We start from the raw sequence: 123041 nt of genomic DNA, 5'->3' as shown, positions 1-123041 counted from the left end.
GGATCTGATGAAATCACTCATTCAGTCCCCAAGTCTAGAGCTTCAGGCAACATACTCATTCATTTATTCATTCATTCAGTCAGGCACTGATTCAATAACCCAACCTCAACCTTCCCCCTTCAAGCGTCAACACAGAGGAGGAGAGTGTATTAGTCAGGAAAGGTTGCTTCCTGCAACAGACAGCTCCAAAATCTCAGTGGCTCGATTCCACACAAGCTTTTTTCTTCTCCTGTGACATCCGATCCTGGTCTGTGGGTGACCTTCCACGTGGCCATTCAAGGATCCAGCCTCCTTCCTTCTCTTGGTCCTGCCCTCCTCCAGGACCTGGACTCCTCTACAGGAAAATGAGGCTGGTGGGAGCCAGGCCAGGAAGGGGGCTCCTGGCTTCTGTCCACCTGCCGTTGGCAGAGCTCAGTCACGTGGCCACCCTGACCACAAGGGATGCCGGGAAGTACAGCCAAGCTGTGTGTCTGGGAGGAGGAGGGAGAGAGTGTGGGGAGCGTCTAGTTCATGTGGTGCTGACTCCTCTGGACTCTCACATGGGCCCACTTTCCTGGAGTTCTAGACATAACTCATTCTGCCAGAACAACAGAAAAGGACTCCTCCGTCCTTGGGACATCTTTATTATGTCAGTTTAAACATCGCTCCGCAGACATCTTGGCACTGGTGGTCTTTGCTCCCCTTTAGATCTGGCTCTCACGGTGGGATATCCAGGGCAGCGGCTTCAGACACCAAGAGCACTAGTCTGGGAGGCAGGGACAAGCATCGGGAAGGGCACGTGTCATGGATTCAGACAATTCCAGGAACTCTCACTGACTGGTGTCAGGGGCAAGCTGCTTGGTTCCTGTGAGCCTCAATCTCTCCCTCTGTGATCAGAGGGCAATAAAAGCAGATATCAGTGCACGAGGTTGTGAGAATCCAAGGAGATAAGAAGGTACAGACAGCCTAATAACAAAATGGGCAAAGGCTTGAATATGTATTTCTCTGAAGAAGATATTCAAATGGTCAGCAAGCACATGCAAAGATGCTCAGCATCCCTCATCATCAAGAAAATGCAAATCAAAACCACAAGGAGATAATACTTCACACCCATTAGGATGGCTACTATAAAAAAGACAATAGAGCATGACTCTTTTTTAAAAATTTATTTATTTTTATTTAAATTCAATGAATTGGTTTCAGGAGCATGACTCTTGATCTCGGCTGTAAGTTCAAGCCCCACGTTGGGTGTAGAGATTACTTAAAAATAAAATCTTAAAAGAAAAAAAAAAAGACAAGATCGGTGAGGGTTTGGAGAGATGGCAACCTTTATGCATTGGTGGTGAGAATGTAAAATGGAGAAGTCACCGTGGAAAACAGGAGGGCGGTTCCTCAAAGAATTAAACGTAGAATTACTGTATGAGCCAGGAATCTCACTTCTGGGGATATACACAAAAGAATTGAAAGCAGGGACTTGACGAGATATTTGTACATCCATGTTCATAGCAGCATTCTCTACAGTAACCAAACAGCCCATGTGTCTGGTGAGTGGAGAAGCAAAATATGGTGCACACACACAATGGAATATTATTCAGCCTTAAAAAGGAGAGAAGTGCTGGACAACATGGATGAACCTTGAGGACATGATGATAAGTGAAATAAGCCAGTCACAGACAGACAAATACTGTCTGATTCCTAGAGTAGTGAAACTCAGAACGTAGACTGGTGGTTGCCGGGGGCTGGGGGGAAGGAGGAAGAGGGAGTTAATTGTTTGATGGGTCCTGCAGTTGAGTTTGGCAAGATAAAAAAGTTCTAAAGATGGATGACGGTGGTGGTTGCACGACGCTGTGAATGTACTTAATGTCACTGAACGGAACACTTAGAAGTGGTTAAAAAGTAAATTTCACGATACAGATATTTTACCACAGTATAAAAGAGGGTGTGGCCAGGCACGTGCCCAGACGGGGCGAAGGGCCAAGGACATGTGAGCGGCTCTTCTTATGGACCCAAAGAGGTGAGCTGAGCAGAGTGGGGTGAGGCGGGGAAGAATTAGGCAGGATCGTCCCCCAGGGGCCCTGGAGGTGGCCCTCCTACCATCCTGGGACCCCACCGGAGTGTCCCGGGGGCCCCGCCCTGCTCCCCACAGCTGTTTCTGTTCTGTTTTGGGGGCTAGGGGAATCCCTCGTGTCCCACAGGAATATGCAGGCTTGCCTGCTCCCTGGGGCACCCAGGCAGGCTGGCAGATGGCCTGAGAAAGGTGTGGGCAGAGATGCCCCAACCCCTCCTGTCCACTAACTGCCCGAGGAAACCCTTTGTCCTGCTGCCCAGGGCTGTTCCAATTGTTGCTCTAATTATTCCTCAGCTCAGAAGCTCCCCAGCCCCCCTCTGCCCCTGAACAGGACTCTCGTTCCTCACTCCAGCTTCCACGTGTCCCATGGCAGCCTCCCTGCCCACGCCTTCCTCAGGGCCCATGGCACCGGACCATTCCCCATTCCCTTTCTGCCTTGGTTAGGTTTGCCCTCTGCCTGGAATAGTATGTCAAAGTCCGGCCCGTCGGCACAAGGCGGGTTACTTACAAATCACAAAGGGGCTGACACTTCTCCAGCCAGAGATCTGGGGTTGGTTGCCCGTCAACCCACCACGAGCAGTGGGACAGCCTGTGCCGTGGTGGATGTAAGCCGCACCGTGAAGTACACAGTATGACTCATGCCAGATTCTTGCCAAGTATATGTAGCCGGGATCGAATCGAGTCTGTGGTTCTAACTCCGGTTTGCAGGAAGAGCATTAAGTTAAGGGAATGAATTAGATGACATCACAAGGAAACAATTTAGATAAATTAAGAATGGGAACAGTGTATAAGACAACAGTCTTTTCCTATGAGTTAGACCTCTTTTGCTGTGCTGTATTATCTTCAATAAACCTTGGGCAAAAAAAAAGACAACAGTCTTGAAACTCTTCAGAAAGTCAATGCCTTGAAAAATGAGCAGGGGGTCTGTTGTAGACTAAAAAGAAATGTCATCTGCAAGGCATAAACCTAGATTGGATCCTGGTTCAAAAAGTAAAAGTAAGAGAGAAGGAGGGAAGGAAGGGAAGGAGGAAGGGGCAAAGAAAGAAGGAAAGAGAAAGGAAGGTGAAGCTATAAAATACATCTTGGGGACAATGGAGAAATTTAATTATTAACTGAATGTTACATGACATATAGGAATTATTGTTAATTTTGTTAGGTGGGATAATAGTATATTTATGTAAGATAGTGCGTCTTTATACTATGGAGATGCATGCTGAAGGCTTTAGGGGCAAAGTTTCAGACATCCATAATTTACTTTGAAATGGCTTGGCAAAAAAAAATGAAGCCAGTGTGGGAAAATGCTAATCATTGAATTTAGGTGCCCGAGATATGAAAAGTATTTGTTCCACTCCTTCTTTATTGTTTATCATGTTTTAAAATTTATTTTTATTTTTTAGTTTTTTTTGAGAGAGGCTGTGTGCATCAGCAGGGAGGGGGGAGGGGCAGAGGGAGAAAGAGAGAGAGAATCTCAAGCAGGCTCCATGCCCAGCTTGGAGTCCGACAGGGGGGCTCGATTTCAGGACCCTGAGATCATGACCTGAGCCAAAATCAAGAGTCGGACGCTTAACTGACTGAGCCACCCAGATACCTCGGTTTAGAATTTTCTTTTTTTTTTTAAAGATGCTTTTGCTTTATTTATTTATTTATTTTTTAAGATTTTATTTATTTATTTGACAGAGAGAGAGAGCACATGAGAGGGGGGAGGGTCAGAGGGAGAAGCAGACTCCCTGCTGAGCAGGGAGCCCGATGCGGGACTCGATCCCGGGACTCCAGGATCATGACCTGAGCCGAAGGCAGTCGCCTAACCAACTGAGCCACCCAGGCGCCCTAGAATTTTCAAAACAATAGCGGAAAAGAAACAAAGCAAAAGTCTGCCCCTCTTCTGATCGAAATATCGTCTTTCACTCCTGCTTTCCTTGATTCCTGGACAAGAATAAAGGCCTCTCTCCCTCTCCCAGGCCCACAGCCTTAGAGTCTCTGGTAGGACTTCTCTCTCCTATTGAGCTGGGGCTCCTTGGAGCAAGAACCTGGCGTACTTGCCTCTGGGTCCCCAGTCCCACCACGGTGCCAGGCACACACCAGGGCTTACCAGCAAACCCCAATGGTTCCTGCATGCGAGGCACTGCGAAAGTCCTTCGTTTTATGACCTCCCCCAGTGAGTGAGTTGGTGAAGTGGCTATTAGCATCCCATTCTACAGATGGGGAAGCTTAGGCTCAGAGAGGTTAAGTAACTTGCCAAAGGTGATTCTTCTAAGTGGTGGGATCACGTTTGCCTCCAGGTCTTGGCTGACCTGAAAGCCTAGTTACTGTGTCCAAACTGAGTCATCTAAACTCAGTCCTTAACGCCTGGGTAAGATAGGTGGGGCTGACCATTCCGATTTTGTGGGGGGAGGAGCTGGGCCGGAAGAGGGTAGGGGATGTCCCCAAGGGCTGAGCAAGGAAAAGCAGAGCTGTACTTTGTGTTTTGACACCTTCTGGGCGTCACCTCACTTAATTCTCAGCTGTCCTCACAGTGGGGATGGAGGGAGGTGGTGTAGCCTCCTGGTCATGAGCTCAGACTCCAAGGCCAGTGGGCTGGGGCAAACCCGGCTCCCCTACTTCTTGGCTGGTGATCATCAGGAGGAGCCCAACTCCCTCTTGCATTCCTCAGTTTCCCCATCCATAAAACGGACCACGATAATGGTGTTTTGCTCACACGCCGGGCCCTGGTGACCCAAGTTAATCACACAACATACTTAAAACAGTGCCTGTCTCGGAGTAAGTGTGCACTCAGAGAGGTAGGGAAGCTGCCGAAGATCACACAGTAGTGCCAGAGCTGGGACCATCGGATTCCAAAGCCCCTGCTTCCTAAATACTTCTTTGGAGCAAAGTCTGGGGCCAGGGGAACAAGGATCTTAACCCTCCAAATCCCTGCCCAACCTGGCTCTTGGTCTTTATGAAGTGTGGGGCTTCCCAGGACTTGTCCCTTGCCTCTGCTTCTCTTCCCCACACGCCTTCCCCTCCCCAGCCCCTTTCGTCCCTTGCCCCTTCTTCTCCCACTGCTCCCCTTCCCTTCCCTTCCTCCCTCTCTTCTTTCTCCCCCTCCATCTGCCCCCTCCTTCATCTGCTCCTACCTCCATGGGCAGAGCAGAAAGAACCTCGGACTGCAGGTGTTATCACACCTTGTCCCTCTCTGGGCCTCAGTTTTCCCAGTCATAAGATGAAGGGGCTGGACAACGGAAATGTGAAGGTCACCTGCTTTCTATCTGCATGGACTGGGCCGGATTCTCTGAGGCTGAAGGCAACTGGCCCGTGCCAGGGGTGCTCCTCCCCATCAAGAAGGAGTGTCCAGCCTCCCACCTCAGTGCCCCAGCCCCCTACTGTGCTGGGTGGGAGGGGGAGCCTCTGGCCTTGGGAGCTGAGACCTCTCTGCCCAGCCCAGCCTAAACCAGCTGGCTCCATGGCCTGGGGCAGTGGCTCACAGACACACTGGTTTCCAGCCGGCTAGTTGCCAGAGACACCTAGATGGGAGTGGTGGGTTCATGATTAACTCGGGCACCAGGCTGGGCTAGGCGACTGCTGGAGTCTTCTAGAGTCTCAGGGACTGTGGCCATTGTCTTCAGGGAAGGCTGTGCTGGAGCACACCTGCAGGCGGTTCTACCAGCAGCGGGCTGGTCCCACCTGGTCCTCCCAGCCCCGCCTGGAAAGGAGCGAGGAGCGGGGAAGTCAGAGCTGCGAAGCTCCCTCCCCAGTGGGCGAGCCCAACTCCCTCCTGTGCAGAGAGGGAGCTGAGGCCCCCAAGAGAGGCAGGACTTCCCCCAGGGCACCTGCCGAGCCAAGGACAAGCCGAGACCACCGAGTGACCCAGGGTGAGGCCGGTGGCCGTGATGTTCCTTGCAGGGGCCAGGGCCGGGGCTGGCCGTGGGTGTGGAGGATGAAAGGAGAGATTGAGGAGCTGGAGGCAGGGAGGCCAGGGCTCTTTTCTGTGTCCTAACCTGCACACGCCCTTGCGCGCCTCTAGTCTGGTCTCCACCCTAGCTCTCTGAGTGACCTGGGGGGATCCCATCCCCTCTCTGGGCCTCAGTTTCCCCATCTGTCCCTATGAAATCGGGCTGGATCATTCTTCCAGCAAACATTGACTGGACTGAGCCCCTACTGTTTGCCAGGCTCCATGCTGGGCTCGGGGATACACTGATGAATGAGGTCCCCCCAGGAGCCGGGGCTTCAAGGGGGAAAGGTTGGGGGTCCTTCATGATGTGGGAGAGATACCTCTCCCAGACCAAAGGAGAGCTTGTCAGAGCCAGACTCCAGGGTCCTGAGTCCCTCCTGGCTTGCCGGCAGCCAGCACTCCCCAGCCTGCCCTTTTGTTTCGTGGCCCCCTTAGGGCTAGGGCCCCAGGTGCCAGCTCCCGAGGTGGGTAGCCCCAGCAGATGGGGGGAGAGAAGGCCCTTTGAATGCTCTCAGGCCTGGTCCAGCCTCCACCGCCCCCTCCCCCGCAGGCCGGAGCCCAGAGCCTGAGCTGGCTCCCCTCCCTGGCGACATCCTGAAGAATCCAGCCGCTGCACACTGGCTGGCTCCCTTCCTTTCCCCTCCCACCCGCTGCCTGCCGGCTGGAGGCGGAGGCTGGGGCAGCAAGCCCCATTATAAAAAGCGACAGAGCTCAGGCAGCGAGGGAACAGCACTTGGCTCACGCACCGGCCCCGGCCCCGCCTGGACCCCCGCCTGGACCCCCGGCCGCCCGCAGCCATGGCTCCTCCGCCCCTCTGGGGGCTGCTCCGCTTGGCTGCCCTCTGCCATCTGACCGCACTGCTGGCCGGTGAGTGGGGCGGGCTCCTGCACGAGCTAGGTAGGGGAGCCTCTGGCCCCACTTGTGCCCTTCAGGCCTGATACCAGGGCCCCCAGACCCGACCTGGGTAAGGTCCACAGCAGCTCCGCCCAGAGGGTGTGGTGGAGGGGGCTGGGCTCCTCCCTGACCCCAGATTTGGGGCTGCCCCTCCTGCTGGAAAGGTTTCCAGGCTCCAGGAACTGCCCGCCTGGCCCAGTGAGCCAGGCGGCTACTGCTTGGCAGCGCAAAGAGGTGGTGTGGGTGGCACAAGGGTGCCAGGCACAAAGGGGGTGTTGCGGGGGAGGGAGACAGGGAAGGCTGAGGAGGTTCGTGCTGGGCATGGGGGCGGGGGGGGGCGCGGGGGGCGCGGTGGGCGGCCCTGGTTTACAGTGGGCTGGGTCTCCCCTCCCGGGGTTAATGTGTAACCTGAAACCCTGACTCCTGAGTCTCAAGTCGCAGTTAGGATTTTCTCCTGCCCTGATTTCGAGTAGGGGGCCCAGGACCAGTAGAGATCAAGGTCATTGCAGATCATGGATTGGGCTTGTTGCTCTTGTTCTGGTCTGCAGCCCCAGTCCCTCTGCCTGTATCTCGACCATGCTACCGTCCTCCTCCTCCAAGCATAGCTCAGAAAAGGCTTTCACCTCCAGATACTGGCTCTCTGGAGCCCAGGACCGGGTAGGGCATGATGTATTCATCCCACTGACATGATTAAGATGGAGGCCCAGGGAGGTCTAGAAACTGGCCCGAGGATGCAGAGCCAGCAAGTAGGGCCGGAGAGAGCCTGGCTGCGTGCTCATCACCTCTATGGGCCACACGGCCTCTGAGAACTGTTTGAGCTAGACCGGCTGGCACGTTGAGGCTCAGAGAGGCTCACTTGGGGGCACACAGCAAGTCTGGGAGGATGAAAACGGTCTCAAGCTTCCAGGACACCCCTATGGAACACACTGTCTTTCCAGTCCCTCTATGTGGGGGAAACCAACCAGCAGGCCAGGGAACAGGTGGGTGGGGGGCAGTAGGGGCCAAGGGCTGCTAGCCTCCTGCTTTGTGGGCTTGAACCCCGAGGCCAGAGGTGTTTGGAGATCGTGAGCACTGAAAGACAGGGAGTCAGATGGAGGTCACTTTGCCGTAGCCATGACCCTGAGTGGGGTCTTGCCTTCTTTGGTCCCATGTACCGCACCGTGAAATATAACTATTGCGCCTTGGTGCCGTGGGGCTCCAAAGCCTACGAGGGTATTTTGGAAGTGGGAGGAGGATTACTTATAGGAAGCCTGGCGGTGGGTGCAGGGGGAAGTGTTCCTATGCTAAGATGAAGAGGGGATGGTGAGCGGGCCGGGGGTACCCTGGACACTCTTGTTTATAGCCTAAGGCTTTAGGACATCAGGTTTCTGCCCTAATCTTGGTCACTGACTTTGCTGGAAGATACACTATTTCAACTTTTCTGAGCTTGAGTTTTGCCTCCTCCTCCTGGCATTTGGCCAGGCCCACCTTGGAGGTCCTCACCCACTGTCATTTGTGGCTCTGAGAGATGCCCTGGGAGCCCCCGCAGGACGAGGGGGTGGTCCTGAAGCCAGAGAGGCCCCGGGGTGGAGGTTGGGGGGCTGGGGGTTTCTAGCTGGTGCAGGGCGGCTGCGTCAGTCCCCAAATGTGGGTTTGCGGGGCTGTGTCAGGCGGGAGGCTCCTCTGCTTTATATAACCAACCTGCAGATACAAGTCAGAGCAGAGAATTTTCTCGCCGAGCACTGACGCATTCACTCCTACTCAAGCCCCAGCAAGAAAGAGGGAAAAAAAAAATCTGTTTTAAGCTGCTGTGGTCTGCCCCCCGATTAGCTGTGGAGGCGGATGGGGAAGGCAGGAAAGGCTAACTTCAGAGTGTCAGATCCAGGCCCCCGTGGAATTTAAATAAAAATTCCTCTATTCCTTCGTTGGTTACAATTTTATGTGTCACAAAGCGCTTCCTTGTGCATTTTGTTCATTCATTGAACAAATATTTAGTGGACATCAGCTACGTGCCAGGTACTGTTGTAGGGGCTGAGTTCACATCAATGAATAAAACTGCCGAAGATTCCAGACCTCAGAGTGCTGAGCACCAACTGGGGAAGACAAGATGATACAAAAAATATATTAGTAAACAATTTGGTCCGTTAGAAAAACAGGCTGTGATTTAAAAAAAATATAGGGAGAGAGAAGGTTGCAGGGGGAGGTGTTGAGATTTTAAGTAGGGGTCAGGGAAGACCCTTGGAGAAGGGGACATTGAGGGAGGCGAGGGAAGATCCTTGTGGCTGTCTCTAAGGCAGTGGTTCTCAGTGGGTGATTTGGCCCCTCAGGGGCATTTGGCACATTTCTGGAGACATTTTTGTCATTACAGATGTCCCAACATTTTTGGTTGGGGGATGCTCAGAAATCTAGTGGGTGGAGGCCAGGGAGGCTGCTAAATATCTTTGAGTGCACAAGACAGTTCCCATGATGAAGAATTATCTGGTCCAAAATGTCGATGGGGTTGCTATCGAGCAAACCCCACTCTAAGGGTCCAGATATTTAAAAATCTTTATTCTCACAACCACCCTGTGAAACAGATATTACCATGTCCATTTTACAGGTAAGGGAACTGAGGCTCAGAGAGCTTAAATGACTTGTCCAGGTCACACACCTGAGCAATGGCTCAAGCCTTCTCTCTATCACCTTGCTGGGAGACCCAGAACATTCTTGTCTTTTCCTGCCTGTAAGCCTCTTAGCAGTCCTTGAGGTCCAGCCTAAAGGATTCTTCCTCTAAGAAGCCTCCCCCGATTACTTGCAGTGGGAAGTAGTCTCTCCCTTGTGCAAATCTCAGCACATTTGGGCGTATATTCTGCAACATGGTATTTCTACCTGGTATTTAAGGCTGTTTAGAACAGTGGGATGCCTAGAGGCTGGGAGGAAAACAAGATCTGCCACTAAGCAGCTGTGTGGTCTTGGGCTGGTCATTTAACCTCTCTGATTTTCAGTTTCTGCATCAGTAAAATCGGGATAACAATACTCCCTTTGGGGATGTTGGGAATTAATGAGAGCAGATGTGCCTGTGCTGAGTACACAGTAAGTAGGTGCTCAACTAAGATAAGCTCTGGTACTTTGTGGGCCTGTCTTGGCTGCCCTTCAGGCTGAGACCTTCTGAGGGCAGAGACAGGCCTCCATCTGACTATGCCTCACAGCACCCAGCACAGGGAAGGGGGAACGGCAGCATTTATTGGTTGACTGAGTAAACACTGCAAGCTGATGGTGTTTATTGGGATTGAGGTATTTGCTCTAAGCTCAGCACCAGCACCAATGGGAGAAAGAGCTCAGGGTCAAGGACAAAAGAGCCTGGGCCTTTGCAGATACTCAAAGGTAATTCAAACAAATGTTGCCTGAATCAGGAAAGGGATGGATAGATGGATGGATGGATGGATGGATGGATATAATGGATAGATGGACCAATGGATGGATGGATGGATGTGGATGGATGGGCAGATGGCGAGGTAGGTGAAAGGATAAGTAGAATGAGACATTATTTCATTCAGTGAATATTTGTTGAGTATCCACTTTGTGCTGAGAAGCACTGTGACACCAAGACTGACAACGTCCCTGCCTTCCTGAAATTCATGTGGCAGTAAATGGCTGGCTGGCTGGAGGCATTATTTCCAATTACTGAAAAGAAAACTTCTGAGGAGAAACCCCCCTTCAGGTTAGTTACATAGCCCTTCCCCATGCAAAACCAAGAACAGAGCCTGGCCAAGGGTATGTAGGCACCGTGGCAGAGGGTGGGGACTTTGGGGACAGGCTGCCTTTGTGGTTCTTTAAAGCCACAAAGCACGTGAGCAGTGGTCTTCCCCACCCTGCGCCATAGAGTCGAGAGAGCCGACTGACCATACCTAGCCTATCCCTCCTGCCCCCCGGCAGCCTCCCCTCGGCTCCAGATGGCCTAAGACCCCTGCCAGACCAATGGGGGGGGCACTTCCTGGCTCTATTCAGCAGGGCCTGGGGAGGATGCAGCTGAGTCATTCCAAAGTCCCTCCGGGGGAGAAGGCAGGTGAAAGGCAGCAAGGTAACTTTCACATCCTGGTTCTTCAGAGAGGAAGGGCAGCCTGTGACTCAGGGACCAGCCACCGGAGTGCTTGCTGCCTGCCCCAGGAGCTGCTACTGTTGCCCCTTGATGGCCCAGGCCAGTGCAGCCTGCAGGCCCCGAACCCCCCTTCCATAGTCGGGCTGGGCTGAGGCTAAGAGGAAGTGATGGCAGAGGAGGCGGCACATTCTAGAAGGGGTGTGTGTGTGCTTGCACCTGTATTTGGGAAGGCAGAGCATGTTTGCACGTCCACATCCTCGTAAATACTTGTGCATGAGCAGTAAGGGTCAGCTGGGGCCTCCCAGGCCCTGCCTGGCTGGAGAAGATCATTCAGCTCTCTAGACTCCCCTGCCCTGGAAGTCCTGGCTTCTAGAATTTTGCAAAACCCTCTGGGGTCTTGCTTCACCGCCTATGACCTTGACCCAGAGCTGAAGCTCAAGCTCTTCCTTATTTCACATATTGCTCTTGAGCTGACACCAAGGAGAATAAATTTTGCTGGAGATTTTAGGGGAAGGAGGAAGGAGGAAAAGCAGTGCAAACAACTTCAAATGTTTATATGAAATATTTGGGTTCTCGGGGCGCCGGGGTGGTTAAGTGTCTGACTCTTGATTTCGGCTCAGGTCCTGATCTCAGGGTCGTGAGATCGAGCCCCTGGTCAGGCTCAGCGGCGCATCTGCTTGAGATTCTCTGCCTCTCCCCTTGCTTGTGTTCTCTCTCTCAGGCGTGCGTTCACTCTCTCTCTAAAATAAATAAAGAAATCTTCATGGTTTTTTTTCAAGATTTTATTTATTTATTTGACAGAGAGAGACACAGCGAGAGAGGGAACACAAGCAGGGGGAGTGGGAGAGGGAGAAGCAGGCTTCCCGTTAGCAGCGAGCCCGATGCGGGGCTCGATCCCAGGACCCTGGGATCATGACCCGAGCCGAAGGCAGACGCTTAATGACTGAGCCACCCAGGCACCCCAAAAATAAATCTTTAAAAAAAGATTTGGGCTCTCAACTGTTGAGTCACCCCCCTCCTGTCCTGGGGTTTCTCTCTGGCTCCGTGCCATCAGCAGGCCCCTAGCCACCCCCCTCAGCCCCTCACCCCTTGCACAACCCCCATCTCCACCCCTCCTCCTTATTCCTGCCCCCCTAAATTGCCCAGGGGACTCCAAATGACCCCCTCGGTTCCCCTCAGCAACTGCTGCCAAACTCATCTTGGCTCTTCACGGCAGAACAACGGGTACCCTACTCACTGGACCCCACCCCCAGCCTCCTTAGAAGGCGACTGTACTTCCGCATTTAACACTTTTTATTTGTTCCATGTGCCCAGTCATATGAATGCCTTTACATGGTTTTGTGGCGGGGGGGGCGGGTTCATATGTGCCGTCCTGTTTGTTGGTGTGTGTGGATGCGTGTGGATGTGTCATAGGGTGGGCATATGACGTGTGTCTCAGAGGTCGTGGAAATCCACGAACATGGATCAGCCTGACAGGGAGGAACGGTGTGTGTATGTGGTGGGTGGAGGGTCGGGGGCGATAGTTGAGCAGGTGACTTACTGGGGTAGAGGGAGTGTGGGGGGATACATAGAGCCATGGGCCCAGAAGGGGCGAGAGCCTGGCCTGGTAGGAGAGCCCGTTCCCTCACTTGCGGGCTGTGTGGCCTCACGCAGATCCCTGTCACTCTCAGACTTGTCCTCTCTTCTGTACAACTGACCAACGACAACTTAATTTTAAAAATTAAGCCCTCACGGGCGCCTGGGTGGCTCAGTTGGTTAAGCGACTGCCTTCGGCTCAGGTCATGATCCTGGAGTCCCTGGATCGAGTCCCGCATCGGGCTCCCTGCTCGGCAGGGAGTCTGCTTCTCCCTCTGACCCTCCCTCCTCTCATGTGCTCTCTCTCATTCTCTCTCTCTCAAATAAATAAATAAAATCTTTAAAAATAAAAAAAAAAAAAAAAAAAAAAAAAAAAAAAATAAAAATTAAGCCCTCACTACTTACCAGGCAGTAGGAGCTTTATAAGTAAGAATTCATTTTCATTAATTTGGTAACATCCCTGTGAGGTAGATACTATCATTGTCTCTATTGTACAGGTGGGGAAACTGAGGCATAGAGAGGTTTGGTGGGGGGGAGGGGGAACGGGGGGGCTGAGGTCAAGGGTGCTGAAGACCAGGGTGTGCAGGGCAGCGGCTGTGGCCTGGATGGTGCGGCTGGCACGAGCTGGCCTGGGACTGGGAAGCCAGATGCCCCTGGACAGTCCTGCTGACTGGGGGCCTCTGTGGGCTCAGGACAGCACCTCGGTGTGAAGAAATGCAACATGACCTGCAACAGGATGACCTCGGAGATTCCCGTGGCCTTACTAGACCACTACCATCGAAATCAAGAATCCTGCGGCAAGCCTGCCATCATGTAGGTACCGGCCTCTTGGCCTCTGCGAATCCCCATCCACATCTTTCTTTTTCATCTGGGCTCCTGCCAAGGGCCTCGGCAAATCGCTCCTCCTGCTCCTGCCTCCTGGCCCGTGGCCAACCTTAATATCTGCCCCCAAGGGTAAAGGTTGGGAGCAGTTTCCTGAAAGGCCTGGGGCCTGGGGCCTGGGGCAGCCACAGCGGGTGGTGTGTTTCAGGTGGCAGTCGAACCTGCTGGATTTCTTGGGGACGTCAAGCACGGTGGTCTGAGAGCGCAGGTTCCAGACTCCAACCAATGTGGTGCAAATCCTGGCTCCATCACTTACAAGGGGTGGTGTGTGGGGTGGTGGTCCAGTTGCCTACCCTCTGGGCCATAGTTTTCCTTATCTGTAAAATGGATAGTTGGGAGGATGACAGGGGATAATGCAAATAAGCAGCTTGGCAGGGTGCCGGGAAGCTGTTGCAATAACAGAGATTATTATCCACACTTGACAGTGGGGGAAACAGGATCCTTGTGAGACTTCGGGCCAGTCTACAGACTGGTTCTCGAAGTATAGGGCTCAGAGAAAAGAAGTCGTGTGCTTCATTCCATCGACTGTGCAGCGGCTAAGAGGGGCATGGGGGCTACTGCCTGAGCTCTCCTCCCCTCGCCTGTTGAGGCTTGCTTCCCCCAGACTCCCCCAATTATTTGCTTCTGTTTTCTAGGTAAAGAGGAAGTGGGAAGCCCCAGGGAGGGGAGCTTGGCCCTGGGCCGCACCTTGCCTCTGGGGGCCTGAAGCGTTATGCTTGCTTCCTGCACTTCTCTGGTTTCCCCAGCGAACCAGAGCCATGCACATTCACATGACCTCTCTGAGCCTCGGTTTTCTCATCTGTAAAATGGAGATGGTCGCCATAGCCACCTCTCGGGATGGGTGGGAGGTTTAAACAGGCAAAATGCCTAGCACAGAGGTGTGGAGCATGAGCTCCTGTCAGCTCTGAGCTGTGTTCTAGGCAGTGAACCAGCCACACCCAGCTTCGGAGGAAGCTCAAGACCTAGATGGCACTCGCGGTCCCAACGGGACCCCCGAATATGTGGCTGGAGCTCACTCAGTGTGCTTTCGGCCTGAGGAGACACTAAGAGGTAGAGGTCCAGAGGGCAGCCTGTAACTGAGGGAGCAGAGGAAGGGACATTTGGGTCAGCTCCTTCCAGAGAAAGGAGGCCCCACCCCGGAGCTCACCAGTCACACACCTGGAGCAGGGAACACTGGTGGACAGCTCCCCCCAGTCAGAAGGCACAGCCCAGAGTCCCTGCCTTAATGGTGAAGACATTATTATTATTAACATCGTTATCATTTTCGGCTGTTACTCTGAGCCAGGTGTTTTACATAATTTTCTTTCTTTTTTTTTTTTTTTTACAATAACACCGAAGTGGGTGACCAGCTTGCCCCAGTTTTCTGGGACTTTCACAAAAAGTCCTGTATCTTGAGGACCCCGCCTCAGTCCCAGCTCTTCTGGGGAGGCTGGTCACCCTACAGAAGGTAGGTATGCTATCTCGATTTCTCAGGTGAGGACACGCAAGTTCTAGGAGTCAAGCGGCCTGAGCTAATCAGCTCACAGCTCACAGCTACGAAGGGGTGGGAGCAGGGCTTCCAGCCGGGTCTGTTCACCTGCAGAGCAATTTTTTGACGCTTCTACTCCATGTGGCATCTGGGCATCACTGGGTCCCTGTTTTCCTTCCTTGTAGCTTGAGGACGATAAAGAACAGAACCTTCTGTGCTGATCCAAAGGAGAAATGGGTTCAGAAAGCCATAGCACATCTAGAACGCCAGACTGCTGTTCCAATTCGAAATGGCGGCACGTTCGAGAAGCAAATCGGTGTGGGTGAGCCCAGGACCACCCCGGCCACCAGGGGAATGGACAGGCCTGCGGTCACAGAGCCCAAATCCACCCAGGAAAACAGTGGCCAGGAGGCACAGAGGGCCTCGGGGACTTCCTCAGAGCTGCCAACAGGAGTGGCTGATTCCTGGGGGACCAGGTTCCCCTCCACTCCAAAGGCTCCGGATGGAGGACCTCCAGCTGGGTCCCAGAAAACTGAGTTTTTCAACACTGCTACCCTCACCACCGCAACGTCCTGGCAGAGTTCTGCTGCCTACAAACCCGGGTCGGGCCTCTGGACGGAGGGAAAGGCCTCTGAGGCCCTCCCCACCCAGGCCTCCTCCACCCAGGCCCCCTCCACCCAGGCCTCCTCCACCCAGGCCCCCCCCACCCAGACCCCCTCCACCCAGGCCCCCCCCACCCAGGCCCCCTCCACCCAGACCCTCCCTACCCAGGCCCCCCCTACCCAGACCCTCCCTACCCAGGCCCCCCCTACCCACACCCCCACCATTTCACACACAGCCTCAGAGGACAGTGTTGGCCCTGAAGGCCAACCTGTGTGGATCACAGGAGACAATCCCATGCCAGAGAACTCTCTAGGGCCTGAGGAGATAGATCCCATCTCAGCTCACACGGATACTTTCGGGGGGCCTGACGGCACACCCCATCTCTCCACGGTCCCTGTCTCCTCTCAAAGGGTCCCCAGCAGGGAGCCAGTGGCCTCAGGCAGCTGGACCTCCAAGGCGGAGGAGCCCATCCATGCCACCATGGACCCCCAGAGGCTGGGTGTCCTCATCACTCCTGTCCCCGACTCGCAGGCAGCTACCCGGAGGCAGGCGGTGGGGCTGTTGGCCTTCCTTGGCCTCCTCTTCTGCCTGGGGGTGGCCATGTTTGCCTATCAGAGCCTCCAGGGCTGTCCCCGCAAGCTAGCCGGGGACATGGTGGAGGGGCTTCGCTATGTCCCCCGGAGCTGTGGCAGCAACTCCTATGTCCTGGTGCCGGTGTGAGCTGGCCCCCTGCCTGCCTCCAGTTGTTCGACTCCGACAGCTGCCTGGGGTCCCCCGTCCTCACACCCACCCTCACCCAAGGGCCTGACCTGAGCTGGGGTGATCAGAGCGAGGAGGCAGGCTCTTCCACACGCAATGGCTCCTGGCTCCCGGCCATATGCCAGGAGGCCACCCTTGATCACTGTTGACCCCCTGGGGACAGAAGCGGTGGCCTCTGCAACTCACCCCAATGTCCCCAAGTCAGGAAACTTCTGCTGCTGGCTGGTGAGAGGTTCCCTTTGACACAGTCCCAGACCCGATGAACAATTATTTATTAGAAAATGCCCAGCCCCTCCGGGTCACATCCCCATCTCACAAATGAGCCTCAGGCCAGACCCCCTCTGCCCGCTCCCTCGGACCTCATCGTGTCTCTCGGTCCCGCTGCAGTCGCCAGTCACCCCGGCCACCTGCGGTGCTATCTCCCCCGTCCCCTGTACAGAGCCCACACCAGCCGGGGACCCGTCTTTTCTTGCATGAGCCTAGTGTGGTGTCCCCTGGGACTGCTCCCGGGAAGGCTCTGCCCTCCGTTAGGCATCGTGGGAAGGGGACATGAAGTGACCCGGTGGCTTGGATGGTTTTTCTTCTCCCCAGTCGATGCCGTGCGTTGGCGGAACCTCGGCTGTGGGTGTGAAGGCTGGGGTTCTCGTCCCAGGTCCACCACCGACCCAGCAGGACATTCGTACCTCTGGTTCTCCGTCTGTGGAAGGAAGGAGACGTGGCAAACGTGTGACGATAACCTGTACACTGATGGGCATCACTCATTGATCCAGAGACCCCTGTTCCCAGGCGGGGGGTGTAGCTTCACCACAGAATACCCTAGCCGGCTTCACCCATCAGGGAGCCTGGCACATCGGTGGGCCCTGTGCCTTCAGGAGGTGGGGGGGGGTGTCAAGGAAGGGATCTGAAAGCTCAGGTCCTGCTCCATGGGAGGGAGTCAGCTCTGTGGGCCCCCTGAGTGGGGACTGGGGGGGGTGCTTGAGGGGCTTGGAGAGCAGCCCTCCCAGAGTCCACCAGGCTCGCAGGGACGTGGAGACAGCCTGTGGGACAGGCTGAGGAGGAGGGAAGGCCTGCAGGCTCCTGGGAAGGCTGAGGTGCTCAGGGAAAGGAACCCGGGGGTGGGGAGGCTGCTGGGAGCAGCTCCATGCCCGAGTCAGGGACTTGGGCCCCGGGCGTTTGCTGTTTCTTTCCTGCAGCCTGGCTTCCCCCCCTGCCCCGTCTCTCGCTCCCTAAAAACACTGCTGTCCCCATTCCAGGATCTTCCCTCACCTTCCTGCCCACCACCGGCAGGGCTAGGGATTTCCAGGACATTTTCCATGAGATCAGAATCCACCGTTGAAACTTGAGGTTTCGTGTTTACCTCTGAAAGAGACTCCGTCCTATGGGGAGGGAAGTTGTGGGCACAAAGTCAGGGGTTCCCTTTTTGGCTGCTGGCCTCACCCCTCAGGGTCCCTGATGGCAGCTCCCCACCTTCCTCAAAGGTCCCCGTAGGTGACCCTTGCCCTCCTCCACCTGGGGAGCCTCCCACGGTCCAGGGTGGGTGACACTCCACTTGTCAGATAGATGCTCAGAGGAAGCAGACACAGCTCTGGTCCGCAGAGAGGGGGCGGCCACCCAAGTCCACCCAGCCCTCCTGCACCCCCTGCTGGGCATGACCTGGGATGTTGGGGCCTGGCTCTAGTGGGGGGCACTCTGACGGCTCAGAGGGCAGGCAGCCGGTCTGAATGCACTTTTGGGGGTTCCTTGAGGCTGGTGGGAGAGCCTTCAATGGGTGGGGCTCCCCTACTTTTGTGAGCAATTAGCTGGGAGCAGCTAGTCCCCCTTCCACGGATTTGATTAGTTCTCCCAAGCAGGACATGGACAAGGACAATTTGGGGGGAACTTTGGAAGGAGTTGGTTGATCCTTTTGCTTTTCCAACCCTATCACCAATGTCTGTGCCATTTTGTATTTTACTAATAAAATGGAAAAGTCTTGTGAATCGAATAACGTAGCTTTTTCTAGGGCAGGCTCAGCAACCGGAGCCTCAGGGGCAATGGAACAAGGGAGGGGGCCAAGAATCTCTGGGTCCAGCCTGCCTGGGGCAGAGTGGCAGGAACTTTTACAGTCAGCAGGAGAAGCAGCACTGGGGATGGGGGTGAGGAGGATTGAGCCCCTGGCCTGGCTCTGTTCTGCCCAGCTGTGTGACACTGGGCAGGGCCTTTACCTCTCTGAGCCTGTATAAAATCAGATGTGAGATTTCTCCTAGTGGTTCCCATCCGTGGCAGGAATCAGAATCCCTTATGGAGCCACCCCACCCTTCCCCATGACTACTAAACCACCATCTCAGGGGCCTTGGTATCACCATTAGTGATCTGATGACCCATGGGAGCGAACTGGGCCACATTTTCCTCTTTGCTGCCTTGACTCACTGCTGGTCCAGATTAAGATCAAAAGCGATTATTTCTCAAGGGACTTGGGTGTTCAGAGATATGACCCAAACACAAACCTCCTCGTGGTCCGTAAGCCCTCCAGTGTCCCAGGGTGGCATCCCAAGAGCTGCCATGTACAGTTGTGCAGGTTGGGAACTGCACCAGGTGCCACAGACCAAGTCCAGCCTCTTATTACACAGTATTTCATGGATCCGAAGGTGCGCATTTTTTCCACATTGTGATATCTTTGGGATTGGGGTTTGTCTTACAATCAATGGCTTGTCATAGTTTAATCGACAGGTCTTGTTTTCTTTACTGGTTGTTCATTAAATATCAGAATGTCTCACAACCAATGGCAGTTTAGGTTTGATGTATACACGGAATTTTTAAAAATCAGAGACAGCATTTAAAAATCAGGAAATTACACACATGAACCCACTCTTCCGTGACTGGGAAGGTCTTCTGGCCCCACTAGGTGTGTGACCTGCAGTCGGACAGGGGCTGGGTGGGCCCCAAGCAGCGGCTGCCTCTGGAGATGGGGCGAGGCCAGCGTGAGACACCCTGCCCCCCCACATCCTCTAGCATCCCCTCCACCCCCTCGTGCTCCTGGAGCGTGTGGCCACGTCAGGCCATGCCATTTATGATTGCCCTTCTCTCGTTTGTCTCAAAGCAAGGATATTTTTGTCCCAGCCCGAGTCTCCACCAAAAGCAGGACAAGGAAAAACAGATCACGATGGGCACATGACTTCGCTTCTACCCTGCTGGCTTCGTCCTTCATTTTACTTCCTGCCAAACCCTATAGACACTTGGGTTTGAGGTTCCTGTGGGAGTCTGAGTTCGCTGCCCCTTCGCAAGCTATAAATTCTAGTACTTCCTTCAGCAGCGAGCCACTCTCCCTGTGCCCCCTCCAGCCCATTTCCCCCTGCTTTTGCCCATTCCCACCCCCAATGAGGAGCTCAGAGACGAGGTCACAGGTCTTCAGCCTCTCCCTGAACCCCATCCTTCCTGCAACACGGAACACCAGTAGAGGCTTGGCAATGGAACTAGGTGTCCCTGCTTTGTTGATTTTTTAATCACATCCTTAGGTAAGGTTTACACTCCTCATGCTCCCCAAGAGGATGGAGGGTGGGAGAAACCTGTATTCGGGCTCAGGCCAGAGCAGTTCCCCAGAGATCCTGGAATGTTCTGTGTTCTCTCGCTTACGGAGCTACACTCCAGCTCAGATGGTACCCAGATTCACGCAGAGTTTGCTGGAGACTCAGAAATCTCCGATTGGGCTTGTCAGGTCTCTGAGCCATGATGGTGGATAATAACAGCCAATGCTTATTTAATGTTTACCAAGTGCCAGGCAGTGCGCTAAGTTCTTTGCATAGGACGTCCCCATCTTACAGGTGAGGAAAGTAAGGCTCTCAAAGCACACGTGATTTGCCCAGGGTCACACAGCAGAGACGGCATGTGACCTGGAGTCTTTCTCCAGCACTTGAATCTTAGCCACTGTTTCTGAAAGTATGAGCCACAGATTCTTAAAAGTATAGATGCCCGATCCCACTTCAGAGCTACTGGATCCAGACTCCAGGGGTGGGAGGGCTGGGGGGCTGCACCTTCAAGCTGCTGTCCCTGCCCCCACCCACCACTTCCTCTCCTGCCTGCCTCCTTTGCCCTGCACTGCCCTCCAAATTAGGGATTTGGCACCTAGCCAAAGTTTTAGAGCCCCCCCCCCTTCCCCCCCCCCCCCCCCCGCAGCCCTGCCCCTGCACCAGGCCAGCCCACTCCATCCCCCTCAAGGCTCACAGGGTCCTGTGGGCGGTAGCTACCTACAGGCTCCTCACTCTGTGCCCTTTCTTTGCCACAAGTCCCCTTCCCCTCCCCCATGCTCTCTGTACATTCCCTTTTGGGTGAGGCCAGGCAGAAAAACAAAGAAATGAATGGCCGGAATTTCCAGGGTGAGGCTGAATAATAGGTTCCTGGGAGCTGCTCAAGTGTGTGTGTGTGTGTGTGTGTGTGTGTGTGTGTGTGTGTGTGTACATGCCCTGCTGTTCCTATGTGTGCAAGAGCTCGGGGGGACCACTCGTGCCCCATTCAGTTCTGCTTAGTCATGTGCTTTCCTGGAGAAAGAATGTTTCAGCTGTTGGGATTTAAGAAAAGATCTAACACCAAGCTGACTTTCTTAAATTGACTGCAAACTCCACTGGCTGGACCAATGGGAGATCTTAATCTCCCCAAACTGATGGAAGAGAGGCCCCTCTCTTAAATCCAAGGGATCTCTTGCCCTCAAAGGACAGAGTAGAATTATTTGCAATGAGCATCTTGTGTGTGTGTATGTTTGTTTTTGTCTGTTTGTTTGTTTGTTTGTTTTACCACCAATACAGAAGCAGAATATAGCATGGAGATTTCTGGCTGTGTGGCTTCGGGCAAGTTGCTTAACTTCTCTGGGCCTCAGTTTTCTCCATGGCTCATAGCCAGCTCTCGGTAAACAGAACCTATGATCATGCAGTAGATGTTTCCAAAGGGTTTGAAACATCCTATTTCTATTCACTTTTGTTATTGGAGACCCAAGCGAGACTGTGGAATTATAAGATATCTATAAAGAAATGTAGTCTTCTTGGTTTTCAGGAAAGTAGGGTGAAGAAATGTTAGGGTGCCATTAAGCAGATAAGAATCATTTGGAATTTGCATAATTTTCCCCCTACACTAATAGATGCCATTCAAGTTGAGGTAGCTTTTCTCCTATAAATTGCTTTTGAACTTGGCAAGGTCAAAACTCATGAATCCCTATTAACTGATACCAGACCAGCAAGACGTCTGAATCTCAGACTTGGACAGAAAGGGAAGTTTGTTAGTTTCAGGTCTGGGGAGACTGGGGTAGTCACTCTCCCTGCATATTTCCGGCTGGCTACCCCCAGGCACAGAGGAGGGTTGCTCTTCCTGCCCCCTTGGGGTGGACGGGGGCCACATGACTAGCTTTGGCCAGCGAGCTGAGAGTGGAAGAATGTGTATCACTAGATTCAACCACTGAATTGCTGAGAGACTCTTCAGAACTTTTAGTCCTTCTGGCTCAGCACCTCTAGCTTTCCAGAAAGTGACCGCTTCATTATTTGGGGTCTCCGATGATGGCAGCAGGGCCTCCAGCCATGGAAAAAGCTCCCGCTGACCTGTGTGGAAGAAACAAACCTTTGTGGTCTTAAGCCAGGGAAAGTTCAAGGTTACTTGTTATTGCAACATAACCTAGCCCATCCTGATTGATACAGCAATCAGGAAAAAGAAGTATGTTGTTCCTTGACAAGTAGGAATGACTTGTCAATAACCTCAGGATGGTGTTAAAGGCTTGAAAACATTCCCTTAACCGGGGAGAAACAGCCTTTCAGTTATCTAGCTCGCCACTCTCCATTTGCTCTCTCTGCCGATGGGATGGTCAACGGTCACCAGCCAGGTGTCTGGGTTTATCTGGAATTCTCGCTGAGTGGAGGTGGAAAGAAGGGCTTTGTAGTTTCTCTGAGATATGCTGACACTTGGGAGCTCTCATGGCTCAGATACGCCGGTGATGGCTTCAGCGGACGAGGAAGTAAATGGAGAGAATATTAACATTATTGAGCACCAGATATTTGCTAGATGATCTGGATCAACCAGTCTTTCGTGTACCTCCTAAGCCCAGCAGTCCAACCTGGGTAACCTGGACCTGTTGGCACAGGACTTTTGCACAATTGTAGGAACCAAGGGCACGGTCAGTGTCTTTGTTTTCCTGGAGGACTTCAGTTGGCCTGCTGGCTGCAGCCTTGCCTCTCTTGATATTGTTCCCCCAGTCTTTTTTTTTTTTAAGATTTTATTTATTTGACAGAGAGAGACACAGCGAGAGAGCAAACACAAGCAGGGGGAGTGGGAGAGGGAGAAGCAGGCTTCCCGCTGGGCAGGGAGCCGGATGCGGGGCTCGATCCCAGGACCCTGGGATCATGACCTGAGCCGAAGGCAGACGCCTAATGACTGAGCCACATAGGCGCCCCTGTTCCCCCAGTCTTGCTACCCAGCCCCCACCGCTATGCCTTTGGCCACACATTTTTTTTACATCCTCAAGTTGATCTCTCTTGTCCCTCTGAGCCATTGCACAGGCTGTTCCCCTGCCTGGAACAACTCCCCCCTTCACTGTTCCTCTGGCAACTCCTACTCATCCTTTGGTCTCAGCTTAGATGTCACTTCCTCCAGGAGGCCTTCCCTAACTTCTTGGTTTCACGAAGGTTCCCTGCTATGGGTACTCACAACACCTGCACCCAGGATAACCCTCACATGACCCGGCTGGGCCTGCTTGTTTCACTGAGCTTCTGTAAGACCCATGAGGGTGAGGATGTGTGCGTCTCGTTCCCCTTTGTGCCCCAGTGACTACCACAGGTCTCGGCAGAAGTTAAAGAGAGGAAGGGCCAGCATCCACTGCCATCCAGGTCCCACTGGCGCTTCCTGACCTGGTGCCTGTACTACATGGCTTTCTGATTTCTGCAAAGCCACCCATCCATGTGCGGGGGCTGCATTTCAAGGCACTTCCTGGCAAAAAATATTGAATTGCCTCAAAGGGATCTCAGAGACTGAAAGGGGCCACTGTGAAGGTGCATCCAAGTCAGTCTTGAACCCCTCTGGCCCTCCACCATCACACCTTGGTCTTGAAATTGCTCCCCGGGCCCAGCCAAGACCCCCGGGAAGCCTGGACTGGGTCACAGCCCTGACGGTCGTCCAGATTCTCTAGAGGACTGAGCAGGCAATGGGGGAATCTAGCAGCCCTGAAGTCTCTGAGCGTGGGAGCTTCTGTCCCCCTAGACACCTTCCTGGGTCTCCCCTTCTCTTCCCCACCCCCGGGGCCTCATGTGTACCTGTGTGGTCCGTTTCCCAGCTTTTCCATATTGTCATGACCATCACCAGATTGATGGACTTGGAGTCCCGTCCACGTGAGCACTGGGATGCAGGTACGTAGCCCACGGTCCTCTTCCCAAGCTATCAAGGGCAGAAGCAGTGGGTCCCCACGGGGAAGCAGGGGAAGAGGGAGGAGTCATTCCATTATCGCCAGAGATGAATAAAACGCTAGCCTTCCCCTCCTGCAGGTCACTGTCCCCATCACACACCACTATGAGGCTTTGAATGAATTTTCTCCTTTACTCCCTGCCCCAGCTCTAAGAGAGGTTCTACTCACATGAGCCCCATTTTCCACATGGAAGTGCCAAGGCACTGGGAGACTGAGGACTTTACCCACGGTCACACAGCTAGTAAGTGACTAGGCCAGCCTACAGTCCTATGCTAGAGATCCCACTTTTTTTTTTTTTAGTAAACTGTGGTATGGTATAGTCATTGCATGGGATCGCATAAATGGTGACAAGAAATACACAGGCTCCTCCTGACACACATGACTCTTAAGTTCAACACTGCAAGATGTGATAACATTAATATAAAGCTTAAGAACATGTATAAACAATGCCATACATTGTTTAAGGACACATACGCTCACGCACATGTGCGTTAGTAAGATAAAGAAATGCTTGGGATTAATGTCTGCCCAATTCAGTGTCTTTTAGTCTGGAGAGGGATGGATTAGGAGAGGCACATGGGCCTTGGGGAAGGTAATATTTAGCCCTTAATCTAGTGGTAAGTACATTCGTGTACCCAGAGCCCACTCCCTTCAGCTGCTTTCACTACTAACTAACGTTCTTTTTTTTTTTTTTTTTTTAAGATTTTATTTATTTATTTGAGAGAGAGAACACACACGAATGGGGCGGGGGTGGGATGGGGAGCAGAGGGAGAGGGAGAAGCAGACTCCCTGCTGAGCAGGGAGCCCGACACGGGGCTCGATCCCAGGACCCTGAGATCATGACCTGAGCCAAAGGCAGACATTTAACTGACTGAGCCACCCAGGTGCCCCCCTGTTTTTTTTTTTTTTTTTTAAGTAGGCTCTCTGCTGAGCGTGGAGCCCAATGCGGGCTTGAACTCACGACACTGAGATCAAGACCTGGGCCGAGATCAAGAGTCGGACGCTAGGGATGCCCTAGCTAGGGACACTCCAGGACCCCTCTAACTGGAGCTCTAGAGCCCCTGTGGATGGCATGTCAGGAGGAAGCCACCCTCGGCACTTGCCTGAGGTCACACCTTTGCTGGGCCTCAGTTCCTTCTCTGACTTCATTCCTCTGCTCTTCCCCCACCTCCCCTGGGAACGTGTCCTTAATGAACCCAACATCAGACAATGGAGAGAGCCAGTCACTGTGCTCCCCAGCCTGCAGCCCACCGTGGGCTCCGGAACGAGTCGCTGGCTGGGGGAGGAGAGTGAGAAAGACTTCAAGGAGTAGACGGGAATTGACAGGAAAAACAGCTCCCTAAGGAAGTCTACAGATTCAACCTGATGCCAATAAAAACACCAAATTATTTTTGGAGCTAGATTAGGTAGTTTTAGTTTCACTTGGGGGAAAAAAAAAAAAGGGACGAGTCGGGATTGCTGTACGAAGCCCAGGCAGAGCAGGAAGAAGGGACGACCCTATGTGAAGCCAGGTGGGATTGAGGAGAAAGCCTCCACCTGTGGAAGGACAAGTCCCAGCCTGTTCTGGCCGGGGCCCAGAGGGCTGCGGAGGCACCTGCTTCTGTCTGGAAAGAGAGCAGGACCTCATTCACCTCCAGAGGCACTTGCTTCCTGGGTCTGGACCTTGCTCAGAAGCAGCCACACCCTTCCACAGCGTGGGCTCCCCCTGAGTGAACCACGAACCAGGTAGGACCGTGGCACGTGACAAATGGCCGAATGCTGCTGGCCCGTCCCCGGCTGGCTTATTTGCAGTGAGACTGGACGACAAAGCAGGGAGATCTTTAGCCTCTCAGACGGCCCAGATCCCCCAGGCTCCTTAGAAAAGGTGCCTTCCTGGATGTGAGTGCTTCCCGGATGCTGGGCTCGTGGTGCTGACCCTGGTGTCGAAAGAAACCTTCCTTGGGAGAAGAAAGGGTCCCGTGTGTCAGGAAGGATTCCCACCCACCCGCCTCCACCGTCCCCCCCCGTCCCGCCCCCCCCCCAGGAAAGCTGCCAGGTTTGGAGCAGGCTGCAGCAGACCTCTCATTTCTAAAGGAAGGTTCCATCGTGGCACCATGAGGGGTGAGCCTTGAACTCGTCACTTGGCGGTACAGTCCTGGATTGTCCCAGTGCTGTCTGGAGGCCAAAGAGATACTTGGAACCAGGAGCAAAGGCTCCCTGGAAAGAGGGAGTTGGACTCTAGCAGTGAATGAAAGTAATTGATTTACAGGGCTGAGGCAGGGGCCAGGAGAGGAGCTGCGGCCCAGGCACGAGAGAGGGAGACAGATTGGGACAAGTCCACGGGTAAGAGTGAGACTCAATGAGAAGTGCTTATGTACTAGGCTTCGAGAACAATACCGGCCATTTAGCCATTCTGTCGCTGAATTCAACCCGTATGTACTGAGGGCCTCCCACGTGCCACGATCATTGCACAAAAGAGACAGGGCCTCTGCCCCATGGCACTTACGTTCCCGGGCGGATGTCAGGGGGAGACGGGCCACGAACAGCAGGCGGAATAAGTAAGTCAACGGTGTCGTTATTAGGGGGTGGTAAGGCCCGCAGCAAAAAGAAAAAAGAAAAAAATAGAGCAGAGGGAGAGGTGAGGTGGGTTGCAGTTTTTAAATAGGGTAGGCTTCACTGAAAGGTGACATTTAAACAGATATCGAAGGAGGTGAAGGAGTGAGTCATGCATGTAACTGGGGAAAGAATATTCCAGGCTGAAAGAACAGTCTGGGGAAGCGTCCTCGGGAGGGAGAGTGTCGGCACGGCGGTGGGCACGGGGGAGGCTCCGCGAGGGGGCCAATGAGGCCAGAGCACGGGAAGCCAGGCGGGGCCTCGAGGCTGCGGCAGGGTCTTTGGCTTTTCCTCCGGGGCGGAGGGGAGAGCCAGGGGTTGGGGTGAGCGGAGGAGATTCGCGTTCCTGTGGCCGCTGTGCTGAGAATAGAGCGGAGCGCGCAAGGATGGAGGCAGGGACTCCGCCAGGAGCCTGTGTAGGGATCCAGGGGAGGGATGGTGGGCTCCGGAGGGATTCTGAAGGCAGAGGAGCCAGGAGAGGGGCTGACAGATGGCAAGGAGGGGGTGAGAGGAAGAGGCGTCAGGATGGTGCCCAGGTTTCTGGCCCAAGTAACGGGGAAGGAAGGGGCTGGCGAAGAACAGGGGAGGAGCACGTGTGGGGGTGGATGGGAATCGGGAATTCAGCTTCGGACTTGGAGGGGTCTGAGTCGCGGGCTCAGCGTGTTCAGGAGGCAGCTGACATACAAGTCTGGAGCTTGCAAGAGAAAGTTGGGAGTCTTTGGCATATAGATGATATTTAAAGTCAGGAACATGTACTATTTGCCAGATACATGCCCGAAGGCAGTCGATGTGAACCAACACCTGCTCATGTACTTACTATTATTATTTTCATTTTGCAGGTGGGGAGACTGAGGCTCGGAGAGAAGTCACTTGCTCCAAGTCTCACAACCCACTGATGGCAGAGCTGAATTCAAACCGGGGTTACCCAACTAAGAGTCTTAGCTCCGAGCCCCTCCCTTCCCCAGGGCCCCCCCTGTTTAATCTTTTATGGCATGTCCTATATGAGAAGTGGATATAATTTGGTTCAGGGAGATGGGTGATCCAGACAAGAGGAGGACATAGAAAACCAAGTCCCCTAGTGAGGGCACACATCAACCTTCTCAGAAGTTGAGCACTGGGATCCTCGAGGTGAGACTGATCCGGAGGGATGATAGAGCTTAAAGACTGGCCCGTAGAGTTTTGAGTGGAGGGGGCAGGGAACAGGGAGCCATTGATGGTTCTTGAGGGCTATGTGTAGTCAGAGCAGCCCTTGAGAAAGACCCATCTAACGTGAGCATGCAGGAGGACCAGTCAGGAGGAAACAGGTCTGGAAGTTGTCAATAAGGTGTCCCGTGTGAAGGATTCAGGTTCCCAGCCAGTGGGAATGAGGAGGGGATCAGGAAGCTGAGCATCCCCGGAAGACATTGCTGGGCAGAGTCTGTGCCTGATGTGCCATGGGGCCTGGAGGTGAGAGATGAGTGAAGGGACAATTTCAGACCAGAGGGGCAGATGGGAGGTGGAGAATGACGCCAGCCTGAGCCAAAAAAAAAGGGGGAAGTTGGTTGAGAGGGACTTGGTGCCACCTTTCTTGTTCTTGGACTGAGTGAACCACAAAGGGACAGATTTCTATTTCTTAGGAGCCCACAGTCCAGAGTGGCTAAGCTCAAGAGGAGGCCAGAGGATGGGGCAAGGTCCAGGGGGGTGTCTTGGGATCAGAAACTGGTTGGGGCTGGAGACAGAGATTCAAGGTCAAAGGCCTGAGTGAATGACCTCAAGGAGGGAGAGAGGATTGCTTGAGACAAAAAAAACCCTAGGACAGAACCCCACACACGCTTCCACCACTTGTTAGCCCTTTGGACCTTTAGACCAGTTTCTTTTTTTTTTTTTTTTTTTAAAGATTTTATTTATTTATTTGAGAGAGAGAGAACGAGAGACAGAGAGCATGAGAGGGAGGAGGGTCAGAGGGAGAAGCAGACTCCCCGCCGAGCAGGGAGCCCGATGTGGGACTCGATCCCAGGACTCCAGGACCATGACCTGAGCTGAAGGCAGTCGCCTAACCAACTGAGCCACCCAGGCGCCCATAGACCAGTTTCTTAACCACTGTGGTTGGTCCCCAGTTTCCTCATCTGTAAAACGTAGGCAATAATAGTTCTTACCTCCTCGGGTTATTGTGAGAACAAAGTAAACTAATAGATGTAATTGCTGAGAACCTTGCCCAGCCCGGAGTGAGAGCTCAGAAATGTTACCGAAAAGAAGAGCCCACAGAGGGCTCCGGGAAGAACCCTATCCCGAATCCCAACGGGGAGGAATGTCAGGAAGGGAAATGGTTCCTAGCGATGACAAGGAGATTCATCAAACCAGCTGGAGACCAGGAAGTTTACACATATCGTCTCAGTTAATTTTCCCAGCAATATCATGAGGGAGCATCTATCAACATGCCCAATTTTCAGATGAGGAGAGTGAGGCTCATAGACTTGTTCTTGGTCACACAGTCAGGAACAGGCGGAAGAGGGACTGGGCCCCAGGGCTGTAGAGAATGCTTCCAGAGCATCTGCAGGTGACCGCTGCCCCATACTGCCCTTTGTGAGGGGATGGGAAGTTCAGAGAGTGGCCATGGGTAGCTGAGAAGCCCAGACAAAGTGGCTTCCCCAGAGTGTCAGGGCCATAGTGCTAAGAATTAAATCACATGTGAACAGAGAGGAAATGGTAGTGAGAGGTGTAGACCATACATGGGAGAAGTTTGGTCATGAATAAAAGGAGAAATAGGAGGACAGCATGTTGGGGAGTCAAGGAGGGTTTTACAGAAGCAGAGACCCTAGATCATGTCATCAGCAGAGGGGAGGAGACCATGGAAAGGGAGAACACAAAGAGCCAGGAGGTGGGAGTGTGACTGAGGGAAGGAGCCCTTCCTGGGATGAAGAAGGAATGAGAGCAAAGCCACGGTCAAAGAAATTTAGGTTTGACAGAAGGCAGGAAATGGCCACAACCCACAAGGAAGTTGGAAACTAGATGGGAAAAGAGTCAATGAGTGCCTTGGTTGGATTCTTCTGCCTCATTTATGACAGGAGAATTCAGGTGTGTCTCATGAAATGGTTGGACACACTGGACCAAAAATAATGTGTTCTGGAGTGAAAGAGACCCTGGGATAGAATGTAAGCTGTGCCCAAACTGTAGTTCAGAAATTTGTAAGTGTCCATCCATCAACCTATTCATTCCTCCATCCTTCTACCCATCCATCTGTCCATCCATTCATCCATCCATCCATCCATCTACCTGTCCTTCATCCATCATCCATTCATTCATTCACCCATCCATCCAACCATCCACCTCTTACCTAGTCAATAAACATATTTTATTGAGCACCTACTGGGTGCTAAGTCCTAGAGCTACAAGTAGGAACACAGAAGAGATCCTGTTTTCAAGGAGTTCACAGTCTTCCATGTAAGACCCGGCAAACAAACCAGTGATCACAGTGTAATGTGATGAGAGCATGAGAGGGAAGCCAGTGACCTGTGAGGACACAGAGGAAGGTGGGGGCTGAAGGAAGGAAGTGAGGGTTTAAGCTGTGATCTGAGGAGGGTAGGAGTGGAAGGAAGTGCGGTGTGGGGGAGCAGGAGAGAGAGTTCCAGACAGGGGGAAGAGCTATACAAAGAGCCTGGCATTTTCAAGGAACTGAAAGAAGGTCCATGTGGCTAGAATAAAGTAATGGGGTAGATGGTGGGGCTGGAGGCAGAAGTTGAGGCTGGAGTTGTCAATGAGAATCTGGACTTCATCCTGAGGGCAATGGGGAGGCATGGAAGGATTTCTGAGAGGGGAGAGCCTTGCTCAGATTTGTGTTTTGGAAAGACCTTGGGGCTTTAGAGAGGAGGGTGGATTGGAGTGGCAAGCCTGGGAGCTGGGAGATGAGTGTGGGGCTGGAGTCCAGCAGGGAGATGGAGATGGGGGGCCATGTGGATGGTGACAAGGGAATTGGTTCAGGACACATCCATGTGGCCTGCTGAACAGGTCTTGCCCATTGACCATGGAGGGGCCAAGGAGACTGACGACCTGTCAGGGAAGGTTGACTCATCAGTGAGCACATCAGGCCCTTGGGACAGGGGAGTGGGAGGTATTTTGGGATTGGGGAATGAGGATAACATTTGGGACCTTCACATCTCAGCCACCATGGGAAGGACGAAACGAATCTAGCTTCAGCTGTCAGAGGACAGAGCTCAATGGACAAAATGCTAGATCCTTACTGGGAGGCTCCAGGCAAGTCATTCTTCCCCCTGGAGCCTCAGCTGACATGGGCTGCCACCTCAGTGACAATTGTCATGTGCAATTGGAAGATGACAGAGAGCCTCCATCCTAGCAACCTGGCCCCTGCTCAATGGTTTGGGGCTAAGTTCTTGGGGGTTGTGACAATAGCATCCCTGGTTCTGCCCCCGCCCACGGCAATAATAGAGGTGGGGCAGAAGAACTCCCTCCTTCCCTTTCAGGGTGAGGTACCCAGAATCCGGCTGGTGCAGCCCCTTCAAGCTAAGGTGGGGGAACTTTGATCCTCTCTAGTCCTTAAGGGACTCCCCGTGGCCTCGGTCTCGGGCCCTGGGGCAGCAAGGGTGGCAGGTGCAAAGGCGGTGTGTCTGGCCAGCTTGAGTCAGAGGTGTTGAGACAGGAAGTCACTCTGGCCTCTCCTTTCCACTCAAGTCCAATTCCCCTTTAACTCTGTTGTCCTACTCGGCCTGCATCTGGCCTGCTTTCCCCACCTGTGACCTTGCCCTTCCTCTGGCGCCCTCTCCCCAGCCAGCCTCCGTAGAACTCTGCCTCCCCACTGCCTCCTCCAGGGAGCATTCCTGATTCCCCTGCCCGACCTCCTAGCCCTAGAGTCTGCCCAGCACCATAAAGGTCTCTTGAGGCCCTTAGCACGGTCCCAGACTCCAGGACATCCCATCTGGAAGGTCCCCGGGAACCCATTTCATAGCTGGGAGAGCCGAGGAGGAATAAGCCAGTTAACCCCTGGCAAGGAAACCACCTCAAAAATGTCCCTGGTCTGTGTTGTCTCCAAAGTGAGGTACTCTCTGCGGCTTCTCCCCAGGCTCTGGGTCTGGCTCACCTCCTTGTCCTTGTTCTTCGTTCGTCCCCTCTGTCTCGGTCAAGAGGGGGCTGTGCATAGGCGCTGGGATACACACGGTGGCAGACGTGCCCCCGTCGTCACAGAGTTTACGGTCTGCATGTCACATTGGGACCGTGTCCCCCCCTCCCCCCAGAGCTCTGGGCTGCTTCTCTCACTTATCTCTGCACATTCTCTCCTTTGCGCCCATGCTAAGCGCTTCCCTCCTGTGAAATGCCCACCCCTCCTTCTCCTGGTGTGAATCCTCCCAGCCACAAGGCCCAGTTCGCTGACCACCGCCTCCAGGAAGCCCTCCAAGGTCTCTCAGCAAGAAGCAACCTCTCCCTGCTCTGGGCCCACAGCGCTTTATGTCGCATGCACATTCCTGTGTTGGGCCGGGCCTTGTTCCCCTCCCGCCACAGCCCCGGGCAGAGTACCTGACACGCAGCGGGTGCCCACTGACATGTTTGCTGCTCTGTGCCCTCCCTTGCCAGGCATCCTGGACCAGGCCAGAGCTAGTCCAGAACCTTCTGCTCCTGCTGTCACAACCAATTTCCTAGAAGGGATAGGGGAATTCGGGTCCTTCTGGAGAAAAGTTCTGAGTCTGTGGCAGAAGAAGGGGGAGACTCAAGCCCCACTCAGGGAGTTTCCCCAGCGGTGGGGGCTGGGCAGCCTCGCTGGTAATAAAGTTGCTAATCATCATTCTCACAGACCCCTCTTGTCTAACACAGGAGAGCAATCCATGCCCCTGTGGCAGGTGGAGAAGCCACTGGGCAGAGAGCCTGAAGGACGGAGAGGGTCAGGAGACACTCCACCCACGAGGGGCAGCGTCGGCAGAGAAATCCTCTGCCCCTCCTGGCACCCAGGCCCTCCCCAAGCACCTCAGGGTTTTTGCATCTCCTCTGAGCCCAGGTCTTCTCCAGGCCAGAGTGGTCCTCTCCCAGGCAGGCTCACGAGGGCACCAGCACCCCTTCCCCAGCCCAGGCTGGCCTCCTGTGACTCCTCAGGTTGGGGCCTGCTCGGTGCTCCTCTGTTTGGGGTGGAGGTTGTCCTTTGTGCAGGAAGCTGAGTGCCCAAGATGAGCACAGGCAGGAAGACCCCACTCCCCACCCATCCCCTCTGCTGCACATGCAAATTGCAGCCTGTCCCAGAGACAGGAAGACTGGCCCAGCCAGACAGGCTGGGGGCAAAAACCCCCCCTGGCTATGGCTTGAGGAGTGGGGGACATGACCCTAAGAGAAGCAAGGAAATGCTGGTGTGAGAGCCACTGAGAGGACCAAGCTATGTCAGATCTGCCGTTTTGGCGGGGCCCCCTGGGACAGTCCAAACATCCCTCTACCAATGATGATGTGAGGCCCAGAGAGGGTCTGTGCGTTGCCCAAAGGCACACAGCAAGACGGTGACAGATGATCCTGCCCAGGGGACGTCCTGCCGTGGACAGGGCACTCCCCCGACCAGGACGAGAAGAGGGCCCAGCCTGCCAAGGTGGCCCTGGGGTGGGGGCGGGGGGGAGGAGGAGGAGCCCTGCGAGGACTGGCGGGGTGACAGTCTGAGCACCACCCCTCCCCCCATCGGGGTGGCTCCTCCACAGACAGCACCTGCTGTGGTCACCATCCCTGCTGATGAAGATGTAACAATGGCCCCAGGTTGACACAGAGCCGGCTGTGGTGAGAGGAACACGTGCATCCCATGGTGCAGGCCCGGGTGTCATCTGAACGGCTCCTGCTGTCATCGGGCTGTCATCAGGACTCCTACCACCCGGCCCAGGGGAGCCCGAAGCAGACCATTGGCCATTTTCTCTGGTGGCCAGGGGAGGCGCCCGATGCAGGGATGCTGTGGCCCATGGTGCATGGAAAGTCTGCTCGCAGCTCACGTTGGACCCTGACCACGTGTCCACTGCAGACTGGGCCCTCGCAGATCCCTGCAACCCGGGGTAAGGGGCCCCATGTTGGGTAGCTGGGCTCCGCAATCTATAGAAGGGCCAGTTTGGACTAAATGGTGATTAAAACCTGTCAAGCTCTGGTCTCCTGCAGTTCAGGGCCCAGCTTGGGGAAGCACCCACAACCAAAGTCATCTGGCCCTGGGCCTTTCTCAGAATGAGTGGAGCTGGGGTACCCCCTGAAAGATGCCCTGTGCCTGTGCAGCCTGCTGACCCCCCACCCCCACCCAGGAGGCCTGCCCGGAGCCCGGGAGCTCCTCCAGGCCCAGGCTAGGCAGCTCCTCTTGGCTCCTATCTTGCTGTCCCCTTCGTCCTCCACACATACAGGACACCATGCATGAAGGAGGCTCACCAGCCTCAGGGCAGAGGCCAACCCAGTTTACGATAGAGGCTTTTCAGTTCTGCTTAATAGAGGAACCAAGAAATGTTCCTGTGAAAGGAGAAGTATGTCACTGTTGTGGCCCCCGGACACACATACCCCACCTCTGTCCCTAACGGAGTGTCCATTCTCTGGAAAGCCACAAACATTCCAAGACTGGACTTGTGCTGAATCATCTCAAAATCTTCAGACTCCACTGGTGTAGGGAAGAATGTATGGGGGAGGTGACAGGAGGTGGGGCAAGATCCCCAAAGAGGTTAAATAGGTCACCTCCATACTTGGCTGCCATCCTCACCTCCCCCCGAGCAGAAGGACCTACACTCACAGGTCCTCTCCTGGGCTCCTGGCACCATGACCCCCCTGAAGATGCTGCTCCTGGTCGCACTCCTCCTGGGGGCTTCTCTGCAGGTCACGCAAGCAGGTGAGAGCCGAGAAGAGGTGGCCTGGGTCAGGAGGGGTGGGCGCACCAAGTTCAAGTTGCAATGCCCACTATTTATGCATTAGTGACAGCCCAGCTATTCCTCCAGGGACGAGGAGGCTGGCAGCAGTAGGATTTTGAGGGAGGCATTCAAAGGAAAAGGATGAGGCATGGGGAGGAGGATGCCACCCCAGAGCTTGGGGGTCAGCTCAGTGAGGAGCAAAGTGCTGGCCCGTCTCTCTCTGCAGTGACTGAGAGGCAATGACCTGGGTTGGGTTTTGACAGTGGAACATGACCTATTCTCGGAAGCATTGGTTAGCGTCTGTTTTATTCCCGGGTCTTTCTCGACACCGAGGGCATCAGCATGAAGGCAGGAGCGCTGCTTCCCGGGGCGCGTGAAGGGAGAGATGTCTATCCGCAGGTGGAAGAGAAAGGCCGAAGTAAGACAGCCAATGTGGGAACACGGCCACAGCGCCACAGCCTTCACCCGTGGCTCTCACTTCTGTAAAACGCAGCTCAGGGTAGCTCTGTGAGTTAGTCCAACCCAGTTATATCCCCGCGATGGCCCGAGGACAGTTGGGGGCTTCTTAGAAAACACTCGAGCGTGGCATTAATTAAAGCCACGCATCACCGGTTTGCCGATTTGCAAGTGTTGGATACTTTTTCTTGTGCAAAGAGAAGGAAGCTGAGGCCCAGGAAAGTGTTTTCGCACCTTGGGCTTCCATGTAATCATCTGTAAAATGGGGTCGTGGTAGTACCTGTCTCTGGGTGCACCGTGAGGGCTGAAGGATCTCCTGCAGGCGGAGGCTCAGCCCAGAGCCTGGCCCAGAGGAAATTCTTGGGTGGTTCCGGGCTGGTGTTTGAGTGTGTGCACTCAGGGCCCCCCAGAGCACACAGAGAGACCTCACACACACGAATGTGTCCACACACAGACGCACACACACACACCACCATGCAAAGACACACACAGAGACCTGTGCACACAAACCCTCCCAAACACCCGCACATAGATGCACAGAGGGACCTACAAGCCCACAGGGATCCCCAAAGTGCGGAGACCTCGGGCACACAAATGTGCACGTACGGACACACACAGACGCTCACAGGACACTCCCCTCTGAGAGACTCCCAAACACACACACGGAGCCACTGCGATACCACACGCGCACACGCGCACACGTGCACACACACACACACACACACACACACACGCACACAGACGCTCACGGACACAGCTGCTCCTGCTTCCTTTCTCCATAGCGCGAGGGACCAATGTGGGCCGGGAGTGCTGCCTAGAGTACTTCAAAGGAGCCATTCCTCTCAAAAGGCTGAAAATGTGGTACAAGACCTCAAGGGAGTGTCCCAAGGAAGCCATCGTGTAAGTGTGCCCGGCCCCCTCACCCTTCCCCCCAGCCGTGCCCCTAGGAGCCGAGTCTGGGAGAAGGCGGCCCCTAGAGCTCCCAGAAGGGCCACTGGGGAGAGGAGAGAGCGGGGCCTTCGTGGCCCCCTTCCCACCCCGAACCTGCTCCTCATAGCAGCTCCTGCACCCCACACTGTGAGTCCCAAAAGGCCCCAGGCCATGAGGTTCAACCTCTTCACCGATTTATGGGGAAACTGAGGCCCCGAGAGACAGGGCAGCCCCATGTCACACCGGCACTCAGAGTGACCGGTGTGGTCACTTCCCACGGCTTGGACCTGAGCTGGGCACCTCCTGGGCACCCCTAGTTCCTAGGCTTTCGGTGGAAGTGAGCGAGCTGAAGTGGGGGGCAGAACGTCCCGCAGTCCTGGCTCCCCGGGAGGGACTGGCAGGGACCTTGGGAGTCAAGATCACTGCCGACAAGCCTGATGTCCCAGATCTGTCACCGAGGTGCTGTGTGACTTCAGGTGCTCCTCTTGGGGCCTCAGGGGCCTGGTCAGTGCAGAGCAAGACTGATTCCAGGGCTCCGGAAGGCCTTCTTGCCCTGACACCCGCTGACGGGTTCCTCCCTCTTGTGTAGGCTTGTAACTGTCCACGACAAGTCCATCTGTTCGGACCCCAAGGACAAGAGGGTGCAGAAGGCAGTCAGATATTTAAAAAGCATGCGGGACGCTGGGCTCCAAGAATCCTGATTTCTGCCTGGACCATTTGGAGACCTCCAGCCTCAGTGTTCACTACCCCAACCCCGAGCTGCCTGAGTCCAGGGGAGTCCCTGCAAGGACAAAGGGGACCCCTGCCCCCTTTTCTGGACTGGAACCATAGCAGAAAGAGCCCAGATTAAAGTCTCTCCTTCGTGGACACCTGGGTGGCTCAATCGGTTAGGTGTCTGCCTTTGGCTCAGGTCACGGTCCTGGGGTCCTGGGATGGAGCCCCACATCGGGCTCCCTGCTCAGTGGGGAGCCTGCTTCTCCCTCTCCCTCTGCCTCTGCCTCTTCCCTCTGCTCGTGCTCGCTCAAATAAATAAATAAATAAATAAAATCTTAAAAAAAAAAAAAAAAGTCTCTCTCTTCCTACCTTAGTCTGGGTCAGTGTGTTCTGGCCACCAGCCTGTCACACTGGAAGAACATCTAGTCCTGCCCTGTCCAGGCCAGAAAGGGAAACTGAGGCCGAGAGGGGGACATGGCCACTGCAGACCACACATGAGGGGTGAGAGACAGTCCTGGTGAGAGAGGCCCAGGCTGGGGAGCTGGGGCTGTCCGTGGGATGAACCCAGCCTCCAGGAGGCCTTCCCCAAAAGCTGCCCATCGGGTTCTCTCTCCTGCTCTGATTCCTCCTACTCTTAGGGACCGGAGGGCAGCCTGCTGTGATGGGGTTGTTCTCCCAGATGACCGCTGTGCGGGTCTGTCAGTCCTGGCTCCTCCGTTAGAGGGGAGCTCCACGAACCACCCTGAGCGCCCCACAGCCTAAGTGCTAAAAAGGATGGGGGATGGGGAGGTTATGGACTCCCTACCCCCAGACCCCTCTGAGCAAGCCCAAGTCAGGGCCTGAGCCATAGTGTGCTAGGTGTGGGGGAAACAGGGTTTTTGGATTTTAGTTCTGTCTCACTCTCCTGATCAGCCATGGCTTCTCTCTCTGGGATGCACTCTGGGGGCAGGGGCAGGGGGTCCTTCTCTTCCTAGGATTCTGTGATCCGCACTGAGAGGGCTGTCAATTACGCGTTATTTTCAGCAAAGTTTTGCCTCCTGTTGCCCCCTTGTGGTCAGTCGTCTTATTGCAGGCCAGATGACAGACCCAAGCCCGCTTTCTAGTAGGAGCAGGAATAAAACAGGACAAACAACAATCATAATGAGGCTGATGATGGTGAACTGGCTTCTTTGTGACCCCAGGGTTTCCTCGACCATAGGTGGGCTCTTCCCCGGCCCTGATCCCGAGGAGAATCCCTCCAACAACTGCCTTGGATCCGGAATCCTGGGGGCAGCTCCGTCTGAGTTCTTCTGGATCCACGGGGTGGGGCTGGGTGGGGAGTGGAGGAAAGACGATCTCCAAATAGAGGGAGGCAAGAAGGAGCTCCCGTGACAGCAAGGGAGAACAAGGGCTGGGGCCCGGATCCCTCACCTTTGCAGTCCTGAGCTTAAAGACACTCGAGAGGACACCAATTTCATCCATGTGCAAAGCATTTTAAAAGAAGCAAAACCTTTTTGTCTGAGTGAAATCGTCCTCAGAGGCCCATCTGTAAGCTCAGAGGAGTTCAGCTTCGTGGAGAACTGTGAGGATGTTTAACAGCATGATCAGGTTGTAAGGGGGTGGGGTGGGGGGACAAGATGCAGGGGATGGGAGCAGCCACCACGTCCCTCCAAAAAGGTGCCATCTGAAGGAATCGCGACTTGGGGACTCCCCTGACTGGCGAGAAAGAGGACTGGGCAGGGACCAGAGAACAGAGAACATTGTCCCTCCCACCTGGAAAGGGCGTTCCCTCCTTCGACTGAAATCCAGACCCCCTTCGGAGCTCAGCTTGGCTGCACTGACCCTCCGCCAGCTCCCGCCTCCGGCTTCAGCCTCACCTCTACCACATTCTGCCCCCTTTACTATACTTACTGCACCTTTGTCTCACTGGTGAGCTCATGGGGGGCTGGTATTTGGGTCAGGCGACTCAGTACCTGACTCATTTATAAGGGGGGGGCGGTGCTTTGTGCATAGTGGACATGTGATTTACACATCTACATCAACCAGCCCCCGGCTGAACTCCACGAGGGGCACGAACAGAGAAAGGGAAAACCCGGAGAAGCCGATGCCGTGATAACCGGGCTTCAAGCTTGGTCTTTAAGTGGAATTTAGAACTGAGTTGCTCTGCGCTTGGCCACCAGAGGGCGCGTCGCCACCCCCCCACACCCCCCCCCCCCCCCACCGCCCCATAAAGATCAAGCGGGAGGTGCCTGACCGCCGAGGCGCCCCGCCTCCTCCGCGCGGTCCCCGGGGGCCGGGTTACCCACTTCCGATGGTGGCTGCTCGGGTCCCCGGATCTGGGCGTCTGCAGCTGGTCAGCCCTTCTCCCGGGGGAGCAGAGGCCCGTAAACCACCAACACTCTGCCTGGGGTTAGCGGGATGAAGAGGAAGAAGCAAAAACGCTGTTGGGACGAACAGGGCGGCCCCTTCCAGCCGCGACGTGGCTAGCGCCCGGAGCAGCGCGCCAGGGCTCTTCTCGCTGTGTTTTCTTAGATTCCGTATTTGCCCGTTTGGCCTCCAGTCATGACAGGGCTGAAGCCATGGCCGAAGCTAGTTACACCTCCCCTGCGTTCCAGCTTTGGAAGGCACGCGAAAATCACACGGCAGACTCTCCAACCAACCTGGAGCTCATTCCCCTAAACGCCTCCTTTCTGTAACTCACACCGCAGACCACTGTGTCCCCTGCCCCAGATCACCCGGGGCCGGGGACCAGACCACTAGGGACGGCCCCCTGCCCAAAGCCTGTCGGAATTATTCACTGAAGCCCACCCTCAGGAGTTTCCCCTGCCCGGAGGTGCTTTTCCCACTCGGACCCCAATAAAAGCTTGGCCTCTCTGTTTTCTCCTCTGCCCGGAGTGGTGGCCCACGGCCCCTTCTCTTGGGAAGTGTCAGTAGTCAGACTAGCACTGACCTCTCTCTGTCAACGCAGTCCCCTACATAAACTAAAACCCCACAGGTACATTTTCACACGGGGGTCAGGGACCTGCCCAGTATCTGCTTGGTCCTGACTGGCTGTGGGGTCTTGACACAATCACTCCACCTTCCTGGGCCTGTTTCTCCCTAAAATGATGAAATCGGACCCTTCTCTAATGGGCTTGAGGATGTGCCCAGTCAAGAGAATGAGGGCTTACAGTCTGCTGCTTTTCTGCTCCCACATCGCCCGTAGGGGATCAGAGTCTGAGAAAACCTGCAGTTTCCTCCTCACTGAACCGGCATTTTATTGATTTGTAAAACCTACCTATTAACCAAGACTAATTACTTGTCTCTCATATATGTGACAAATATGTTTCCCTAGTTTACTAGGTTTTAGCCCTTGCCCATCCCTCCACCTTTAGATTGAAGTGTTTACTAGTTCTATAATAAAACTTTTTGATCGTTAAAAAAAGGGGGGGGCATGCTCAGTGCATATATGCCCATGTTCATAGCAGCACTATCCTCCATAACCAAGAGATGGAAGCAGCCCAAATGTCCATCAGGGGATGCGTGGATACACAGCGGCGTGTACATACAATGGAATATTATTCAGCCACAGAAAGGAGTGAGTACTGATAGGTGTTAGAGGGGGATGAACTTTGAACACATGCCGAGAGAAGCCACACACAGGTCACATACTGCATGAGTCCATTCATATGAAATGCCCAGAACAGGCAAGTGCCCAGAGACAGACTGCAGATGGGTGTTTCCGGGCGCAGGGGGGATGGGGGAGAAAGCCCAGATGTTGGACAGGTACAGGGCTGCCTTTGGGGGCGATGGAAACGTTTGGAACTAGACAGAAGTGATAATTGCACAACATTGAGGATGCACTGTTGTTCCCATTAAAATGGTTCATTTTATGTTATGTCAATCTGACTTCAAAAAAGGGGAGCAAGCTTCACATAAGCCCTTTTCTGCAGAGAAACACCACAGACGCAGCATGGGTGTGCTGGGCATCACCTTCAGGAGAGAGAAGCCCTCTGGGGGGCGCAGAGAAGAGAAGGAAGGGGGCAACACAGCTGTAACACTTCAGTTATTGAAGACTAGAGCTTTCTGAATGCAAAACAACGAATCCAGCTGTGTTACAGTGTATCTCACTCTATTTGAAAACTGGCGAAACGTACAAGGCAAAATGTTTCAGGGATGGTCAACGAAGAGAGAAGGGAGAAAGGGAGGGAGGGACTTAGCGCCTCGGAGCCCCGCTGAGCCTAACGCAGCTTCCGGGTTGTTGCCGGGCTTCCTCACAGGTGTAGCCGCGGGCGGTGTGACCGGTGATCGGCGCGCACCTGCCCCGCCCGGAAGCGAGGCCGCCAAGGGCTGCGTGCAGCCTCGCGTCCCTAGCCCGCTGTCCGGCCGGGGGAGTGAGAGCCGCGCTGTCCCCACCGCGCGCGCCCCGGGTCCCCGCCAGGTCTGTCACTGTGACGGGACAGCCGCGCAAGCAAGGACAGACTGAGGGAACCGAGAGGATAACACAAGCACAAACCAGCAACTTTTCAAGACCACAGAAATCTTCATTGCGGTTACTTACGGAGAGCGCCACCTTGTTTCAGAGGTAAGGGGACCTGAGCATTAGCAGCGCCTCCTGGAGATCGCGCCGCCCGCCGCCCGCCGCCCGCACAGGTCCAGGGACCGCAGCTAAGAAAACGCTTATTTTTTTTTTAAAGAGATTTTATTTATTTGTTTGTTTATTTATTTATTTAGAGCGCACGAGCACAAGCGGGGGAGGGGCAGAGGGAGAGAGAGAAAATCTAGCGGACTCCCTGCTGAGCGCGGAGCCGGACCCGGGGCTCGATCCCACGACCCCGAGATCATGACCTGAGCCGCAATCAGGTGTCCGACGCTCCACTGACTGAGCCACCCGGGCACCCCGGAAAACAGTTATTTTTAGAATTGAACGTTCTGTGCCACTTTTGCCTTCAACGTAGAGACCCACTCTTGCTTGCTTTCTGGAAACTTCCTGGAATTGTCTCTTTCCATGATGATTCTGAGATACTGTGTTTCTTTTACCTTCTGTGATTGTTGTCTCGCTGCTCCTTTTTCTCTCTTCATGTCCATCTCATTTTGGTTCGTTTTCTTATTCCTGTCCTCGCTGCCCCTGTTTTTAGCACTCTCTGTTCTTCCTAGTGCTCTCTCCCTCACGGCCACTTCCCCTCTGGGGTTTTATGTTTCTTCGCGTCTAGCCTCAGCTCTGCCATATGGGGTCTCTGCCACAGGAATCCCTCCCTCTTTATGCCTTAGGAATCATGCCCTTGAGCTCGTGTCTCTGCGCTCTACTTCATCCATGTGTGATCCGCAGCAGGTTCTTTTGGCCACAGATAATATCCATCTGCTTTGTTATTGTTAGGATTAGCGTCGGTTCCACTTTTACAATTTTGAATGGAATTTTAACTTGTGCCAACTATTTCCTAGAGGTTCGTGTCAGAGAGGTGCAGGACTGCGTTCTGGGCTAGCAGGCATTTTCCTTAACACGCAGGGTTTTATGTGTGGGTTTTCCTAGTTTTTTCTGTTTTGGGGTTTTTTTTTGAGAGAGGTGAGGGTGAGGGGCCTAGGGAGAGAGAGAATCTTAAGCAGATTCCACGCTCAGCACAGAGCCTGACGTGGGGCTTGATCTCTGAGATCATGACCTGAGCCGAAACCAAGTGGGTCACCTAACCGACTGAGTCACCCAGGCACCCCTTCCTAGTTTTTTTTTTTAAATGAAATTTCTTATAAATACAAAAGTAGATAATGTATACGTAAGGTATACAAACCGGTAATAGAATAAACACGTGTATAGCCACCAGCCACCTTAATAAACAGAACTTTCCTTCTGCTTAGAAGCCCCATTTCCTCTCCTTATAGAATGTCATCTTCCCATCAACCTCCAGAGACAATTATGTTCCTGCATTTTATCATTCTTCTTGATTTCCTTTAGTCTGTCACATGTATGTGTGCATACATAGTATATGTAATATATATCCCTCCCGCTGATGCAGCTGGTGTTTTCAAACCTTGCGCTCTCTGGGAAAGGTAACATACCGCATACACACTCTCCTGTAATTCGCTCTGGTGGCTGTCCGTGGGAGGCCCCCCACACCGACGGGCACAGCCACGGTGCACCATTTTCCACCATGTGACATCACAACTCGTTCATCCATCCTCTTGTTAAAGGCCATTTGGACTATTTCCAGGTTCTTGCTGTTACAAATACCATTTTTTAGCTTGTCTTCTGGTGCATGTGGAAAAGAACTTCTCTAGGGCAGTGATTCTCAATCCTGGATGCATTTTTTTTTTTTTTTTAAGATTTTATTTACTTATTTGACAGACAGAGAGACAGCGAGAGAGGGAACACAAGCAGGGGGAGTGGGAGAGGGAGAAGCAGGCTTCCCGCTGAGCAGGGAGCCCGATGTGGGGCTTGATCCCAGGACCCTGGGACCATGATCTGAGCTGAAGGCAGACGCTTAACAATAGCCACCCGGGCGCCCCTTTTTTAAGTAATCTCCATGCCTAACATTGCACTCAAGCTCAGGACCCCAAGATCAAGAGTTGCATGTTCTTGTGACTGAGCCGGCCAGGTACCCACCCAAATCCTGGTCTCTTAAATCCATACGATCTCTCCCGACTATTTGGCAAGATCAATTCCAGTCTGTGTGAGTGAGTAACAAAGAGAATGAGAGGTCTCCTGGCCAGAGAGATTTATTATTGTTTGATTTCTGTCCTGCTTCCCTTAAATCCTCATCAACCCGGTCTCTTCTCAAGTAGATGAGGAGAGGCGCTGATCCTTAAGTGTAGGACTGGCCCCACTGGTGTGACACCAAGTCTCTTCAACAAAGAAAGTTCCGTGGTCCAAGCTGCGCTCAGATGGCCGTGTCGGACATCCCCCCCACACACGCACGCACACACGGCCCTCTCCACAGCGGACGTGCTCAAGTACACAACTTTAATAACTGTAGGTGAACAGAAACCACAAGACAGATATAATACAGTAAAACAGGGGTGAGGTGGGGATGGAGGGGACAGAGGGACACGGAGTATGATCACAGCAACCAATGGGTGAGTCCTTCGGTGCCCCGAGGAGGCCAAGAGACACGTGACTCCTGTCACCACCAAGTGTGTGTTGAGGGGCCCGCCCCCTCTGGAAGCCCGCTAGTGGTACTACTGCCGAGCCCGGAAGTGGGGCGGGGCCCTCTTTGTCACAGAGCGGTAATACTCCAGGGGGTCTGGGCTCCGAGTGACAGGGCAGCGTCGACGTCGGGAGAGCGGCCTCTTCAGCACGCGTGCCCTAACATGAGGTGGAGAAACAGGTCCCCCCACTCGGAGTAAGCAGGCCCCGTGATACAGAGCCGCACTGCCCGGCACTGCGCCCCAGGGCCCACTGCACTCTGTTTACCAAGCACGCTCCCTGCGCACGGAGTTCAGGCGGAGAGCGAGCAAGTGCAGAGGAGCCGGGAGGAACCACAGCGGTGGGACTGGAGGGACAGGGGTCGGCCGGAGGAGCGGACGTGCACCGTGTCGGGCCCCCCCTAGGCGTCACTGAGGTTGGCGCCGCTCAGGAGCACCTGCTCCCCGGGTCGGAAGGCCGGCATCCCGAGGTAGGGGCAGCTGGTACAGCGGAAAGCGTCGCCCAGGTAGCACTGTCGAGAGAAGAGACGATCACACAGGGAAGCTGAGTGTCCGCGCGTCCCAGATACACGGGCAAGAAAGGGACCCCTAAGTTCGTAACATGGCCACAGTGGCCTGATGGAAATGGCTGGCTGCATTTGTGGGTCCAACTGAAACCCAAATACTAAGAGTTTTTAAGAGCTTTGGTTTTATGAAAAGCAGTGGTCTAGAGAAGTTCCTTAAGGAGACTGTGCTTCTGTATTCTGAGCAGTTCAAATCATAGCCGAGCTCAGCCAAGTGGCTGAATGGCATCAGGCCACTACAAGGTCGGAAGAATGGGGCCAAAAATAAATGATAGGAGCCTCCCCTACGGGCATGAGCACGCTAACCCCCTCCCAGGAGAGAGAAAAACTCAGTATCTACACTGTACTCCATATCTCTCTCCCATATACACGTTCTCACATATTTACCCATTATTAAAATATTTGGGCAGTAACTGAGAGCTGGAGCTAGTCTGTGTTGGGCTTAGGATGAGGCCCAATACCACCGGGGGGGTTTGTGAATATTGAGTAACGATCCAGATATTTACATTTCCACAAGCCGACTTGGGCTGGGAGCTCGCCTGTTCCCTTGAATTCTTTTTTTCCAGTTCTTCCGCGAGGCCACAGGTGCTGGGGGAAAATCAGGCGCTTGTGAGTGAGACTTGCCACCACCCAGGGGCTCCAAGTCCATGACAGAGCCCAAATTCGCTCTAAAACGTCTCTCTTTACACCGGGACGTCTTAACTCACAAACACCCACAGGGCCAGGCTGACAAGGTAAGCGCGTGAGGCTGTTTAGGGAGACAGAGTGGTGGGTAACAGGAGACCCAGAGGGGAGATGCCCTGTCTACACAGGCCGGCCACTACTCAGCTGCAGCTGATTAATGCTGTGGGGAGAAGCAGACCCCGTGTTTCCATTTTCCAAAGCTAAGGACAGAAAAAATTTGGATTTTTACTTGAAATCTCCTGATTTGTGAATGCTGGCAACTTTCACACTTAAAAAAACACTGATGATTCAGCAAGCCCACACACCACCAGTTAACTTTTTACCACCTTTTTCGTCCGTAAAATGAATGCAAAAATACCAACACTGAGGTTTTCAGGTTAAGAGGACAGACTGCAGGCGTCTACTTTACTTTCTCTCGAGGTCTCACCGAAACGTCAGTAAAGACCTAACCTGCAAAGAAAGGGACTACGGGGAAGGAGACAGCAGTCAACACAGTGCTGGGAACCGTAGCGGGAGGGGGGGAGCGGTGACTCCAACTGAGGAGAGCCCAACTCCGAGCAGGCGGGGAGGTAGCCACCACCCAACAGGTGGCCGACTCTCAACCTGCATCACACCCCAAAACCGCCAAAGGAACAGGTAGCACCCGAAAGACCCTTCTCTGAGAAATCTAACCACCCCAAAGGGAAAGACCCAAAGGTGCTGACTTTGCGGTATCCCCCACAAGCCCATTCAGGCTCCCTCACTAAAGCACAGTCAATAAATTCCAGCTCAGGGCTCCCAGCTTTCTGTCCTCCCCTCTTAAGCATGGAGACAACGGAGCTTCCCAGGAGGTAGAAAGCCTCCTAAAAGAAAAAAGCAAGTTAGGGGTGCCTGGGTGGCTCAGTCGGTTAAGTGTCTGCCTTCAGCTCAGGTCAAGATCCTGGGGTCCTGGGATCAAGCCCCACATCGGGTTCCCTGCTCAGCGGGGAGTCTGCTTCTCCCTCTCCCTCGGCCCCTCGCCCCCTTCACGCTCTTGTGCTCTCTCGCTCGCTCACTCTCCCTCTCTCTCAAATAAATAAATAAAATCTTTAAAAAAAGAAGAAAGCAAGTTGGAAGAAACAGACTATCCAGGGAGGAAAAAAACCTCCAAAGAACTATCACGAACCTCAAGGGAAAAGAGAAGAGATCACACCTGCAAAATAAAAATAGGACGCTATACTAAAAAAAAAAAAAAAGAAGTCAAAACAAAAAAAAAAGGAATCACGGAAATTAAAAACATGATAGTAGAAATAAAGTAACTCAACAGAAATTTTGGAGGATAAACCTGTAGAAACTTCCCAGAAAGTAGAGCATAAAGAAAATGTAGAAGCAAAGAAAACGATAGGACCAATTAAAGAGGCCCAATGTCTGAGGAACAGGCCACAGAGAAAGCAAAGAGAGAAGACAAAACTCACATACAAAATCAAAGAATATTTCTCAGGACTATGGGCATGACTTCTAGACCGAAAAGCTGCATTGAATGGCTAGTGCAAAAGATGCGAACAGACCCGTATACAAGATACATTACAAAATGATACCACGGATAAAGAAAATTCTACAAACTTCCATTAAGAAGATTCTACGAACTTCCAGAATGGAACAAGAGGTCTTACAGAAAGGATCAAGAAACAGAATGGCCTCAGATACCTTCGTATCTGGAAAAAAGACAGAAATGTCTTCAAAATCATGTAAGAAAATTATTTCCAGCCTCTAGATTTCTATACCCAAATGACCAATCGTTTATGAGAATAGAAAAAAGACATGTTTAGCCACATAAAGTCTGAAAACAAATCTAAAAAAACCAAACTTGCCTCTCAAGTAGCCTTTCTAAAGCAGCTACTGGAGAATGGGCTCCACCAAAGTGAGAGAGAAAACCAAGAAAGCAGCAGTGGCTACAAAAGCCAGAAAAGCTAACATAGGTCAGAAAGAGGGGAGCCCCGAGGGGAACAGTGCGGGGGACTCCCAGACGTCAGCTCTGCCGTGGACAGAGTCACACGTGCGCACTGGAGTGGGGGCCCAGGAGAAGGACAGGCTGACGGCTGCCACTGTCACAAACCAAGCCGCCGTCATACGGTTCTTTGTCCCTGAGCGCAGGCAAGCCAGCCCAGACCCTGTCCCGTGCTTATCTCGACCAGGCGCTGCTAACACGCGGCTCTCCCGTCCCTCCCCGCGCTGCTGATCTGAGGACACGGGTGCTGTGCTCGGCTCCGAGGAGGAGAGCTCCAGCCCCAGCGGGCCTAGAGCAGAACAGCCCGGGCAGCCCACGCCCTCTGACCACACTTGGGCTGGCTGCCCAGTCACCGCGGCACGCCACAGCCCTGCCCGGTGTTCCCTCTGCGCATGCCCCCCGGGTCCCAGGGCTCTCCCACGACTCTCCCTACTGACAGCCCTGGGAGGGACTCCAGGAGCTCCTCAAAGCGCCCAGCCCAGAAGATCACTGGGAGCCTTCACAGATGGAGGGGACTGACGTTTCCTTGTCTCGCCAGGGTTGGGCCTCCTACTCCGTCCTTCACAACTCAAGAATGTATCACTTGGAGCTTCACACTCGGTGGTAAACTATCAAATAAGCCAGGAATGATTAACACGAACTTGGGAGGATGGTAACCTTTGTGGGGAGAGGGAGCAAGATGCAGCTGAGGAAGCATGGAGAGATGACTTCTAAGATACTAGTCATGTTTCTGATTCTTAACCTGGGTCATCAGTACACAGCTGTTCATTTTTATTACTCTTTAAAATGTGCCTGATTAATCTACTCCTCCGTATGTATGATACATTTCACGATAAAATAAATATTTCAACAATAGTCAAGTATTATGATTCCTTAAGACTCAGAAGCCACTAGAAGCTGCCCAGCAGACTCTGCTTATGCTAACACTTACCAATTCTTGCAGGCTTTCCTCTTTTTCCCTTCTCCACATGAAGGAGCCCGCAGGGAAGCTGGATCTGGCTTCTTAAAATCCTCTGGATCCAGCAGCTCGTCTGAGTCAATGAGATCCTAGAGAGCGTTCAGAGAAGTTAGTGACACAGTCACGGTCTCTGCTGCTAGAAGGCTGAATAAAGGGCTGTGGTGGCGGGTTTCTATGGCCTGTGTAAAGAGGGCATCCACAGACCTACTTCGGGCTGATCACCACGTTCAAGCTGACCACCACGGTGAACTCAACTACATTCACAGAAGATGCATGAAATTTGAGGGGGCTGGGAAGTAATTTACAGTGTGTAGACAATTCGAGAGTGTGTGTGTGGGGGGGAGGGAGCAGGAAGAACAAAAAGAGAGATGTTGTATTTATTTCTTTGCATATACGAAGGGCTGTCATGTGAAAAAGGGAATAAAATATTTTCATATAGTTCCAGAGAAGAAGACAAATAACGGTATATACATTTGTGTAATTTTTCGATAGACGTGTGGACAATTCATCTGTAAATTCTACGGGGACATGAATCATGACCTGTTTTGCTATGACTATAACGTCAGCAGTTGCAGAAATGAAGAACTTTTTAACAGACGGTATTGATCAAAGACGGACAAGTACTGCTTTTAAGACAGTGAGTGTGCAGGGACTTGCCCGGACCAAGGAGCCAATAACATATTTCAGCTGACAAACTCTTCTCAGGTTCACACATGCCCACCAGAATCTTTAACATATCATATGAAGTGAGAACAAGAAAATCTGTGGGGAAAAGAAATGCCAGAAAAGGATTTTAAAATGCCACCAATGTGGAGTTTCCTTCTCAATCAAAACTGCCAGCCACGGGCAGAGCGCAACACTGGGCTTTACCCCTCCACGTGCCCAGAGGCCACGCCGACGCAGGCCACGGACCGCAGGCCGACTCACCACGCTCTCATCCTCCATGTCGTTGGCGGACAGGGTCCAGAGCTTGGCCGCGGCAGGGTCCACGGCGGGCTTCACTGAGTCCAACCGATAAAAGAAAAAGAGCTCCGTCAAAGCAGCAGAAACCACCACAGGCCTACTACGTGCGTGCTTTCTCCCGAGACTGCAGAGCACACGGGACTGGGAGCCCGAGGCCCAGCTCCCGCACTTGGAGCAGGCGTGGCCCGGGCCCAGTCGCCTCGCAGAGACGGACCCCAGTATCTGCTAAGCACCTGCTCTGCGCGCCCTGTGGAGTAACTCCCGCTACGACTCTTTTAAGGGGAGTACGTGCTCTTCTAATTCTGTAGGTGAGGGAACTGGCTCTGACATTTGGGCCACTTCTACAGAGCCACACAGAGGAGTCTGTCCGACGTGCCTGACTTCACTCCATATCGCTCTGTCCTCATCTTAGTTTCCGTCCCCAGAACCTGGGGCTGGTCGTCCTCCCTAGACCTACTGCAGGAGACCGGAAGATCAAGCGGGAAAGTGTGCCAAAGCTTCTGCCTCATGGGAAGCCATCACGTACGAGGAAGCCAGCTCCAGAGCCGGGGGCGGCGGCAGACGCCCACGCTCGCCCCTGTCGACCCCGTCTGTGCAGGAAGGGCCCTGCGAGCTGAGCCCAGAGTCAGTGTGGGCGGGCCCTCAGATGGGCCTGGGGGGGCGGGTGAGCGCAGCCCTGAAGATCCCTCCTGCAGGGGGAGGCTCAGACGGTCCCCGGGCCAACTGCTCCTCTGAGCCCTTCCTGCCCATTCCAGAACCATGAATCCAAAGGCTGCGATTCCAGCGGATTCTTAAAGATTGTGGCTGGCCAGGCAAGGCAGAGCAGTGTGAATGTACCTGCAAATTTTCACACACCTCAGAGCTGGGACAGTTTCTCTCAATTCGGGAATCATGAAATAGTGATGAGGTGAGGGGGTGAGGGGGCGGCAAAAGGCAGGTGCAACTTTCTGAGAAGAAATATTTTTACAAGTGGCTTATGCTCCTCAAAGTAAGAAAGGCTGACTTTACTAGCACAGAAAGGACACGTGGGAAGAGGAGCAGGGCACTCTTATCAACCACGACCACCACTGTGAGATCTCCTGAGGACAACTGTTGTAATTCTGGGGCGTGCAAAGACGTTGTTAGCTAAACCATGTGGCTCAGGCCTCTAGAATCTGGGGGCCTCAGTGTCTTCTGGTGGAGGGCTGAGCGAGATAACAGCTATACGTTATTTCACATCTGGATCTGAATATGCCCGGGACAAGAGAACATTAAACATTCTTCCATTTGGAAATGACAGAAATGAAGGAAGGCCTAATCCTCTGGAGACATCACCGCCTCCATCTATTTCTCTGGTTCAACGTCAAAGATGTCCTTCGAGGCCCACCCGGACAGAACAATGTCCCCGGGCCAGTCCTACCTGGAGGAGAAGTCTTCTTGGCAAGAGAAAGCTTCAGTTGACTAGAAGAACCCACTTCAAAGTTGGGTTTTTTGCCTGTGATGCTCACAGAGAGCAAGCTGTCGCTTTGGTAATCCAGGTGTTCTTGGACAGACTGTATCTCTTCGGGGCTCAAGGACTCCCGCTGCAGCTGGAATTCAAGACATCAAAAGGATGAGGCCACACTCTTTCCACAAAATAATGTGGTACTATGCCCACCCGTACAGGCGTCAAATACTCATTTCTGTGTTATTAAGCATATGATGGCGGGAGATGACAGATGTCACCTCATGCCTCACGTTCAGTTTCTCAGTGATCTGTACCCTAGAGAGCGTCATTTTGTCTATGTGCTTACTTTGAGCCAACCCTCTGGGAAGTTTTAAAGTGTTTACCAAATCGCTGTCTACTAGGTACAAGGCACCGTGCCAGTCATCCCACGGGTGTAACGACTATGAATATACAGAGGGGTCAGACATGCTGAACAGGATCACAGTCTACAGCAGGGACGCATGCCCACAATAAACCTAGCAGAAATGAGAGAAAAAAAACCATAGAGGGAGGGAAATGTTTTCTTGGGAACAGGTAGCAGATGCTAAGATAGAAAAAAACGGGGGAGTGCTACCTGTGTGTCCAACAACTACGGAATGGTTAAATCAATCATAGCCCCTCCACAGCTCTCAATATTGTTACAGCATTAAGAAGACTGAGGGGCGGGGCGTCTGCCTTCGGCTCAGGTCATGATCTCCAGGTCCTGGGATCGAGCCCCATATTGGGCTCCTGGCTCAGTGGGGAGCCTGTTTCTCCCTCTCCCTCTGCCTGCAGCTCCCCCTGCTTGTGCTCTGTCTCTCTCTCTCTCTCAAATGAATAAATAAAATCTTAAAAAAAAAAAAAAAAAAGTGAGGGGCAATGAGCTGAGGTGGATAAATGTGGAAGATATTTAAAGGTGGGAGAAAAAGCTAGTGATTGAATAATGTAGACATATGACCTGATTTACATTAAAAAAGTACGTCTCTCTTCCTCTCTCTCTCTCACACACACACATACACACACCCGTAAATACATAAAAAGGTCTGAGCAGCCACACACACAAAAAATGTGTTGGTGACTTCCTCTGAGGGAGGGAAGCGTGAGGAAGGCCTGGAATGTCACTTTCTAATTCTATATTCTTCAGTATTAATTGAATTTATATGAGCATCTCTTAATTTAGATTTAAAAAACAGAAAACCCTAAACGAAAAAGAAAAACAAGAAAGAGTGGGCATAAAAAAACTAAGGCCCTAGGTCATGCTGCAAATCGGTGGTATAACAATTATAATGGTGCCGCACCTACCTCTCACACAAGAAAATTTCAACATCAAAGAAGGATATAGAAATAGAATCACCTCTATTTAATCTAAATATTTTTACTGAATTGTCAGAAATGGGATAGTCTCTCCCAGCCCACTCCAGCATCCACCAAGTATCTGAGGACGATTCAGGTGCCCGCATTTCACTTGGACCTAGGATTTGTGTCATTAGGGGACCTGTGTGGCCCTCTCCCTGCCACTGTGGGCGGCACCACTACACAGTACGGAGACCAGAATGTGCCCCCACCCCCGTGGGCCCGTGCGGAGCCTCTTCCAAGGAGAGTTGTTCCAGAGGTTCTGTCCTTTGAGGCATTGCGTATCCTCCACACAAAGCTCTTCCCAGCTTGCTTCCCAGCCCACGAAACATAGCACACCTCACCTTCAGGGCGCTACTCCCCTCTGATTCTCTCCAGATCGACTGACAGAGATCCTGGGTGGGGTCACCCAAGCTTTCAAATCCCAGCAAAGAAGGTGGTCGACCAACATACCTCTTTCACTTCCACGAGGCCGGAAAGAGTCAGGGCCGAACACAGCTTAGAGGTCGTCCTCACTTTGCTATTGTTAACTGCCAAGAGGAAAACCCCAATTAGTGGCTTTATGGGTCAAACCAGGAAAAATCATAAAGGCTCCACCCTATTTGGGGCAGGCAGCCATAAGACAGTAATGGTGATGGTATTTTAATTTGACAAATCCCTTTGGTTGTTCAAAGTGCTCTTACCCAAGCCCTTAAGGATCATATAACAATTCCATTGTTATTGTTCCGTATCACCCTTGGCTTTTTGGAAGGACCTTCCCAGGGCTGCTGAACACTGAGTGAGAAGGAGGCTGAGGAACTAACTGTAAAGCACATGGGTGTTCTCTCTGCGGGGTTCTGACAAAGAGGGGTGGTGGGCAGCCGCCCACGGCCTACGCGCCCAACACAGAACGCCGGTGTCCACTGTCGATGTCACAAGCTTGTATCTCCACACATCCACCTTTACGCATTCCAAAATACTTTCATTCTCTGACTGTATTTACAAATCAAGTCCTCGCATATGGATGGGAAAGGTTACAAGTTCAGAATTGCACGGCTCTTTGGCAGCTTCACCCACCGCCGAGCCAAAAAGAGAGGTTTTCGTTTCCTGGATCCCACCCTTAGTTTCACATGAGTCGATAATTACGATTCATCACTCCCAGACTTCCAGTTGTTATTTTCTAACTTTTTATTTTGAAATCACTATAGATGCATAGGAAGTTAAAAAAAAAAAAAGAAAGAAAAAGAAAAGAAAAAAAAAGGATGCTTCGCCTCCTTCCCCCCATTGGAACACCTTCCACAAGTGTGGCAGGCTAGGGAGGCCGGGGAATGGTCACCGGGGGTCCGCAGAGCTACCCAGGTCTCACCGGCTTCACGGGCACTTGTGTGTGTGCGCACGCGCGTGGGGGCCTGTGAGCACGCCCACAGTCACAAGGAGCCCTCCTGCCACCCCTTTCCAGCCTCACACATCCCCTGCCTCCTATTCCGAATGCCTGGCAATCATCAGTTTGGGCCCCATCCCTAGAACTTTGTTATTCCAAGAATGTTATATGAACAGTATCACGTAGCATGCATCCTTTTGGGACTGGCTGTTTTCCGCTCGGCATGATCCAAGTTGTTGTACCAATGAGTGGCTTATTCCTTTTTATTGTTATGAAGTTCTCCATGGTACACATGTACCACAGTTTAACCATTCAACCCGTTAAAGGACCCAGCCATTTTCCACTAGGCAGTCTCCTTCTATTTTACTACCTACTGGGTCGGTCAAAGATCACAGTTCCCTCACATGCATTGCTGCAGATTTTTACACCAAGGAGAAGGATCTCCGAATGACAGCCCCTGCATACCTAAAGATTCAAGGCTGATAAATTCTGGTCTTCCAAATGAGGATTTCCTTACCTACAGCGGTCTCTACTGGCTCTCTCAGAAAAAGACTTCCACCAGGCCGCAGGATCCGGGCCATCTCAGCCAAAATCTCAGCGTTGTGCAGAGCGGTACTTCCAGGAATTACACCCGACAAAATAATGTCAAAGCTAGATTCTTTGTGGGCAGCTGAAAAGAAGGAAGATTCTAATCAGCAATCACCTGGGCCCCCGAGGCAATCTGCCCAGCCCCCCCAAGACCCCTGATGAACAGCTACCTGTCCGGCAAATGCTATCATACCACCATTACTAGCAGGAGCGCGGTGAAGCTGCTGTTCTCCCTTGGCCTTATTAACTTAATATCCTTTTACATGTTCAGAAAAAGAAGCAAAAAAGGAAGCTGAAGAGTAAGCTTTTTAAAAAAATGTAGAATATCTGGGCGCCTGGGTGGCTCAGTCGGTTAAGCGTCTGCCTTTGGCTCAGGTCGTGATCTCAGGGTCCTGGGATCGAGCCCCGCATTGGGCTCCCTGCTCGGCGGGGAGTCTGCTTCTCCCTCTGCTCGCGCTCTGTCTTTTGCTCTTTCAAATAAATAAAGTCTTTAAAAAAATGTGGGATATCTAATAAGAAACAACATACTTATATAAATCAACTACACTCTTAAGTCTACCGTATCTCAACTGAAAGACAACAGGGTGACCGCCCACTGCCATCGTGTGCCACCCGGAACAAAAATTCAGATATCGAGGAACCACAGTCCTTGCACTCCCATCAAGCCCCGCAGCCATATAAAGACAACGTGGGTAGGTACTTACATTGCAACAGCTGGTTGATGTTTTCCACAGACACTCGGCCCTCATTGCCGGTTAACGTTCGAAGCTTATCCACCAGATCTTTCAGAGCCTCCACGGGGGATGACTTATCCCAGACCACAGCCACAAACTGGCCAGCTGAGATCCCATAATCTGCCATTCCTGCCGTGCTGATGGACCTAAAACCTATGGGCCAGAGGAGAGTCAGGACTGAGCAGAGACAAAAGCACAACTCAATCCCTGAGGTACCAGCAAATTCGATTAGAATCACCACCTAATTCCCACCTCCCACCACGGCATGCTGACCATATAAGAACATCTTCCTGTAGACGCTAGAGAGACTGAAATAATGAACCCATTATTATCTTAAGGATTCATAACCCCAACATTTCCAAACGAGGCAGGCTGCTTCCTTGATGAGAGTCTGGACTTGGCAGTCAAGTAAGGAGGTTGAAGGCACAAAGATTATTTCTGCTTTGATTTGGGACAACTCAGCTTGAGCACAATATAAAACATACAGGACATTAATTAGGCAAAAGTATGACTCAGCAAAGGCGGCAAATAAACTGGCAGACATAACGAGCTTAATGTTTTTTCAAAAAAGAGACAACATATTTAAATTTGGCCAATTGAATAATGATATCTTCCCTTTCAGCAAAATACAAAAACTCAATCCCATTGAATCTGCAATGATCAATAGTCCTTACCATGACCTTCTGTCACATTTACTATTACCCAGGCTGTTCAAAGCACCTTGTGTACATTATCCCAGCTGAACCTCGGCACAACCTTAAACTCGGTTATTATTCCCATTTTACAGACAGAAAACTGAAGCCATTGACTTTGCCGGATCACACAACTAGTAAATGTGGGATAAAGCAAGACCTGGAATTTGAGTCCAAATCCATGGGGCTGTAAAGCCCCTGCTTTTAACCTCTGGAGATCCCCCGCCCACCACCAGCACCATGGGTCAACTTTCTCTTCCACTTGAGACAGGGAGGAGTATAGAATGTGCTCATGATGCAGTTAGGTCAGGCGATAGCATTCTACTTAGCTCTTCCTTTCTTTCTTCAACATTAATGCCATCAAGTTCCCGACTTAAAACAGCTCTAATAAATGGCATAAAGGCAGAAGCCACGGTAGACGGGTCAAGCATGGCTCAGTCTCGTGCTGAACACTTCTTTCTTCTGCAGAAGTTGCTAACTCGGTCACAAGGATGCCACCACAGACACTCTGGGACTGAATTAAGCCACGTCTGTTACCCCCTTCCTTCAAAAATATTCACTTCAAATGACTGGCTCCTCTGCCTAAAAAACACAGCCAAGTTAGCCAGCCATCCTTAAATACCACAGTACTTTGATTCTGTCATCCAGTTCCTAAAGACGCTTCCTTTCTAGAGAGAAACCAAAGCTCATTCTTCTGGAATCAGGTCCTCCATGATCTGCTCCGTCTGTATTCCCCACCTCTCCAAAGTGAATCCCTCCTTGTTCTATGAAAAACCTCCGCATTTTTGCTTCAATCATGCCTTTGATCTATTTGCTTCTTTTTTTTTTTTAAGATTTTATTTATTCATGAGAGACAGAGAGAGAGAGGCAGAGGCAGAGGGAGAAGCGGGCTCCTGAGCAGGGAGCCCGACGTGGGACTCGATCCCAGGACCCTGGATCAGGACCCGAACTGAAGGCAGACGCTTAACCAGGGACCCTATCTATTTGCTTCCACGTGGAATGCCCACTCTTTATTATCCTGACCTGACTGCAAGCCCCAGGGAAAGGATACCAAGTGTTATCAGATAAGCAAGATTCCTTAGTCACTGCATTGTTTTTAAAGCCTTAAAAAGCACACAATCAAGAACTGAAACTTTTAAGCTTTTAACTCTCCTATGATGTTGAGGAAGAACTCCCGCAAATCTTTAAGGTAAGCAACTTGGGATCAATGTCCCATTTAAGAACCAGTCAGGGAAGACAGGAATATGGATTGCTGGGCATTAAGTTATAAGAAATAAAGGACCTGTTTCTAGAACGATACTGGCAGAGGTTCTCCCCTGGGACAATAGAAAGGGACAAGCTCCCTGCCCACCACCACCAACTACAACCTTGCACTGTACTCACAGAAAAACCATCATGAAAGAAAGGAGGAGCAAAAGGTTACTTGTAGGCCAGAGGAAAATAAAATGCCAGGTGTCTAGACCTTTCTGGCAACCTTAATGGAGGCAGTTTTAATGCACGCAGATGAACTGGGGTTCTATCTACCACTGGATTGTCTACTTAGGAGCTCCATGACCACGGGTCAGTTATAAGCCTCTCCCTTCTCTTATCAATGAAGTAGGAATAATAGTGTTTTGCCAGGCTGCTGTAAAAAGTAAATGAGGAGATAAAAATATGCAAAGCACTCAGCAGGGCCTGGCACACTGTGCTCAACGAAATAATGTTCTAAGGGAACTCTTAGTTCTTGGTGGCCAGTTTATTTGCCTTTGCTTCAAAGAGTCCCTATAAAACATATTCTTTCTCCTCAGCCATGCCTGCTGAGGACTCCCTAGGGAGAGATGTGAAGCTTCCTTTTCATTGTTAGAATTACACAGTACAACAGCTGCACTTTATGGCATCGTAGACACTGCTCCCGTGGGACCGTGTCAGTACATTCAAAGAATGTAAAATGCCTTGTGTTCCATATCCCCCCCCCAACTAATCTTCTCCGGCAAGAGGGAGCTCATAAAATGCACTTATTAAACATTAACCCTCAAAACACAGACACAAGCCACCACTCTCGGTCAGCATTTTCCAAATAAAACGGGAGACAACATTCTTCTAGGTATCTAAAAGCCAAAGGATGATACTGTTCATCGTCAGAGTTTTATGTTGTTGGCAATCTGTCTTTGTAAAAAACTAGAAGGAAAAAAATGTCTGGCGCCTGAGCTGACATACTCAGAAGTGTGACTCAGAGCCTAGTGTCATATCTAAAAAGAGGTGGGGTTGAAGAAGTCATTGTCACGTCATGGACCTTGTTTGTCAGCCACCTCGCCGGCTCTCACTGCTGTACACACGCGCCCATGGGAAAGCAGAGGTCTGCAAGTATCTTCTGGAGATGCACTTGTTTATTTCAAAGGTACCCAATAAACATCAAATCTTGAGGCATCTGGCTCCTCTTAAGGATGAAGGGGGCCAAAACTAAAAAAAAAAAAAAAAAAAAAAAGACTGAAGTTTGGTTATCAGTTCAAACCAAGGATCAAATCTTTTTGAGTCAGGTGCATAAAAAAATTCTGAGAATCCTGACCCTTATCAGAAAGGAAAATTTTAAATGTAATGAACTGACTGAAGCAAGCACACACGCACACATAGGAAAAAAGGTGAGTCAACAAGGAAACAAGAAACTCAAAGGTAAAGAAATGGAAGACTGTCTCCAGGCAATTAGGTGTGTGTGTCAAGAATTGGGAGTTTCAGGAAGGATACCCCAGACCTAGAATTTCCACACGAAAGGCTCATTTGAAGATGGGTGGACAGAACTCAGAAAACAAAACCTCATGGACAGATCAGTAGTGTTTTAATGAAATCCAGAGATGTGGATCTGGAATTTTAACATTTGGGGAGTAGTTTTGGCTTAGGAGGGCTTCCCCCACACCGAGGTAGGAGAGGGCAAGATGTTTTGAAAAGGCTAGAGTTGATAAGGGTTGTGCAAAACAGATACAAAGACAAGGGTCTAACTGCAAACACAAAATTTACGGAATGACATGCTTAGCTCCTGCCATCACTTATCCCTAATCCCAAAATCACTTAGTTCTCCCTATTAATATGAAGTCTTCCCTGATGACAGATATCACAGTGAGGCACTCTGCCTTTACACTTCAGTTTGGTGCCTAGTCCATGACCTCCCTGAGTCACTCAGAGATTAGCACTCAATGTCAGAATGAACACCAGCCTTTCTCAAACTTCAAATCCTACAAATCACCTACAAATCCTAGATGGTTCTTTTGATCTGGCAAGTTCGGGAAATTTTCAATTAAACTATTAAAAGAAGCAAACAGGCCCCAAATGGAGTCACTTGTGTTAAGCCCACATCATCACCAAACAGAAACTAATACCTAACCTCACTGCAGTTTCAACCTTCTCCAGGAATTTAATCTTATGCGGTCAGTCTGGACTTTTCTGGTCAGCATTAGTAAGGTAAACTGCCTAATAGACCCCATCTGTCCCCCAAAGGAAGGTGACCTTGCCTGAAATAATCCTTTTCTCCCCTTATGACTTCCCTGTCTCACCCCCTCTGCTTTTTAAAAAAACCCTTTTCACTGTAGCTCTTTGGACCTCCTCTCTACTTAGATGGGATGCTGCCCAATTCATGAATAGTTCAATAAAGCCAACTAGATCTTTAAAAGTTACGCGGTTAAATGTTATTTAACAACACCAACTCCACACTTTGGAGGTTCTGGCAAGTCACTGGCTCAAAATTACAATCTGGGGGGGTTCAGGTACCCCCAAAGACCGAGACTTCAGCTCCCCCAGTGTTTGAGACAAGGGACTGAGGCCCAAGGTCACAACGGCTGGCTATTAGCAGAAGCGGATCTTAGACCCCGGTCATCAAGGCTCTCCACCCCCTCAGCGAACCGTCTCCGGGGCTTCAGATCTATTCCGGCAGCGTGGGAGACGGAGCAGCCCGGGAAGCGCAAGAAGCCACAGCGCCAGGAGCCCTGGACACGCAGGGCCGGCCGGTCCCCTACACCGGCTTCCCCCGGCAAAAGCCCGCCGTGCTCCCCAGGGAGGTGGTCACGGTTCGGTGCCCACCGCGGGACAGGACTGGGAATAGAAAACAAGAGGCTTTAGGGACAAGGGTGGGACGGTTGGCGAGATCGGGCTCCTGGGCCGCACGCACACAACGCTCACCTGCCTCCCGGGGCTCGCTCCCGGCTTCTCCGGTGCCGCCGGCTTCGCACCTCGCGCCTCTCGCGAGAAGAGGAGGCTGCGGGAGCGCGGCAGGGCGGAAGTGGCCTTGCCGAGCCCCGCCCGTCGCGTCACAGTCGTAGGCGTGCCCGCTTCCAAGATGGCGGCAGCGGCGATGTCCGGCGCGCTCGGTCGGGCGGGCTGGAGGCTCCTGCAGCTACGGTGCCTGCCCGGTGAGGGGGCAGCCGAGCCGGGGAGCGGGGAGGGGGAGGGAGGGGGCACGAAGCCGACTGGGCTGGGTGCGGGGCGGAAGAGGTCGTCGTGGCGGCCCGCGAGCAAGGTGATGTGAAGGGCATCGGCGCGGAGCCGCCGGCGTCTTGGACTCGAAGGGGCCGCCCGGCTGATTCCGCCCGCATTCTCGAGCTGTGAGGGGCAAAGAGTAGCGGAGCAGGGCCTGTCACTCCCATTTAGCGAAGTTAACAAGGCCTCAGAGAGGGCTGCGTGTGCCCAAGGTCACACAGCTGGGCAGTTGCAGACTGGTAGACCCGGACCCAGTCTTTTAATAATTCTGTTGCCAAGTCCCTGGGCAGGGCCGCTCGGGGGACGGAGTTGGAAACAGCTGCAGAGAGCTCCTAGTCCATTGTTTCCTAAATCGGTTATTCCCTCACCACTTCAGTAATTCTTTGATTATTCCCACACAGAGTCTGTATCTTCGTTTGTACATCCGAGTTCTTAAAACTATAGATGTCTACTTTAGAAGAGGTTACTTTATGTTGCTACTGTAAATGGAAAAACCAGTGTCACCATCCGTAAATAGAAGGAACACATTGACGCATTAACATAAATATATAATTAATGAAATAATTTCCTGTATTTCATCAGAAATCTTTTGCAATCCTTAGTGGTTCCACAGTTGTGCTTTGGGACCTCTCCCTCCTTTTCAAAGTTTTATAAGTATTCCTTTTTTTTTTTTTTTTACAAATAGTAAAATACTGATATTTTTACACATACTGTTCTGCATTTCTTTTAAGATCATTGTTCCCTGAGTTAGTCCATAGATTAAAAAAAAAGAGTGTCCTTTTGTTGTTTTTATACAAAACTCCAAACTACATATGTTTAGTTAAAGTAATGCCTATGACCCAGCAAAGCCACCTAGGTATTTACCCAAGAGAAATGAAAGCATATGTCCACCAAAAGTTCTGCAGAAGTATATTTATAGCAACTTTATTCATGATAGAAAAGGCTGAAACAACCCAGGTGTTCAACAGAGTAGTGTTTCTTAATGGAATATTACTCAGCAATAAAAAACCATTTCCACAAAACTAATCCATCTAAAAAAGACTGTGCAAAAAAAGTTTTACACAAAAAGGATATACTGTATGATTCTATTTAGATGAAATTCTAGGACAGGTTAAACTAGGGTGAAAATTTCAGAACAGTAAGTAGGGAGTGATTGGGAAAGAGCATGAGGGAACTTTGTGGGGTGATAATATTCTCTAGATAGAAGTTCAGAGTATGCAAGTGTATACCTTTATCAAATCTCAGAATTGGCACAGTTAAGATTTGTGCATTTCGTTGTATATAACTGTCACCTCAATGAAAGAACAGTAAATAAATCTTGAACTCTAGTTAATGGTATGCATGCCAGAATGTATAGAGGGGAAGAATACTGAGGGCTGCGACAAATGCATCAAAAATAAGCTGGATTAAAAAAAAATAAGCTGGACTGATGCATGAAGAGTGTGATAGATCTGTAGAACCTAGGTGGTCGATAAACAGGTGTTCATGCCATAGTTCTTTCAACTTGTATGAATTTTTTTTATAACAGGGGCACCTGGGTGGCTCAGTCGGTTAAGCATCCAACTCGATCTCAGCTCAGGTCTTTTTTTTTTTTTTTTCTTAAGGTTTTATTTATTTATTTTAGAAAGAGAGAGGGAGAACACAGAGGGAGAGAGAGGGAGAAGCAGACTCCCCGCTGAGCAGAAAGTCCAATGTGGCACTCAATCCCAGGACCCTGGGATCGTGACCTGAGCCGAAGGCAGACACGTAACCGACTGAGCCACCCAGGTGCCCTCAGCCCAGGTCTTGATCTCAGGGTCGTGAGTTCGAGCCCTGCATGACCCATCTGAAGACACTACATATAAACACTATGGGAGTCAGTACTTGGACCTTCTAATTTCTAGTCCAGTGCTCTTGGTATGATATAAATATGTAACATTTTCAGGTCACTTTCACTTTTTGATTGGGCTTCACAACACTCCCATTGAGCAAACAGATTGTTACTCTTAATTTGCATATTTAAAAATCATGCTCATTGTGGTGAAGTGGTTTGTCCATTAACACAGTTAACAAACGATAGCAGCAGGCCTAGAAATCAGGTCTTCTGTTACCTGGCTCATACTTTTGCCACCACATCATATCACAAGGTTGCCAACTTACCCCAAATTTTTGTCTGGGACTCAACAGTTGGATAAGTGGCTCTGGAGGAGACTCAGCCCTGCTTTTCCTATCCCCCATCCCTCACACCATTCTGGGTTTCAAAGAGTCTTCTCTGGTAAGTGTCCCTGACTGACCAGACCAGTTTTTGTTTCAGTGTCCCGTTGCCAATCAGCCATGGTGTCACGTGCCTTCCATGCTTCAGCCATGCAGCTAAAGTCTTCAGATGAGCAGAAGCAACAACATCCCCCATCTTTTTCTCAGCAACATTCTGAGACACATGAGGCAGAAGAACCCAATCCAGAATCTTCTCGTTCACCCCCCAGGTATGCCCCAGAACTCCCATTCATCTGTTTCTGGCCGTTTTGCATGCTTGGGTATGTCTGTCCTATCTCTCCTTCCTCTCTTCTTTTTATCCCCCTTTTCACCTTCTGTCATTTTCAAGGCTATCCGTGAAAGGAATCTGTGGGTTTTTTTGAAAATTGTGCCTGTTCATTCTAAAATATCTAAACAATACAAAGAAGTTCAGAAAAATAAAACAAAAATGACCAGGAATCACAAACCCAGAAATAACTGCAACATTTTGTGACTATCCTTTTAGATGTTTTTCTAAGTATATTCCATGTATAAATCTATATATAATAATTACACTATACATGACATTCCAGAACCTAGTTTTTCACTCAACAATACATTTTTAATGTTTTCTCAGTCTGTATGATTGTAATGGTTGCATAATATTCCAGCAGAATGGCAGTATTAAAATTTGGCAGTATTTTTTTTTTAAGATTTTATTTATTTGATAGAGAGAGATAGCGAGAGCAGGAACACAAGCAGGGGGAGTGGGAGAGGGAGAAGCAGGCTTCCCACGGAGCAGGGAGCCCGATGTGGGGCTCAATCCCAGGACCCTGGGATCATGACCTGAGCTGAAGGCAGCCGCTTAACGACTGAGCCACCCAGGTGCCCCTAAAATTTGTCAGTATTAAAATTTATTTAACCTATCTTTTATTGATGAATATTTAGATTTCCGTCACTGGTTAAAAAAAAATAATGGGATTATCTCTCAGCATTGAGAGCACTGAATCAAAGGATGTGCACATTTAGCATTTTGTTACGTATGTGGGGCCAAATTGTTGTCTAAGAAGGGGATAATAGTTTACATTTCCATTATATGTTTTTTTTCTTAATCCTGCCACTGAGAAGTTCCTCTAGTTCTGAAATTAGGGTGTTCCTGTCATTTTTCTGGTGTCCTGATTAAAATACTTTTCAATTCAGCAAATACGTTTTTAGGATCTACTTTGTGCCAGGCCCTGGAGTTATCATTTGGTACAAATACAGATAAAGAAACAGTGTGCTAAGGGCTATAAACGGAGAGATCCAGAGTGCTGTGGGAGCATTTGCCTTCCCATGTCGTGGCCTCCTCGCTCACTGGATCCCTTCTGTCAGTGACTGTATGAGAGGAGAAAGATGACCTCATTTTTGCCCCGTCGGTGTGGAAATAGCGATATTGGCACAAAAGTAAATGTCTTCCCAGAGTGTGCTGGCTGGAGGCACCGAGCCTCTGGGTTCTGGTCAGGCACCTTTGGCCTATCAGGCAGCAGCAGTGAGAGGTGTGCTGGGCTCCGTCGCCACGTCTCTGTTCCGTGTGGGTCTCAGGTACACAGATCAGGGCGGTGAGGAGGAGGAGGACCACGAGAGTGAGGAGCAGCTGCAGCACCGCATCCTGACGGCAGCGCTGGGCTTCGTGCCTGCCCACGGGTGGACAGCAGAGGCCATTGCAGAAGGAGCCCAGGTGTGTATGGGACGGGGCGGGGGCGGGGCAGCCTGACCGGGATTAGCCAGAGCAGACGGCCCAGCTCGAGCCCCTCACTGCTACAGGATTTTCCATGGCGGCAGGTGGGGGGGAGGTTGTTTTTTCCCCAGTAGGGTGAGATGGCTTTATTTTTTAGTATAGAAAGATGATACCATGGAGTTGGTTCTTGCGAGCTAGGTTCTAAAGGCACCCCATTAGGCAAGCATTGCCAATGATCACAACTACCACATTTCATTGACTCGAAGATGGCAGTGGTTGTAAGAAGCACCATTATGTCATGCATCACTAAAAAAGAAAAAAGTTACCTATTAAATTAGGACATGTAGTCAATTGCATAATTCACACTGTTTAAATTGAAAAAATGGGGGGCACCTGGGTGGCTCAGTCAGTTAAGCACCCAACTGTTGGTTTCGGGTCAGGTCATGATGAGGGTCGTGAGATTGAGCCCTGAGTTGGGCTCCCCGCTGAGCCAGGAGTCTGCTTGAGATTCTCTTCCTCTCCCTTTGCCCCTCCCTCTGCCTCCCCCTCAAATAAATAAATCTTAAAAAAAAAAAAATAGGGCACCTGGCTGGCTTAGTTGGCAGAACATGTGACTCTTGATCTTGGGGTTGTGAGTTTGAGCCCCACGTTGGGTGTTGGGATCACTTCCAAATAAAAATCTTAAAAAAAAAAAGATAAAATAGGTGCATCTTAGAACTGATGAAATCTGATGTTTGAAAACTCTAAGAAGGCACCATTGGTCGGCAGCTCTTCCTGCCCATGGGCCCTGTCCCCGTGCTTTAATAAAACGACCATTTTGTACCAAAAAAAAAAAAGAGCACCATTGAGGAGACCATTAGGGAGACACCTGATTTTTCTCAGTACATTCCTCCTGCCCAGGAACAGATGGCTGCTTTAGATTAAGCCGCAGGCTCGTCCTGAGGCCGTGGCATACAGACTTGTCAAGCAGAGCCAGATACTGACCTGCGAGAGCTCTGTGAGACCAGAGAGCAAAGGAACTCCGGATGCACTTCCCCATCCCAAGCTTGCAGGGAGAATGAGGTGGAAGGATGAGCATGTTTGAACATCGGCCAGAAGAACCCAGAAACGAGGGTGAGGTAAAGGTACAAGAGAAAGTGGCAAAATCAAAAGTGCAAAGTCCCGTGAAGGCAAGAACTAGGAGATCCAGAAAATAAGTGGGAGGACTGTCGTAGGTGTACTAGGGGTGAGGTTGGAGAAGACAGCTGCAGGTTTAGTTTCTAGAATATTGAGGGAGTTCCAGGGGGACAGCTTCTGTTCTCTGTGAAGTAGGAGTGGTTGTCTTGTGAACCTGAAGTTAGGAAAGGGTCGGAGGAGACAAAGAGTTGAGTGTGGCAGAGAACGTTCGAAGGAACCATTCCAGGAAGCGGTGGAACAAGTAGAGGATAGCAATGTACCAGGACTGTGTGGAAAAACACTGAATTATTCTCTGGGTAACTGGTCTTTTCCACTCTGTATCTCTTCATTTATAGGGCTGCATAGTAGCCGTTGTGTTTACTTCACCTCAACTGATAAACGTTTGGGTTGTTCCCAATTTTTTAGTGTTCTAAACCTATTTGTACAACACATTTAAGTGCATTTGGAGAAGTGGAGTGCTACTTCGGGGCGCGTATTCGTCGGGACAGAGACTATGCCAGTTATTCAGATAGAGAGAATTTAATACAAAGAATGGTGAGCTAGGTGGAAAGTTGATAACTGGGCCACTGGCAGCATAAGAAGAACCCTGTAGGGTGTTACGGAGGCTGCCGCTGCAGGAAGTGGCTCCCATCTCCAGGGCTAAGGGGACAGAGGGAAAAAGTGGAATTGTTAAAACGAGAAGCTTGAAGGAGAGCCCCTGTGGAGGCAGAACTCAAGCCTACTCCGCTGGCGCTGCTGTCTCTGAGCTTGGAGAGAGGGTCTCTGGGGGCAGGGGTGGGTGGTGGTTGGCTGGAACCCCAGATCCTGTGGGGGCCACGCTGAAGAAGGTGGTGAGGAAGCGCAGCGGGGGAGATGCCCACAGGAGCCGCTAGCGGACGGGAAGGTGACAGGAAGGGGCAAGTCCCTTCCTCCCCCTCCAGCCTCGCAGTCTCCCTCCGACCACCCACCACCCAGTCGATCTGCAGAGCCTAACCTGGAGCCGCCGGGCTGGTGGGCCTACAGCCCCTGCATCACGAAGCTGAGGGCAGCCTTGGGGCTGAGACACTGACTCACTACGTAGTCCAGAGGGTGTATGTGGATATACGTGTGTGCATATATATATTTAAATATTTGTTTAATCTCTCCACCCAGCGGGGAGCTTGAATCCACCACCCCAGGATCAAGAGTCGCATGCTCTACCCACTGAGCCAGCCAGGCGCCCAAGTGTATTTTTGAGGGTCTTGTTAGACACATAGTAGAAGCGGTATAGCCTGTTGGTGAAGAGCTCTGGGCCTCAGTTTCCTTGTCTGTAAAACGTGGGTGAGGATAACGCCCAGCAGCTGGAGCTGCTGGGAGGCTGCAGTGAGATCGTGTGTCGTGTGCTCAGCCGAGTGCCTGACACCCTGAGCATCCAGTCCCCGTCAGTATTGATGCCCCTGCACGGCTGTTGTGAAGCCTGCCGAATTGCCCTCTGGAAAGGCTGTGTGAACAGAGGGACTGTCTTGGCTCCCAGCACTGGGGATTAGGGTTAATCATTTTTTTGTTCCTTCTCTGCCCTCTGTCCTTGGTGCTGTCAGGGTTCTGCCTCTCGTAGATGCTCAGTGGGTGCTGTATATCAGGAATAGCCGAGCATCTTCGTGGCTTTGTTAACTTCCTAACAACTCATTAAGAAAAATGTTCTTTGGTTTTGTTTTTTTTATAACTGAGGGGCCTAATTTCCAGGAGATTTAGGTTAAGTGAATTGGTGAGAAAGAGCTGAGTGCTCTTCCCAGCCCTCTTTTTTATATTAGGACTTCGGGTTATGAGTGTCAGAGCTCAATTCTAACTGGCTCAAGCAGGAAAGGGAGTGTTTGGGCTCATTTAATAACAAAAGTCTGGAAGTAGCTCTGGCACAGCGTTCTTAGATTGTGCTGTTGGGGATCGTCTCTTCATCCTGTCTGCTTTGCTTTCCTCTCTGTGAGCTTCATTCTCAGCAGGGGCTTCCCATGCAGGACTAAAAACGGTTCAGCAGCGCCAGTGAAAAGAGAGCACTTCCTTCCCATCAGTACTAGCAGAAGCCCAGAGGCGGCCTCTTAGGGCCTGGATTGGGCCCTGGGCAGGTCCCTGAGCTAGTCACTGTGAACTCCAGTTATCCAAGCCTGGGCCTCATGCTTTACAGTACACCAGGGGGCTTGATGGAGTGTGGAAGGACTGGTGGTCAGCTTCACCCAAACCACAGGGACCAGGAATGAAGAGTAGGGTTAGCCCATAAAGAATCAACCTGCTGTTACTAGAAAAGGAGGCACTCGTGAGGAGCAGCAGTACACGTCCACTGCAGCTGTGTGCCACTCCCCTGTTTTCCTCTCTCCTTTTGTAGTCTCTGGGTCTGTCCAGTGCGGCAGCCGGCATGTTTGGGGATGACGGCAGTGAGCTGATACTGCATTTTGTGACCCAGTGCAACGCTCAGCTCACTCATGTGCTGGAAGAGGAGCAGAAGCTGGTACAGCTGGGCCAGGCAGAGTAAGTCCTGTGGCATTATTGCTCAGGGTGGCAGCTAAGGATTGGGGTAAGGGGGGTCAGGCCCCACCAACTGCCCCAGGAGGCCAATCCGAGCAGAGCCAAAAGAGAGGAGCATGGAGCAGCCCTGCCGCTTGGATGGGCCTGGAACACAGCTGCCTGTCTGTGACAGGCCAGCATTAGGAGGTGGTGGGACCCCCCCCTTCCCTAGAGCCGAGTAAGCGGTGTAGCACCGAGCCCATGCCTTTGACCCAGAGACACACTGTTTTTTTTTCCATCTTCCAGGAAGAGGAAGACAGACCAGTTCCTGAGGGACGCAGTGGAAACCAGACTGAGAATGCTGATCCCGTACATTGAGCACTGGCCCCGGGTACAGAGTCCATATCTAGGCCCCAGGGCAACAATGTATTATTCATGGTCTTAGTTTTCAGCGCCTAGCCATCAGAGGACCTTGCACATTCTGCAGAAGTTAGCTCGTTAATCTGCACAGACCCGGGGATTCTGGGATTCTCAGTGCTCTCGGTAGAGCTCGGGAGCATAAACTGGGGCATGCCAGTGGGAGGAACAGAGCCACCTGGGTCTCAGTTCCTAGAAAGGCGAGTGGCCCGGGGAACTAGGTCACATTCGTGTTGGGTCCCGGTGGCCCAAGTGTGCCACCAGGTCTTCAGTGAGGAGGAATCCGTGACGGAGATTAGAAAACAAGAGGAGTTTCTTGGCCGTCGCCAATAACAGGCCTGAGGTGTTGTAGATGTCTGAGGAGTGGGATAGCTTTGCCAGTTGTCCACGTGGTGCTTGAGAATCGGAGTATTCGTTCCAAGGGCTTTTTATCCCCTTTTTGGAAGCTTCCTTTTTCCGGTTTCCAAGCATGTCACCATGTGGGCCATTCTCTTAGTTAAGAAAGCGGAGTCCAAGCACATCAGGAATGAGAGGACAGCCAAGACCGTCCCGTGTCCCCCACCCACTGGGATACCACTGAGCGTGTACTGTCAGTCAGGGGACAGGCATTGGAACACCTGGGCCTGAGCCCGGGCTGCGTGTGGAGGGAGTACAGCGAGCGAAGTCCCGTCCCCTGTCCCCTGCCTGTGCCTGCCACATTTGATCTTCAGACCTCTGGCCTGGACTCATTCCACCTTGCAGTTAAAGCAGTGGAAGTACGTGTATTGGGCCCCAACTGCCTTCTGATTCAGCACGTTTTTCTTCTGGGCTCCTTCAATAAGAGAAAGCTTTCCAGCCAATCCAGGGCCTCTGACCAGCTCCCACAGGCCACAGCCAGTGGATTTTTGAGTTGGCAAAGTGACAAGACCTTATCCTCTCAGGAGTTATGTCTGCTAAGGAAAAGCTCTGGGTGGTGCCATTGGTTGTATGGGTTGAAGGATTTTTGGTTTCAGGTACCAGAAACCAACTTGAGTTAAGTAAAACACCAGGGAGGCTGCGATGGGGCATCGAGGGCAGGAATGCTGCTGGGCCCTGGGAATGGCCTGGGATTTGGACTTAGAAACCACCCCCAACCTTCCTCCCATATCTGCCTCTTCCGCCATGTTACAGAACGGGGTGCACTCCCCCATCCTTGCTCTCAGTGCTGTTAGAAAGACAGCTAGACCCTCTGGGTGCCCGCCTTCCCAAGTCCACATGCTGGGGATGGAGAAGCTGAGTGAGCCAGCTGAGGGTAGGATCTGCCCCTGGCTCCCATCAGCTGTAGCCAGCGTTGTCAGCTGCCAGGAGCTCACCCCAGCCAGGTGGAGATGGTGGGTCTCAGCAGGAGAGTTGGGCAGGCCCTCTTACACACCTCCACGGAGGGGTGAGTCGCCATCCCACCCGTGTGCTGTTATTTCTGTGTGTGGTACCTATTTCTCCGTCCTTCTCTCCTCAGGCCCTCAGCATCCTCATGCTCCCTCACAACATCCCATCGAGCCTCAGCCTGATCGCCAGTATGGTGGATGACATGTGGCACTACGCTGGGGACCAGTCTACTGACGTGAGTGCTTTCTGCATACCCACAGGATACCGGAAAAGGCATGGGTTAGGCATTTCTTCGGGAGGGTTGTGTAAGTTCTTTGATCACAGATCCCTTCAGGGGGCCTGCAGTGCCATTCCTGTCATGGGAAGGAGAGGCTAGGGGTGGGGAAGGTCCCTCAACAAGCCACAGTGGGAGCCAGGTCCTCACTCGAGGGCCAGCACCCTAGCCACAAATAAGCAGTTGTTCCCTCTGACCTCTAGTGGTGACTGGGCTGCCATTTTATAAGCATTTTTCTCCTCAGTCTCCTAAGATTCAGATTCTGCGTGGGCTTTTTCAGTGTGTGGTTTTCACGAGACTGATTTAAAAAAAGGGGGGCCCCTGGATAGCTCAGTTGGTTACGTGTCCGACTCTTGATTTCACCTTGGGTCTTGATCTCAGGGTCATGAGTTGAAGCTCCATGCTGGGCATGGAGCCTGCTTTAAAAAAAAAAAAAAAGAAGAATGCCATGGAGCCACCAGTTGCTTTGAAAAGGAACTCCCTCCCCCCAGCCCACTTTGGCCTGCTTCGCTAAGAGATCAATAAGCCTTTAAACAGGCACCAGGAAAGAATCTGACTTGTTAATGCTATCATATTTCTGGTAGGAAATTAAAAAATAAAAAGTATACCTTCATAAAAGAAACTAATTTGTGATGGTGCTTTGTGGAATCCAGGCTGGGGAGGCAAAGAGATGCTCCTGCCACAGTTCTAACAAAGGACTTCAATAAGCTTCCCCCGTGTGGGAGTACAGTCACCAACAGAGCTGGTGACAAAATGAAATTAGAAAGCTGAGAAATTAAAGGAATAAAACACGAAGCAGCTGAGCTAGTGCTCCGAAGAGCAGTTTGCTGGGCCAGCCCGAGTGGCCGAAGGACCGGAACCCTCAGCTCTGCCCAGGTGTTCTGATCTGTCCATGGTCCTGTCTCCACCCTCACATGACTGATGAACACACCACAGTGTGCTCGTAACTGGCTGACCATAGAGCCTCTCTGGAATTTAGGTGGCCTAAGACTTGGTCTTTTCACCAGCAGTTTCAAAATGGACTGGATGTAACAAAATCACCTGGGATGCTTATCAGACATCCAGATTCCTTGCACTTTCTTCAGACCCCCTGACTCTAAGCTCTAAGAGGTTGGGCCCAGGAGCTTGCATTTTAATCTCCCAGGTAATTTTGATGTGCAGCCAAGTTTGAGAACAGTACTGTTATCCGGGGGGACAAATGTATCTTCGCAGGAAAGAAGAGATCAGGAGGGAGCCCGTGTGTGCCCGTGGCTTTGGGTAGGAACCACCCCAGACTTCCCCCAGTCCACAGCAGTAGTGGTGACTCACCTTCCTGGGTGGGTTTCTTTGCAGTTTAACTGGTATACCCGCCGAGCTGTGCTGGCTGGCATCTACAACACGACAGAGCTGGTGATGATGCAGGACTCCTCTCCAGACTTTGAGGACACTTGGCGCTTCCTGGAAAACCGGATTAATGACGCAATGAACATGGGCCACACTGCCAAGAAGGTAGTTGGGGCTAGCTGTTTGGGAAGCTGCCTCATTAGACACACCACCCTCCTCAAGCCACAGCTGGTCTCCTGTCTTCTTGCTCCCCTTTGGCCTCAGAGGACAGTCCTGAGGGCCTGCCCAGGGAGTCTGGCTGGCTCTTCCACATACCAGCCCTTCCCTAAGAGCCACACTTGGGTCATTTGTGGTTGTGTCCATAGGCTCTTCCTCCAGTCCACAGGGTCCTCATGAGCCGCCCCCCCCTCCCGATTTGTCCTGCCTGTTTCACCTTTGAGCTTGTGTTGGGGGCTTAAGAGAACCTGACCTTGACTCCTTCTAGGTAAAGTCCACTGGAGAGGCACTCGTGCAGGGACTCATGGGTGCAGCAGTGACGGTGAGTACTGCCCCGCTCATACCTGCCCTCCTCCCATTCCACTCCTGCCCTGTGATCCTTACAACATGTGTCGAGGATCCCAAAAGCCTTAAACCAGAAAGCTACTAATAAGACTGATAGTGGTTCAGCCCCAGTCTCTGATCCTGAATTCCCCACCTCTTTTTTTTGCTGGCATTAAAAAGCATGGCTGACTCCCAGGCCCCTGGCATGTCAGATCTGTGGGTCTTAGCTGTGCCTGCCACCTTGAAAATCCCAATCTTTCCCATTGGAGTCCTAGGGACAGGGCAAGGCCTCATCATTCCCTTTTCTTCCCTTTATCAGCTCAAGAACTTGACAGGTCTAAACCAGCGCCGGTGAGCGGGACAGGGTGTGAGCTAGAGTGCCCAGAAGAAAAGCTGCAGGTACATTGAAAGGGCTTTGAAAAATATGAAGTGCCGTTCAGGGTGTTAATGAGAAAACGCTGAAGGACTCCTTAGTCACTCCCGACAGCCACCTGGAAACCAAAGGGCACTCGATACAGCTGTAGCCTGCAATCGGGCTACCTCTTCAGTTCCGAATACCAGGCCAGGCCTCCTGATGCCTTTCTGCGTTGCAGCTGTGTGATTGAAAAATGAAGCTCTCATCCAAGCCATCGAGCCACAGAAACCCAGCACGTCCCTGTCATGGTCTCACAGATGCCTTGATCACGTCTTAACCTTCCTAAAGTGTTCTCTGGGGCTCCCAAATGAGAGTCAGGGTGTGGAGCCATTACAAGGTGGCCGCCCACCCCCGGCATGGCTCGACTTGTGCCCACAGGTGTTCCTCACACCACCCCCCCACCCTGGGACCCTTCAGAAAGCTGCCTCACCTGAGACTGGTGCCTCCAGACAGCGGTGCTCAGCCTGGCCAGAGGCGGGAACCCAGGCCCTTTGTCGTGTTACACCAGCACGTGTGGCAGGGCTAGTAGTGAGCTTTAGAGGGTAAAAATAGTAATAAATATGTTTGAAGCCGTTTCATGTTGGCAGTTCGTTTCCATCTGGGCCACAGCAGGTATCCAGGACCCCAGAGGGAGACAGCAGTGATGCCGGAAGGGCTTGCGGCTGGCAGCCAGAAGGCCTGGGCTCTGGTCCTCGTGCGGCCTACTGCTAGTGGGTGGTCACAGCAGGTCTGCCTCCCTGGGCCTGTGCTTCCCTTCTGGAAGTGTGGGTGATGGTGGCTTTCCCTGCACTGTTAGCTCCCTTGGCTGCTATTTTCTATGACTGATCATTTCAGGGATCTGTTCTTTGGCATTAATAATTGTCTCTACACTGGCTAGGCTCCCTTTGCAAGTCTGGTTAACTCTGTTGTAGTCTTCTCGAGCTACTATAACAAAATACCATAGATGGGGTGACTTAACAACAGAGATTTGTTTCTCACAGTTCTGGAGGCTGGGAAGTCCAAGATGAAGGTGCCAGCCAGTTCCTGGTGAAGTCTTTCTGACTTGCCACCTTTTCTCTATGTTCTAACAGGGCAGAGAGAGAGCGAGCTCCAGTGTCTTCTCCTGTTCTTATAAGGGCACTCTTCCTATCAGGAGGGCACTATTCCTACCCTCCTGACCTCCCAAAGACTCCATCCCCAAATACCACGTTGGGCATTAGGCTTCAGCATTTGAGAGGAACACAATTCAGTCCAGAGCATCTGTCTTCTGCGTTGCTCTGTCTGACCTAAAAATGGACAGGGTATTGATGGGGGAAGTCACCAGCTAATAGGTGTTTCCAATCTTTTGGCCTTCCACTCGCCCCTTTCTGCACCTCTTTAATTCTTTGTATCATGACTCCCTGTCAAGTCCCCTACGTACCAAATTTCATTCCATTCTCTCCATAGCATCCCTCTTGTACTCAACAGACAACCTTAATCCTTAATTTCCTGAGATGACACAGGCTGTGAAGCACAGGCCCCCTCAGTGCCCTTTCTTTCTGTCTCAGGAAGAGTGTCACCCCCAGCTAAGGCAAACTCTTTATCTCCTCTCTTACTCTTCTGCCTTAAATGTAGTTCCTGCTAAGTTCTATTTTAGAGCCTCTTCTCTGTTATGAGCAGGTGCCCAATCAGAGCTTTCTCCAGGCTATGTGTGGGGTGGGGTGGGGGGCTTTGGTACTCTCTATTGAGCATCTGCACACTGCCAGGCATGTGGAGATGAAGAGCCCCCACCCACCTGCCACAACTACACAGACTGCAGATGATGCACTGAAGTGAAAGCATTGTATCTTCCTGCAGTTTCAGGAGAGCGTGAGCCAGACTTTGCTGAAGTATACTTATGTTCTTCCATAAATGTGCAGATTTACTTCATTTTCTTAAAGGCATCGTAGTATTCTGTTTTGTATATTTAACCTGGTCTCTGTCAATAGATACCTAGTTGTGTTATCTTTTGCTGTTACAAACAGTGCTGCAGGGAACGCCCCCGAACGTGTAACTTTGCTGACAACGGCAGCCGTTTTCGTAGTAGGAATTCCTAGAAGTGTTATTGTTGAGTCGAGGGCGTGCCCAGGTTTTGCCAATTCCCGCCCCCGCCCCTCCCACGGTTGAACCTGATGCACTTCCAGCAGGTGGGAGTGTAAAACGGGGCCCGGAGCGGCAACGGCCTCCGAGCGGCAGGTGGCGCTGTGAGCGCGTGTCTGCGGAAGCGGCGCGGGCCGCGCTGACCCACTTCCGGCGGCGGCGGCGGCGGCGGTGGCGCAGGGAGCCGAATCCCGGGAGCTGGCGGGCTGTGGGGCACGATGCCGTATGCCAACCAGCCCACCGTGCGGATCACGGAGCTCACCGACGAGAATGTCAAGTTCATCATTGAGAACACGGACTTGGCGTAAGGCCCCTGAGGGAGGAGGCCGGCGGCTGTGGAGCGCGGGGGGCTGGAGTCGGGCCGGGCGGGGGTCACGGCCTTCTAGAGCTGGGCCCCCGTGGCGGGCCTTCCGCTTTGGGAACCGTGAGCGCGGGGCTTCGCCGTCGAGGCTGCGGCGTCCTCACGCGGCTTGATTTTCCTCCCTCAGGGTGGCCAACTCTATACGGAGGGTCTTCATCGCCGAGGTGCCCATAATAGGTAAGTGAAACCGGCCTGTCGTGGCCAGCCCCCTCCGCACACCTTGGGGCTCCTGCTCCTAGCGCTTGGTTAGGCCGGGGCGGGGGGCTCCTGGGGTGGCTCTGAGAAGACAGCAGTGCTGTACCGTTGGCCCAGGGCCGCTACGGTCCACTCTCACATACGCGTCGGTGAGGAGCGTGGGTTCGCGAGTCTGCGTATTTGGGTTTGAATACCGTTTTCACGTACTGTCCCTGTGAAACTTGGGCAAGTTTTTCAACTGTGTGGTGCGGTTTTCTCTGTAATATTCGGACATTAATAGTACTTACAGGGTGATGGCAAGGATTAAATGAGGGAATCCCTATTAAATGCCTTGTGTTCAGTACCAGTGGGTGTCTTTTTATGAATCCGTTCCTTCAGCTGCACTCAGAGAACATGTAACTGCCAGGCAGTATGCTAGGAACTGGGAATGCAGAGCTGCATAGTGCAGGGTTCTTGCCCTCGTGGAGCGCCCGGTGAGGTTGCAGGGCAAAGGCGAATCCACAGATAACAGTACTGCAGGATAGACGTGGATCAGTAAGTAGCTCAGAAGTATAACTACAGTGCTGTTGGCGCTTAGAGGAAGGAGGGTCTGCTCTGGTTCCAGCCACCCTGCTCCAGGTGTTTTTCACATTTATAAATATATTACAAATATTTACTGAGTGTCAATTCAAAGTTTGGGTTGGAAAAAGTGTAACTCAAAGCTGCTGCACTCCTAAGGAAATAAGCAGGCCAAATGATTGGTAAACAAGAGAACATTGTAGTTTCCACCACTACCATCTCTAGTCACTTCTTCAGCTCAGAACTTGGAGTGCTGGTCCAACCCCTCCCTAGTCACTCCTTGTCTGTGGGCCTCAGTTTCATCATGAGTAAAATAAGGGAGTTGTACTTTTTTTTTTAAGATTTTATTTATTTGGGAGCGAGCACACAAGCGGGGGTGTGGCAGGCAGAGGGAGAGGGAGAAGCAGGTTCCCTGAGGAGCAGGGAGCCCGATGCGGGGCTCCATCCCAGGACCCTGGGACCGTGACCTGAGCCGAAGGCAGACGCTTAACCGACTGAGCCACCCAGGTACCCCATGGAGTTGTACTTTGAGGCAATATGACATTACAAGTCTAAATGCCATTTTTCCCACAAATTCAGTTCTGCAGATAGTAGCACCTGCTACATTCCAGGCCACATTGGGAATGCAAAAGTTAAGATATTTGAAGACTCCACCCCAAGGATTTTTTGAAGCTGGGAGGTTGAGACAAGATATATACAAATACGATAGAAGGCAAAATATGACAGGGTAGGGGTGCCTGAGTGGCGCAGTTGGTTAAGCATCTGACTCTTGATTTTTGGCTCAGGTCATGATCTTAGGGTTGTGAGATCAAGCCCAGCATCAGGCTCTGCGCTCAGTGTGGAATCTCCCTCCCGCCCTTCCCACACTCGTTTTCTCTCTTTCTCAAAAAATTTTTGAAGTATATGTATAATACGTATATGTACATGACATACATATTGTGTGTGTGTATATATATGTAACAAGTGTCTTTAGGCTGGGCAGAGTCTTGTGAGGGAGGAGCTTGTAGGGAGGGAGTGTTCGTATCTGAATCCTGGAGGTCAAGCAAAGCTTGGTTTATAGGAGCCTCAGAGGATGTTAACCTGCACAGGAGAGGGTCGGGGCATGTGGGACGGGGAGGGGGAGGGAGTAAGGAGGCAGGGTCAGAAAAGCTTGGCTCATGGTCCTCCTTTGGCTTGGGTTGGGGAAGCAATAGAAAACATAGGACAATGCAGATTGGGTCCTAACTGTCTGGTCCTCTTCTGACTTCGTTTCTAGTGTCCACGCCCTTTGTTTGGTGGTTGGCCATTTGATTTATGAATTTGTCTGCATGCAGATGTTTATTAATGAATGAATATGTGTTTAAGTCAAGTGTGTGTGGTAATACAGTTCTTATCCTTTTAGCTCATTGCTGGTAAGCATTGGGTTTGATATTTAGTGTACTGTTTCCATTAAAGGAGTTCTCTAAACATTAGTTGATTGAGTGATAAAGTGTTAAATGGGGCAATCTGGTCATTGCATCATAAAATGAGATATGGACCATAAGTCTGTCTTGAGATTTTTTTCCCCAACTTTTAAGTCCCTGAGTAGTTTGTGTTCTTGGATTTGGTGTTGACATGAATAACAGACGTAAATGCTTCTCACAGAAATATTTAGTTCAAATAAACATGTTCCCACTCCCATGAGTATTCTCTAAGTCAGTATTTTGTATGGAACAGGAACACCCCCCCCCAACATTAAATCTACCTGAGTAGGAAAGGAGGGGGTGTTGCATGTGGTTCCTGTTAAAATGCGGATCCCTGGTCCCGACTTGAGCTGCGGAATCAGCCTCTGGCAGCCTGGCCCAGGCTTTTGTAATTTAGTAAGCATCAGGTGTTTCTTAAATCTTGAGAACCACTGCTATAAGTCTTTAAGTGAATTTGGTGGCTAAACTGCATGTCTGCTTTATTTTTTAGCCATTGACTGGGTTCAAATTGATGCCAATTCCTCAGTCCTTCATGATGAGTTCATTGCTCACAGACTTGGTGAGTGTGGGTTTTGAAAGGTGAAAGGGAGGGGGGCTGTGCCTGGTATCAGAGGAAGAAGCCTCCTCACTCCCAAGGGGATTTTTAGGTTCTCTTTCTGGCGTGGCCATTTGGACTTCTTTAAAGTGCTTCTTTGTTTCTTCCAGGACTAATTCCCCTCACTAGTGACGACATTGTGGACAAGCTGCAGTACTCCCGGGTATGCGGTGTGATTGGGTGGAAGGGGGGCGGGGGCGGGGGGTTCAGTTCTCAGAGGCATTTTCCCCCACCTCTTACTTCTAACTGTTAGCGTGGAGATGTTGCCTGGAGCCTAAGCAGACATGGGTCCTCCGTTCTGACAGGCCTCAGATTGATTAGGTTCCAGGGGCATCAGGGAGTCTCTCCAGCCAGCCACACAAGACCAGGTATACACCAGAATTCCCATTTATACTGAACGGTGGGGGTTGGGCCTTTTCAGACTCCGATCTGTTCAGACTCTACTTTCCAGGGTGTGTTTTCCGAGTGACAGGAGGCTGGGAGGCTAAAGGGAGTCAACAGAGGGTTGAGGGGTTAGGAGGGCGTGAGGGTGAGAACAAAGGGAGTGAGAACTGGCCCCCACAGCAGCACCTGAGGGACTGGAAGGCAGCTGTCTGTGCCTCTCCCCATAGGTGATGCTCGTTAAATGAGGCCCCTTCCTCTAGGATCATGTTTGTTCTCTGATGGTATGTTAACAGGCCTTGGACTTAGTGGGGGCGGGACAGGATTAGGTTCCCTGCTTCTTTTCCCCAGGGCTGCGTTAGGTAACAGCTTGAGACTTCCCTTTTGGTGGCTTTGGGTGATCCTGAATCAGCCCATCTTCTGATATTCCCAAGGGCATATCATTTTTGTGGTAGCTAACTTGATACATGTTATAAATCTATATTTTTTAAAGAGATGTTTAAGCACACAGACAAGCGTGGAGTTTATCTGACCAGTACTCTCGCTCCTGTCCAAGAACTTGTCATATTCTAACATTTTGCAATATCTGCTTCACATCTCCAGATTTTTGTTTGTAAGAAATGAAACATCGGGCGCCTGGGTGGCTCAGTTGGTTAAGTGTCTGCCTTAGGCTCGGGTTATGATCCCAGGGTTCTGGGATTGAGTCCCGCATCAGGTTCCTTGCTCAGTGGGGAGCCTGCTTCTCCCTCTCCTCCCTGCTTGCTATCTCTGTCGCTGGCTCTGTTTCTCTCTTAAATAAATAAATCTTTAAAAAAAAAAAAAAGAAACCTCACAGATATTGGTGGGGATAGTTGTACAGCCAGTTGAAGAGCAGTGTGGCAATGTCTTGGGTAAAGATATGCATGCCCCAAGACCTAGCTTCCGTCCATTAAATTTTTTTCTAGTATTTACTGAACAAAGATGGTATGGATCCCCCTACCCTGTTTTTGGCTTTTTCTCAAAATCTGCAGAAAAGTTAAAAACCTCAAATAATAAACAGCTATTTATTTTTCACCTTTAGTTGCCAATTGTTAATATTTTGCTACATTAGCTTTATTTATCCTATCCATGTTATTTTTGCTGAACCATTTGAAAGAGAGTTGCAGATACCATGACACTTCTCATCTACTTCAGCATGCTTGTCGTAAGAGTAAGGGTATTTTCCCACATAACCACACTATCATGCCTAGAGTATTAGCATTAACTTGTCATGTTTGCACCGTCCTTACCCAGATTTTCCTAGTTGTCCCCCACACGGCCTTTCTTGCTTTTTGTCTGTGGGTCGGTCATTCATCCAAGATTCATGCATGCATTTGGTTGTTACACCTCTTTAGTCTCTTAATCTCCGATTCCTCTCCTTTCGTTAAATACATTTTTTTTTAAGGTTGTGTACCATTTCATATTTTTATTTTTCATGACATTTTGATTTTTCCATTTCATATTTTTAAGTTTCGGGTTTGTTAACATAATGTATTTGTTTCAGGTATACAGGTCTGTGATTCATCAGTCTTACACAATACACAGCGCTCACCACAACACATACCCTCCCCAGTGTCCATCACCCAGCCACCCCATCCTTCCCACCCCCCTCCACTCCAGCAACCCTCAGTTTGTTTCCTGAGATTAAGGGTCTCTTATGGTTTGTGTCCTTCTCTGGTTCCGTTTTGTTTCATTCTTTCCTCTTTTCCTCTGTGACCCTCTGCCTTGTTTCTCAAATTCCACGTATCAGTGAGATCATATGATACTTGTCTTTCTCTGATGGACTTATTTCGCTTAGCATAATACCCTCCTCTAGTTCTGTCCACGTCATTGTTGCAATTGGCAAGATTCCATTTTTTGATGGCTGCATAATCCATTGTGTATATATATACCACATCTTCATCCATTCATCTGTCATTGGACATCTGGGCTCTTTCCATAGATTGGCTATTGTGAACATTGCTGCTGTAAACCTTGGGGTGAAAAAAAAAAAAACAAAAACCTTGGGGTGCAGGTGCTCTTTCGGATCACTACATTTGTATCTTTGGGGTAAATACCTAGTAGTGCAATTGCTGGGTCATAGGGTAGCTCTATTTTCAACCTTTTTGAGGAACCTCCATACTGTTTTCCAGAGTGGTTGCACCAGCTTGCATTCCCACCAACAGTGTAGGAGGGTTCCCCTTTCTCCGCATCCTCGCCAACATCTGTTGTTTCCTGAATTGTTAATTTTAGCCATTCTTACTGGTGTGAGGTGGTATCTCATTGTGGTTTTGATTTGTATCCCTGATGCTGAGTGATGTTGAGCACTTTTTCATGTGTCTGTTGGCCATTCGGATGTTTTCTTTGCAGAATTGTCTGTTGATGTCTTCTGTCTATTTCTTGATTGGATTATTCCTTGGGTGTTGAGTTTGATAAGTTCTTTATAGATTTTGGATATTAGCCCTTTATCTGATATGTCATTTGCAAATATCTTCTCCCATTCTGTCGGTTATCTTTTGGTTTTGTTGACTGTTTCCTTTGCTGTGCGAAAGCTTTTTATCTTGATGAAATCCCAATAGTTCATTTTTGCCCTTGCTTCCCTTGCCTTTGGCGATGTTTCTAGGAAGAAGTTGCTGCGGCTGAGGTCGAAGAGGTTGCTGCCTGTGTTCTCCTCAAGGATTTTGATGGATTCCTGTCTCACATTTAGGTCTTTCATCCATTTTGAGTCTATTTTTGTGTGTGGTGTAAGGAAATGGTCCACTTTCATTGTTCTGCATGTGGCTGTCCAATTTTCCCAACACCATTTGTTGAAGACACTGTTTTCCATTGGATATTCTTTCCTGCTTTGTTGAAGATTAGTTGACCATAGAGTTGAGGGTCCATTTCTGGGCTCTCTCTTCTGTTCCATTGATCTATGTGTCTGTTTTTGTGCCAGTACCATACTGTCTTAATGATGACAGCTTTGTAATAGAGCTTGAAGTCCAGAATTGAGATGCCACCAGCTTTGGTTTTCTTTTTCAACATTCCTCTGGCTATTCGGGGTCTTTTCTGGTTCCATACAAATTTTAGGATTATTTGTTCCATTTCTGTGAAAAAAGTTGATGGTATTTTGATAGGGATTGCATTGAATGTGTAGATTGCACTAGGTAGCATAGACATTTTAACAATATTCTTCCAGTGCATGAGCATGGAACGTTTTTCCATTTCTTTGTGTCTTCCTCAATTTCTTTCTTTTTTTTTTTTTTAAAGATTTTATTTATTTGAGAGAGAGAATGAGAGACAGAGAGCACGAGAGGGAAGAGGGTCAGAGGGAGAAGCAGACCCCCCGCTGAGCAGGGAGCCCGATGTGGGACCCTATCCCGGGACTCCAGGATCATGACCTGAGCCGAAGGCAGTCGCTTAACCAACTGAGCCACCCAGGCGCCCCCTCAGTTTCTTTCATGAGTATTCTAAAATTTTCTGAGTACAGATTCTTCGCCTCTTTGGTTAGATTTACTCCTAGGTATCTTACGGTTTTGGGTGCAGTTGTAAATGGAATCGACTCCTTAATTTCTTTTTTCTGTCTTGTTATTGGTGTATAGAAGTGCAACTGATTTCTGTGCATTGATTTTATATCCTGCCACTTTACTGAATTCCTGTATGAGTTCTAGCAGTTTTGGGGTGGAGTCTTTTGGGTTTTCCACATAAAATATATCAGCTGCAAAGAGTGAGTGAGTGACTTCTTTGCTGATTCGGATGCCTTTTATTTCTTTTTGTTGTCTGATTGCTGTGGCTAGGACTTCTAATACTATGTTGAATAGCAGTGGTGATAGTGGACATCCCTGCCGCGTTCCTGACCTTAGGGGGAAAGCTCTCAGTTTTTCCCCATTGAGAATGATATTCGCTGTGGGTTTTTCATGGATGGCTTTTATGATATTGAGGTATGTAACCTCTATCCCTACACTGTGAAGAGTTTTAATTAAGAAAGGATGCTGTACTTTGTCAAATGCTTTTTCTGCATCTATTGAGAGGATCATAAGGTTCTTGTCCTTATTTTTATTAATGTAGTGTATCACATTGATTTGTGGATGTTGAGTCACCCTTGCAGCCCAGGAATAAATCCCACTTGGTCGTGGTGAATAATCCTTTTATTGTACTGTTGGATCCTGTTGTATTTTGGTGAGAATTTTTGCATCCATGTTCATCAGGGCTATTGGTCTGTAATTCTCCTTTTTGGTGGGGTCTTTGGTTTTGGGATCAAGGTAATACTGGCCTCATAAAATTAGTTTGGAAGTTTTCCTTCCATTTTTATTTTTTGGAACAGTTTCAGAAGAATATGTATTAATTCTTCTTTAAATGTTTGGTAGAATTCTCCTGGGAAGCCATCTGGCCCTGGGCTCTTACTTGTTGGGAGATTTTTGATTACTGCTTCAATTTCCTTGCTGGTTATGGGTCTGTTCAGGTTTTCTATTTCTTCCTGGTTCAGTTTTGGTAGTTTATATGTCTCTAGGAATGCATCCATTTCTTCCATATTGTCTAATTTGTTGGCATATAGTTGCTCATAATATGTCTTATAATTGTATTTGGTGTTGGTTGTGATCTCTCCTCTTTCATTCATGATTTTATTTTATTTGAGTCTTTTCTCTTTTCTTTTTGATAAGTCTGGCCACGGGTTTACCAGTCTTATTCTTTGAAAGAACCAGCTCCTAGTTTCGTTGATCTCTTCTACTGTTCTTTTGGTTTCTCTTTCATTAATTTCTGCTCTAATCTTTATCATTTCTCTTCTCCTGCTGCGTTTAGGCTTTATTTGCTGTCCTTTTTCCTGCTCTTTTAGGTGTAAGGTTAGGTTGTGTATTTGAGAACTTTCTTGTTTCTTGAGAAAGGCTTGTATTGCTATATACTTTCCTCTTAAGACCACCTTTTGAACAGTTGTATTTTCATTTGTTTCCATGAAATTTTTTTTTAAAGATTTTATTTGACAGAGCAAGAGAGCACATGCAGTGGAGGGAGGGAGAAGCAGGCTCCCCGTCAAGCAGGGAGCCCGACACAGGGCTTGATCCCAGGACCCTGGGATCATGACCCAAGCCGAAGGCAGACATTTAACCATCTGAGCCACCCAGCGCCCCGTTTCCATGAATTTTTTTAATTCTTCTTTAATTTCCTGGTTGATCCATTCATTCTTTAGTAGGATGCTCTTTAGCCTCCATGTATTTGAGTTCTTTCCAACTTCCCTCTTGTGATTGAGTTCGTTTCATAGCATTGTGGTTCGAAAATTTGCAGGGAATGATCCCAGTCTTTTGGTACCGGTTGAGACCTGATTTGTGACCCAGAATGTGATCTATTCTGGAGAATGTTCCATGTGCACTAGAGAAGAATGTGTATTCTGTTGCTTTGGGATGGAATGTTCTGAGTATATCTGTGAAGTCCATCTGGTCCAGTGTGTCATTTAAAGCCCTTATTTCCTTGTTGATCTTTTGCTTAGGTGATCTGTCCATTTCAGTGAGGGGTGGGGGGTGTTAAAGTCTCCTACTATTACTGTATTATTGTCGATGTGTTTCTTTGATTTTGTTATTACTTGGCTTATATAATTGGCTGCTCCCATGTTGGCATAAATATTTATAATTGTTAGATCTTCTTGTTGGATAGACCCTTTAAGTGTGCTATAGTGTCCTTCCTCATCTCTTATTAGAGTCTTTGGTTTAAAATCTAATTTGAGGGGGCGCCTGGATGGCTCAGTCGTTAAGCATCTGCCTTCAGCTTAGGTGATGATCCCAGGGTCCTGGGATCGAGCCCCACATCGGGCTCCCTGCTCCATGGGAAGCCTGCTTCTCCCTCTCTCACTCCCCCTGCTTATGTTCCATCTCTTGCTGTGTCTCTCTCTGTCAAATAAATAAAATTTTAAAAATAAATAAAATCTAATTTGGGGGCGCCTGGGTGGCTCAGTCAGTTAAATGTCTGCCTTCAGCTCAGGTCATGATCCCAGGCTGGGATCGAGCCCCACATCGGGCTTCCTGCTCAGCGGGGAGCCTGCCTCTCCCTGTCCTCCCAGCTCCTGCTGTCTCTCACTGTCTCTCTCTCAAACCTTAAAAAAAAAAAAAAAAGTAAATCTAATTTGTCTGATAGGAGGATTGCCACCCCAGCTTTCTTCTGATGTCCATTAGCATGATAAATGGTTTTCCACCCCCTCACTTTAAATCTGGAGGTGTCTTTGGGTCTGCAGTGAGTCTCTTGCAGACAGAATATCGATGTGTCTTGCTTTTTTATTTTGGGTTTTTAGGTTTTTTTAAGTTATTTTTATACCCGATGTGGATCTCGTACTTAGGACCCCAAAATCAAGAGTCGCGTGCTTCACGGATTGAGCCAGCCAGGCGCCCCCTTCCATTTCATATTTCTGCTAAAGCTCTAGGTTACCTTCCTGCCTCACCTGTGTATGACTGCACACTATCCAGGTGTGGCCCCTTGTTCTTCCTCCTCATCTCAGAAACATCAGAAGCATGTTAGATTTTCCTGCTGGTGTGAGGGGGAGAACAGTTTGCTTGGTTACATTCCAGTAACTCTTGCCTGAAGTTACAGTGTAGCAGATGGTCCCTAACAGAGGCATGGGTTGTTTCCAGCATCGGTTGCTTAAAGAACTATTGATGATTATTGAAGCCGAGTGATGGTTACATGGTAGCAGCCTCTTATACTTGCTCTACTCTTGTGAATATATGAAATTTTCCATAATGGAAAGATTTTGTTTTTAAGAAAAGGTAAGTAGTCTAGAACTTGAAAGGTACTTTTTTGTGTTGTGCCCTGGATCATTTTATTTTAAACGATGGTGACCTTCCCAAGCTAGTCCACTTAGTTCAGGGGAAGCTGCCCTATAAAGCATGAAAGCATCATTCTCTTACTTAACGCCTTGGTTCTTGGCAGAAGAGCACCCCGAGGGCCAGGGTGGGATGTTAGCACAGCGTCTCCCTGCAGTGTGGTCTGGCAGCTGGCGGAGGTGGAAGGAAAACATGGGGGGCAGTGGGTCTAGATGGTCTCTAAACTGGGAAGTGCGTGCACTGGGCAGCCCGTGAGAATGGTGTACCAGATAGACACGGCCCCCCAGTGCCTAGAGCCTGGGGCCGGCTGTTTTACAGCTGGAAAAATGGAAGGAACGGGGTATGAGAAACAGGGAGCTCAGCATTTGCCATCTCTCCATGGACTCATTCCTGCTTCTCTTCCTCCGTCAGGACTGCACGTGTGAGGAGTTCTGCCCCGAGTGCTCGGTGGAGTTCACCCTTGACGTGCGCTGTAATGAAGACCAAACTCGTCACGTCACGTCTCGAGACCTCATCTCCAACAGCCCCCGGGTCATTCCAGTCAGTGTCTCACCACGTCCTCCTCCTTTTCTCTCAAAGTGGGCCAGACTCGGGTGGTTTGTTACAAGATGCGGATATTCCTTGCATTACCCTCTGCCTTCCTCTGTCTGGTGCCTAAAAAGTGCTAATAATCCTGGACACTAGTCAGGGTGGACAGGAACACGGTAGGTGCTGTGTGCCCGTCCTCTGCCACCCAAGGACCCTTTTAAAGGCCATGGTACTGTTCTGACTGAGAAGGTGGTCCCCACGAGGTTCTAGGAGGCACTTCTCTCCCCTCATTCCCAGGTTTGACAGGTGCTGGAACATAGTTGCTGGAAGAGGTGACTGGGGAGACCAACAGCTCATACATGCCTCTGTTTGGGCTCCCTGCAGGTGACCTCCCGGAACCGAGATAATGACCCCAATGACTACGTGGAACAGGACGGTAAGGGGCTGGAGAACTTGTGTGCATGTGTACCCGCCCTGTCATTTTGCAGGCCAGCACGGAGGCCGAGACCCAGCACAGCCTCTCGTGCCGCCTGCTCTCCTTGTCAGCTGACCTTTGAACTGTCCAGATCGTGTGGGCCTCCAGGGGCCTTCCAGGTCAAAATTCAGGGGTCCGTGTCTCTACCGCCCCTTGACGGCCTTAAACCTCTCCCTGCAGACATCCTCATCGTCAAGCTGAGGAAAGGCCAGGAGCTAAGACTTCGAGCCTATGCCAAAAAGGGCTTTGGCAAGGAGCATGCCAAGTGGAACCCAACTGCAGGAGTGGCTTTTGAATATGATCCTGACAATGCCCTGAGGCACACGGTGTACCCCAAGCCCGAGGAATGGTATGTTCTCGTCGGAGTAAAGGCAGGCCTTTAGGGTGGGTTGATGTGGACAGGGCTCTGAGGGAGCGGGGTGGGGGTAGGCTCCCTGTGGACAGCAGCAGTAGCTGCCTGTGCTGACCTGTATTTGACCTCAGGCCAAAGAGCGAGTACTCTGAGCTGGATGAAGATGAGTCCCAGGCTCCCTACGACCCCAACGGCAAGCCAGAGAGGTAAGACCCTCGTCCGGCACCTGAAGGTGAAGCGTGGAAGAACATAGGGTTTTGGTGCAGGCTCTGAGTTGGGGAGACCCTTCCCTCTAGTCCCGGTGCCCGCGAGCTCAGGAAGGATGGAGAACAGTGGAGCCCGTGCCACGTGCATGTCCCAGGGCAGATTATCCTCCCCTAGTTATTGGGGCACAGAGGAGCCCTCCAGTTAGCCACTCTGCTCCTACTCTTGATATTCAACCCCCAGGGAAGGGGACCAGGCCAGAGCCAGAAACGGACCAGTCTTCTGATGGTGAACATGAAGCTTTTTGAGGTGGCTGTGGCCTTGAAGTCCTGTAATGTGCAGCAGGACCACTGTTAGCTGAGTTCCAGGTGGGAAGGGAGTCAGGACCTAGAAGGGAGAGCGCATGATCCAGGGCTGAAGCTCGGGCTAGTGAGCCTGCCTCGTGGAGGGCTCTCACCCGACTCTTCCTCTTAGGTTTTACTACAACGTGGAGTCCTGTGGCTCTCTGCGTCCTGAAACAATTGTCCTCTCAGCCCTCTCTGGATTGAAGAAGAAGCTGAGTGATTTACAGACGCAGTTAAGCCACGAGATCCAGAGTGATGTCCTAACCATAAACTAGCAGCAGCTCACCTGTTTTGGCAGAAAAGGGGTGGGGGGGTGGGAGTCTAGGCCAGCAGCTGGCTCTCTGGTCTCTCCAGAGCCTCTTGTAGCTTCTGGGTCTGGACAGCTGTTGCTCAGGCTTCTTGGCAAGCCATCAGTACCCCCTAGGAAGGTAGCCAAGGGGAAGACGAGTCCCCTTGCAGCCTTGCGCTGTTGCAGACGGATGGCCAGGGGTGCCACTGGTATCTGAGGCAGGACAGTTTTTTACTAGACCGCTAGGATCCCTGGCCCTGCCCCCTGATTGCCAGTAGCAGCCCCAGAACCTCCCTTCCAGCCCGTTTCCTGATGTGCCTGGGCGGGGTGAGAACTGCAGAGCTGAACTCTCCTCTGCTGGTCATTTCAGGTCGCAGACTCTTTCTGTCCAAAAGTTGTTCTCACATTTGTACGTTGGGCTTCCGGTGAGTACTAGAACCCTCATTCTGGTTGCCTACGAACCCTTCCAGCCCCTGCCCAGAGCCAGCCTACTGGCACTTAAATCCCCGAGTGTCCCTAAGTTGAGAACCCTTAGAGAATAGTGTTAGACACGGGCTGCCCCCCACCCCAGATAAACCCCGTTTTTCAAACTTCACTGCCAGTGGCCTGATTATTTAAGATTGGGGGCTGGGGAGGAAGGGCCTTAATGAAGGTCTGGCCTTGACCCCTTACCCTAGAGGTAGAGTATGCCCAAAGCAGTTGATTAGGCAGTCTGGTAGGAGAAGCCAGGAGAAAGCCAGAGAGCTGGTGCAGAAAGGAAGGGATATTTACTAACAGTTGTTGTCTTTTTAAAAGTTTTTATTTTTGGCAATAAAGAGCACAACAATCTCCTTCATGCGTCATCGTGCCACTAACTTGAGCCAGCCCAGCCCTGCCTCCCTCTCCAAGGCCTTTGGCCCCAGGTTCCCATCTTCAGTCTAGTTTATTCCTCTGGGTGGTCATTCCCTGGGTCAGGTTTGGAGCCGAGCTGGCTGTGGCCCCCTCCCCGGATCCAGGGCTCTGGGAGGGGCCTCTGGCTGGATCCTCCTGTCACAACTTGAATAGTGGTTATTTACAACAAGGTCTGTTCCCATAACTCAGAACCCTAAAGTATTAAAAAAAACCCCACACACGCAACCCAAGGTTTGATGGGAATAGAAAGATAGCCCTTCTGCAAGGTAGTCAATAAATACCAGCACTAGAAAATCAATTGCTTTAATTGCATTTCAGCAGGGAGCCTCAGCACCATGTGGGGAAGAGGAAATGGGAAGGGCTCGGTTTCTGAGTGCTTTTGGCTGGCCAGAGGGGCTCCCTCTGCTGGGACATCACCTACCCTCGGTCAGTGGGGGGGGGGGGGGCGGGGGCAGCAGGGGTGCTCCCCACAGCAGTCCTGCCGCAGCCTGCCCTCCGGCAGGGAAGAGCTCGGGACTGGCCACCCTCCGTCTGACTGAGGGAACCAGCACCCCTGCCCCTGGGGGATCTTCTCAGCCTATGAAGCGGGAAGGAGCCTAGGCAAAAATTACATTTTAAAACCAGATTTTCACCTGAGGTGTCAACCAGCTGTCACCTCTGCTCAAAGCTCTCAAGTGCAAGGCTGCGAAACGGCACCCTGGAAGCTGATCCTTCCCGTGCCACCGAGGCCCAGAGGAACGGAGAAGCCACCTGCTGTCTTAGCCCCTGGGGTGCTCGGGGAGTGCCAGCAGTCCCAGCGCCAGCCTCGAGCTGTCCCCTCCTCTGGCCCCGGCAGCGGGAGGGCTGTCCCACAGAGGACGGGACCGCTGCCCTCATGTTCAAACACAGCCTTGACTGGGACCTGGTCATGGGATTAAAAAATGTGTATGTGGTGGGGAGGGGGAAATCTCATTAATATAGAATATGTCATAAGCCATATATATTAAAATCCTTAACAGTATACAGTCCCCCAGTAGCTCCAGCCCTCACACATGCCCTGGTGCTGTGGCCAGCCCTGTGCCTTGGTCCAGGCTCACCCCTGGGGGCAAGGAAGGGACAGCTTGCTCCATTTCTCCAGGCTCCGGGCTGGCAGCCCCCAGCGGCTGTCCACGGTACGCCGCGGCGGTCCTGTGGTGCACCAGCCCCGCCGTCACTGGGCTGGGGTCTTGGCCTCGCCGCTGTCCCCCTGGCTGGGCTTTGGCTTTAGCAGGATGAATCGGTTGAGGAGGTCCGTTTCGGAGCTGGCCTGGGCTGCCCCGTACCCCTCACCTGTGGACAGAGGCAGGCTCAGGCCTCAGGGGCGGGTCCAAGGAGCCCCGTGCAGAAGGCAGGGGAGCGGGGGGGCCCGGCGGGGACTCACCGGCGTAGCTGGAGGCCTCGGCCATGTTCTGGGAGCCCGTGATGTGGTGCCAGTAGGCGCTTCGGGGCAGCATGGCGGTGGGCGTGCAGGGGTACGAGTAATGTTCCGTGCCCTGGTTCAGCAGCTGCGGGGCAGAGGCCCTCCCGTCAGCTCTGGGGGCCGGGGCTTCCTCCCAGCCGTCAGCCCTACGGCCTGCCCGCCCCCTGGCTTCCCCGGCTCCCCGGACTGGCTGATGCCCAGAGTCTCACCCGCACGTTCTTCTCCATCTCCAGCAGCACGCGCTTGTGCTGCTCAGCGATGGCCAGGGTGGCACTGTGGACCCGCTGGTAAATCTGTTCCCCTTCCTGGGTCTGGAAGGTGTAGAGCCCTTCCCCAGCATCGCACATCCTAGGGATGCGAGAGGCACAGAGGGCGGCGTGTGGGGGCCGCACCCCCGGCCTTCTGGGGAACAGGCAGGGCTGGTGGCCGGGGGGGCCGTCCGCACAGCCCAGACATGCCGGGCCGTTTGTGGGTACCAGGTGAGCTCAGTGCTTGACAACCCGCCCACTCGGTCCTTCTCTCGCCCCTCTGGTCTGCGCACCGTCAGGCTTCCTCCGTCTGAGCTTTCTCGAACCAGTTTGCAGAGGAAACAGGCACGCAGGCAGGCAGTAAGCAAACCCGGGGCGTACAGAGGACTCCGCAGCATGTACGTCGAGGCCCGCTGGCTGCGGAGTTCAAGCTAGAGGTTGCCCAGTCCTCACTGTAATGCTACGAGGGGGCGTGCTTTTCTGATGCCCTATTCGGCAGTGAAGAAACGGAGCCCCTGCCCACAGACACAGCTGTAAGCCCCGGCACCCGCTCTGACTTGAGCCCAAGCAGCTTGACTTTGGTAAACAGCTGCACCCTACCTGCCTGCGTGAGCCTTGACGTGTTCATCCGTAAAATGGGAATCTTACATTCCCTTCTGGTTTTCTGTGCTGACAGATAACTAAAGCTCCCAGCACCGTGCGTGACCGTGGTGGGTCAGGGCAGGGAGGCGAGAGGGTCCTACCGGCCAGCCTCGAAGGTGAAGCGCGTGGCGTCCCGGCCGTAGCGACGCAGTGAGCACAGGGGCCACGAGACGAGCTTGGCGCGGGGGTTGTGTACGTCCCAGAGGTAGATGTTCTCGTGGGTGATCTGCAGCTTGCACTCGCCGTACACGTCCAGGTTGGGGCAGGGCAGCAGGAAGACGTTGAAGCGGTCTGCAGAGGGAGAGGAGCGGGCCTGGAGCCTCCCCAGGGGAGGACCCCCCCCCCACCGCCGCCCCTTGCCAGTGCCAGGCCTCACCTGTCTGCTCACACTGCACCCCCGGGGCCAGGAGGTCCGGCTCGCCCAGACTGATGTCGTTGAGTCGCGAACCCAGGCACTCCACGGACAGCGTCTTGTACCATTCCTCCGCCTCCAGCTCTAGAGAAAGGGGTAGCTCGTGCCAGCCCAGGGTCCCCCAGCAGCCCACCCCATCTGCCTCAGCTTGAAGTATTCCCACCATGTAGGGCAGGGAGGGCAAGGCCAGTGGGTCCTGCCTGCCTGTCCCACCTCATCCTGGCGACCTGCTCCCTCAAAGGCCACCCCCTACTTTCACCCCAGCCCAGCCCTGCCTCCCTCTCCAAGGCCTTTGGCCCCAGCCAGGGCTGGTCCTGCTCTGCCTCCTCCCGACTGGACCATGACTGGCCCCGGGGGAGGCTGGACAGAAGCCCGCAGCCCCAGCTCCTCACCTGAGTCGCAGGTGAAGGTACGCGCCGAGTCGTCAGTGAATATGATGGCCACCGCCTGCCTCTTGGTCTCCTTGGGGAGCCGCGTGACACACTTGACGTTGCTGATCTCGGTCACCTGGGACAGCGTCCACAAGGGACTGAGCCAGGCTGGAGAGCCACCCTCTACGTCCCCCCACCCCCAGTTGTGCCACCCCCAGGAGGGTGCTCGCGGACCTCAGGACTCAGCAAATCATCACTGCTACAGACCGGGGGAGCTAGGGCCCAGGCCCCCCTAACCTTGGGGCAGCCTCGGAGGCACACTGACTTCTCATCCGGATACTTCTCCAGCCGCTGGGGCCCCTTGCTGGAGGATTTCCGGAACACCAGCCAGCACCTCCGGTAAATCTGTGGGGTGAGACAAGGTGGTGGGGGGAGGGGGGGTCAGGCCTCCTGGGACCACTGCCGCCCACATGGCCCTGAAGTTACCCTTGCCTACCGCAGGGGGGCAGTGCTACCCAGCCTTCCCCGGAGACCCGGCCCAGGAGACAACCTGGGGATGGCAGGCACCAGCAGTGACACCCCTTGGGGGACGGCCCCCTCCCCAAATTGAGAAAGCAGGCATTTCTTCGCTGGCTCTGAAAGGCTGTCCCACAAACGGTACTCTGAGTCACCAAGTACTGTGCGCTCAGCTCTCAGCTTAACAGAAACAGCCAACCAGCATTTACTGAGTGCTTCCTATTTGTACCCAGCACTCCTCACGGTTAACCTCAGGGTCACTCTGGAGGTTGGTTTATCATCTGCACTCTACAGATAGGGAACTGAGGCACCAAGAAGTTAAGTCACAGCTGATAAATGTTGGGGCCAATATTTTAAAAAGGCTGGCTCGGCCCAGAGCTGACACATGGAGCCCACTGCATAAACATGCTGTCCGGGCCTCGGCCGTGTCGGCCACAAGGGAGGGCATGTCCTAGGGACAGGGACTAGCCCCCTGTGCGGGCTCGCAGCCTGCACGTCACCCCGGCCCTCGTTCTCAGAGCCGGCGGAGGGCTCTGGATGTGGATCATAGCCGCCCCTCCCGTCCCTGGCCGCCCGCTCTTCATTCTCTGACACCCTGGACTGCAGGGCGCCAGGATTAGTTCCCTGTTCCAGTTGGGAAGCCAGAGGCTCTCAGGTAAAGGGGCAGTGCCAAGAACCTGGGGTCACCCCAGAGCACAGGGCCTTCCCAGGCACGGCTCCCTCCTGTCCAACCCCGCCAGTGACCCTGTGCCTGAGACCGCCTACATCCTCTGCAGCTTCATGCACTCCTCCCGACAGGCGAGGAGCCGGGGGCAAACCGGCTGGGCAAAGCCCCTGAGGGGCGGCCTAGCCACCTGCCCAGGCTGCTGACTTTTCCTTCCCGGCCCCCTCAATCCCAGGCTCTCTTCCAGCCCAGAATCTGGCCGGGATGCACCCACTCTGTCAGCGAGCACTCCAGAAGCCTGGCACAGCCCATTCCCAAGGAATCTCCGGTTCACCCTCTCACTGGCAACCGTAGGGAGGCGGAGGGGAGCCCGAGGGGAGCCAGAGCAGAGCGGAGGAAGCAAGGGGGCCACAGCCCCAAGCCCGCGGCCCCTCCACGGCCCGCTCTGCCATGCGGCCACCAGGTCCCCATGCCAGGAAACCACTCAGAACCATTAATGGCTCCTATCTGGGGCTCTAGGAGGCATGTCTGCCCCCGTCCGCATGGCCCTGGCGCCACCCCTGGCCTGGCCGCCTAAACCACAGCAGCCCCAGGTCTCCACTGGGCAGCTCCTCTAGGCCAGACTGTTTTCCTCTCAGAATCTGCCCTCCCGTCCTGGTAACCGTGCCAGCACAGCTCTGCTGAACGAGTGCAGGACCATACGAAGAGCCCATGAATGAACGCACGGACCAGTGAATGAGCCTACCAGCTCGGGCTCCGTGCGGCCTGCGGCGTGGGGGCAGAGGCCCAGGGGCCTGAGCACCCTGGCGGCCTGGTTACAGACAGATACACACACACACACACAGCCCCGGGGAGCCACTGTGCTCAAGAGCCCTCTTTCCCCACTTCTCATGGTCTTTGATCAGCACTTCCGAACTCTGCCACAGCTCTGCCAGACGAAGGCCCTGGCGGGGAGAAGGGTCTGCCCCCCTCTCTTTCCGCCCCTCCCACCTCACCTTTGTGAGCCGAGACAAGAAGGGCCGCCCTGGGACAGGAATGGCCGGGTGACTGAGCCCCTCACATCAGACCTGCAGGGGGAAGCTGAATCCCCCAGGCAGAGGGAGACCCAAATTGGGTCTGGCCACAGCCCACACCCCGGCTCCCAGCCCCTCGCTGTGCCCACCTGCAGGCCACTTGGTTCCCAGGTCTCCTCCTGGAACAGGTCCGATACTGAGCCCAAGTGGCGGCCTCAAGGGGCTTGCCTTTCTGGTAAGCTCTGCCCAGTACAGGGCCTGGGCCCAAGTGGCCCCTGGCGACCGGCTAGACCCCGGCCCACAGGAACGAGGAGCCATACTAGAAGCTGGGCCCCTGCTCCCTTGGGCCCCCACCTCAGCTTCAGCTTCTCTCCTTGTTCTGTGCGCCAGGTGGGCTCCCCTCTCCCCCCCACCTCTCAGCACAACAGCAAGGCGGCTGATGCCCACCAGGGCCCGACTCCCAGGCTGGAACCCAGGTTGGGATACAAATTCAATTCCAGCCAAGCCTCCCGACGTGCCCACAGCTCAGCCACTGCACTCGGCCCGGACAGCACACACCCCACAGGGGCCGCAGGGCCACAGACGGGGAGGGGGCAAGAACCACCCTTCTCTAAGGCCAAGCCCTGTTCAGTCTGGTATCCGGGCAGGGAAGCCGTATCAGAGCTCTACTCCTCCCCCACCCCACTCAGGCTGAGCCAGGAAGCCTTGAGCACTCCGATCCCACCCCACCGCCATCAGGGCAATGGGGGAGGGGAGGAAGAGAGAGACAGGGAAGGGGGGGCGGGAAACACAGACTTGGGCCAACTCCGTTGGGAGGGCTACCTTCCTACTGGGGAGGGTGCGGCTACCAAGACCCCTCACTGGAGGTGGGGGAGGGTGGGCAGGGGAAGAGAGGCAGCTCTTGGACAACCTCACCAAGATCACTAAGTTGGTCCCCGGAGCCCCTGCTCAGGCCCTGCGGGGCGGGCGGAAGAGGTGTGTCTGAGGCCTCATCCCCACAGACCCGCTGAGCCCCCAGTTCTGGGCCAAGCACCCCGCGAGCAAGGAGCCTCCGCCGACAACTTGGGAGGCAAGCAGCCTGTCCCAGAGCCACCGGCCATCCTGCCCTAAGTTCCCATTCATAAGCCACATGAACACCAGCTTCTCCACCCTCCGCGCCCTCCCACCACTGCCCTGCCCCGCCGGCGACTGCTGTCCTCTCCCAACACTTCTCTAACAGTGAGAGCAATAACCAAAAGAAACACCGAAGGAGCCGCACACAGAAAGCCACGGGCGGCTGGGGGAGACGACGGACGTAAAGGAGGCCAGGCGAGGGGAGGGGAGACGCGGGGCGGCGAGGCCGGGAGGCGGCCGGGGGAGGCGGGTCTCCGCTCCGACGCGGCCCCGCAGCCGCCGGCCGGGCCACAACTTCAACAATGGCAGGGGAGCCGCCTGCCCGTCGGCGGCCACCGCTGGCCCAGCCACTGGGACGCCGGCCACGGCCGCCTGGGGGGGGGAGCGCAGGCGGCACATGCCGGGCAGCCGCCGGCCACAAGCCTCGAGACCACGAGTGCGCGACGCCGGCCCCGCGGGCATCCGCGCCCCAGCTCCCCCCACCCCGGGCTCCCGGCCGGCACCCCCCCCAGCCGGCAGCTCACCCCCAGCTTCCTGCTCTTCATCTTCACGTAGCCTTGCTTGACGATGTCGTTGAAATTGGTCGCCATGGTCTCCCCCCCCCTGCCCAGCCGGGGCGCCGGGCCGGGCGCGGGGAGGGCTGCCCAGGTGGCCTGGGTTTCCGGATCCTCCTATCACCTGTTCCAGACGCTCCGTCGGCGGGGCCGCGCCGGCCGCTCCTCACCTCGCCCGCCTCAGCATTGTTCTAGCCGCTCCTCTGCCCGGCGCCGGCTGGAAAGAAGAATGACAGGGAGATTCGACAGTGACATCTTTCTCTTCCCCTGGCTGTCTCGCTCTTTTTTTCCTTCCTCGTCCCACACTGCTCCCTCCCTCCGCCCGCCCTCCTTCCTTCCCTTCCCTCCCCACCCCGGGACGGCAGAACCATTCAGGAAAACCGAGGTGGAGGCCGCAGCGAGGAAAATGGTCCAGCCCAGTCCCCTCCCTCACGGCTGGGGCTGGCGGTTAACCCCTTCCTGGGAGGACTGGCGCTGGCTCCCACTGTGGAGCTGGGGACAGAGGGAGGTGGCCCGGGAGCTGCGGTCCCGTGTCCCCTGTCCCGTTACAACTCTGGAGCAGACTTAGGGTGACGGGCCCAGGGCCAGGCCCCCTCCCGTGCCCAGGAACCTCACGGGAGAGCCTTCCACGAGAGGGGAGGCGGGGGTTCCCAGGAGATGGCACAGAGTCTGGGGTCTGAGTGAACCCCACACTCCCCGAGGTTCGAGGTTCGTTCAGGACAATTTGCCTTGTCAATCTCAGTAGACCCCTCTGCCCCACCCCATTCTATACCTGGTTCTCTCCAGCCCACTCAGGCCCTCCTCCCGGCCCCTGAACTCTTCAGCAGCTCCTCTGGGTGCTGCTTCCTGGGTGGGAGGGCAGAGTCCGGCGGGGCGGGGCGGGGCGGGCCCCCAGATAAGCCTGAGGAATGTGCTGGGCCGGCTGGAGGTGGCCACTGTGGAGGCAGTCGCCTCGGCCTGGCACTGTGCTAGGAAAACCGGCTGGTCTGCAGGGCTGCGGGTGCTGGTGCCCCACGTCCTGAGCATGGGCGGGAGTTAATTACAGAGAGAACCAGCAGTCACCCGGGCCTGGGGTTGAGGACACGGCACCAAGGGGGATGCCAGCAGGGCCGCTCAGGAGCGGGCAGATAAAACACATAGCTGGGACGCAGACTAGGGGAGGCGGGGGTGTCTCAGCAATGACGCGGTCCAACATACCCATTCTACAGATGGGGAAAAGAAAGTTGCCTAGAAAGGAGAAGCAGCAGGGCTGAGGTCACACAGCAAGTCTAGGGCGCAGCCAACGATGAATGAGAAGTCTCGGAGCGGGTGACGGAGGCAGGCCCGGGGGGTGGGAATGTCCTGCGGACACGTCCGGCTGCCTACCAGCACTGAAGCCCTCTCTGCCCCCCAGGCGCAGCAACACGGCCCCCCGTGTCTCCAGGATTGCTAGGTGGGAACGCGGCACCATTTCTGGGGTCGGCTGGGCGTCTGTGCTGTCAGGATGAAGCCCTGGGGCCGGCGTGCTGCTGCATCTGCCAGCAACATGGCATTAATTCTCTCCCGAAGGACTGTCTGCTGAGTCCCTAACAAGGAACAGATGGGCCTACCCCAGTGGGCACACACAAACAAGGGGGGGGCGGAGAGGGTAATGCTCCCCTAGCCCACCTGCACCCGAAAGCCTCTTCAGCACACCCTCAGCTGCCTCCCTGCCCACTCACTCCCGCTAGCCCAGCCCCCTGGGGCCCAAGGCCCTCCCAGATGGGGCACCCCAGGGCTCTGCTTTCCGCCTGTGAAGTCTGGTCTAGGCTCCCCTCCCCAGCACTGGCCCCAAGCAGCCCTGCCACACCTGGGCTCTGGCCGGCAGAGACTGGAAAGTCGGCGAGGACCCCCCTCCGTAAAATTCTCCTCCAAGATGACAGCAGGCTGAACACTGGCCACAAGGCCTCTGGGTTCACTCAAGGCAATCTGGGATGTGGCACAGCCAGGAATGTGAATCTAGCGGCCTGGCGGCTCTGGGTACCCACTTCATTTCTCTGTGCCTCAGTTTCCCCATCTACTTTAAAAGAGGAAATAAATCCATGGGCATCTGTCTGCCCACTTGGGACCCACAGCTTCTGCCTTGAAAACTAAGGCTATTTTTATTTTAAAGGCTGTGAAACCACCCTAACCCAGCCTTCCACCTGCCCGGTGCAGGCCCCTTGTCACGGCTCCACCGACCGGCTACCTTCCCAAGCGACTGCGATGCCAAGCTCTCAGCACCACTGCCGTGGCCGCCTGTGCGCAGGCCCGCGCCCTGGGCCCTAGAGTCAGCCCCGCAGAAGTAAACCAGCGGAAGAGCAAGCTGACACGGGAAGCCTGGGTAGCAAAGGGCTTGGCGGCTCACCTGGCCACACTCAGTCCCTAATGGAGTTTGCAAGACCAAGGCCCAGCCTGGGAGCCACAGGGGTACAGCAAAGGGGAGTAAGGGAGGGAGGGGGAAAGGCCAACAGGTGGACCCACAAATCTGACGGGCAGCGGGATCAGGCGTGGGGGGTACCCCGCACGAACACATCCCCTGAGGGACTGCACTGCGTGGAGCTGGAGAGGGAGGCCCCGGCGGGGAGTGTGGCTCCGTGGTGCTCGGAAGGCCAGGAACAGGGCTGAGGCCACTTTCCCCATCACTGCTGAGCTCCCACCTGCTCGGCCTCTCACGAGCCCGCCTGCGGCCGGGAAGAATGCCCCACTCCTTCAAGGCCTGAGGTCTCGGGCCTGGGAGCTCAGCTCCGAATACCCCGAAAAGCTAAGCAGAGTGCCCAGCAGGGCCCCCCATTCCCCCCTCCCAGTTCGGCGTCAACATGGCCGCTCAACCAGACACAGGACCCACCCTGAGCTGGGCCACTAAGGGCTCCTGTCCAGAGAGGGCCCTTTCCCCAGCTCTCCCCAGGAAGGGCAGGGGTCCTGCGGGGCAAGGGCACGGAGACTCCCCGGTGCGCAGCAGAGCAGCGGGGACAAGGCCCATGCCCACCTGCCCCCTAGGGCAGAAGCACGCCCTCCCTGCACCTCGATTCTGCCTGGGGGCTTCGGCTCTGGGACAGACGCTACTTGCTGCTGTGGGCAAAGCAATGGCTGAGCAGGAGCGGCTGCCTGCCTGGCTGGGCCCCCCACCCCAGGACAGACAGGATCCTATCAGGGCTTCAGGGACAGCCCTACCTGCCCCCGCTGTCATCTCGCCATCTCACCCCCGGCAAAGATCCTATCGGCAGGATTCTCTCCGGCACCAGGGACATTTCCCATCACCTGTACTGGGGCCCTCTCCCCCCCAGCGTGATGCTTATCAGGGGCCAGGACGGGATTCCCCCATCCTACCCTCTGCCTCCACCTCTGCAAACCCCCTCACGGGGAACCACCGCCCCTAACACGGCAGGTCTCATCCCAGGTGGGTGGCAAAGACAGATCTGGACAGAGAGGAACAGAGGGAGGAGGGAACATCGGCACAGCCACGGTGTTAAGGGCCCTTAAGTCAGGAAAGTGATGCTCTGCTGGCGCATACGCCACCCTGCTCTCTCCTGGTCCCTCGCCCAACGCTCTGGCCTTATCTCCCCCTGCAATGTATGCATGGGCGCCTTCTATCCGTTCCTCAACAGGCCTAAATCCTTCCCACGCAGGACCCCTGCACTTGCTGCTCCACGCCTACAACACTGTTCGCTCAGACGGTCCAAGGTTCATGCTACCGCCTCATTCAGGTCTCAGCTCAAACGTCACCTCCTCCGAGAAGCCTTCCCTGACCACCCTGGCCAAAGAAGCCTGCCAGTCAGTCTCCATCCAGCCTCACTGTCTTCCATCACACACATCACTATAGGGTTGTCTTCTTCCTTCATCTCTTCCTTTGCTGCTCGGCCACTCTCTGTCTCCCAGAACACTCTAGAACATCAGTGCCTTGTCTGTCTAGTTATATATAGCTCCATCCCAGTGCACAGACTGGTGCCTAGTGCAGAGTAGGTGCTCAATAATTGGGGACTGAAAGCATAATTGTCTCCAGGATTTGTCCTCCTCCTCCTCCCTCCCACCACCACTCATATCCACCTGGCAGGACCCAGCTCAACTTCCAGAGGCCTGGAAGCAGCGACGGGCTCCCACTTCCCCGGGTCCCAGGGCTTTCACAGGGCTGACCGTCATGGCCAGCAAACTGTCGTTCCTGGAGAACCGGCCAGGCCCCAGACCCAGCCGAGTTCAAAGCTGCCTCGGGGGAGAGAGTACTGCTGACGCTGCGTCCAGGCCTGGCCAGGCTGCCCCACCTTGGTCAGAGTTGTAGGGTGCCCTGCCCGGAAGGAGGATTGAAAAGTAGGCAGCACCCAAGCACACAGAGGCGAGCAACGGGGTGGGAGGGGGCACAGCTCCTGACAACCCATCCTGGAAGGGGGGCAGAAATGGCCCACGCTTGAGCCCCCTCTCTCTGCCAGGGGCTAGAAAAGAATCCGCACTAAACAAGACCAGCCTCTAACCACTGCCGTGAATCCTGCTGGGCCTCTCTCACTGCCCTTGACTTGCAGCCCCCTAAACCCCAAATGCTCCATCCAAGTGTCCTGGCAACTGCCATGCACCCACAGCGTGGGACTGGCCTGCACAGAGGCCCTGCTCTGCCCACGTCACCCAGGTGTTCAGCCTCTCGCATCCCTCTTTGCTGTGACAAAAAGCATTTAACTGGAAGCAGGGCCTTGGGGGCTCCGGGGGAGAAGGTGGGCAGTCCCCCAGGGCCAGGGGAGGAAGGTTCAAGGAAAGGAGGGGAGCTGGCCCTGAGTTTAAGTTGTAGGATAGCAACCATTTGCAGGTGCGGGCGGGCAGTGAGCAGCTGGGGTAGAGAAGTCTCTTGGAATTTGGGGAAGCTGAGAGAGAGCAGGCCATGGGGAGCAGGAAAGTGGGGAGGATGGGGGCTGCGATGGGCTGGGATATCCCCTTGGGGATGGCAGGCCCAGAACAGCGAGCACAGGGGCCTGGGCGTCTCTGGCTTGTGTGGGGCAGGGGTGAGGGCAGGCCCCGACCTGGGCTCCCCTGGAGAGGAGAGCTGGGGTAGGTGGAGCTCGGGGAGAGTTTCAGGGGCCCGGGTGGGGGCGGGCGGCCCGGGGGGGCGCTTTTGCGGGCGGGTCCCCGAGGGCCCCTCCGCCGACAGGGTAGGTAGGTCCCAGGGGCTTGGAGAGTTCCCGGGCTGGAGTCGCCGAGGGTCTCGCGGGCTCGGGCGCGGCCTAGGGCCCCCTCCCCGCCTCGCGCCCCCCAAGTTACCTGGGCGCCAAGGCCCGGGCCCGGGGCGCTTGCTCGGCGGGCGGCGGGCCAGGCTCATGCCCGCGTCACGGCGCGGCCGGCGGGGGCAGCGGGGCGGTGGCGGCGCCGCTCCGGGCGTGGAGCGCGAGGGAGGCGCGGCCGCCCGGCGGGGCTCCGGCAGAGACTCGACTGCGTTGCCCCCGCCGCCGGCGTCCCGCCCCGCCCCGCCCCGCCGCCCCGAGGCCCGCCCCCGCCGTATTCCTCCGAGCCGCGGGACACCTGCTTCCGCCCCGGCCCCCACAGCTCGCCGGCGCCGCCCCTTCAGGTCGCCCTCGGCAACCTGCCCAGCCCCACCGCCCCTCCCTGGGTCCCCAGTCCCAGCCTCCTATCGCCTCCCAGCCCCTGAAAGCTGAACCCTAGAACAGCTCCCAGCCCCCAAATCTCAACCCCCAATTCCTTCAGGAATCATACGCGCGCGCACGCACACGCACACACACACACACACACACACCCATTGCTCCCCTATCCCCAGTAGGACTCCCAGGTCCCTCCAAGCCCAGCCTCCCCAAAACCTCCTCAGCGGTGCCCCCAACCCTCCACACACGCACTCGTAGCGTCAACAGCACCTCTACCCCAGAGGTCCGCCCCCCTAGCAGTCTGCCAGTCTCTCCCTCCCCTGGCCTCCACTCGACCCTCAAAACACCCAGTACTCCCATTCTCAGTCCCCCTGAGACTTTGGCCTTAAGTCCAAACCCCATTCCTCCGTGTCACGCCCCAGCGCACGCACTCCCCTCCTGCCCCTCAGGCCTGTCGTGCGGGTGTCCGGTGGCTGGCCTGCTGGAATCCCAAACCACAGGCCCCCTCAGCTGTGCCAGGCAGGGGTGAGGACCTAGGGAACTTCCTGGAGAGGGAAGGTCTCACCCCTCTGGTTTTCCTGTCTGCACCCCAGTACACCAGTGGTTCTCAAAGTGTGCTCCCGGGGCCAGAAGGACCATCACCAGCATCACTCTGAAACTTACTAGCTATGCAATCCCCCTGCCCCACCCCAGATGAAATCAGAATCTCTGGGAGTAGTGCCCACAAACCTGTTTTTTATCAAGCTCCTAGGTGATTCTGATGCACCCTATCGGCTGCTTTAGACCAAATATACAAAACAAAACAAAAGGGCAACGCTCTCAGGTCCCCTCCCTCCTCGGAGCTTTGTACCATCACTTTGCTATTGCTCAATAAACCTGCTTTGCTGCCCACCAAAAAACAAAAACAAAAACAAACAAAAACCCCCAAAACAAACAAACAATCAACAACAAAAAGGAAACAAAACGCTGCACCTGGACAACAGAAACCCTGAGAAAGGAAAATGCCTCCAGGTCAAAGCCTGGTCCAGGTGTCCTCAGAGAGATAGGCCTAAGGCATGGAGGGACCAAGAACCACCGCACTCACCCGTGGCGTCCACGCCCCTGCCTCTAAGACACTGGGCCTCAGCCTTGCCCAGGCTTGCCCAGGGAGCTTCTTAGTGGGCTACTTCCCTTTCCCTGAACATTTCCCTGCATAGTCACTGTGGTGCCCGGGACCACCAAGGGTGCCCCCAGGACCCCCAGCAGCCTCCCACCTTGGGCCTGAGCTAACCAGCCCCACACGGCCAGGGGAGGAAGCAGCTGCACTGGTCCCTGCTGGCCAAGCTGGCCTGGGTCTCGACCTTCTGAACTCCCCATGCATCTCCCAAACTTGACCCCACCTGCTTTGCCTCAAACCCCAGCCTACAGAGCTCCCAGCACTTGATCCATTACAGCAAACTGTTCTTGACAGAAACCTCTGGAGGACTTTTGGCCAACCATCCCCACAACAAAAGTGTTCACAATAATCTTCTTGGAGTGCCTGGGTGGCTCAGTCAGTTAGGTGTCCCACTACTGATTTCAGCTTGGGTCATGGTCTCAGGGACGTGGGACTGAGCCCTGCATGTAGCTCTGCTCTCAGCAGGCAGTCTGCTTGAGGTTCCCTGTCTCCCTCCCCCTTTGCCCCTCCCCCTGCTCGCTCATGTGTGTGCGTGCTCTCTCTCTCTCTCTCTATATATATATCTTCCTTCTCCATCTTCATCATTTTCACCCAATCTACTCTCTGTGTGAACTATTGTCACCTAAAGATTTTTTTTATTTGGCAGAGAGAGACACAGCGAGAGAGGGCACACAAGTAGGGGGAGTGGGAGAGGGAGAAGCAGACTCCCCACTGAGCAGGGAGCCCGATGTGGGGCTCGATCCCAGGACTCTGGGACCATGACCTGAGCCGAAGGCAGATGCCCAACCATCTGAGCCACCCAGGCGTCCCCTAAAGATTTTTTTTAATTAAACGTTTTGAGATAGTTGAAGAGTCACATGAAATTGTAAGCTACAGTGCAGAGAGATCCATGGACCTTCACCCAGTTTCCTTCAGTGGTGACATCTGTGTTAGAGTACAATATCACAACCCAGATACTGACATTGAAACAGTCAAGATACGGAACGTTTCCATCCCCACCAAGGTCTATCTGTGATGTTGCCCTTTATAGCCACAACCACTGCCCTCCCACTCTCACACTCTCACCCCTCCTTCACCCCGGGCAACCACCAATCTGTTCCCTATTTCTATACTTTGGGCAACCACCAATCTGTTCCCTATTTCTATACTTTGGTCATTTCCAGAATGTTATAAAATTAGAATCATAAGTATGTGATCTTTGGGGAATAGCTTTTTTTCACTCAGCATAATTCTTTGGAAATTCATCCAAGTTGCTGCGTGTATCAATAGTTCATTCCTTCCACTGCCAAGTAGTATTCCATGATATGGATGTACCACAGTTTGTCTATTCATACATCCATTGAAAAACGTTTGGGTTGTTTCCAGTCTGGGACTATTATGAATAAAGCTGCTATAAACGTTCATGTACAGGTTTTTGTGCAAACATAAGTCTTTATTGCTCTGGGATAAATGCCTGGGAGTGCAATTCCTGGGTCATATGGTAATTGGGTTTACTTAAAAAGAAAAAAACCACCTGCCAAACTGTTTTCCAGAACGGCTATACCATTTTACGTTCCTACCAGCAATGTATGAATGATCCCGTTTCTGCACATCCTTGCCAGCATTTATGGTTGTCACTCTCTTCTCCTTTTTTCTTTTTTTAAAGCCATCCTGATAAATGTGTCATGATATCTCATTACAGTTTAAATTTGCATTCCTAGTGGTTGATGTTGTTGAACATCTTTTCATGTGCTAATTTGCCATCTGTATGCCATCTTCCGTGAAATATTTCTTCATGTCTTTTGTTCATGTTCTAGTTTGATTATTTGCTTTTTTGTTGTTGAGTTTTGAGAGTTCTTTATATATTCTAGATACTAGTCCTTTCTTGGATATGTGTTTTACAAATATTTTCTCCCAGTCTGTAGCTTGTCTTTTCATCCACTTAACAAGATCCTTCACAAAGCAAAATTTTAAAATTTCAATGAAGTCCAAATTATCAACTTTCCCTTCGATGGATTGTGCTTTTGAAGCCAAGTCTAAGAACTCTTTGCCTAGCCCTTGATCCTAAAGATTCTTTCCTATGTTTTATTCTAAAAGTTCAATAGTTTTGTGTTTTACATATAAGTCTGCAATCCATCTTGAGTTCAATTTTGTAGGAGGTACAAGACATAGGTTGATCTTGTTTTTCCCCTTTAGCCTGTGGATGTCCAATTGTTCCAGCATCATTGTGAGATTCTCTACGTAATCATGTCATCTTCACATAGAGAGTTTTCTTTCTTTCTTTCTTGTCTGTATGTCTTTTACTTCCTTTTCTTACCTTTTTGCATTGGCTAGAATTTTCAACACTACGTGGAGTAAAAGTAGTGAGACCTGACATCCTTTCCTTCTTCTTAATCTTAGGAGAAAAGCATTTAATTTCTTGAGTGGATTGTCATATAAATATTGATTGGATATTTGGTGATGGTGTCACTGAGTTCTTCTATATCCTTGCTGATTAACTCGTTGTTCCATCAATAGTTGAGAGAAGGCTATTGGTGTCTTCAACTATTATTGTGGATTTGCCTATTTCTCTTCAGTTTTATTAGTTTTTTTTAAGATTTTATTTATTTGAGAGAGAGTGAGCAAGAGAGAGAACACAAGCAGGGGGAATGCTAGAGGCAGAGGGAGAAGCAGGCTCTCTGCTGAGCAGGGAGCCCAATGCGGGGCTTTATCCCAGCACCCTGGGATCATGACCTGAGCTGAAGGCAGATGCTTAACCAACTGAGCCACCCAGGTACCCCAAGTTCTAGCAGTTTTTGTTTCACATATTTGGCAGGTCTGTTGTTTGGTACATACTTATTTAGAATTGTTATATCTTCTCAATAGATTGATCTTTTTTAGTAGTGTATACTGTCCTTCTCTGTCTCTGTAATTTTCTTCTTCTGAAGTCTACTTTAGCTGATATTAATATAATCACTCCTGCTTTCCTTTGATTCGTGTTTTCATGATACAACTTCTTTCATTCTTTAATTTTCAATCTGCCTATATCATTACATTTGAAGTGAGTCTCTTGGAGATGGCATATATTTGGTTGTGGTTTTTAATCCAGTCTGGCAAATATCTAATTTTTAACTGGTGTATTTAGACCATTTGCATTTAGTGTAATTCTTGATAGGCTAGAGCTTCAATCTGCTGTTTCATTTTCTGTTTTGTCTGTTCTTTTTTTGTTTTTGTGTTTTCTTTTTCATGCCTTCCCATGAGTTACTTGAACATTTCTTACAATTCCACTTCGGTTTACCTATTATGTTTTTGAGCGTATCTTTTTGTACAGCTTGTTAGTGGTTCCTGTGGTATTGCATTGTCTATAATTTGATGTCTACTGGTATGATCATTTTGCCAGTTTGAGTGAAATAGAGAAATCTATTATAGAGACCTCCCTTTAGGTCACTCTACCAATTTATAATTTGTTTTTAAGTTTTTCTCTTTATGTATTTTATTTTATTTTTATTTTTATTTTTTTAAAAAGATTTTATTTATTTATTTGACAAAGAGAGACACAGCGAGAGAGGGAATACAAGCAGGGGGAGTGGGAGAGGGAGAAGCAGGCTTCCCGTGGAGCAGGGAGCCCGATGCGGGGTTCGATCCCAGCACCCTGGGATCACGACCCGAGCCGAAGGCAGACGCCTAACGACTGAGCCACCCAGGTGCCCCTCTCTTTATATATTTTAGAACCACACCAGGTGGTGTAATAATTTTTGCTTTAACTGTCAAATATAGTTTAGAAAACTCAAGAAGAAAAAGAAAGATGATTGCATTTACCCACATTTTTGCTTACCGTGTTCTTTCATCCCTCTTGGGAGATGTTCTAAGGCTCCTTCCTTTGTTGTTTTCTTTCTGTTTAGAGAATTCCCTTTAGGTTTTTTTTTTTTTTTAGGTAGGTATAAATTTTCTTAGTTTTCCTTCATCTGAAAATGTCTAGATTTTCCTTTATTCCTGAAGAACACTGCCAATGGGTATGGGATTCTGGGTTAACAGTTCTTTTCTTTTAGCACTTAAAAATTATTTTGCCCCTTCCTTCTGGCCTCCATGGTTTCTGATGAGAAATCTATTGTCATTCCAATTGTTTTTCCCTTATATGTAAGGTCTTGTTTTCTTCTGGCTGCTTTCTTTTTTTTTTTTTTTTTTTTTTTAAAGATTTTTTATTTATTTATTTGAGACAGAGAGAATGAGAGAGAGAGAGCACATGAGAGGGGGGAGGGTCAGAGGGAGAAGCAGGCTCCTTGCTGAGCAGGGAGCCCGATGCGGGACTCGATCCAGGGACTCCAGGATCATGACCTGAGCCGAAGGCAGTCGCTTAACCAACTGAGCCACCCAGGCGCCCTTCTGGCTGCTTTCAAGATGTTTTCCTTCATCTTTAGCTTTCAGAAGTTTAATTTTGATGTATCTCAGAGTGGCTTTGTTTGGATTGTCCTCTTGGCATTCATTCAGCTTCTTGAATCTATAGGTTTATATCCTTTACCAAATTTGAGAAGTTTTCAGCCATTATCTTCAAGTACTTTTTCAGACCTGCCCTCTTTATCCTCTCCTTCTGGGACTCTGATAAAACAAGTATTAAATATTTTGTTACAATCCCACAAGTCCCTGAGGCTCTGTTCCTCTTTATTATTATTTTTTTTTTCAGTCTACTTTCTCTCTGTTGTTCAAACTGATCAATTTCTATTGTTCCATCTTCCAGTTCACTGGTTCTTTCCTCTGTCTCCTTTATCCTGCTGTTGAGCCCACCCACTGAGTTTTTTATTTCAGTGATTGTACTTTTCAGTTCTAAGATTTCTATTTAGTTTTCTTTACACCTTCTGTTTGTTTACTGAGACTTATAGTTTCATTTGTTTCATTGAACCATTTTTTAAAATTATGGATGCTTTAACACTTTGTCAGAGAATTCTAACATCTCTGTCATCTCAGTTTTGAAATTTCTTGGTTGTCTTTTTTTTTTTTAAGGTTATTTATTTTAGAGAGAGAGAGAGAGAATGAGCAGGCGAAGGAGAAGAGAGAGAGGGGGAGGATCTCAAGGAGACTCCCCGCTGAGTGCAGAGCCTGACACTGGGCTTGATCTCATGACCCTGGGGATCATGACCCGAGCCAAAACCAGGAGTTGGACGCTCAACCAACTGAGCCACCCAGGTGCCCCTTGGTTGTCTTTTTTTATTCATTTGTGATCTTTCTGATTATTGGTATTAGTGATGTTTTGAAATCTGGACACTTTCATGAGACTCTAGATCTTATTTAAACTTTCTGTTTTAGCTGGTATTCTCTGATTCTGCTCCAGCAGGGGATGGGGGGTGGGGGCCAGCCAGCACCTGGTTACAGCCAAGTGGAGATAGAAGTCTAGATTCTCTACTTGGCCTCTGTTGACAAGTGGGAGGGCAGATCTCCTCATTCTTGTTGGGTAGGGTTGTTCTTGACTGACACCACAGGGGAGGTGGCCTCACTTCTTCAGGGCAGTGGTGAAAGTCCTGAGTTTCCACTAGACTTCCTCCGATACCACCCCAGAGAAGAGGGAGAGAGGTGCCTCATTATTGTCAGCTCCCCATGTGGTCTCCACTGACACGGCAGCAGGGAGCCTCATTGTTGGTTGGGGACGTCTGCTGAGGGTGGAAGTCTGGGCTCCCCATTGAGCCTTTGCTGGTGTGGGTGAGGGTGGGGCCACATTTTTTTTTCTGTGGTTTTTGGTTGGCGTAGATGGTTATCATCTAAAAGTTTTCTGTCTTGCCAGGATGCCCCTTTTCAGACTAGATAGAGCAGGCTTTTGTTGGAGCTTTCTTTTAGTCTGTGCCCGTTGGCAATTCCCGGTGGCTGACTGCCTTTGCATCAAGAGGGCAATGTACGAGGCAGAGCGAAAATCCAAGGAACTCACCACATGTTCGTGCTTGGGTCCCACCTTTCCTAGCCTGTCTGCCTTCCCCGTGCTGTTGTTCAGAGTCTTCTTGTATTTGTTTTACATATAAGTTCCAGGGTTTTTAATTGTACTTATTTGGAGGAATAGAGAAAAGTGGGACTACTTTATCTTTCCAGAAGCAAAAGTGCCAACTCACTTAAGAAAAAAACAAACAAACAAACCAGGACGCCTGGGTGGCTCAGTTGGTTAAGCGTCTGCCTTCAGCTCAGGTTGTGATCCCAGGGTGCTGGGATCGAGTCCCGCATCAGGCTCCTTGCTCAGTGGGGAGTCTGCTTCTCCCTCCGCCTGCTTCTTCCTCTCCCCCTCTCATGCTGTCTCTCTTGCTCTGTCTCTCTCAAATGGATAAATAAAATGTTTAAAAAAATAAAAACTAAATAAAAAACCCCATAAACACCACTCCTGCTCTGCCCTTGAATTAAGTAATACTATTCATCAAATCACAGATTGGATGAGTGCCAGTTTATATATATATATAAATATATATATATATAAAAATATATATATACACACACATATATATAAAATGTACTATATATGTATATATAGTGTATTATATATACATTAAAGCTTTATTGAAGTGTAACTGAGTTATAATAAACTGCACACATTTCAAATGTACGGTGTGATGCGTTTTGATATAGGTATACTTATCAGCGCAACCAAGATAGTGAATATATTCGTCTTTCCAGTTTCTTCCCTCCCTCTCATTTCTCCTCTGCCCTCCCTCACCCCCATCAGTCCCCAGGCAATCACCAGTTTGCTTCCTGTTGCTAGATATTAGTTTGCATTTTTTGCTAATTTTATAGATCCACACATACGGCAAAATACAACAGTAATAAAAAGAACAAACTACTGATAGTGCCAACGACATGGATGAATCTCAAAATAATTATGCTGAGGGGCACCTGGGTGGCCTAGTCGGTTAAGTGTCCAGCTCTTGATCTCAGCTCAGGGCATGGTCTCAGGGTTGTGAGTTCGAGCCCCGCGTTGGGCTCCACACTGGGTGTGGCGCCTACTTAACAAAAAATAAATTAGATTAAATAATTATGCTGAAAGTGAAAGGAGGCAGACAAAAAAAGAGTACATATTGTATGATTACAAACACACGCACACACGTATCACAATATCACATTATAACAGATTCTATTATATTATATATAGATTATAACACATTATAATACACACACCACATCTCAAAATATGGAACTGTTTCATCCACGTGCTACCCCAAATCAAGTATTTGCGAACTACTACTCTGAACAATCTTTCTAAGATCTGGTTTCCACATCTGAACTCAGACGTTGTACCCAGGTGGTGTTGGTTCAACCCTTGGGTGTAGGTGCGGAGAGGGGAGGTTGGGGTGCGGTGGGTCATGGGGAAGAGCCTTACATGGAGCCTGGAGGCCTCCGGCTGTGAGGACATTGGCAAATCCTTTCCCTTCCCAGACCCAGTGTCCTCATGTTTAAAATCAACTTCATGAGTGAATGCCCAGCTCTGTCCTCCAGCGCCGACCAGGGGAGGTTGGTGCCAAGTGGGTGCAGCTCTCCAGCTCACGGCTGGGGGTCTCCAGCCCGGTTCAGTCTGGCATAGATGCTGGGCCTGGGGCCGGGACAGGGCTGGGCAGCATCCTGATCTCCGGTTGTGTTTGCTTTATTAGCTCTTTCAGACCCAAGCCTGCTGAGCTACAAGGCTGCTCAGCCTCACCAGGCGGACTGATTTTAATTTCTAATATTTTCATTTTAATTTCTAATATTTTCATTCTGCAGCCAATACTCCTTCTTGGTTGGGAGACCAGCTTTGCTTCTTGCCTGGGCATTCTCAGGGTTTCAGTTGCTCGGGGCCCGATCGATCTGGGAGAGAATGAACTAGAGCAGCTACAACGGAGAGCCAGAGAGGACTGCCCCTCTAGCTCTACTCCTGGGCTGTAAACACTGGCCATACCCAGGGCCTTCCTTCCTTCTCTAGCTCCCCTGGTCCTCCCGGGCTGGGAGGGAACACCAAAGCCCAGGCAGTTGGCAACTCTGGTCAGGATGAGCCGCCCAGGGACACTTGGGCAGTGGATAAGGGACAAGGGCTTGGCTGTGTGACCTCAGCTCTGTGACTCTATTTCCCTGTGCTGATGGAGGGGGAGGGGTTGCAGACCCCATGTGGCCTGCCGAGGGCTGCACTCTGAAGGATGGGAGGGCTCCAGGCAGAGATGGGCAGTGGCTTAGGCGTGTGGGCTCTGGAACCAACCACCTAGTTCCAGCCGTGCTTTCACTGCTGGGGCAACTTACCCAGCTCCTCTGTGCCTCAGTTTTGTCGTCTGTAAAGTGGGGGTGACCAATTCTGAGGACATACATACAAAGCCATTGGAAGGGGACCCTGCACCTGGGAAGGGGTCTCCCCAGACAGGTCAGTCCTCATCCATAGCTGTTGTTTATTGTCGTCTGTTGGTTTCTGAAATTTCCTACAATGGCCAGGTGTGAATTTCTCAATTAAAACAGCTGCTTAAGGGGCGCCTGGGTGGCTCAGTCGGTTAGGCGTCCGACTCTTGGTTTCAGCTCAGGTCATGATCTCAGGGTTGTGAGATTGAGCCCCAAGTCCAGCTCCGCGCTCAGCGTGGAGTCTTCTTGTCCCTCTCCTACTCCTCCCACCATGTGCGCGCTCTTGCTCTTTCTCTTTTTCTCTCAAATAAGTACATAATAATAAATCCTAAAGAAAGAAAAAACCTGTTTAAGTACAAAATGTTAGTTGGAGTTAAGGGATGTGATCACTCCCTACCCTCCCTCGGATGGGGCTCTTTGGGGGTGGAGGTGTGGGCGCAGTTCTCTGGAAGGGCTCCTCCACGGGATTCTCATCACCGCCGTGAGCCTGAGGACAACCCAGGCCTCAGGACCTGCCTGACCCGGGCGTCCGGCCAGGAGAGCGCAGGAAGGAGGGCGCATTCACAGGCACTTGATAATCCTGATGACAGAGGCGGGGAAGCCTCTGGGGGTCCATCGCAGCTCTGCTGCAAGACCCTTCACCATCTGGACCCTCAATTTCCTCCTCCAGAAACGGGAACAATGAAGGTGACATGAAATACTATTTGTGGAAGGATCTGCCCGGTGCCTTGTGCACAGAATGGAAGGGGGGCTTTATCACGTGTTACTATTTTTAAATCATTTATAGTACACTCTGACCTTAGCCCCTCAGGCCTGACATTTTCTCCCAGGAACTGCAAAGCCCTTCTACCGAGTTGACGCTTTCGGTCCCTCACCCCTGCTCCCGTGTTGGTACATCACTTGAGAGTTTACGAAGTATTTTCACCCACACCACAACAGGATAGCCCAGCCACTCCAGCCCCTTGGCGATTTTTTGCCCGATTCAAGCATCTCTTGTACTATTATTGACTCAATACTTTTTCTTTAAATCGCCTCACATTTTTCTATTTGCCTTGCGAACAATCTATATAAATAAAATGCCTAAAAAATAAGACAAATGCATTAAATACATGCTGGCTAGCATGGCCTGCCTGACAAGCTCTTATTAAAAAAGGAGCTGAGCGAGTGGGTACTAAACCCACACTACCGCTTGTCTGACACTTTCCTTGGCAACCGGCAGAGGGTGAAAAGAAAAATGAACAGGCAATTGCTTTCTTGTTGTGCGACCCAGGTTGGTTCAGGCTGTTCTGTGGAGTGTGACCCACATCATCCTATTTACCATGCTGGTGTGAGTCCACACTTGGGGAAACACCGTACCAGCCTATTAAACCTCACAGTAGCAATCCAGAGTATATACTGCAATCCCCAATTCACGGGTAGAAAAACTGAGGCCCAGTAAATAGAAGAATCTGTTCAGGATGACGCAGTCATGTCAGAACTTGAACTGGGGACCATGCGGTCTCTGTTTCTTGGGGCCTTGACATTACCTAGAAGGATGGGAATCCTTGTCCATGTTGGTCCCCTAGGAGGCCACCTGCAAGTTCCTCACCCGCCCTCCCCACCGCTCTTGGGAAAAGGGCGGGCTTGACAGAGCGAGTGTCAGAGGAGGTGAAATCTGGAGGCTCGAGGAGTCCCCGGAACGCTGAGCAAACCGGCCGCAGTCCTCAGACTGATGACTTCTTTTCAAATGGTGTTGGGGGGATGCTGGCGTTTGTGGGAGCCCCAGGCCCTCTGCCCTCCAAGGTCAGTTCACCACTTAAGCCGAGGCCCCAGACTGTCTCCCTCCCCCAGCTCCACAGTGACACAAACCAGCCTCCCCAGGAACCTTCACATCAAAGGGGACCGACCAGGAGGTGGTTGGAGAGGAAGGAGATGGGGCCCCCTTGCTCCCTCTGCTTCCTCTAAAGGAGGCTGGGCCAGGGGCAATTTCCGATGGATGCAGAGAGCAGCTCTCCGGAAGGAGGCAGCCGTTCCAGCCCCGCCTCCCAGCCCACGGCTCTGCGGGCACTTCTCCTGGGTCCCCCAGGCTGCCTTCCCCCGAGCACTCGTGTGATATGCTAATAGCAGGTCTGACAGGCTGGTCCCTGGACGGGCCTGCTAGCCAGCCAGGGAGGGAGGCTGAGTGCTTGAGCCAGCCTTCCCTCCTTGGTTCATTGACTCATTCAACAAACATGTGAGCACCTACTCTGTGCCAGGCACGGGGCACAACGAGAACAAGCCGGCCCTTGAGGAGTTCATGGTCTAGTGAAAGCGACAGGCATTGATCTCAGAACTCAGTTGTAGCTGCGACTGTGGGAAGGGCAGAGAGGGTGAGGGAGGGGTTATCTGGGGCTAGAAGAGATACGGGGAGAGCTGACCTGTCTGGGAAGGTGTCCCGAGAAAGTGATGAAAGCAAGAGTGAGTTAACTAGGTGAAGAGGGGAGGAGGGTGGAGTGTTCTGGGTTGGGGGAAACTCACGTGCAAAGGCCCTGTGGCAGAAGAGATTCTGTTCTGTATATGACTGTGGGAGGAGACTGGAGTGGCTGCAACGCAGAAGAAAGAGGGGAAGGATGGTGCTCCGTGAGGGTGGCCACACAGAGAGCCCTGAAGGCCAGTTCAAGGGTTTGGTGTTCATCTTAATAGAAATGGGGAATTTGTCAAGGGTTTTTAAATAGGGAAGGAGACAGGATCCAACTCCCATTTTGAAAAAGTCCTTCGGGCTGCCCTAAGAGACTGGATGGAGGGGCCTGAATGGAACTGGGGCGGGAGGGGCAGGGGCAAGACAGGAAGCCAAGGCAAGTCTTGCAGGAGAGAGGCGGTGGGGCTTGGGTAGTGAGAGGGGTGGCGGCAGGGGACAGATCCTCGGGAAGTCAAGTGTCTCTGACCCCTTGGTGACTAGCCACCAGGAGCCAAGAGAGTCAGAAGAAAGAAGAAAAACCCAGAGCCCAACACCATGGTATTGATTCTTCCACATGTAGAGCAAGAAAGCCAAGCCCATGTTGTGCGCTCCACTCAAATCTGATTCTGCACCCACCCCCTCTTTAACAAGGCCGATTTGGCTGATTGTCTGGCGTCCCCCAGGAGAAAGGTAACCTCATTTATTTGACTGGCCCCCGACTGCTGGCCATTTAGCTCTCTCCGCATTTGGCTTTGTAAACAATGTCACAAGGAGCCCGGTGTGGTTAAACGTTTGCAGCCATGCTTATATGCTCCGTGTGCTTCCAGGCTTCTGCCAGTGACCCGTCTGTTTTGGCTACATTGTGCCAGGCTGCTCTGGGGTGGGGGAGAGCTCTAACCCTCTGCCACCTGAGTTCATGCACGTCTCCAGGGCCCATGAGGCCAAAGCAGCCGTAGCCGCTGCCTGAAGAAAACCCATGTAGACCAAAGGCTAGTGTGAATTCCACGGATGGCTTAAACAGACTTGTGCCTCATCCGCTCTGAGGCGTCCAGAGGGCTACTTGCCAGGAGTCGTACCTATCTGGGGTAAACACATGGATCTGAGGACGCCCTTGTCTTCCTCTGAGCCCCCACCCCAAGTCTGAGACGGAGAGATGCCTGGAGAAGACATTCCCCACTAACGTGCTCGTCCTCTGGGGGGCCCTCACAGAGAGGTGATGAGAGCCGGGAGGGCTTCTGAGCTGAGGGGGACGTGGGGAAGGTGGGGAAAAGATATGGGGATGAGGTTAGTCCTCCGGGGAGCTGGTGATGGCTAAAGGCGGGGGTGCTCTGCCCTGGGGACCCACCCTCTGGTCATTGCCGGAAGCAGGTCCGTCCCTTGGAGCAGAACTTGGTACGTAATCGGTGGGGCCTAGTGCAAAACAAAACTGCGGGACTCCCTTTAGAATTAAACAACAGAGCATTAAACCAAGCAAGAGGTCCTTCCGAGCACTGGGCCCGCTGTGACTGCACAGGCCACAGGCCCTGCTTGGCCTCTCCCTTCTAGAAAAGAGATGTCAGGAGCGTGGAGCAGCAGAGAGGAGGTGAGGGAGGCCAGCTCATGGGCGCATCAGTTAAGAAAGAACCAGGGGCCAGCCCAGCCCAGCCCAGCCCCATTGTCACTGTAGCGGGGACCCTCTGGGGCCACCTGTCAGGCTGACCGTGTGGATGGATGGGGCGGGGAGCGGAGAGGAGGGGAGAAGCAGATGTGGCCAGAGACCTGGCAGACCCAGAACACGTCCACGGCCACAAGTTTGGCAGCAGGGCACAGGGGCTGATTCAGAGCCAGAGTCAGAGGAAGCAGAAAGAAGGCGGCCAAGGTCCCTCTGGGCGGGGAGGGGGTGTAGATCTGAGGGCTGCCTGCAAAGCCAGGAGAGGAATGCTGAAGTGAACAAAGGTGTGAGCAACAGTGGCCCTTCCTGGCTCTGTGCTTGGCCCTCAAAGTCTGCCAGTGTCACCCCCTCTGGGAAGAAATGACAGAACCTAGAGGTGCTGACGCCTACCCGCCTACTCTTCCTTGTCTACCTGTAGCCCCACGCTGCAAGGAACAGATGGGGAGCGGAGGTCTGGCGTGGTGGGGGACTGGCCACCAGTGGCAAAGGGGGGCTCCCAGGGGTCCCCATTCCCACAGTGGGATCTGCCTCACAGCGGTTGGCTTACACCCTTATGGAGCCCCCACCTGCTCCTCCTCCCTTCACGCAGGCCCGCGGGGGGCTGGGGGCAGCGGCAGGTGTGCGTGTATGTTCAGGGAGGGCAGGGGCTCCCCCTCTTCCCCATATCCAGATCTAGGGCCAGCCCCGTGGCCAACTCACCTGTCCTGGTCGACCCCTAGATGTTGTCCCTGGCGCCTTGGTGACTGTTTTGGGATGAGCCATGCGGTAGCCTTTCCACTCTATCTGGGTTTGATCGTCCATAAAAAAAATTAATGGTCCCTGCAAATAAAGAAGCATAACAACAGAGGAAGGCTTTTTAGACAATCAATTAAAAGCCTAGGAGAGGGATTATCTCATTGAAATATCAATTTTTAATAGCACTGCATCTTTGAGTTTCCTCTCAAAAAACTTTGCACACTCCATTTGCCTGCCCTGCTTTATAACTTCATCTCTTGCTGCCTTTGACCGACCTGAGCCTCTGGGACTGGCCTTGGGCACAAAGAGCAGGGGCCTGAGAGGGAGCATGGAGGGTCCCTCATTCATTTGCTCATCCGCTTACTCATTCATTCATCCATTCACTGAACACTCAGTGAGCTCCTTCTAGGTGGTAGGTGTAGGTGCTGGTTATAAAGGTGACTAAAAAGGACCCAAAATCCTAGCCCTCAGAGCATTCAAGGGCTGGAAGGGAGTGGGAAGTCAGCACCAGCCAGGTGAATAAATCGGCAATTGCAAAAGGAGAAGCCATCCAGAAAAATCAATGTCAAGGGACTGAGATGGAGGTTCATGGGCACAGGAGAGGGAATTTCCGTGAGGCTAGAGGAGCCAGGGAAGGATGTGGAGGGAAAGAAGTTTCAGGGTAGAAGGAACAGCATACCTAGAGCCCTGAGGCGGGAACAGACTTGGGGTACTGAAAGAGTAAAAAGGAAGCCAGCGGGCTGGGACGCAGTAAAAGAGGGGGACATGGTGGGAGATGAAAAGAGACGCCATCCAGTCCTCCCAGGGCCCCGGAGGCTGGGGAGGGGCACGTGGTACATGCAGAGTGCCCCAGGAGTTGCTGGTACGGAGGTTCCAGCACCAGCTCTGGACAACAGTGGCCCTGGTCCAAATCCTGCTTCTCAGCGGCTGGGACACCTGGGGAAGCCGCTGGGGGTCTCAGCCTCAGTGTTCTCACCCACTAAGGTGGGAGAATAATTGTGACACCTCACCGGGCTGTCATGAGCATCAAAGGAAGTCAGAGGCAGACTGCCTGGCGTGGCACCTGATTTCTCTCTGACCCCACCCTCCTCCGCTTGGCAGCTTCCTCACTTCAGCCCTTGGGGGCACTGGGGGATCAGATAAACTTTATCCCATAAGGGATTCCCACCAGCCACATCCCAAGGGATTTCATCACACACAGAATTCCAGTTTGTCAGCCACTGGGGTGGGGTTGGCGGGGAAGGAGCTGGTGGTCCAGGCACGGACTAGGTGCCTTCGTTTTCCCAGGGCTACCCCCCTGAACCTCATTCCATCCTGGAATGAAGAGACTGGGCGACTGAGCGGGGCTGAGGGGGCGGTGCATGCAGCTGGAGGCAGATCCCAGACAAAGATCCCGAGATCCCCACGCCCCAGGGACAAGTGCACGGCGCTTGCACACAGACACGATGGGGCCCTTGGACAAAAGCAAACTGTACTGCTGGGAGCTGAACCCCGTGCTGGGAGCTTGGCAAACGGGCTTTCTAATCCCCACAGCACCCCACGGTACATGTGTAGAAACGGAGGCAGGCTCAGGAAGGCAGGTTAGGGGTACAGGCGCCTAGCAGGGGTAGAAGAGCGCCACTCGCTGTCTTGACTTATTATAATGGAGGTCAAAGGAGTGAAAGATCACAACACTATTAAAAGGGCCTGGGGCGTCCCAGGTCACGGTTGCTGGGGGACCTTGCATAGGCTGCTTTGCTCTCTGGACCCCAGTTTACTCAGCCAGGTAATGAGATTCCCCACTCCGAGCTGCCTAAGTTAGAGGCTAAAGTGCCTTGCGGGAGGAGAGAGGGCCTTGCAGAGTATCTGCAGGGAAGAGGGCTTGATGTCCCCGGTTCCCTGCATCATCAGCTTCCTCCTCCCTCCCTCCCTCCCGCCTGCTCTGCACCGGCCCAGCCCCCAGCCCCCAGCCCCACACTGCAGGCTGTAGCTGAGAACAGCGGCCTGTGCTTGCCTGGGTTCAGATCCCTGTCCTGTCATCCACTGGCTGGTCTCTTCCCTCTCTGGGCCTCGCTTTCCCCGTCATGCCATTGCCCACCTCCCAGGTTGTAAAGACAAAAATTAAATGACTCCCTGGAGGAGGAGCGTCAGCTCTGAATGATCCCCTCCCTCCTCACTTGGGGAGATCCAAATTCCCAGAGGCAGGACCCCTGCCCTCAGAGCTGGAGGGCCAGGGGTGAGCTCGCCACAGAGCTGTCACCCAGTCCGACCAGGCCACTGGTGCAGGGGCAGAGACAGTGCTGGTGAAGCCAGTGGGGTTGGGAGAAAGACCATAGCAACGGGCCCGTCTGGACCTGAGACCAAGGAGACTTGGGGAACGTGCTTAAGGGCATGTAGAGAGCACCCCCAAGGCCAGGATGTGGAGTGAGACTCTATTTGTCCAGCAGTGGGGAGCCACGGCTAGTTCTTGAGTGGGGGAAGGAAAGGCTAGGATGCGCTCCTCTGACTTTGGGAAGCCTGGGAAGTGGGAAAACCACGGAGGAAGGCTTCATGTTTACACCTCTTTAGGCTACCTCCTGCGGAAGGGCGGGGGGGGGGGGGTCTGAGCACCATGGAGACAGCCCTCAATGCAGCTGGGTCTGTGCAGTTGGAGGAGAGCTGGGAGGCTTTCCAGGGAGCCCTGCTCCATGGGGAGGAGTCCGCCTGGGGCCTGGGAGGAAGCTGGCATCTCGCAACCCTGCAATTAGTAGGCAGAGGAGCTGGGTGGTGGTTGGGTAGGGGGCTGAGAGCTGCAGCTGGTTCATGGGTGCCGCCTCTGCCTCCAATATCCCCCTCACTGCCCCAGAAGGGTGCCCAGGGTGGCTGGCAGGCCCCAGGCAGACAGGGCACTGGGTTCTTGGGAGGGAATGCAGAGCAGAGGAAAAGCCAGAAAAATAACACTAACTGTAAAGTCATATTATCGGGTGTGGGTTTGGACAACCCAGTTGCTATTGTGCTCATTTTACAGATTGGGGAATGAAAGCCCAGAGAGGGACAGGGGCTTGCCAAGAGACACAGCCACACCTCCCCCACACCCCCATCTGAAAGAGCTGGGGCTAGATGCCACGTTGATCTGGAGGGCTGGGGTGCAGGGTCACTCCTGGGCCCGAACTTCCATGCAGGTAACCCTAGAGACTGCCCCCCACCCCCCTAGAGTCAGGCTGGCAACATGACCTCTGCCGGAGGGAGAGCAAGGGGCGGCCAACCCCAGGGCCCCCAGCCCATCCCTGCAGGGGGAGGAGGGGCAGTCTGGCCCAGCCGGTTCTCTAGCCTGCCCGGGCACTCCAGGCCCTGCCCCTGCGCTGCTGGGGCTTTTGGTACTGGACCATCTGCCCTGGGAGACTTCTTATCTGAGCAGCACCCGGACCCATCCAGGACCGGTCCTGCAGGCACTGTGGTGGGGCTGGAGTGGGGGGGGGCGGCGCGGTTCTGGCTTCAGCCTTCTAGCATGCCATCCGTCTTCCTTCCCTCCCTCCCCTCCCCTCTTTCACAGATGCCCACTAAGCCCAGGCTACCTTGCTGGCTGCTGGCAGGATTCTCTGGCCTCCAGGAGCATCTGGTGGGACGGCAGAAGCAGACAAGTACACAGCCCGCTACCACTCTTCGAATGAACCAAGTAGCTCAGCTTGGAAGGGCTGGTGGGACTTTGACAGGGGTGGGGCGATTCTGGTGGCCTCGGGGAGCTCAACGGGACTGGAGCTGCAGGCTTTTGGGCCAAGTGGAGGGTGGTGGGGCCACAGCGGAGGGCAGGGGCCGTACCATGTGGGGCCTTGCCTTAGAGGGGTGGGGTGTGGGAGCCGTGATCAGGAGCTCGGGCTCTGGCCTCCGATCCATCTGACCTGAACGCCAGCATCCTCACCGATGAGCTGTGTGGCCTTGGGCTAGTTACTTGCTCCCTCTGAGGCTCTGCATCCTTGATCAAAAGAGGGAAGACACGGTAGGGCCAGCCTCAAAGGGTGTGAGGCACGTGGTGTGGCTCCGTAAGTGTTAACTGGTCTTGGCAGTCGCCCCTGCGTGCACGAGCTCGGAGCCCACGGCCGACCCGTGGGCCCGGCCCCCCAGAGCTCACGCTGACTTCGGGCCAGTGGAAGAAGGCTCACATGGCCTCCGGGCGGCCATATATAAATAAGGCGCATGCAGAGTAAGGCTGCAGGGAGTGGTGGGGACTGTGGCCCCCCGAGGTGCCTGTGCCCCGCTCCGGGCAGCACCCGCTTCCCTGCCCGGGGGCCACGACCCCACGGGAGTGTGAACCCAGTGTGGGCCGACGTGCTGACTCCTCACGAGAAGGAAACCTGCATTTTTCTGAGAAACTCCCCATTACTAAACTAGCATGCATATAATAGCGTTTTTAAAGCATGTCGGGAGCCACAGCTGACGCTTCTGTTGGCAGAGGCTGCCCCCGTGAACAAAGGGATGCAAGAGAGGCAGCGCATTCCAGGCCTGGAGAATCTTCCAGCCCTGTGGTCCGTGGCTGTGTCTCCCCTCCCGAGACTGGTTCTCCTCTGGACAGTGAGGTGGGAGGCCAGACCCTCTCCTCGCTGACATTCTCTGGAGCGGCCCTGCCCGCACACAGGGGTGGGAACGGGGCCCCTGCTCAGCACTCTGGCCGGAGGTGCCAGGCAGTCTGGGGGAGCCCGCTGCGCCGGCGGATCTGCTCTGTGTCTGGGAATGGCAGGTCCGCCTGGGGCCTGGGGAGGCGGCCCTCAGGGCTGTTGTCAGTGAGGGCCTGGCTCCTGGGGGGGTCAAAGGGCAGCAGTTCAGCCTCTTCTGGGGCCAACTTCCTGTTTGGGAGAGAAAACAGAAAGACCCCTGGCAGGAAATGGCCCTCTTCCCACAGCTTTTTTTTTTTTTTTTCCTGCGGGCCCTGGCTTGTGTGGAAAGACCCGTGGCGGATGGCTCCCCGTGGCCGGGGGTGGCCCACTCCTTCCTTTCCCCTCAGAGCCCAGGAGGGAACCTGGGGCCTCTCTGCCACGACAGCAAACCCCACCTCACCAGTTTCAGCCCTAGTTTAGGCGTGGCAACAGCTGGACCGTTCTGGGCCCGGATGTACCACCCGCTGGGCTCTGGGCCCCTCTGCGTCCCAGCACTGTGTCCTTAGGGGCCCCTCAGACAGCCACAAGAGAGAAAGCCATTGAGTGAGCTCCCCTCCACAGGCACAGGGCCTCAGCGGCTCCTTGCACACCTCTCGGGCACAGGGAGCTCACCTCTTCCGCTGGCTAAGACCATGTGGACAGAGCCTCTTTCTGCAGAAAGCAGGCCTGCTGCCGAGAATTCATCTAGAGCATCTCATTAAGGGCAGGTGTCGCAATGCCACCTCGACCTGCAGATGCGAAAACGTACACTATTGTGTTCTGAATAACAGTTTCCACTGGATTTAATATAAATCTGCTGGTTATAGAGGGTTTAGAAATTAAGCATCAAAAATAAAATTAAGGGCGCCTGGGTGGCTCAGTTGGTTAAGCGACTGCCTTCGGCTCAGGTCATGATCCTGGAGTCCCTGGATCGAGTCCCGCATCGGGCTCCCTGCTCGGCAGGGAGTCTGCTTCTCCCTCTGACCCTTCCCCCTCTCATGCTCTCTCTCTCATTCTCTCTCTCTCAAATAAATAAATAAAAAATCTTAAAAAAAATAAAATAAAATAAAATAAAATAAAATAAAATTAAAATCACCTGCAATTTCATTACCTAGAGCAGAGCTGGGGGAAAGATAAAAGGATTTGTTATTTACTGTGTTTATGCCTACCTCTGGTCGCCTGAACTTCATCCCTTGTGACAGCCCATCTGGCAAATACCTCCTCTCCTAGGCATACGTTCAAGCATTTCAATAATAACTAACCTTTACTGAGTTCCAGATGAACTCAGCTTATTCTCAAGCTGTAGGAGACGCCTCAATTTAGAGATGGAGAAACTGAGGCTCAGAGAGGTCAAGTCACTTCCCCATGGTTGCACAGCCAGTAAGGGGCAGCGGCAGAGATTTGAATTCATCCGGTGCAGAACTGCAGCCTCCTCTCCTCCAGATTAGACACACACCATACCTTTTCCTTCCCCTCACAGAAGCCGGATTCCAGACCACTGAGCAGCTCAGGTGTTCATCCATTCGTTCTTTCTCACATTCGTTCATTTAGCAAGTCACTTGACATTCCGGAACTCAGGCTGGGTGCCAGACGCAGGCTGATGCTGTCCCCTACACCACCTGCCCACATCTGCCACACTCTCAAGGACTCTGCCCCGAGAACCCAAACTCCATTTATTACAAAAGACTGGGTTTATCACATTGTACTGTAAACAGCTCCACCTGACCCCCAAGGTTCAGAGAGGCAGCCTGGGCCGAGGCCCCCACAGCCCCCTTTGACATCCCCCTCGCCCCTGCACGAAGGTCCTGGGTGGATGGGGGTGCTGAGACCGGGCCTTGGAGTGGTCCCGTGTTTATAAGACCAAATGGGTCCAAGGATCCCGCGCACATATATAAAATATACACATATAATGTATACATAGGCCATGGCTTCCCTTCCACGGGGTGTTGCTGGGGTGGGGCCGCCGGCGCCCACCCTGGGAGAGGCAGGGAGCACAGGCAGCTTCATCGGTCAGCCCGGGCACCCAGGGGCCTGCGGCCACAGGCCAGTCCTGTCCGGCCCTGGGAGCTCTAGGCCACCTGGATCTGCAGGTCCTCGTCCTCATCCAGGTCGCTGGCTCCGTCCCCGGCCTCCTCGGCGCCGAAGCGAGCGCTTCGAATCTTCCCGAAGAGGGGGGCATTCTGCTGTTGCCTGCGGAGCCTGTGGGGCCGGGAGACAGGAGGGTCGGGGCAGTCAGTCGATCACCGGTGCTGCAGGCAGCTCAGCCCTTCCCTAGCACGTCCCTGCTGCCAGGCGCCAGCTGGGGCCCTTCCCCTCCAGTACCTGATGTCACAGCACCCTCCCAGAGGCTGCTGAGATGTCGGGGTTGTTACTGTCACCCTCGTTCGACAGACAAGGAAACTGAGGCACAGAGCAGTCAAGTGATTTGTCCATCCCCCCAGACAGCAGGGAGTGAGGCTGGGCTCCGCCGTGGGCTGGGGCCGGAGAGGTGAGGCAGCCACTTAAGGTCACCCTGCTAGGATTCGAACCCACGCCAGGCTCCAAAGACCACAGAGAGAGAGTTTGGGGGTGGGGGGCCTGAGGTCCCCTATCCTCCCCCCCAGCCATGGAAGTGAGAAAGGGCTCCGCCCTAGTTCTTCCCCACACTGAAATTCCTAAAGCCCAAATTTACGAGGGCTGCTGGAGGAAATGCCCATCCCCCAGCAGAGTGGCCGCCTTGGCTCCATCTTACTGGAAGGCATGAATTATTTACACGGCAGGGAGGGGGCCAGGCGGGGGCCTCCATTACTGGGCCGTGATTTAGTGAGCTGTCCCCGGAACATTAAAGCACAAAAAGTTGGAAAATAAAACGAGGCGGCGGGCCTGGGCAGCCCTGGCCTCCCCCCGTTGGAAGGACTCGGGAGGCACAGCCTGCCTGCCCATTTTGGAATGAATGTGGCCGAAGGACGCGGCCAACTCTGCGGTAAAGCCCGGGGCTCAGCGGCCTCTGAGGGCTGTCCCCTGAGGGGTGTGTGTGTGTGTGTGTGTGTGTGTGCGCGTGCAGAGCGGGCAGCGCTGGTCAGACACGGAGTCTGACCTGCACTCACGCCTGGGCCCCCATGCAGCATTTTATGGGCATCATCCCAGGCAGATGGGGAAACTGAGGCAGGTTGGCTATGTCCCACAGCTGTTAGGCCCGGCTCCACGGCCTGTATTCCCAGCCACAGAAACTCAGCACACGGCAGCGCACAGTATATGCTCTGGAAATCGGGGTGCTGGTGGCCGGGGGGGCGATCCAGCCGGACCACCCGCCAGATGTGTGGCCGTGGAGACCCTCACCCTCTTAAGGCCTTACTCCTTGTCTGCCAGCTTCCTAGAAAAAAATAGCTTCCACTTCCCTTCTCTCATGGGAGAGGGATTCTTGGCGGGACCCAAATGTAAGGCCCCCCCTGCCCCACAGCCCCCAGCTGCTCCCCAGGGGGGAAGGAGCAACAGCACTTATGACGTGCCCCGTGCTTTTACAAGCTCACTGAATTCTCACAATAAGAGGCAAGACCTGTATCATCCCCATTTTACAGATGAGGGAATGGACACAGAGAGGTCACGCGAGTGGCCCCAGACCACACAGACCACTTCCACAGCTCCCAGTGCAGATTCCCACCCACCGGGGGAGTCTGGGTGCAGAGCCCGCGCCGCTCTGTTCTCTGACATCAGAGGACGCGACTGAGGGCCTGGCACGGGCCTGGCACAGGAAGTCAGCACAGTGGTCCTGACGCCCCTGCTGGTGGGGCGCGTGTGGAGTAAGGAGGGCCTTGGACTTGGCTCTCTGTCACCTCATGGGCCTAGGGAGAGTGCAGGGAGAGGGGGTACCGCACAGTATTGGGATGGGGTGGTCAGGGGAGGGAGAGAGAGTGTGCTGGGTGGGTCCCCCAGAGACCCTGCGGTCCTCCCTCACGAAGGCTGCAGCTGACGGATTGGGGCTCCCCCGCGCATCCCTGCCTTCCCATTGCTCAGATCCCAGCTGGCCCAGGGACCCTGGGGGCTGCTTATTCTTCCTGTCCATGACTCCCCAGACCCTTTGGCCCCGCCCCCTGCCCCACCTTGGACCTGCCCTCTTTGGCCCCCCTTCCTTCCCTCTCAGCACCCTCCCACCGGCCAGCCAGCCAGTCACACACAGATGATTCCAGGGCTCTCAGCTGGTCTCACTTCCTGCACTCCCCTTCCCTGGTTTCCTGGCCTTGGCCCTTCCTGCCTGGATGGGACAGGGTTCTGGCCCCAGGGGTCCCGGATCTCTTCCTTTGATGCCTTCCCCGCTAGCCTGGGCTGGGGCTCCAACCTTGACCGGGAGGAAGTCTCTCCCTGCCCTGCTTCTGTGTCGGCCAGGGGGCCCTCCCCACCAGGGCGGCACGCCCACCTGGACTGCAGATGCTCCAGCTGCACTTGTAGGTTCTCGCTCTGTTCCGTCTGCTCGTCCAGCGACCGCTGCAGCTTCCGTGCCTGGTTGTGGGCCTCGTCCAGCTGGCGGGGGGGGGCAGGGCCAAGAGCGTGAAGGTCACCTTGGGTCAGCCTGGCCGTCTACCCAGGACCAGCCCCTCCCGCCATTCCTCTGCCTTTCCCAAGAGCAGTCCCTGTCTGTTCTTTGAGGCCCAGACCAAGGCCCACCTCCTCCAAGGAAGCATGCCTTTGCCCCTCACCATTCCTGCTGCCCCTGCCTTCCAAATCTACACATCTTCCGACACCCCAAGCCACTGATCCAGCCATCAACCTGCCTGCCCGTCTCTCCCCATGGGTCTGTTCATCTGACCATTCATCTGTGGAATGACGTCTGCCCATGGAGATGCCTACCTACCTGCTCACCACTGCTTATTCTACTCAGCTACCCATTCACCCCATCTATCTGCTTCCACTCTCCCAGACACACCTATCATCCCATCTGTCCATCCTTCTGTCCTTCTCTCTGTCCATTCATCCTTCTACCCGCTGATCCAATTTAGTTATCTAGCCATCTTTCCACTGACCACACAGTCCTCTATTTTCCTGTGCATCTGTATACTCATCTGTCATTCATCCACCCACCCACCCACCCATCCAGTCACCTACCCATCCACCTACCCATTCACCCATCCACCCAACCATCTACCCACCCATCTATGCATCCACCCACCCATCCAGTCACCCACCCATCCACCTACCTATCCACCCATCCATCCACCCACCCAGCTACCAATCTATCCACCCACCCACCCATCCATCCACCCACCTATCTAGTCAACCACCCATCCAGTCACCCATCTATCCACCCACGCACCCACCCATCCACCTACCTATCCACACATCCATCCACCCA

General features: G+C 52.8%; 7 protein-coding genes across 13 annotated transcripts in view; 4 read left to right on the top strand and 3 right to left on the bottom strand.

Annotated features, from left to right (window-relative positions):
* The first annotated feature begins 6683 nt into the window (after positions 1-6683).
* Positions 6684-18197, top strand: CX3CL1 (C-X3-C motif chemokine ligand 1). Its single transcript, XM_078063600.1, has 3 exons — positions 6684-6842; positions 13194-13314; positions 15037-18197. Exons 1-3 carry the CDS (start codon positions 6773-6775, stop codon positions 16172-16174), a joined length of 1329 nt encoding a protein of 442 aa, XP_077919726.1. The 5' UTR covers positions 6684-6772; the 3' UTR covers positions 16175-18197.
* A 15166-nt stretch (positions 18198-33363) lies between these two features.
* Positions 33364-36455, top strand: CCL17 (C-C motif chemokine ligand 17). The gene is made up of 3 exons (XM_036104720.2): positions 33364-34020; positions 35278-35395; positions 36015-36455. The coding sequence occupies exons 1-3, from the start codon at positions 33951-33953 to the stop codon at positions 36124-36126; spliced, it is 300 nt and encodes a 99-aa protein (XP_035960613.1). The 5' UTR covers positions 33364-33950; the 3' UTR covers positions 36127-36455.
* Positions 36456-42789: 6334 nt separating this feature from the next.
* Positions 42790-58795, bottom strand: CIAPIN1 (cytokine induced apoptosis inhibitor 1). 5 transcript variants are annotated; one of them, XM_078062506.1, is made up of 10 exons: positions 58683-58795; positions 56800-56975; positions 53815-53997; positions 53040-53192; positions 51616-51692; positions 49765-49933; positions 48330-48403; positions 47376-47491; positions 44301-44382; positions 42790-43743 (listed from the first exon to the last, which is right to left on the bottom strand). In XM_078062506.1, the coding sequence occupies exons 3-10, from the start codon at positions 53969-53971 to the stop codon at positions 43633-43635; spliced, it is 939 nt and encodes a 312-aa protein (XP_077918632.1). In that variant the 5' UTR covers positions 53972-53997; positions 56800-56975; positions 58683-58795; the 3' UTR covers positions 42790-43632. The 5 variants fall into 5 exon arrangements, with proteins under 5 accessions (XP_077918632.1, XP_077918631.1, XP_077918629.1 ...); XM_078062505.1 differs by having other exon boundaries at positions 56809-56975; XM_078062503.1 differs by lacking the exon at positions 56800-56975 and having other exon boundaries at positions 58683-58790.
* COQ9 (coenzyme Q9) lies at positions 58794-71425 on the top strand. Of its 2 annotated transcripts, XM_036117553.2 has the most exons (9): positions 58795-58912; positions 61273-61441; positions 62772-62907; positions 66419-66561; positions 66844-66928; positions 68429-68533; positions 69905-70060; positions 70380-70433; positions 70755-71425. In XM_036117553.2, the coding sequence occupies exons 1-9, from the start codon at positions 58840-58842 to the stop codon at positions 70788-70790; spliced, it is 957 nt and encodes a 318-aa protein (XP_035973446.2). In that variant the 5' UTR covers positions 58795-58839; the 3' UTR covers positions 70791-71425. The 2 variants fall into 2 exon arrangements, with proteins under 2 accessions (XP_077918628.1, XP_035973446.2); XM_078062502.1 differs by lacking the exons at positions 69905-70060; positions 70380-70433; positions 70755-71425 and adding an exon at positions 68954-69194 and having other exon boundaries at positions 58794-58912.
* Positions 71426-73087: 1662 nt separating this feature from the next.
* POLR2C (RNA polymerase II subunit C) lies at positions 73088-86283 on the top strand. The gene is made up of 9 exons (XM_036117554.2): positions 73088-73251; positions 73436-73485; positions 75994-76062; positions 76209-76261; positions 83673-83801; positions 84174-84225; positions 84445-84613; positions 84748-84822; positions 85295-86283. Exons 1-9 carry the CDS (start codon positions 73166-73168, stop codon positions 85437-85439), a joined length of 828 nt encoding a protein of 275 aa, XP_035973447.1. The 5' UTR covers positions 73088-73165; the 3' UTR covers positions 85440-86283.
* DOK4 (docking protein 4) lies at positions 86231-98710 on the bottom strand. Its single transcript, XM_078062501.1, has 9 exons — positions 98554-98710; positions 93286-93532; positions 89753-89860; positions 89477-89591; positions 89049-89168; positions 88774-88963; positions 87992-88130; positions 87744-87867; positions 86231-87652 (listed from the first exon to the last, which is right to left on the bottom strand). Exons 2-9 carry the CDS (start codon positions 93349-93351, stop codon positions 87534-87536), a joined length of 981 nt encoding a protein of 326 aa, XP_077918627.1. The 5' UTR covers positions 93352-93532; positions 98554-98710; the 3' UTR covers positions 86231-87533.
* Positions 98711-119274: 20564 nt separating this feature from the next.
* Positions 119275-123041, bottom strand: part of CCDC102A (coiled-coil domain containing 102A) — a 22007-nt gene continuing 18240 nt past the window's right edge. For both annotated transcript variants that reach the window (XM_078063663.1, XM_036117551.2), the window contains exons 8-9: positions 122109-122212; positions 119275-119914 (exon numbers count right to left, since the gene is read on the bottom strand). In XM_078063663.1, the coding sequence (XP_077919789.1) occupies positions 119785-119914; positions 122109-122212 (234 nt within the window). In that variant the 3' untranslated portion in view covers positions 119275-119784. The remainder of the gene's footprint in view (positions 119915-122108; positions 122213-123041) is intronic.

Source organism: Halichoerus grypus, chromosome 15, assembly GCF_964656455.1.
Source record: "Halichoerus grypus chromosome 15, mHalGry1.hap1.1, whole genome shotgun sequence".
NCBI classification, from domain to species: Eukaryota; Metazoa; Chordata; class Mammalia; order Carnivora; family Phocidae; genus Halichoerus; species Halichoerus grypus.
Note: the sequence above shows the minus strand (reverse complement) of the source record. Positions and strands in the feature narration are given on the sequence as shown.

Excerpts from the sequence above, each read along its gene's own strand:
- CX3CL1 (XM_078063600.1), top strand. The coding sequence starts at position 6,773 with ATGGCTCCTCCGCCCCTCTGGGGGCTGCTCCGCTTGGCTGCCCTCTGC. Across the intron at positions 6,843-13,193 it reads TCTGACCGCACTGCTGGCCG|GACAGCACCTCGGTGTGAAG; the intron begins GTGAGTGGGGCG and ends CTGTGGGCTCAG. Across the intron at positions 13,315-15,036 it reads TGCGGCAAGCCTGCCATCAT|CTTGAGGACGATAAAGAACA; the intron begins GTAGGTACCGGC and ends CCTTCCTTGTAG.
- CCL17 (XM_036104720.2), top strand. The coding sequence starts at position 33,951 with ATGACCCCCCTGAAGATGCTGCTCCTGGTCGCACTCCTCCTGGGGGCT. Across the intron at positions 34,021-35,277 it reads TCTGCAGGTCACGCAAGCAG|CGCGAGGGACCAATGTGGGC; the intron begins GTGAGAGCCGAG and ends CTTTCTCCATAG. Across the intron at positions 35,396-36,014 it reads TGTCCCAAGGAAGCCATCGT|GCTTGTAACTGTCCACGACA; the intron begins GTAAGTGTGCCC and ends CCTCTTGTGTAG.
- CIAPIN1 (XM_078062506.1), bottom strand. The coding sequence starts at position 53,971 with ATGGCAGATTATGGGATCTCAGCTGGCCAGTTTGTGGCTGTGGTCTGG. Across the intron at positions 49,934-51,615 it reads GCCTCGTGGAAGTGAAAGAG|CTGCAGCGGGAGTCCTTGAG; the intron begins GTATGTTGGTCG and ends CTTGAATTCCAG. Across the intron at positions 43,744-44,300 it reads CCAAGTCGGCTTGTGGAAAT|TGCTACCTGGGCGACGCTTT; the intron begins GTAAATATCTGG and ends TTCTCTCGACAG.
- COQ9 (XM_036117553.2), top strand. The coding sequence starts at position 58,840 with ATGGCGGCAGCGGCGATGTCCGGCGCGCTCGGTCGGGCGGGCTGGAGG. Across the intron at positions 58,913-61,272 it reads GCAGCTACGGTGCCTGCCCG|TGTCCCGTTGCCAATCAGCC; the intron begins GTGAGGGGGCAG and ends TTTTTGTTTCAG. Across the intron at positions 70,434-70,754 it reads TCATGGGTGCAGCAGTGACG|CTCAAGAACTTGACAGGTCT; the intron begins GTGAGTACTGCC and ends TCCCTTTATCAG.
- POLR2C (XM_036117554.2), top strand. The coding sequence starts at position 73,166 with ATGCCGTATGCCAACCAGCCCACCGTGCGGATCACGGAGCTCACCGAC. Across the intron at positions 83,802-84,173 it reads ACAGCCCCCGGGTCATTCCA|GTGACCTCCCGGAACCGAGA; the intron begins GTCAGTGTCTCA and ends GGCTCCCTGCAG. Across the intron at positions 84,226-84,444 it reads TGACTACGTGGAACAGGACG|ACATCCTCATCGTCAAGCTG; the intron begins GTAAGGGGCTGG and ends CTCTCCCTGCAG.
- DOK4 (XM_078062501.1), bottom strand. The coding sequence starts at position 93,351 with ATGGCGACCAATTTCAACGACATCGTCAAGCAAGGCTACGTGAAGATG. Across the intron at positions 89,861-93,285 it reads TGAAGAGCAGGAAGCTGGGG|ATTTACCGGAGGTGCTGGCT; the intron begins GTGAGCTGCCGG and ends CTCACCCCACAG. Across the intron at positions 88,964-89,048 it reads GGTGCAGTGTGAGCAGACAG|ACCGCTTCAACGTCTTCCTG; the intron begins GTGAGGCCTGGC and ends CTCCCTCTGCAG.